The sequence below is a fragment of the Setaria italica genome, chromosome I (assembly GCF_000263155.2).
Source record: "Setaria italica strain Yugu1 chromosome I, Setaria_italica_v2.0, whole genome shotgun sequence".
Taxonomy (NCBI): Eukaryota; Viridiplantae; Streptophyta; class Magnoliopsida; order Poales; family Poaceae; genus Setaria; species Setaria italica.
In genome coordinates, this window is record NC_028450.1 from 23879180 (window position 1) to 24008736 (window position 129557).

A 129557-nucleotide genomic window follows, 5' to 3' on the forward strand; every position below is an offset into this window, starting at 1 on the left:
ACTCGTTGAGGTGGACAATGGTGCCCACGCGGAGGGTGCCGTCCCAGACGAATGGGTTGAAGGCGGTGGCGAGTATGGCCTGATGCGAGTGGGCGCCGTCGGAGAGCGTCATGCGGTAACGCTCCGAGGTGTTGGGGTTGGGGTTGGGGTTGGGGTTGGTTACCTGGCGCACCTGCAGCACCTGGAGCACCGGCTGGATCTGCGCCGGCAGCGCCCCGTCCACGATCGCCCGCACCCCGCCCGGCGTCAGCTGCGCCGCGGCCTCCATCGAACCGGAGGACCCGCCGCCGAGGCGAACCTTCCAGAAGCTTCCGCCGCAACTAGGATTTCGAAATTGGGCGAGGTTCTCAGTTCCGTTCGGAATGGTTACGGAACCCCGGACTAGTGTAGGTGAAGTAGATGAGGCGGGCGGCGGTTCCGCGGATCTCGAGGCGGTTTGGGAGGGAGAGATGTGGGTTCGGTGCATACATCAGGTGTACGTTATGCACTTGGACGGTGTTTCAGATTTTGGGAAGCACGCTCAGGAGAGGTCCGGACGCCTGGATACCGTGACATGCACACCTTCTATTTCGTCCCGTCCATTTCTTAACAGTGAGCTGGACTGACCTCACTAACGTTTCTAATGTTGTTTGTAGCCCATGGCGTTCCTATCAAAAATTTTGTTTTAACGCTCGTTTGATAGCAAGTTTGAAGAACTCGTTAGATTATTCCTTGGACCCCTGGCAAACAAAAATTTAGTGATAAAAACTTTAGCATGTCCCAAAAAAAACATATAGCTATTACCTAGCACCTCCTATGGATCATGCACAGCTGCTTGATAAACTCGTTCACGATGGTCTTTACCTTCTATGGCACGTTGCCGCCTCAAGTTTCTTTTTAATATTCCCAGACGTTGCCGCCTCAAGTTTCTTTTTAATATTCCCAGAGTTGCAGTGGAACCTGACCACCCAGATTCGAGTTCTCAACTCAGCGTATGTACTCGTATTTTTCTGAATTTATTCTAGAATTTAACTGGCGCTATTCTTTAAGTGGCAGATGACATGCCCATCGATAGTGAGGCTTTAGTGGTGACTTTGTCAATCTTAAGAATTTGCCAGCTCAGTCTTTTGAGATGTTCATAGGGATAGGGTTGCGTACGTATGTTTGTAGGGGCAAGTGTGCGTGCGTGTATGTGAGCGTCTGCATCCGTGTGATTCGCAATAATGTTTTTATCGCTGATTAACATTTCAATTATTTCTAACCTGTAAATGAAAATATGAAGGCTTATTTTTGTCCCTATCTTATATTCCTAATCTAATATATGACGTTGGGATAACTTACTTAGGGGCTGTTTGGATATGAGGTGCTAAACTTTAACAGTGTCACATCGGATGTTCGGATGCTAATTAGGAGGACTAAATATGAGCTAATTATAAAACTAATTGCAGAACCTTGTGCTAATTCGCGAGACGAATCTATTAAGCCTAATTAATCCATCATTAGCAAATGGTTACTGTAGCACCACATTGTCAAATCATGGACTAATTAGGCTTAATAGATTCGTCTCGCGAATTATACTCCATCTGTGCAATTAGTTTTGTAATTAGCTTATGTTTAGTACTCCTAATTAGCATCCAAACATCCGATGTGACAGGTGTTAAACTTTAACAGGGGTTTCCCAAACACCCCCTTAGTTCATTGAGACCGGAGGAAGTGTGATTCGTAAGCCCTCTATACTGATTGGTCATTTATTGTCATATTTCTAAAGCTGTTGTTGATAGCTCATGACCGTTACCCGCCACCAGCGAATGATTCAAAAACATAAAAACATAAGCTCGATCGGAACTCGTCCAGATACCAAATCCCTCTAGCTAATGTCAGAATGCGATCCGATTACTTGTAAACTGGGCAAGAATGGGAGTACCTCGAGACTTGACCAGGGATGCAATCACAGCAAAGCTTCAGGCTTACAGGTAAGCATAGCCCTTGTTCTCTTACCTCCAAACTCCCAACTTTGACACTATGCAAAAAGAAGATTCTCCATCACATCAAACTTACGGTACATACATGGAGTACTAAATGTAGACGAAATCAAAAACTATTTGCACAGTTTTGTTGTACTTTGCGAGACGAATCTTTTGAGCCTAATTAGTCAATATTTGGACAATAATTCACAAATACAAACGAAACGCTACAGTGTTGCTACAGTAATTTGGCGCCTCCCAAATTCGCGAAGTAAACAAGGGCATAGTTCGGCTCACCCATTGCCACTTGAGAAATCAGCGGGATTTAGTGAGACGTACAAGTTTAGATTTGTAGGTGGGGGGAAACCAGCTGCGTCATCAATCAAGTTGATTATCTTGTTATTGAGACCTAGGCCTTGATTTATAGTATATCAAGTAGTCGGGTCAGTTTCGACAAGCTCTTTGATAAGAGCAACTCCACAAGCTCCCTTTTATTAGTCCAATACCTCAATTAGGGAGAAAAGGAAAAAAAAAATAGGCTCCAACAACACTGCTAAACTTCCCGTAGATATTCATCGTCCCGAATCCTTCCCCCGTCGCCCAGCATATATATATCCGTCGCCCCAATCTTCCCCAATCCTCCTCCCCCTGTGCTCATTTGCCCACACGTGCAATCATCATCTAACGATGAATTCAGCACCAGTTGCATGGAATGTATTCGTCGGCTCATAACAAATCTGTTTTACCTATCTCCTATTGCAATTGCACAACGTAGTGATAGATTTGGCTGGTAGGAGCGGTGGCAAAAAAAAAAGAGGCACGGGGAAGGGCGAACCGGCGGTGGAGGGCGGCAGCGCCGTAGAACAGATCCTGAGGGGGAAGGGAGGTGGCGGCCCAATTGAGGGGCCCACACGTGCTGATGGGCTAGTTTTGAAGTGTTAGGGAGTTTATTATTAGGGATCTGCCGTGTGATGATATGATTTTGGGGAAATAAATTTTTAGTAGATCCCCTAATACATATTTTTGGGGAAGAATTTTACAGGATACTCTTGAAGTTGCTCTAACTTTGCTTGCCAGTTTTAGAAACGTGAAATCTTTAAAAGACAGCAGAACTCAGACCGATTTAATATAACTAGCCTAATGCGGTAATGCATTTTTATAGAAGCCGCTTCACTGGAGGAGCCACACCCGTACTCATTTTTACAGGAGTCGAAGCCCTGCTAAATAGGCTGCCCTAAATGATGCCGTTTTTAGTAAAATATAAGTAATTCATTATCTCTTTTTTTAGTATCATTTTGCTAATTTCATGCCGTGTGCTATTTATAATGTGTTTGGGATTTCATTGGCTTTTGAGTACCAATAGGTGAAATTGGGTGGGGTGGGGGGGCTGTGGTGCTGGTCACAGTAGTGTCGCTTGAGATGTCAGCAATGCAATTTTCCACCTCCCATATTTGGCCTTTCATTTTAGAACTGTACTGTAGTGAAAACTTCTTATTTTGTTTTGTGTGACTCCGCAGTGCCCATGAAGCATAGCATCTACTTGTAACATCTGTGACTTCTTTTATCATATTAACTGTGCTCGAGTGTTTCGAAGAGCAACACTCGATTTTCCGACCAATTGACGGACACCAGGCATGCTTTTCTCCTCCTCCGGCAAAGATGAGTGACTCCTCCGACGAGCTTTAGGGGTTTTGGGTTGGGGGTTGGGGTGGGGGATTACCTGTGCCCTATGGACCTAAAGGGCGATTTGGGGTGGCTCGTCGGCCGGCGGTAGAGGCGGAAGAGATGGTGGGAAGTGGAGGCGGCGAGGGCACCGCCGGAGCCGGGCGGTGGAAGATCCCCCGTGAGCAGTGGAGGTGGCGGGGGTGTAGAAGACCAACAGGTTAGCGTTGGTCGTGGTCGGCGGCGGTAGCAGAGGCGGTGTTTCGCCGCTAGAGCCGAGCGGGCAACTGGTGGCCGCTGGGAAGCTTGGCCGGACTTGGTGAAGAAGACACCGGGGGAGGTGCAATGTCAAAAAGGGTTAATTTTGGGAAGCAGGGTGGGAGGTGAGTGGCGATGACGGGTGCTGGAGAGGGGAGAGAGGTGGAGGCGGCGGGGGCCCAGCCTTTTCCTCACGTGCGTTGTGAATGGATAAGGGTCGTGCGGGGAGAGAATAAGGGAGGAGGGATCTCAGGATCTCATTTAAGACTGAGCTCCCTCTACACCCAAGTATTTGATAGACAATCCATGTAAAAAAGGTACTGTCGGCGCAGCTAAGTGGGCATAAATAAACGGGAGCATCAGCGCCTGGCATGATCAACCAGCTGCTTGCCGGAACCATGGCGTCCCTCCTGCTAGCAATAGTTCTGCCCTTCGGTCTCATCCTTATCTCCACGTACGCCTTCCAGCTGATGGCCAACGCTCGCCGCCGTCTCCCCCCTGGCCCCTTGCCGCTGCCGGTCATCGGCAACCTCCTCACCATCGGACGGGGCAGCCCTCACCGCTCCCTGGCTCGCCTCGCCGAGCGCTACGGCCCTCTGATGTCCCTCCGGCTCGGCGTCGTCCACGCCGTCGTGGTCTCCTCGTCGTCCGCCGCGCGCGAGGTCCTCCAGAGGCACAACGCCGTCCTGGCCGACCGCCCCGTCATCGACGCCTGGCTCGCCAACGGGCACCGCGCCAACTCAATCATCGCGCTCCCGCCGCACGCCAAGTGGCGCGCCCTGCGGCGGCTCTGCGCGACGGAGCTCTTCGCTCCCGGCCGGCTGGACGCGCTGGGGCCGCTGCGGCAGCGGAAGGTGAGCGAGATGCTGCTCCACGTCTCAGAGCAGGCGGCGCGCCCGCGGCCATGAACATCCTGTCGCGCATGATGTTCTCCGTCGACCTCGACTCGGGGCCGCCGCCGTCACCTGGTGGTCGGCGCGGGCTCAGCGACGCCGTGAAGGAGGCCACGATCCTGGCCGCGACGCCGAACGTCTCCGACTTCTTCCCGGCGATCGCGGCGGCCGACCTGCAGGGTCTGCGGTGCAGGATGGGGCCGCTCGTCGCAGATGCACACAAGATACTGGACGAGCTGTTTGCGCAGCGGCTGCTCGATCGGGAAGCTTGTGAGCCGCCCAAGAATGATATGCTAGACGCGGTGCTTGACAAGGAACATGAATGGCAGCAGGAGGGTGAAAGATTATGGGGTAACTATGGTTGCCTATCTTAGCTCACCATAGGTTGCATGTTTATATATATAGAACAAGAATTACAGATATAGATAGTTTAAGATAGTTTAAACTAGGACTCCTAACTTAAGTTCTATTCTATCGATAGCAAACTACAGGAGTCCATCTATCTATGAGACATGTTCGGTTACAACTCTAGTATAACACGTTTAATATCTCTAACACCCCCGCTCAATCTAAACTTTCCTAGCCACCTTGAAGTTTGAGATTGCGAACAAATGTATTCATCTTTGCAACCGGTAAGGCTTTTGTAAATCCATCTGCCAACTGATCTCCAGAAGAGATGAACCGAACTTGTAGCTGTTTTCTCATAACTCTTTCACGTACGAAGTGAAAATCAATTTCAATATGTTTTGCTCTAGCATGAAACACGGGATTAGCCGATAAGTATGTTGCACCAAGATTATCACACCAAAGAATTGAGGTGCGCTGCACTTTAACCCCAAGTTCGGTCATCAGTTGCTCAAGCCATATTATTTCTGCAGTAGCATTAGCCATCGCTTTATATTCTGCTTCTGTACTAGATCTTGAAACAGTTGGCTGTTTTCTAGCACTCCACGAGATAAGATTACTTCCATAGAATATGGCGAAGCCTCCAGTAGAACGCCTATCATCTGTATCACCTGCCCAATCCGCATCTGAGAAGGCACTGATGAATGACGACAATACCTTTTGAATATGCATCCTGAGTCCAATGGTGTGTTGTACATATCTAAGTATTCTTTTAACTGCAGTCCAATGAACAGAGGTCGGTGCATGAAGAAATTGACATACTCTGTTGACGGCAAAGGATAAATCTGGTCGTGTAATTGTCAAATATTGAAGAGCACCAACTATACTTCTGTAGCGAGTAGCATCTTCTGGACTGAGAGGAACACCATCATAGCTCGACAGCTTCTCAGATGCAGATAAAGGAGTCGTGCAAGGTTTGCAGCCGAGCATTCCAACACGCTTCAACAAGTCTTGTGCATACTTAGCTTGAGATAGAGTTATGCTATCTAAATCTTCTTTAACTTCTATACCCAAGAAGTAATGTAATTTGCCAAGATCCTTTAGTGCGAAGTCTTCTTTTAAATCAGCGAGAAGAGTTGTCACTGCTTCAGGTGATGAGCTCGTAACAATAATATCATCAACATAGATAAGCATATAAATAGTTGTACCACCCCTATGATATATAAAAAGAGACATGTCTGATTTTGACGGCACAAAACCTAGAGTGATTAATTTGGAACTTAACCTGGAGTACCACGCCCTAGGCGCCTGCTTCAGCCCATAAATAGCCTTGTCCAATTTACATATATATCCTGGTGTTTTAGTATCCTCAAAACCCGGAGGCTGCTTCATATAAACTTCCTCTTCCAGAACACCATGCAAGAACGCGTTCTGCACATCAAGTTGTCTGAGGCACCATCCCCTTGACACTGCAATAGAGAGTACCAATCTAACTGTAGCTATCTTGACAACTGGGCTGAAAGTGTCTTCATAGTCGATGCCATAGCGTTGCTTGAATCCCTTGGCAACTAATCGAGCTTTGTATCTATCAATACTCCCATCGGCTTTTCGTTTGATTTTGAAAACCCATTTGCAATCAATAACATTCTGTCCAGTTTTTCTTGGAACGAGATGCCAAGTTTTATTCTTAGCTAGAGCTTGAAATTCCACTTCCATTGCATCACGCCACTTTGAATCTGAAATAGCTTCATCAACGGAATTAGGTTCACCAGTAGCACTAAACATGCCATATCGAATCATACCATCATATAGCTTCTTTGGTTTGATAATACCGCTTTGCAACCGTGTTTGGTGACGCGGGGGATCAGGTGTGGCTGCTGGAGAACTAGAGGTTGTAGAAGATCCGGGCACAAATTCATGTGCACCTGATGCTGTAGCATGCAGCGGTGTCCCAGGTGGAGACTCCTCAGACGCATGCCCTCCTGTCGCCGCACTGTTGTCTTCTGGTGCAGCAACAGCGGTCGGCAGCTGGACTGCTGTTCCCCCATGCGGTGTAGCAGGCGAAACAGCACCGTTCGACGAGCTGGGAGGAGACAGCGTTTCCACCTGGGAGCTGCAGCCTGGGCTATGTGCACCACGTCGTGCCGGTACCGCTGGGAGCATAGGCATGGGACCTGCAATTTTCTCTGAAGATTCACTAGAAGGAGCAGGTACGTCAGTAGTATTAGTAATATCAGATGCAGCACAGTCATCATCCCCTGGATTTCGAAGGGAAGAAGGCAGTAGGACAATTTCTTTTCTAAGAGAGGGACCGGCGTTAGGATGGAGCTTTGAAAAGGGAAACACAGCTTCATCAAAAACGACATCACGGGAGATGTAAATGCGTCCAGTGGAGATATCAAGGCACTTAAAACCTTTGTGCATGGAACTATAGCCAAGGAAAGCACACTGAGTGGATCGAAAAGATAACTTCCTGGAATTATATGGCCGCAGATTAGGCCAACAAGCGCAGCCAAAAACACGGAGATTGCTATAATCGGGTGCATCATGAAAAAGGCGAGTACTAGGAATTTCAAAATCAATAACCTTGCTGGGAAGAATATTAATGAGATAGGTAGCTGTAAGGAAAGCTTGATCCCAAAATTTTAAAGGTATGGAAGCATGAGCAAGGAGAGCTAAACCAACTTCAACAATATGTCTATGTTTGCGTTCAGCAGCACCGTTTTGTTGATGAGCATGAGGACAAGACACACGGTGTGTGATCCCAATTTGCTTGAAGAAGGAATTTAATTTTTCATACTCGCCTCCCCAATCTGATTGAACACAAAGAATTTTCTTAGAGAACTGTCTTTCTACTAAGTTTTGAAAGTCTTGGAAAATTCGAAAAACATCAGATTTATGCTTCAACAAATATATCCAAGTGTATTTGCTATAGTCGTCAATGAAGCTAACATAATAGCTATAACGCCCAACAGAGATGGGTGCAGGCCCCCACACATCAGAATAAATCAGATCAAGAGGAGCACTAGAAATTTTATTGGAAACGGAATAAGGCAGTTGATGGCTCTTGGCCCTTTGACATGAATCACAAATTGACTCAACATTCTTGGAACTAGCACACGGCAATTTATTTGAGCTAAGGATCTTCTGAACTATGGGAGTAGCAGGGTGACCTAGACGACTATGCCATAACGATGTAGAAGGGACATGGACTCCAAAGGCTTCATGCTTTGACTCTATTTTTTCTTTTGATGGAATGAGAGGATACAGGCCACCTTTGCATCTACCGTGATGTAAAGTCCTCTTCGTTTCCAGATCCTTAACGAGAAAGAAATCAGGGTGAAATTCAAGAAAAGCATTGTTATCTTTGGCAAGTTTATGAACTGAAATAAGGCTTTTGGCAGAAGAGGGCACATGAAGAATATTGTTCAAATCAAGTTTACTGGAAGGGGTATGAAAGACTGTATGCCCAATATTACTAATACTCATACCTTTGCCACTGGCGTTATGAACTTGTTCATTGCCACTATATTTGTCACGGACGGTCAGCTTGTCAAGTTCACCGGTGATATGGTTAGTGGCCCCGCTGTCCACATACCAATTTGTATCAACACCATAAGCTCCTGCTGGCCGCCCACGGTACTGGTTGTCTTCCTCGTAACGAAAATAGCATTGATTTGCTTCATGATTTGTCTTCTTGCATATTTGACACGGCACCTTCTTTGTGCCTTGCGAGCTGTTGCCTTGAGTATTACTGGTGAAATTTTGATTGCTGTTTTGTCCATTACGCCCTGAATTGGATCGACCTCCACGTCGACCACCAGAGCGACTACGGCTTCCACGACCACGGGATGCCATATTAGCTGAAGACTGAAATTGATCGGTTCCTTGATACATCTCGAGCCGAAGATCGTACTCCATAAGTAGCGAATATAATTCAGAAAGTGAAAGATCTCCTGACCGGCCCATCATAGAGGAAACAAAGGGGTGATAATCATAATCTAAACCATTAAGTAGGTGAGCAACCACCTCATCATCGTTGATGACGACGCCGGCTGACGCGAGCTCATCCTTGATGTTTTGCATCTTGTTGAAGTAGGCTGCCGTGGTAAGACTGCCCTTCTTGGTGGTGGCCAATTGCATGCGCAGATTCGTAATCCGCGCTCTTGATTGTCCTGCAAACATAGCCCCTAACGCCTTCCATGCCTGCGCAGAGGTTGTTGCAGTCGTGATCCCGACGAGGACCTCCTTGGAGACCGAATTCACCAGGTAGCTGAGTAGCTGTTGATCTTTTTCCACCCATGAGTCATGCTCTGGGTTGGGAATTTCCTTCTTCTTGCCGTCGACTTCAGCTTCAAGTACTTGTCGCGGCTCGGCGATAGTTCCATCCAGGATCCCAAGCGCCTTGGCGCCTCGAACAGCAGGCAGGAACTGAGTTTTCCACAGGACAAAGTTATCCCGTGTAAGCTTGTCCACCACCGGATGTCCGAAAGAAGAGGATTGGTGCCTTCCATCATGAGAAGAAGACGATGACATCTTGTTTGTCGTGTAGGAGGAGCGTCACAATCTTGAGTTGCGCACTTCTGTTGCAACGTCGCGGGGAGGAGCGTCACGAGCAGCGTCGCGGCCCCCTTGTCGCGAGGATGTGCTGACAGGATTTTTTTTCTTTAGATCTATTCTAGGAAGAGGCGGCTCTGATTACCATGAAAGATTATGGGGTAACTATGGTTGCCTATCTTAGCTCACCATAGGTTGCATGTTTATATATATAGAACAAGAATTACAGATATAGATAGTTTAAGATAGTTTAAACTAGGACTCCTAACTTAAGTTCTATTCTATCGATAGCAAACTACAGGAGTCCATCTATCTATGAGACATGTTCGGTTACAACTCTAGTATAACACGTTTAATATCTCTAACAGAGGGCTCTATGATCAATCGCTCTACAGTCAAAGGATTGTTTACGGTACAGTACACACATACTCCGTCCATATCTGAACTAACTAGATTGTCCTAAACGCCGTGTATTTATGGACCCGATCTTAAGATATATGATCTGAATATATAGAGGACGTTTTAGAATTTCAGTGATCAAATCAAATTAATTAAAAACTTTCACAAGTTTGGCAGCTGCTAACATAGGAAAAGAGTATTTAGGTTGGTCACATCTCACATGATAATAATTCGTGTAATATTCAGTTGCTAACCTTTGGGTGGGCAACGTTCGTTGGTTAATTCACACACACCGATGTCCTTCAGTTTATCGATGCATCACAGGACATGTTTGTTGCGGGATCAGATACAAGCTCAACTACAGTTGAGTGGGCAATGGCCGCTTTACTAAAGAACCCTCAAGTGATGGAGAAGGTGAAGGGGGAGCTCATGAGAGTTCTTGGCAACAAAACACAAGTCGAGGAATCCGACATCGCCCAGCTTCCCTATCTTCAAGCTGTGGTAAAAGAAGTACTTCGACTCTACCCTTCGGTCGCGACGACATTTTATCGCGCAGAGGCCACGGTACAAGTGCAAGGATACACCATTCCTGAAGGAACCACCATCATACTCAACATATGGGCAGTTCATAGAGATGCTGACGTATGGACTGATCCGGAAAAATTTATGCCTGAAAGGTTCATGGATGGAGGCAGTGACTTTTCGAGTAAGGACTGCAAGCTAATTCCATTTGGTGGCGGGCGTCGCATCTGCATTGGATTGCCGCTAGCGTATAGAACGGTCCATTTGATTCTTGCGTCGCTGCTGCATCAATTCGATTGGATACTTCCTGAAGAGGCCATGGAAAATGGTGTTGATATGACCGAGAAGTTTGGACTTGTGATTTCTATGGCTACTCCATTAAAAGCGATCGCCAAGAAGCGTGACATGTGAATGTATGTTACAATAGTCAAAAAAAGTGTGGTACAACAGAAATTTTAGAAGTAATAAATTGAAATAGTGGATTGTAAAACTGTGAAACTTGTGACATGATGAAAATACTAATAAAAAGGAGACAGCAGCAATGATGCCTTGCTAGCATGACCACTTTATAAGAGAGTACCAATCTCGAAACATTCTCCTCTCCCAGAAGGGGGTACAGACCCATAAAAATCGAGAGTTGGAAAATATTTCTACCAAAGAACCCATCCGTGATGCTATCCCCCATAGTTTCAAAATGAAAGTATGAAATATTTTTAGATATTTGTCTGACTATTGAATTTAAAGCTTATTCTATTGCAAGTCTGACTGTACAATAGCAAATAACTAGACATACAACCACATACAAAATGATGCTAAAATAAGAAAAAATTGACATACAGCCCAATATCAAACACACTTCTCAAATACTTTAGATACTTTAGGGTGGTGAGGTAAGCCCCCACATATATGCAGATTCTTCAGATATTTCAAATTTCCCAATGCATATGCGGATTAATCAGATACTTCAAATTGGGATTTGGCAAAGGTCGTTGGGCCGGGGCACCTGACCATGATGCATGACTGGCTCTACCTTGGGATGTCGGGTGTATACTCCTCCTGTTGATAACTTCAAAGTGTCACCTCAGAATCTCCTTGAAGCTACTTTGGATCCAAATGGTAAAGGACACTCTGGATTCTTATGATAGTTTTTGAGAATATGGCATTTTCTTCAGCTTTAGACTTCCAAAGGCAGAACTAAAATCTAAAGATGAAATAAAGTTAGTCAAGATGCATACTACCTCCATTTTAAAATGTATGGGTGTTTAATTTTATCATAAATCAACTCTCTAATTTTGACAAGGTTTTTTAAATATATTAATATCCGTAATATGAAATAAATATACTATTAACAATATATTCATGATGGATTAGCAAACCTTATTTGGTATTGTGGATGTTGGTGCTTTTTCATAAATTTTATCAAAGTTGGAGAAATTTGATTTAAAAAATAAAACACATTACATTTTGAACGAAAGAAGTACAGTGCAAAAAGTGGCATCATCATCATCATATCAACAACAAAATTGAAACAACACAAGGATGCTTTACCAGGCCTAATTCAGCCCAACCCGACATCCATCCGTCCACGCAAAGGGAAAACCAAACCAAGGAAAAAAAGAAAGCAGCTTGTGGGAGGAAGGAGCGGGAGAAGGAGATCCTCCTGCCGCCCCCACGACCCCGCCTCTTTCCCATATCCCCACACCCATCGCCCTCCTCCCCTCCCACATTCCCTTCTCACCACCTTTCCTCTCCCCGGCCGCCGTCCTCTCTGTCCTCCGCTCCGTCCCCTCCTCTCCCACCACATGCTGCGGCGGCGCGGGTGCCTCCCCGCGGCGCTGTTGTGGCTCGTCGCCGTGGCGTTGGCGGCGCTCTTGGCGCGGCCGGCGGGCGCGGCGTGGTGCATCGCGCGGAGCGGGGCGTCGGACAAGGCGCTGCAGTTGGCGCTGGACTACGCGTGCGGGCCCGCCGGCGGCGCCGACTGCGCGCCCATCCAGGCCAGCGGCCTCTGCTACCTGCCCAACACCCTCGCCGCGCACGCCTCCTACGCCTTCAACTCCATCTTCCAGCGCTCCCGCGCCGCGCCGGGGGCCTGCGACTTCGCCGGCACCGCCACCGTCACGCTCACCGACCCCAGTCAGTACAACTTTCCGCCTTGTTCATGTTCTTCACTGTGCGGCGCTTCCCTTTTTCCTTGCGACCTTCCGTCCTGTTGCCGTATCTGTGCGGCATCAATCCGTCTCCGGCGTCCCCCTTTAGCTTTTGCTTTTGTGTTCGGTCTTGGAGTACGTCCTCTGTCTCTTTTGCTTTGCGCAACCATACTCTGCTAAACTGCCGGTTGCTTTTCTTGTTTTCTAGGACTTCTGAGTTAATTTCTTTATTTGTCACATAATTTCTTTTCATTCATCTGGCTAATACTAGTTTTTCCTCACTATTTTTCTTTTACATGAGAATAGTATCAATTTTATAAGAGAAAATCATGAGTAAAAACTAGCTGGGGAGTTAATGTGAGATGTGTCAAATGAGTGTTCTCTTAGATCCATTTTCAGAGGTATAAGGGTAGTGGACATCTTGGCTTGTGTGGAATGCCTGGAAGGCATGGTGAAAGTTGTATTGCTATACTAATAGGAAGTGAGTGATGAACAGCATTGACATGATCGATAACTTTAGACTGGCCTTTTTTATCTAGTCCATGGCGTGGGTAAGAGCATTGCTGTGAACCCAAATAAGTACAACACGATGCTAAACAAAAGAGTGTGTTTTGTTTCATATTACCACGAGACGTATTTGGGTTGAGATAATACACGCGAGAAAGTAGAACTGCTATACAGTATACTGAACAGGAGGCAACTGTAAGGTCATGCATGTTTATTGCCAGTTTCGCCTTCACAGTTATGTTCAAGTGTTCAAGAACTCTTGCAACTTTGCAAGAGGATGAAAGATGTACGCACGTAAATTGTACACAGTATTCATTAGGATCCAGTAGAGCTTGCCTATCTCTTATTGTGGTGTATTTGTTAGTTGGTCAGATTAACAGAGGTTCCTTATCAGAGAACTAAGTGCAGCGATTTCTAATCTATACTCTGATCATGTACATGTGCTTTATGAATAAATATTAGTCAATGTTGGCTACTGAATAATGTCTTTTCTTGAATTGAATTTTTCACTGAAAAAACATCCAACTAAATGTAATTCCATCTTGCGCTGAACTACAAATATACAAGACATGCGAAAGGGAATATGCATGGCCATGAGATGAGCTAATGTAGCATGATTCTACTTTTCCCTTTGAGAAGTGTAGCATGACTCTACATAAAAACCGAGTTTGCACATATATGTCTCATAGGTGGTTACATTTTAGTTTTAGTATTTTCATTTGATCTTTTGTGGTGTTCAATTAAAGTTTATTTTAGATATGTTGGATCTGTGATGTGTGCATTTACCATTATATGCGTGACTACAGCTAGTTGAACCATTCTTGACCCCTCCCCTTGTCCCTTTTTCTTATGACACATTCTGCAATATCTTCTCACAGATCTTAGAAGTATATGGGGGTATCAACTTATTCATTTTGTATTTTGCATTTCAGGTTATGGATCATGCACCTACCCTTCATCTCCAAGGTAAATGTATTACATAATACTAGCCTCCATTTTAAGAAGTGCGTAAATGATTCAGGCAATGTGGAAATTCTAATTACAGTTAACTTCATTGATTCATTCCATAACTTATTTTATCTTGTAGAAATTCAATATTTCTAATGTACATAGACATGTACAGATAAAATTACAAAAGACAAGTAGCACACACCCGCATAACTCATTTGTGAAGGTAGCTGCTTAGCCTTCAAAGTATTATACTTGGAAGTGTTTTCTTAATTTTAAGGAATATGTTCATTGGCCATTTGTCAGTTGGTATCTTACATATGGATACACTAGTAGAATTTGTTAGGATACTAAGCGCAAATTCACAGGATTTTTGTTCTGATTGCCTGTCTCTTGCTTCCTGTAACCTTGTCATGCTAAAAAATGATTTGTTGGATGGCAATAATAGATACTTTTTATGCAAAAGAGCACCCAAAAAATGAAGATACTAGAGAGCATGCATCATGATTTCATGGTTATTTTTTTTTTCAGTTGAGTCCCAGAGTCAGATATTGCTCCAATAGGCAATTCGGCAGCACGAGGAAGTGCTGCATTATTTGTGTAAAAACATAGTGCATTATCAGTGGTGTTACAAAATAAGCTATTAGAAAAAGATAAATAGTTTGGAGCCTTTCAATGAAGAGTTGATTCTGGGGTGAACCTTGAACCCTTTTATCTAAATCAAGAGTTTACAAAAAAAAAGGATGTGATTTATGTAGATCTGCATTTTAATTTTATTAGCCTGGTGACCACATAAAAATAATTTGTGTGGTTCTTTTAGTTTATTACGATTTATGCATCAGAAGTTATACATTCATTGCTGAAACAGAATCATATTGACCATGGTAATTCTTGTTTGCAGCACCGCCGGGCAGTCAGGTTCAACATCCTCCATCCCTGGCACCACGTTTAAGTCACCACCGGGCACTGGAGGACTGAGCACACCTGACATCGATTCAACCGACTCCAATGCTGAAGCTCCAGCTGCCGCATCCTTCTTGTCTCTTGCTCTGTCCTGTTTCATGTACATGTTCTTGCACTTGTGGTGATGCATGGACGATCTAGTTAGAGTTTTAGACTCTGTAGAGCATTGCCATGTTGCATTTGCATCATGATATAAGAGACACCACAACAGTTTTGTCTCAGGGGATTGGTTGGTTGGTGGTAGCGGTTGTAACCTGCCGTTCAAGTGAAAGGCAAGAGTGCCGTCAGTTGGATTCCCAGAGGTCAGAGGTGATTCTCTGCTGATTTCAGCAGCACCTCTGCCAAACGGTTTTTCAGAAAGAAGTGATTCTCTGCTGATTCTGTGAAGTGATTCTTTGAAATAAACTAAGAGGCTGGAAGCTAAAAAAGTAGTTTTTCCTGATTCTATGAAGTGATTCTCCATCCTAATTTTAAGAATTTATACTAGAGAATCAAACAGAATACTTTCAGTCACAGAATCACTTCTATCAGAGAATCACTTCTCATAGAGAATCAGAATCAGATGGAGTTTTACCGAACACACCCTAATTCTTTTTTTTCTTGGTGTTCCGATTTTGTTATGTTGTAGCTATTAATTTTCTATTGCTAATTTTTGTTTCAAAGCGGATTGGTTTTGTCTTCAGAAGTTTTAGGAAAATAGAATTACATGGTGATTTTGATAGAGATATATTCCCCGTCCCAATTTATAGGTCGTTTTGACTTTTCTAGGTGCATAGCTATGCGCCTAGATATATGCTTATGTCTTATACATAATAAATACTAGAAAAAAGTGTATTTTCCACCCCTCAAGTATTGCAAAAGTGTGACATTCATCCCTCATGTTTTATTTGGTGCAAATCAACCCCTTTCTAACTAAACCGCTGCATTATCATCCCACCTTAGTTTAACAATGGTTTAGTATCATCTAATGATAGTTTATGCCACATAATCATGTGACTAATCACTGCTTAGCAATGTAATATGATGAGTTGAGGATATAGAGCCCACAAAAAATTCAGTAAATCCTCTAAATTAACTATCCATAAAAGTTTTATTGAAAAATTTAATAGAACCGATTCACACCAAAATATTATAGCAAATGACTCAACATTGGACGTGGCTAATCAATGATTAGTAAGATGATTACATGATCTAAACTGATATTACATGGCACTAGATAATTGTTAAACAAGGTGAGGATGATAAATATATCATTTTAGTTAGTTAAGGGGTTGATTTGCACCAAATAAAATATTAGGGATGAATGTCACACTTTTGCAATATTTGAAGGATGAAAAGTACTCTTTTTCCAAAATATTATGAATCTAGAAAAACTAAAATGACCTATAATTTGAAACGGAGGGGATGTTTAGTGATAGTTAAGTGGTAGATGATATCTTTTTGCCCGTCGGGAAATGAGTTCAATCTGCTTAAGAAAAGCTTGCATCTGGGGCCAAATGGTAGAAGCAGTACGTACTACTTCTTTGGCTGACAATCTATCAATTTTATGGCTCAAAGTTGGTTTCATTTGAAATTATAGCTGAAGTTACCAAAAAATTATTTGAAATTGAATTTTAAAAATGAGTGTGGTTTTTTTCCGGTTGAAAGCGTCTAACTTGCGGCTGTTCGTAAAAAAGTCCAGTTTAAATTCAAGTTCATAATCTGAATTTTTTTACTTGTCGTTTAAAAAATATTTTTTTAGATAATTAATTTTATATATATCTATAATTGAAAGCCAATGTATTTTCAGCCGAAGTGCAGTCGGAAATGAAGAACAAAACGTTCTCTAAAAAAAAGAAAAAGGAAATAACAAATCATAATAACATAATAAGTCGGCCCAAAAATGTCCTCATTAGCCCAGATAGCCCAGTCAGCCCATCACGGTTCAGCCTAGGGTTTTGTCTCCACAGCGTTCCTCCCCATGCTCCCACCTCTGTTATATATAATCCTTCCCCGCCGCCGCCCGTCCTCTTCCCTTCGCGCACCGCTCCACCCCACCCCGCCGCCACCGCCGCTTCGCCGCCGGAACCGCCACCGTCGCCATGGGTAAGCCCCCGCCATTAGTCCACCCATCGTTGGAGTTATCCTCCTTATCTTGTTGCGGATCTGAAGCCGCTGCTGTTGTGTGGCGATGAATTACAGCCCGGATCAAGGTGCACGAGCTCCGGGGGAAGAACAAGGCGGAGCTGCAGGGGCAGCTCAAGGAGCTCAAGTCCGAGCTCTCCCTCCTCCGCGTCGCCAAGGTCACCGGCGGGGCACCCAACAAGCTCTCCAAGATGTGCGTACCTGCAATATCTCCTCATGTCTGCCTTTCTTTGCTTGTGAACCGGGTTGAATCGAATTGAACCCTGCTCGTTTGGATTTTGCAGCAAGGTGGTGCGCACCTCGATCGCGCGCGTGCTGACGGTGATCTCGCAGAAGCAGAAAGCGGCGCTGCGTGAGGCGTACAAGAAGAAGAAGCTGCTCCCCCTCGACCTCCGCCCCAAGAAGACCCGTGCCATCCGCCGCCGCCTCACCAAGCACCAGGTATATGCACCATACTACTAGTCTACTACGATACAATCATATCGCCACTGCCACCCCTAGGTGTTCGCACGCCTTTGCCCTCCAGTAGTGTTAGAAAGCGTTTTACTTCAAAATAGATATTCTTGCGCCCTAACGAGTGAAATGAGGTGGCACCTTATTAATCAAGTGACTGTTATTTTCATGAGGTTGTTTCTTTCTGATAGTCTTTAGTGCTTTGCCAATGTCTGATTTGATTAGGTTATATAAGTTGTTGCATCCTTGCTGGAGGCATCATTGACTGACCAACTGGCAACTGGTGATGCCTTTTGTTTAAGTTTTTCTTCATTATGCAATTTAAAGCAATGAATTAGGTTTGTTGCCTGGATATATGATCTGAATACTCTCTGTTCTCACACAATTAAGTCGTAGCTGACTGAGTGCTACTAAATTTGGGTGCCAGATAATTACATTTCCTTCAATCTGTTCAGATATGCAGTAGGTTTTTGCTTGCTAGAATGTTCTTTGCATAATTCTGAGTTGATCAGTTGATGTGTGATGTAGTTTGATGTATGAAATTATCTTGTGTGTAACTGAGTGTCTACGATTACTAGCTGCACTAGTCTGCAATTGCTATGACGCCTATCAAAATGGTGGTATCCAATCATTTCCCTAAGTTGGTTGTTTTAACAGTGTGACATGTGAGCAAGTGACAACTGAAACAATACCCTGTTTAGAATGTGACCCTGGAATGCCAATCTTATTAGTTACTGTTGCCCATCAATTGCCAAACCATGCAATTGGCAATTGAAACAATACCATGTTTAGAATGTGTCACTGAAATGCCAATCTGATTGGTGCTGTTATGACACAGCAATCACCAAAACATGCATTGCCCTTGGAACCGTAAATTGCTTGCCATATTTCTGTACTTTTGTATTGGATTATCAAATCATAGACGGCCTGACATTTTTGGTCTCTGTGTCTGTCCTCCAGCTTTCTCTGAAGACGGAGAGGGAAAAGAAGCGTGAGAAGTACTTCCCCATGAGGAAGTATGCTATCAAGGCCTAGGTCAGAACTGTGAGATGCTAAGCTTAGCAGATCAACGGCTGTTTCTTTGCCTAGGAAGTGTTTTAAGTTTTGATTTGTATGGACATTTGCTGTGGGAAAGTACGGTGTATTTCCTCTGTTATCTCAAATGCCTAGATTGGTTCAAGGGGCTGTTCGTATTGGCACTGAAATCTTGCTTATTTGGTGTGAAAACTGTCATGTCTACAGTTTATCCATAGAATGCCGAAAGCGCAAAGTCCCAAATGGGTTGTCCTGCTTTTCCTTGGATTACCTGTTCTTTTATTAGTTGCAAGGCCATAGTCGCCGTTTCCTATTTGCGAAACCTTCAAGTTTATGTTAGGCGAGTCGTACAGTAGGACGGACAACAGCCAACAGGAGGTAATGTGAGATGTAACTTCTCGACAGAGATGGTATTATCCATTTCGCAGATGACTGGGCAAAGATATGTCCGACAGGGTACATGCTTGACCATCAGGCAGGATGGGAATATGAGTCACGCGACCTAAGCTGGAAGAATTACAAGCATGCATACATGGGATACAAATTGGCAGAGTTGAAAAGCAAGCAATGTTTCCAGTAAAATGAGCACAAGTGGCTCTTCATGCACTGAGCGGAAAGCTTTGTGAACAGTGTAACGATCTCTTGATAAGTTCATACCAATGCAGTGCAACGCATATGATTTTTTTAATTTAGCTAATTATTCAAAGGTAATTCCTTCCAAATTAAGTTTGTAAGAAGTAACTTTTTTTTGTCACGCTGAATTTCGTGAACAATCCGTCCATAGTGTCACTCCGAATTGTGTCATGTGATGACAGTGACTGATATGCCACGGTGGTACGGGCCGAAAACGATTCCGTGCGGTAGTATCAACAGGAAAGTCACTGGAGTACAATTTGAGACGGTAACTAGATAGAGATTTGATCATTTGAGCATGGCATAACGCGTATGTGGGATATTTAAACCGTTCCTAACTCCCAAGCATGAATTTCTATTGCACAAGTTAAGTGAAACATGACCCACCTTGTTGCTTCCGAGTCAAGCTGGAGCGTTGTTGATTTGGAGAGTTGGAGATATAGCAATTCTAGTTCATCTTTAGTGCAGCAGGATCAGCTTGCATTCTATACGCTGCTTTTTCTGAACGTGTTTCGTACTGCTTCAACTTGATAGGTCTGTTTTAAACTAAGCTAATCCTGCGTCCTATTTGTAGGCTAAAACCAATACTCCAGCAAGAAACTGGACCGTGTTCTTGATCCTTGAAGCACCAGTAGATGTAGATGTGCGGTCGAGTAACAGCAAGATTTCACATCTATGATCCCAATGCAGATCATCCCATGCTACCGTCCCCCTCCAGCACCTTGTCCCCCGGGGCCTGCCGGAGCTGGAGAGCGCCAGCTGCCCAGGGCGTATGCTAGACTCCAGCGCTTCCTTGGGAGCGGTAGACAGGTAGACGCGCATCTCATACTTCCTGGTCCAAAGAAATTTGCCGAGCCCACGTTCTTTGTTCAGATCCAACCCCGTTCTTGCACGGATTCAAATTTCAATCTCATCAGGCTAACAGACTGAATAGAAAACTAAACACGGGTATATTTCAGGATGCAGAAACTGAATAGGTAAGGGCAGGGCAAAAGACGACCGAGCTGAGCTCTTCTAGGTATGAACGAGGAGCATGCTCATATCAGATGGACATGGACCAAAACATGTCTGGAAGTAATCGCTCACAAAGGAAGTGAAATATATGCCTGCAAATTCCTTACATTTCTACCTATTGTTCCCACTCTCCCTATAAACTAGACACTAGAAATCACTGCACAAAAAACAAATCGTCCCTTAAAAAAGGGACACCTAAAAACTGTGAATTACAGTCTTTTTAGGACAAATAATAGGACAAAAGGGGGAAATTTGAAGCCCGAGTGAGAGTTTGCCAAAGCCTTACATTACCATCCCTCCATCAATGGTAAGGACCTGCACATGACACAACAGGGCAAAGGAGTTCGGTAAGAAGAATTCAAAGTTCAAAGAACCAAGAAAATAAAACATGCACACTAACTGCAACCAGACCTGTCCAGTGATGTAGCTTGCAGCAGGGCTGAGGGCTAAGAATTCCACCAGACCTGCTACATCCTCTGGCCGCCCATATCGCCCTGAATTTTTTTTTGTGCAGTCATTAGTGGCTTAGTGCCAGGATAGTGATATAAAGAGGCAATATCTCAATCTATTTCCAACATTCACAAAAATGCTATCCAACTCATCCACATTTAAATTAGGCAATTAAGAATATTTGGTTGCAGCTGAGGATACCAGTGCCAAAGTAACTGCATACCTAAGGGAATATTTGACAGAATTTTCTTCTCAAGCTCTTCTCCAAGTTCGGCAGTCATATCTGATGCAATAAATCCAGGAGCAATAACATTCGCCTGAACAGAAATGTCCAGAAAACAGAAATATTTCAGCAACTGGAAAACTGAATTAAAGCTTTGAGTTGATGAATCAAAAGACATGCTCACATTAATATTTCTGCTAGCATATTCCCTAGCAACTGTTTTTGTGAACCCAATGACTCCAGCCTTTGCAGCAGCGTAATTAGCTTGTCCAGCATTACCAGTTAGACCAACAACTGATGCTATGTTAATAATTCTTCCCTGTATTGTGGTGTGAAAATGAGAGGCTGGTATAAGTAAAATATATGCATTAATAGCGGAAAACAGAAAGGGCATATCAATTTGATGAAGAACATATCATACCTTCTTTTTCTTCATCATTACTTTTGTTGCAGCCTGCAAAGAATATGTTGCAATGAGACTGGACAAAATAATTGTGGTAGCAAAATGGGGAGAGAAGGGGGCTAAGTACCTGCGTGCAAAGGAAAACGCCTGTAAGATTCAGATCAATTACATCTTGCCACTGTGATTTCTTCATTCTCATCAACAATGTGTCCCTTGTGATTCCTGGAATAAGTTTTGTATTCAAATTGTTGGAAGTGAAACAAATTGGAACAGTTACAAAAAGGTAAAAAGCATTCGTCAGTACCTGCATTATTTACCAGTACATCAATAGTTCCCCATGTGTCAACTGCCTGGAAGATTTACACATGCATCTCTGTCAGAATTGAAAAGGAGAACTGAAGTAAAAATTAGCAAATTGGTTACTCATAAGTTAACTCAACTTACTGTTTTTATCATAGTTTCAACGTCAGCTTCTTTGGAAACATCTCCTCCAAAGGTAATGGCCTGGCCTCCAGATGCTTCAATCTGTAAAATAGAGGAATATAAGTATCTGCTTGGATACAGTTCCAACAGAATAAGACAAGACATGAACAACAAAGGCAAAATATGGGATGATTTTTTTTCTTGGTGAAAAATATAATCGACACTCATATATCGGATGATTTTTTTTTCTTGGTGAAAAGCTTTTACTGATATGCTCAGAGAAAAATACAAAAGGTACTTCCGTATGAACAAGTAAACTTCAATCAGAATCCACCAACTTCGAGTGGTTCAGAAGAAACTTAGCAAGAAATATGATTTTTATCAATCACAATATATGGTTAATTTAGATGGTAGCCTGACAAAATTTAACTTAAGCACAGCATCACGTATTCACGTTATTGCTCTTTCAATCTGTTTTCCCATTTTATTATTGTCTTCTCAGGTAAAAAGTATTTATGTACGAGGCCACTTGCCATTGAGCTTACCTCTTTGGAGACTTCTTCAGCCTCCTTTGAAGATCGGGCATAGTTCACCAAGACCTGCGTTTTTGTATAACTCCGAAAATTAAACTTTTTATCCATAATGCAAAATGAATTCATATTGATAATCTTGCAGCCTGCCCTTGCAGTTGCAAACTGGCAATTGTGGAATCAGATGAGCTTAGTCTACTTATATAAAGTTTACTAAGAGAAGCACCATATGCATTTGATAGAATTTCTATAGATGTATGAGCAGATTACTTAAACTGCTAACCTTGCAACCTGCTTTTCCAAGAGCTAATGCAGTGGCTTTTCCGATTCCCCTTGAAGCACCAGTAACAATAACGACAGGAGCTTCCAACTTTGTAGCATCTTGTACAGCAGCTTGCTCAACAGCCGCAACATGAGTTCTTACACCTGCAAATACCATTTACTTAGTAAAACAAAAGAATGTAACAATTATTTTGTTGGCTCACAAAAGGAGTTAAAATGGTGTTGTGGTCAAACTACAGTTTTCTTTAAGAATCAGAGATAGACCTAGTGGTAAGCAACTTTGCAACTAACAACTAGTGACAAGCTCAAAAACCAAGCTCTTTAGCAATGAAAACAAAAAATGGCCACAACCACGCCCCAACCTTTCCAGACCGAGGATTAGAGATTAGTTTTTCCAGCAGTTGAAAAGTTGACAAGACAGTAAACATAAAACCACACAATTTCTGCGCATGCGCGCAGCCTATTTTCGGCAAATTGCAATTGCCTGGGAAGCACGGGTTCCCACCACAGGGTTCAGATAAGCATCAATCGCCCACCCAAATTTCCAATACAGCACCTTAAGTAAAACTGGATCGCTAGCATTTCGATATTAATTGGCCGCAACCTTTAGAACGAGAACCTAAAACCGCACCAAATCCAACTATCGAAGCATATGTTACTAGCACCACGCCACAGAGCACAGGTGTGGTCAGCAAGCCGTACCGGAGAGCGCGACTGCGCGGGTGCTGGGGCCGGACCGGAGCGCGGGGGCGGCGAAGCTGACGAGGCCCCGGCGCGCCGGCGACGGGGAGAGGGCCGCGGGGGAGGCGAGCGCCGCGGCCGCGGCGGAGGCCATGAGGGATCGGAGTCGGAGGGGGGAGGCGACGGTGCGGATGGAGAGGAGGCGGGGCGCCAGTGAGATAGCCGTTTTTAGAGGATGGCGTTGGGGTTTGGCAGGTTTGGTGTGCCTGCGTGTAGTTCGCTTTGGAAGCTCCGACGGCGACCGGGGCGATGGATGGCTTCGGGCGGAGGCGACGAGGATGGATGGAGGATACAGATTCTCAGGGCAAAAAAGAGAGCGATTGCCTACAAGATGCAGAAAATTCTCCTATTTGCATGGTGGAGTTCTGTCATAATATTGTCGTACGTGATAAGAAGTTTCTATTTATTGTTTACCAGTAAAGTGCACGTGGCACGCACGTGTTTTAACAAAAAAATCATTGAACATATATTTTATATTCATAAAACACACATAATAATAACAATTTGTTTATTCGACATCTTTCCGAGCGTCCCTTGCACATAAACAAAGTAAAAAAATGGGGGCAAAACAGATTACCACGGCTATTATAACCTGCAAATATCTACTGTATAGTGGTATGTAAGTACACATAATTTAATATTTTTAGTCAGAGAAATAAGTTGATTATATTAAAAGAAAACAGAACCGGATCCAATCAGTGCATGATAGTTTTTTTACGAGGAACTCAGAATGTGGACTAATATTCAAGTGTATTGCTTTGCACTTGTCGTATCTATTCTATCAGGCTCCCGCGTTGCTTTCAGGCGACACGGGTGGTGAGCCTACTGCGCCGCCACCCACCCACCTTGCACCCTCCTTCCCCTCACCGTCGTCGAAAGCCCGTGCAGCCGCGAGGACAGCGCGACGGGGCCCTTCGCTGTTAGGCCTCGTGAGGAAGAGCATTCCCCTCTCTCCCGTGCTTGCGACTATTAGTGGATGGAGTAGCTAGCGGTGTGGCGGGCCAGATCCACATTGGGGGAGGACGGATCCGGCGTGCCGGCGTTCGAATCTGGCCAACTTGGCCCTCCGCGATGGTAGCAGCTTGGTGCGCCTGGAGCAGCCCCCGCTTGGTGGAGTGTGGAGCAAGCAGGTGCCCAAGCGATGGGCATGAGAGGGTGTGAAGGAGATCATGCAGTGGCGCTAGGTGATGAGGTGGCCCATAGCCAGCGGCGCGGGCAAGAGGCGGCACGGAGGCGTGCAGATCTACGGCGGTAACGACATGGTGCCAGGAGGTAAGGTGATGGCTCGAGGTGAGGTGTTTGTGGAAGGGCTTCAACGAGTCGGGTGGCACGTGGAGGTGGCCACCTTCAACAAGGCAGCGGCTGCAACTCGTGGCGCTCGCCAGGAGGATGCCCGCGGCGTGCGTGGGGTTGTTGCATGCAGTGGGCGTGATAGGGATGTCTGTGGCGCATGCTGCGGTGTCAGTGACGGTGGGGACGCTTGCGGTACGTCCATGGCGGCCGACGATGGGAGAGGTCACGGAAGCGCGACGATAGGAGCATTTTTGGTGTTTTTTCATAATATTGTTAAGAAACTTTAAAATATTTTTTTAAAAAAATTGTCTTATTTCTTAGAAACACATTACTTACATGAGCACTCATATATTTGCACATGAATATCGAAGGAAGATTTCTGTTACGAATTCTAAGAATGGTGAAGTCGCCTCTAATATCAAAGACAAAACTTCCAACAAAAGTTATAATAATCTTTCCATAATGACCACTGTCGACAAATGACGAATGCGTCGCTTACCACATCTCAAATTTATTGGTAACTCAAACTCAATTATCCACTTATCAAATGAGCCTAAGTCCAATCATTAAAAAGGTACATGTCAAACAAACAAGTACCACTAAACAATATAGTTATATAACTCGAGATCGTAGGCAAGTAAACACTCATAATGTTTAAAAGTTAGATTGAAATTTCACAAACTTCGTGAAAATTTCTATCTTTTCGGCTATGATCGAAATTACTCGTTCCTATCATTCCGGTGATGATTTATATTGTTTGCCTGAAATCCGGTCTGTTCATTGAAAGATATATACACTTTTAACTTTTTTAATCCAAATATCTTGTGAAAATTCACGAATTTAGTGTTTTTGTTGAGACTAGGAAAAAAAATTGAAAACAAAATCCCAGTCATCGCCTCAAGCTAAATAGTTTGGTGTCTATCTGTAGATAGTCTTATAATATTTATGAAACTTAGTTATAAGATAATAAGTACATGTTTGACAAATTTACACATGCCACTTGCATGTTACAGCATTAATAATGTTAAGTCTTTGCTTATTCTTTTTTTTTGCAGTATCATATCCCATTTGGCCTACAGCTTGCAATTACACCACCCTATTCCTTTCGATTGATTCATCCACTCCAATGTAGAGCACCGGAGAATTTGCTTCAGGATGATGAGTTCTTGAGAACCCACTCCACCAAGGTGGCAACTCCGAACCCCGTAGCCGCCTGCTTCTTGTGACTCCACACTGTCCCGGCTATGTCGATGTGCATCCACTGGACTTTCTCATCAACAAACTGCAACAACCAGAAAATAGATGCGCATCACTAATTGGCTGCTCTGAAATTTTAATGTCAGAGTGAGCCTAGCTAGAACAAAGAATATCGTCACCCTGTAGAACTCAAGTAAACTGAATAACTAAAATTATATGAAGAACAACATATTTTCGTATAAATGTAGTGGTTGAGTAAGGGTATTTGTGGAATGTAAATTGACGGTCGACCTCCTTATAAAAGGGGTTCCACCCTCACTGTGCAAAGGGATCGTATTTTTGAGAAATAAAGCACCTTGAAGGCTCTGTCCGTTTCTTTAAGTGTCCGATCATCAGTATTGCTCTAAACCAACATTCAGCAGCGCTGAAATTCCATTCAAGGTAGTACGTGTTCGTGCAATTAAACCATAAGTAGCAATGTGTCGCTGTACCTGTTTGAGGAACAATGCGGCGGTGATAGCACCGCCCTTGGGCTGCATAGGGCCGGTGTTGAGCATATCAGCGATGCTGGACTTCATGTCCTCCCAGTAGCTCTCTTCCATCGGCAGCCTCCAGAACTTCTCCCCAGAGACCTCAGAGGCGGCCACAAATTCCTCGGCTAGCTCATCGTTTGGTGTGAAAATCCCTGTGTGTGTGTGTGTGGAAGCTGTTAATTTCCCTTGTCTAGCGTATGCAAGACAGCAAAAAGGTCAGTCTAATATCGCATTATTGTGGACATATATTGACTTATATTTGGCGGAGAAGAACACATGCATGGTCAAGATTAGTTTACCAGCAATGCTAGGCCCAAGTGCAACACGCATGGCACCAGTTAGTGTTGCCAGGTCAATAATCTGCAATAATGTGTTTGCAATGAGTCAGGATTACAATGACACAGAACACACACATATAGCAACAGGCATGATTCATAGAAGAAAACCCAAATGATAACTATACAAATTAAACACACCATGTCATGGGCACAAAAACAACTCATTACCTTGTCAACACCTTGATTACAAGCATAGACCAAAGCGTCAGCAAGTGTAAGCCTTCCCTCTGCATCAGTGTTGTCTACCTAAAGAACAATGTATATTTACATTTCAAGACAAATGCTACAAACCAGGAAAAAAAGATCAATGGACCATAGAAACTTGGTATCATCTTCCGAACAATCGCTATCACTGTCATATTATTCTCTTGGATCATGTGAATTCTGATATTTTAATTTGAAACACATTACAGGAAACATATATACCTCGATTGTCTTCCCGTTAGAAGCAGTCACGATGTCACCGGGTCTCATTCCTGTGCCACTAATCATATTTTCACAGGCCGCAGCTATAAAATGGACCTGTCAGAAGGGATTGAAATCTTTAGCAAACACGCCAAAAACATAGAGGTTAATCATATTAGTGCAATTGAATTTGAAGGACCTCTACTCCAAGAGGCTTGATCTGTCCCAAGGCTTTTGCTGCACCAAACACAGCAGCAGAGCCTCCCATGTCCCATTTCATAAGCTCAATTCTGGCGACTGGTACGGCCTTAATGTTGTAGCCACCACTGGAGCCACAGGTGGATCATGTATGAGAAGCACTAAATTTCGAAGGAATCTGTCATCATGCATTACAACAATCCACTGTTGAAAGTAGTGCTACAAACCTGTCAAAAGTTAGACCTTTCCCAACAATAGCCAGCTTTCTCTTGACGTTACCACCGGTGGGTTTGTAACATAGGTGGATGAAGCGAGGAGGGTTTGCAGCTGCTGCGGCAACCGCCAAGTAGGCGCCCATCCTCAACTCCCTGCATTTCTCCGCATCTAAAATTGTAGCCGTGAGTACATCGCTGTATGTCGAGGCGATCTTCAACGCCTCTTGGGCGAGAGCAGCTGAAATGGTTAAGGAATAAGGACAAATGAGGACTCTGAAAAGCAAGTAAATATCACCACAGAGGACGGACGACCGACCCTTGCTCAATGTTAAGCTGGAAATCATGGCCAGGTACTGTACTGACCAGGGGTAAGGACATTGGCAGGAGAGTTCACAAGGTCCCTTCCAAGTGTGACACCCGAGGAAACATGATTAGCATGCTTCAGTTTCTGATCCACCTCCGGACCAGTGCCGAGTCCAATGAGGTCTACTTGTTTCAGAAGCACCTTCTTGCATTCAGACTTGAATCTGCTGTCTTCGTGCAATCCCAGCACAGTTCCTGCATCCAGCTCAAACAGGCAGAGAAATTAATTCCACTTCCAGCAGCATCAAGCTAGTACATTCCATGTCCATCATTACATTCCTGGAGCACTGATCAAAGTACCTGAAGCGATCGCTGCAGCGGCATTCAGCTTGAGCTCTTCCTGGATCACACAGGGCGAGGCAAGAACGATGGCGGCGCTGGTAGCATGGGCGGCCTTGGCGACGGACGCGACGGACTCACCGAGGCCCTGCAGGCAACCGGCGTTGCGGGCGACAAAGCCGATCAGAGCCACCCTCTTGAACCCGTGCCCCTGGACGCGGAGCACCACCGACTGGCCGGGGTTGCCGGTGAAATCCTCCTCCGCCGCAGCGGCCGACAGGAGGCCGCCGAGCTCCCCGTCGAGCCTCTTCAGCACGGCGTTCTCGAACTTGGAGTCTGGGGCTCTGGACTGCAGATCCTTCTCGGTGACCGCAACGGCGAGCATGTCACCGTTCCAGTCGGAGAATTCGATGTCCTTAGCGGTGAAAGAAACCTACAATACAAGAACGCAAGAACAAGAGGAGGCCGCAGGTTGAGCTTACTGAATTCGCAGGAAGCAATTCGGTAGAAAAAAAAATGACCTCCTCGATCTAGCCGAGCAGTTCACTGATTAACGTTCCAACAGCAAGCAGGTAACCCCCGATCAATTCAACTTTTGTTACAACTACTATTACTGCTGGACAGCACACAGCAGCACGGTGGTGTGTGCTGAATTAAGCAGCCGACCGAATCTCGAATGGAATCCGCGGGGAATTCAAAGCGTTAGATCACAGGAATGAACAAGCGGGTCCTCTGTCATCACAGAAGAAGCAGGCGCACCTGAGGAGGGTCGACGGCGTTGGGCCTGGTGAGGCCGAGGGCGGGTGCGGCAGCGGTGGCGTCACCCATCGTCGGAGCGAGCGGGCAGGAGAGGGCGCGTGTGTCGGATCGTGTCAGGGGGCGTGCACTCCGGCTTAGTAGGGGCGGCGAAGACGACGAACCGTTCCTGCTGGTGCTCAGTGTGGACTTCCACTCGCTACAAGACGGGGGCGAGGCCTTCAATTTCTTCGGTTTAGGAAAAAAAAATTGGCGCGGGAGGCATGGCAAATCCGTTTCCGTCGGGCGGGCAAATCCGTTCAACGTCGGGGGCCCGCAACGATGGTAAAGTTTCCGTTGCAGACCTCAGAACCGAGCTACGAGTGCGTACGTTCTTTACAAGTTTTTCCAAGAAAAAAAACGGTGTGTTGTTTACAGTAGTTTCTTCAACGAACGGCAACTACCGATTGCGTCAGACTGAAGTAGTAGCATAGAAGTGAGAAGTCGTCGAGGGAAAATGAAATGAAATAAGGGCCATGGAACGGAATGGAATATGAACGATGTTGAGGTTTGACCGGCCTCGCTTTGGCCAGCTCAATTCGCCCGCGTCCCCATCTACCGCGCAGACCACGTGCACAGCGCACCACCCATCGATCCCTCTCGCATCTGCATGATGACTTGTGACTTGATGAGCCATGCGTGGCCTATTGCCGTACATAAAACCACTAGGAGTCAGCGTTCCTCGCTCCTCCTTGCACAAAATAAAATGCATTTGGAGGCAGCGACCGCCGGCAATCAGCTGGCATGCGGCGGCGCCATGGCCGCGCTTGCCCTCCTGCTCTGCTCCTTCATCTACACCGCCTGGCTCTCGCCGGCGGCCACCAGGCGCCGCCTCCGCCAGGCCGGCTTCGACGGGCCCAGGCCCTCCTTCCCTTTGGGAAACCTGCGCGAGATCACGGCCACGCTGGCAGCCACCGACGGCAAGAGCACCAGCAGCGTGCTGGTGCTGCGCTCCTCCAACATCCACGCCGCCGTGTTCCCCTACTTCGCGCGCTGGCGCCAGGCCTTCGGCAAGGTCTTCGTCTACTGGCTGGGCACAGAGCCCTTCCTGTACGTGGCTGACCCGGAGTTCCTCAAGACCGCCACCGCCGGCGCGCTCGGCAGGCGCTGGGGGAAGGCGGAAGTCTTCCGCCGCGACCGGATGCCCTTGTTCGGCTTGGGGCTCGTCATGGCCGACGGCGAAGAGTGGGCACGCCACCGGAACATCATCGCGCCGGCATTCTCTGCAACAAACCTCAGCGTACTATACATACGTCTTGACTTTCCTTTCTGCTTCTGATGAATTGGATATTATTCTGCAGGTTTCTTCTTGTTGGGTTAGTTGGGTGGGCACGCACTGAATCTTATTGGGTTTGCGTTGATTGCAGGATATGGTCGGGCTGATGCAGGAGACCACCGCCAAGATGCTCGCGCGGTGGAGCGACGCGGTGGCGGCCGGCCAGAGCGTCGTCGACGTGGAGAAGGACGTGGTCCGGAACGCGGCCGAGATCATAGCCAAGGCCAGCTTCGGCGTCTCCGACGACGACGAGGCCGGAGCGGCGGTGTTCCGCAAGCTGCAGGCCTTGCAGGCGACGCTGTTCCAGTCCAACCGCCTGGTGGGCGTGCCGCTGGCGCGGCTGCTGCACGCGCGCAAGACGTACGTGGCGCGCATTCTCGGGCGGGAGATCGACGCGCTGCTCATGGCGATCATCGACGCGCGCCGGCGGCAGCAGGGGGCTGGCAGAAGCAGGAAGGACCTGCTGTCGCTGCTGCTGACCGGGGCCGGCGCCGGCGACGTGAGCGAGTCGAGCGCCGGCGCGGAGGAGCGGCGGCTGACAACGCGGGAGCTGGTGGACGAGTGCAAGACCTTCTTCTTCGGCGGGCACGAGACGACGGGGCTGGCTCTGTCGTGGACGCTGCTGATGCTGGCGGCGCACCCGGAGTGGCAGGCGGCGCTGCGGGAGGAGGTGGCGCGGGAGGTGGACGACGAGCGGGCGCTGGACGCCGCTGCTCTCGGGCGGCTGACGAAGATGGGCTGGGTGATGAGCGAGGTGCTGCGGCTGTACCCGCCGGCGCCCAACATGCAGCGGCAGGCGCTGGAGGACGTCGTCGTGGCGGCGGCGGCGGAGGACAAGCCGCTGGGCGGCGGCGCCGTCGTTATCCCGCGGGGCACCAACATGTGGGTGGACGTGGTGGCGATGCACCGTGACGCGGCGCTGTGGGGCGACGACGCACACGAGTTCCGGCCCGAGCGGTTCGCGCGGGACCCCGTGCAAGGCGGGTGCCGGCACCGCATGGGGTTCCTGCCCTTCGGCTTCGGCGGGCGCATCTGCGTGGGCCGCAACTTCACGGCCATGGAGTACAGGGTGGTGCTGGCCATGCTGCTGCGCCGCTTCCAGGTGTCGCTGGCGCCCGAGTACCGGCACGCGCCCAGGTTCATGCTCTCGCTCAGGCCCTCTGCCGGCATCCAGCTCCGCCTCACGCCGCTCTAGCCTAAATGTGTGCTCCATCGCTCCATGAAATTAGATGCCTTTGATGGACCTTGAGCCTATATCCCGTTTTTCTTACTTATCGTTGTATTGCAAAGTTATTACCTTAAAATGTAAGGTGATAATACATTACCTTGATCTAAATTTTCGTCTGACCGGTTGCATCAAGGTGATAAACCTATCAAGACTGCATGCAAATAAATATGAGACTATATGATGGTGTGTATGAGCCAATTATTTTTGTCCTACTTTGATGTATTTTGTGGAATTATTAAGAAAGAAAAGTAGAAGGAAATAGTTTTTGTAAAATAACTAGAAATAGTTATATATATGCTATCCCTACGATTCAAAATACATGTCATTTAGGATATTGGCATGATCTACTTAGTGAAACATTGGCCAATAGTTTCTATATATAAAAATATGATGTTTTCAATCATCATAATTGAGTATATTGAAAGTTCTTTTCAAATTTAGTAACATTTATCTTATACTATAAATCTTTGTTAAAAAATTATACCCAAGGTCAAAGTATTAAAAGTTTGACTCGTATGAACAACTAGATTTCTTTATCTTCACTCAATATTAGGTATTTCTATCTACACTTCACTCAAATGATGGGGTTAACACAACCCCCTACCCCAACCCCCCATACAGGATTTGTTTATTTAAAGAAAAAATTGCTAAAACGACAATGCCCAAGAACAACCTATAATTTGTACCAAAGGGAGTATAACTTTGCTATAGCTATTGTAAACCCTAACCCAAAGCAAAAATGGAATTTCAAGGTATCACGATTTGCCATGTACACTTGAATTTTGATGTCTATAAGTATTGTAGATTATGTTCTATTCTTTTTAGTGTGCCTCTTTGGTAGGGATGAAAGTGGTATGGATATTATTCGTTCAAAGGGGTTCAAATATGTTGGGGGGAAATATTAACGACCTCCTAATGCCGCTTAAAGCAACAGTCATGAAGGCCCAGGCTCACCTGCAGTGATTACGATTACAGCCGACCCAGTAAAGGCCGAGAACATCCCACTCCGTCTCGCCCGACCCAGGGCCCCGGGGTTGGACAATCCCGACCCCTCGGTGGAGGGACTCCGCCTCGCCCGACCAAGGTCCCAGGGTCGGGAGCGCCCGACCCCTCGCCGCAAGGTTCCGCCTCGCCCGACCCAGGGAACCGGGGTCGGGAGCGCCCGACCCCTACCACAGAAACTCCGCCTCGCCCGACCCTGGGCGCGGGGGTCGGACTCACTCGGGTCCACAAAACGGATATTCGCCTCGGGCGCGGACTGGAGGATCAGGATAACGATCTCGTGGGTCCCCCTATCGACCTCGCCATAAATGCGCCGCGGCCTTGTCAAGCCAAAAGGGAGCGGCGTCCCCAACGTAACCGGTCACGAATACGGGTGCGCGGCCGTGCGGCGTGGGCTGCAGTGGCCGCAGCTCCTTCTGATTCGCCATAGGGTACTCATGAGCTGCGCCGAACGGCACAGGAGGACGCGTCACTTGCTCTCGCGCCCCGTGCTCCCAACGGCGGTTTCAAGGATGTGACGTCCGGGTCTTACGGTAATCGGCGGGGCAACTGAATCGGACCTCCTCCCCGGCGGGCGCGGATGCCGAGGCTGATGATCATCATCACGCTCGACGGCGACGGCGACTAGGGAGATCATCGACAAGATCGGGAAGGAATCGCCCTCCCTCGCCGGACGTGCTGACAGGGACCGAAGGCCGGCGCAAGAGTGGCGGCCTTGGGACCCTCCCTTTGTTTTATTTTCCTACTTAGCTTATCCCTTCTTCCTCTCGTCCTGACGCCTGTCTCAACTGTAACCCCGAGCTCCTTCTTGCGTTATAAAAGGAGGACCGGGGGTCCTGAGACAGGGGGACTCAGACTCTTTTCTCTCAAGCCAACAGCACACTCTCACACTCCCTTAGAGCACAAACACACACAAGAGACCTGGGATCAGTTCCCTCTCTCGCCCATCTGTAACCCCTACTACGGAACCCCGCGTGGGTAACACGAGCTGCCTCGATACTGGACGTAGGGCCTCCTTTGCCCGAACCAGTCTAACCCCGTGTCTCCCACGCCACCATCCGAAGCCTTACGCGCATAAAAGAAATTTACTAGTCTAAGTCTTGATCCGCAAATCTTGACAACGACAAAATACTAAATGGATAGTTCGTCCGAATCCAAATATTCAATATCCATATATTGTATCTGAATCTGGATACTAAAAGTCGGATATCTAATATATGAGAATATTGGTGTAGAAATTATGTATGCTATTATGTTTTTTATTCGTTTTTTATATGAGAATATTGGTGTAGAAATTATGTATGCTATTATGTTTTTTATTCGTTTTTTACTCCATGATCTAGTAAGTAATAAATTTTATATTGTAGTCTAATTTTTTTTGTTGCAATCAGTCGTAGTATCTTACTTAAATATGTTACAGTGGAAGGATAGTCACAATTACCACCAAATTGTACAATGTTGCTACAATTCAGAATCATTCTACATTGTTTATAGCCACTTTTTATGCCTATTTACACATAAATACGTACTTACATGTTTTTGGCTTGCGAGGGAGAAGGGTAGGGGATGTGCTGTGCACTTGAAAACCGAGTGATTGCCATCATGTTTCCAATTTTTTTTTATTGTTGTGTTATTTGTTTATGATCGCCCAAAAGCTCATATGATGGAGGTATTCAATATGAGCATACAAGAGTTCAACAATTTGTAGTGACACTCAAGTAGTACTAGAGTAGAGGTGTTGTGCATGATGATTTGTGTTGCAAGACGTTGTTGAGGTACATGAAAGCGTGATGGTTCCACTTCATCCTTATAAGAATGAGCGAGTATCATTACAAGATGAGAAGTGGGAGGAATCTCTATTCTATTGCTTTTAGTCATCAAGAACTATGATCCATGATATCATCTCTGCATTACACCATGATAGAAAATTTTGAACACGATGTAACTCTTGAGTGCCTAGAAAAAGAATTTTCCAGTGACAATAATATTAAATCCATTTGCAACGGTATATAGTGCAAAGTATCACGTAGAAACCCACGTATTTAGGGTAATAGTGAAAACAATTCAAAAGATATTTCAAATAGGAACTAGATGCACAATAGGTGATGTTACGCAAAACTATATAAAAAATTAACATGGTAGTCGAACGGCGTGTGTGTGGAGCAGGGCATGGTGGACTACCTCGGGGGAGTAATTGCTGGTGATACTGCACAATGAAATCCCTTCATCATCGCTGGATTCGGGAGAGGTTGGGGATCTTGCTAAAGGGCAGACAATGCGACTAAATGCGACTAGTTGCACGAGCGAAGTTCAACATCCAGTTGGATGGTTGCTCAACAACCATGGGGGCCGGACTGTGTGTGGAGCGGAGCAAAATTATAGGGTTGCAGTGTGAGCGGACCCGAATCTAAGTAACATCCTATCTCATGAGTACAATGATGTTCACCTGACTAACTATAGAAGCTAACAACTTTGGTGTCCATGTGTTCTTATATGTACACCCATGTGCTTCGATGTACTAATATGAGATCATTACTAATGATGGAGGTACATAATGCTGTTAAAAATACTTGGAAATATCAAAGGTTGCACCAGCACATGGTACAAGGAAGTAAGAAAAACTTCCTGCAAAGCTAGTAATGCGGTGCAACTTTCACATTACACGAAGTCTCTTTATGTATCGTTACAGTATATAAAAAGACTCTATGTCTCATCCCTTTTGTGTGTATTTTTGAGGATTGTGTACATGATGAAAATGATACGATCAAATACACACAAAAGGGATAAAAACGTACATAAACCGGTAATATAGAGTTTTTATGAAATTGTGCTAGTTCCTTTTCATCCTTATAGCAATAAGTGAGTATTGTTACAAGATGAGAAGTGGGAGGATGTCTTTATTCTATTGCTTTTGATCATCAAGAACTATCATCCGTGATATAATCTTTATGTTACGCTTCGCCATGATAGGAAATTTGCAACACAATATAACTTTTGAGGGTCTAGGTTTTTTCAAGATCAAGTGCAAATTATCATGTAGAAAATCCACGTATTTAAGGAAATAGTGAAAACAATTCCAATAATATTTAAAATAGGAACTGTAGATGCACAATAAATAGCTGACATCAGACGGTTACAAGAATGTAAAAAGATTCATCAGTAAATGCCGGGTGTATATGGCAAAACTGTATAAAAATTTTTTTGGCAATAAATTCCATCCTTCTCGTATTCCACCAACTTCCGTTTCCGCTCCCCGCGCCCGCTACAAAACCTCCTCGCCGGCGCCCGCCGCCACCGCCGTCGGCCATGGCGTACCTCCCGCCTCACAAGCGCCACCCCAGCTCCACCGCCTCCGCGCCCACCCCCAATCCGCCCCCTCCGTCCCTCTCCTCCTCCCTCCGCTCCCTCTCCCTCTCCTCCCCGCGCGGCCGCGGCCGCGTCGGCGGCGGGCGCCACCCGCTCCCTTCCAACAAGATCATCCACGCCGCCGGCTGCATATCCCGCTGGTCTCCCCTCCCGCCCTTCTTCCCTAGCCCCGAAGACAGCGACGGCGAGGAGCCCACCCTCCGCCTCGAGCCCTTCCCCTGCGACCCCATCGAGCGCAAGACCGGCGCCAAGCCCCTCGCTCTCGTCGCCTCCTCCCCAGGACAAGGCTCCTCGGGCTCCACGGCGACCGCGGTAACCGCCATCGCCGAGAGGTTCTTGCCCGACCTCCTGGCCGCCGCGAAGAGGGCCAAGGCGAGCTACGCGCCCAAGGAGGAAGAGTTGGTGAAGCTGAATCTCGTGGCCAGAGTGGGAAAGGTGCTCTTCCAGACCCAGCCGTGAGTCTTCTCTTCGTTTGCCCATCCCACTTACCAATTCTTGGCCCCGTGCTTCCCGACAATCTTGTGATGAATGCTGATTGCAACGACTTGCTGTGGATGTTGTCTTGCAGCGGTAGATCACCTGTCTCCTTAGAGACACTACGCCAGGCCGCGAAAGCAGGGGAAGGTGGTTCCAAGAGCCAGTTGCATAAATCGTTCTACACGAATGTGCCCAATGAGTGTCTGGATGATATGGAGCAATCCGTGGTGAAGAGGATGGCGCTGGAGTTTGATTCGTCCAAGGAGCACTACCATGTGAAGGTTTGGTCCTTGTCCTATAAAGCTCCAATGCAATCTGAACTATGACTTGTTTTGGGTTCAAATAAGTAAATGAGTTTTGGTGTCTGCAATTTTGTGACAGGTGTTTGACAAGCACCACAGCGATTCTACAATATCTTGCAAATGCACTGTGGAAGAAGATGGGAGCCTTGCTATCCATAAAGTGAGTTTACCGTTAATCATTGTATCATGACCTTTGTATTTCCACTATGTTTTGGCAGCTCGTTTCAATGATTTAAGTGACTTGTTTCCTTCATCGGCTTTGAGGTAGTGGCATATCTTGATTTTTATCTAACATAAAAAAAGTGTTGATTGATGTCTTGAATTTCTTAGTATAACTGCTGGCTCCACAAAATCATGAATCCTGAGGATATTATACATGTTTAATGTTTTTAGTGCTTGATGATTAGACACATCTAATCACATAAATAATTGGTGTATAAAATCATGAATTTTGGGGTTTTTCCATAACTCAATTGTAGCTATTCTAGATCTCCAATATCATGTTGTATATGAAAAGTTGATAGGTTACACATTCTGAAATGCAAAGAATTAACATGTTTGCCTTTGACACTGTTATGGATCGATTACTTCTATGGCCCTGTCTCCAAACCCCAGATCTGTCCAAGCTTGTAGATCCTTAAGAAGCATACTGGCATGCCTTACTTTGTGTCTACTTACAGTACTCATGTACTTATCTAGGTAGTTATATTGTCAAAAGGTCTGTAGTTGTACTCTGCATTATAGAAAAGGGTTTATGCTACTTTCTTGGAAGCAGCCAGTCAGCCACATTGCTTTTCATTGTTTAGGATTGCCATAGATCAAATTTATCTTCATTGGACTGTTTACTCTTAATTTTGATGTTCTTTTTTCTGTTAATTCAAAACCAGAGTTACAAATCGAACTCAAATTGACTCACCTTATTTATTGAAAGAACAAAGATTCTCTCCTGTTTCATGACTACATGCTAGCAAAGAATTGAAGGCAGCTGTGCTAACCACCTTGTAATTATTTTTTTTGTAATTGCGACGTTCTCCCCAGGCTATTGCATTGTTGTATTTATTGCAGTAGGTAGATGAATTTCTATATTACCTGGTACAGGGGTAATTAGTCAGATTATAGGATGGGTGTACTTCACATAAATGGGACCTTTTGTGTTCTCAAATGCAATTCATTTCAATCAGTCACTCAAACCATACCTAAGCTTGCAATTCCTCAGCGCTGACACCTTTTATGCAGGTTGAATGGAATAAGGTACGGCACTTGGTGGAAGACATATCCTGCCTTTTCAAAGATCTTGATCTAAGGCTGATGTTATGTACAAAAAGGATCCTGAAAACCCTTGATGTAAGTTCTTGTTAAGAACACCTTGATCCTTTCTTTTGAGATCCAATATATTTTCAGACTAACTTGATACCACTTGCAGCCTGAAGTGGAAAATGCTTTAAAGAGCTTGGTGTCTTCTGCTGTTATTGATCCTGATGTGAAAGGGGGACTTAGATGGCCACTTGGAAAAGAGTCCATTGGTGAGAGGTTCAGCATAGTTGGGGTGTGGCACACAAACTACAAGGCTTTCAGAAATGAAACCCTAAGGCTCAAGTTGAGGCATGGTGACCGATTCGATCACCAAACCTCAGCTGGGGAAGTTTCCAATGAAGTTACCTTCAAACTAATTGGCATGTCTCGAAGACTGGAGGTTAGTAAAATCGACTCCAGATATAGTTGCATTTTACTATTCTGTGGCAAGTTACTGATGGTTTACAAATCTATGTTTGCTATGCTCATTTCACTTTGGTGCCTACAACCTATTATCTATATAGTACATTCTAACCTGAGTTGCAATATAATTGAAAAGAGGGTAAACTGCGTGGTCTGAATCTGTTTTGTATGTCATGTTTTTACTAGGTTTCCCCTTATCTAACGTTGTGGTACTTAGTTGTTGTTGACTTGTATGCAAACTGATCATACCATTTTCTTTGATTTCACAGGATGTTGATCCAGAAGAAACCTCTCTGAAGGAGATGCTGGAGCCTGTGGTTCAAATGGTATGGGACAATGCTCTGAACTACAAGATCGTGCCTTGAGCGCAGCAGCTATACTGACGAGCAAATGGTTCGATGGAGAAGCTTGACGGTGCCTTCCTTGGAACTGCAACGGAGCTGATTTCTTTCAGCCTTTCTGTATATATCTTTGGTTCGTGATATGTGATGGTGGGATTACTGTATGGGAATTGGATGGTTGGTGCTGTACTTGCAAGTTGCAACTTCAGACCCCTGGTTCAAGCTTGGCCCTGCGATGGGGTTGATATTGAGAGCTGCATCGCGTGTCGATTGGTTGCTTGCACCCTGTCGTTTGATACTTTGATTGGTATTGGTATCGGCAAAAGTCATGGACCTCCACCGGGTTTTCCCGACCTCGGTTACAAGGAAGATGCTCGTGTGTTCACAGTTCACCTACATGCAATCCTGTCACATAACTAGATGTCCTTTCTGCCAGAAGTACGTTGCCCACTTCGGGTTTCTTTGGTTGGCGAGGCATTGTGAGTCGCGCGGAAAGAACAAATCCATTTTTGTCTATGTAACTTGGTAGTTCATTTCGCCCATCCAAGCACCAAACAAAACTTCACTTAGTTTACCACCACAAACTATCTGAAACCAAGATACCTTTTCACCTAAAGTGGAGCCAATAAGGCGGTATTGCCTCTCCTGGCACTACTCAGCAAATAGTAACTGTGTTTATAAATAACTGATACCTTTACTTTATTAATTAATTTTTTTTGTACAAGTAGTAATAAAAGACATAAAAATGCTTAAAGTACTTTTTATACTAGAAGTATGGTGACGCTACTTTTTTTTCGTTGGATGCATACTGGACGATGCAGCACGATATAGTGCTGGGAGCATCTGATGCTGCGGGAGCACCAGAACTCTTCTCAGCACATGGAAGATGAGAATAACAAATGGCTTTCCTTCTGGATGAACCTTATAAGATGGGATTGTAGAATCTGTTGGGTTGAAGTAGATCATTCTTCACGTCTTGCTTGTGTTTATGTGATGTGCCTGCACGAACCAAAGTTTGGGCTCTGGTAGCATTTCCGTCAGGAAAATTGCCTTATTTTATTGTGCCAAAACGTGAGCCTGTAGTTGGCAAAGCTGTCCTCGCATGTTCAAAGCTGAAGGAACACACTGGTCGGTGCGCTCGGAACCCTCGATGCCCACAGGCCAGCCCACCACGAGTTCGACGAAATGCCAAAGAGGGCTCCCTCGACGTGCCGGCAACCCCATCGCCCGCCGGGTGCTCGATGGAATGATCGGGATGAAGGGACAAACCGCCTTGGTTGGTTGGCGACCTCTCCGCATTTCTGCCTTCAACTACAGCATCCTCCTGGGCGATTGCCGGGGGAGGCAGGCCGGCCACGCGCGGCCTGGCAGTGGCACCCGTTGCCTTCCACCACACGCTCCATGCAGACATGCAGTCTCTTTCCAATTCAAGTATCTGGTACATTCCAACTCCAAACGCACCCCTGTGTCCTCACTGTGATATGCTGCTCCGTCTCATGCAACAACGCTTCTTGATTTTCCTCTGATTAGGTTAGACTATTTGGTTTGTCACAAAAGAGTGGTTATGAGGATGCGGTGTGCCAATTAACAATGGCAGTCTTAAACTCCTAATTGTGGGTTGACAATCGGTAACCTCCAGGAATCGGGCCTAGTGTTAAGACTTAGAGAATACTTCACTACTTTTATTGGTACAGTTCAAATCACGGGTCAACAAGGCGTGGAACAGAACTCAAGTAGAAGGGCTCAGTTTCACAAACTTGAATAGTACGGGTCAATGGGTGCGGTGCAATTTCATTACCTTTGTTCAGAAAAAGCTGAAGGCTGAAGCTACTGACACGTCATGTAGCATCACTAAGCAATTATTAGTGGATATAATTAATAAAGGAAACCGAGTCAACTGCTCCCCCATGCTAATTTTCTACAACCTAGTTGCGAATACAGTACAGATGCCCATCGTTTAGTTTTAAAATGTGTTGAATTTGTCCACCAGTCCCCAACCAGGATATGCATCTAGGAGGAAGCCTCGCCTCTTTCTAGTTTTCTCCACTGTGTTATACCTTTCTTCAGTCTTTCAAAAATCCAGCCATGGCTGCTGCAGCTGCGGCTTTTGCAGGGAAAGGTATTGCAACTTCAGTCATCTCCTATATCATCAACAAGGCCTTCGATTACCTGAAGGATAACAAGAAAGACGCAGGGTTGAAAAGTACCAAGAAAAGGCTGCTGGAACTGGTTCCTCAGATCCAAGTGATCTTTGATGCTGTCGACACAGATCAGATCAGAGATCAAAGTGAGGCACTAGATGCATGGTTGTGGCAGCTTAGAGATGCCGTTGAGGAAGCTGAGGATGCGCTTGATGAGCTAGAATATTACAAGCTTGAGGAAGAGGTGAAAATGCGAGATAACAAGGTGAGTGGCTCTTTTCATAAGTTCAAGGGAAGGTTTGTCCAGCAGTTTAATCATGCATTCAACACTGGGTCGCTGAAGAGGTTGAAAAGTGCTGTCGGGACTTTAGATGATGCTGTTTCTGGTGTGGAGCGTTTTCTCCATGTTCTCAATCAGTTTGATAACAAGAAGATGAAGAATCACAGACAAGCGGTGGATTCCAGGAACCAGCGCGAAACAAGCTCACTGCCTCCCAGCATGGTACTTGGTAGGGAGGAGGAGAGGAAGGTTTTAGTTGACTGGTTGACCAAGGCTGAAAACAGTGCACCTGAACAAATTGTCAACAATGTCCCTATATTTTCTATAGTTGGGATAGGTGGATTGGGGAAGACAACGCTTGCTCAAGTTATATGCAATGATAATGAGGTGATAAAGTGCTTTGATTTCATCATCTGGACTTCTGTTTCTTTTGATTTCGATGTTGAAAGATTAATAAGAAAGATTCTTCAAGACATAACTGGAGAAGAAATAAACATTGTGGGCCTAAACCTAAATGCTCTTCACAAGGCCCTCAAGGAAAAATTGAGTTCCAAAACATTCCTCCTTGTACTTGATGATGTGTGGAATGATCAGAGAGTTGATTATTGGGATAACTTAGTACGACCATTGAGATATGGAAAGAAAGGAAGTAAGATCTTGATGACGACTCGAATGCAATCAGTAGCTGATCTTGCTGCAAGAGCAATGCAGGTAGACGGCCAGTCTTTGAGATTGAGTGGACTAGAAGAAGCTGACCTTCTTGTTCTGTTGAACAGTCATGCATTTTTCGGTGTTAATCCTGATGATTACAGAAATCTGCAGCAGATCAGCAAGAAAATGGCTGGCAAACTCTGTGGGTCTCCACTGTCAGCGAAAGTTCTCGGTGGATTGTTGAACAGCAAAAGGGACAGTAGCACTTGGAACAAAATTTTGGCATCAAGTATTTATATTATACCACAGGGCAAGGAAGGGATCATGACAGTGCTAAGGTTAAGTTATCATCATCTACAAACTCATTTGCAAGCATGTTTCAGATACTGCAGCTTATTTCATAAAGACTATGAGTTCACAAAGAAAGAGTTGGTGTACTTATGGATGGGTTCAGGACTGATCCAACATGTGGGGGGTGGCATGATGCCCGAGGAAGTTGGGATGGAGTATTTGGATACATTAACCATGAAATCTTTTTTCGACATCAAATTGAGGCCTCGTTCTCATCGTGCTATAAAATGCAACTTGTTTGATGAATATTACGAAGAAAAATATGTTATCCATGATCTTCTTCATGAGTTGGCACATTCTGCTTCAGTAAATGAATGCATCAGAGTTGAAAGAAATTTTTCTGGAATAATACCAAAGACTGTTAGACACATGTGCATTGAACTCACAAGTCCTACTGTGGTTGAACAGATTTCTCAAGTAAAGAAACTGCGCACCCTTATCATGCACTTTCAGGACCAAGATGAGGAAGACCAAGAACTCATAGTCGGTAAAGTGTTGAGTGTGGCAACAAGCTTACGGGTGTTGTCCCTAATCACAAACTCTACCTGCAAGTTGCCTAAAACAGTTAATGCTATGGTGCACCTTCGCTACTTGTCTCTCATCTGGGGTCGAAAAAACATGACACATTTCTCCTGGTTCCCACCCTCTGTGTACAAGTTATACCACCTGGAAATGATGAAGTTTGATAGTCCCCAATTTGCAGTTCCTGTAAAGGGAGAAATGGAGGGAGTATGCAATCTGGTGAATTTACGCCATTTACAGTTATCATATGGCATAATGCCTATGATTCCTTATGTAGGAAAATTGACTTCTCTATGTGAGCTATATGATTTCCAGATCCAACAGCAAAGCGGCTACACTATCGGCGAACTCAAGAATCTCAAGAACATCTGCCACTTGCATGTTTCAGGTCTTGACAAGGTAAACAGCGCAGAGGAAGCTGCTGAAGTCATGTTGGACCAAAAAGAGAAGCTATCTGCAGTCACATTTAGTTGGTCTCCACGCCCTGAAGACCTACTAAAACTTGGCTCAAGTTCATCTGACTCGTGTGACCCAAGCAAAGCTGAGCAGATTCTTGACAAACTTCAACCACATCCCAACTCTTGTAAATTGAAGATTCAAGGATATCCTGGTTCTCGATCTCCATGTTGGCTGGAAAGTCTCGAACTCATTAATTTGACATTTCTCTGTCTGTGTGATTGTAAAGTACTGCAGCGTCTTCCACCTATTGGGCAGTTACCTTCTCTCCAGTATCTTTACATAAGTAACATGGAATCAGTCGACCGTGTGGATTCTTCGTTTTATGGGAGTGATAAGCCTCATGGACTGCGATCCCTTAAGGTACTAGAGATTGAAGACATGCCAAGATGCACTGAATGGGTTGGACTGGATGATGAGAACTTATTTCCTAGGCTTGACACACTAGTAGTGCGCAACTGTAAGGAGTTGAGACATGTACCAATTGTACCTATCAGTATTCAACATGTTGAAATTCATTGCGCTGGCCTGAGGGCTCTGCCGCCATTGTTTGTGACCTCCGATACAAGTTCATCATCATCACCGGCCCTGTCTCTTTCAAAGTTAGTGATTTCTCACTGCCCGGATCTGGCAACTTTGTGGCAGGGGTGCTCTTTTCCTGCTCTCGAGGAATTGTCCATCAAACAATGCGTGAGTCTGTCATGCCTGCCAGAAGATTCCTTGTGTTCACTTTCTAACCTGAAGACCTTCGAAATACTGAAGTGTCCAAATTTGATGACAGGAGAGATCAGGTTGCCGCCTACAGTAAGATCATTCACACTAGGATCATGCAGCAGTGCTGAATCGCTACTGTTTAAATCCTTGCTAGGTCTCATATCTCTGAAACGGCTGTATTTAGATGGTTGTGCAATGCTGTCACTGCCTTCAGACGTATTTGCATGCTTGACAGGGCTAACTGATATTATGTTTATTGGTTGCGCGATGACATCTTTCCCCTCTGCAGAAGCCTTTGCAGGATTGACAAGTCTTGAAAATCTAGCCATCTGGGATTGCAAAGATCTAGCATCACTTGATGGAATTCAGGGGCTCCCTTCACTCACGTTGTTGCAAATCAGTGGCTGCGACAGACTTGTTGAAGACATGTCTGTTCAGTCAGCAGAGAGTGCTGATTTATCTGGGTGTACCTTGGAGCTCTGTGAGCTTGATATTGACCACTCATCTCTCTTACTCAAAGAGCCATTACGAAGCATAACCACTGTAAAGAGGCTTCGAATTTCTGGTGGTCCTGAACTAAAACTTTTACCTGAGGAATGGCTTCTGCGCAACTGTCAAGCCCTTGAAGAGGTAGTAGTGGATAATGCTTCTGATTTGCAATGCTTACCACAAGAGATGGCAAGCCTGACCTCCCTGCAGTCATTGCAGATATCCCATGCAAATCTGATTCAAACGCTTCCAGATATGCCTGCATCTCTGAATAATCTACGCATCCACAATTGCCACTCTAATCTCAAGAAGCTGTGCAAAAAGAACGTAGGCCCTGATTGGGGCAAGGTTGAACATATTCACAATGTGGATATTTCCTAATATGTGGTACATTGTATCAGTATGTCACAAATGGGATATGTTACAACAAAGCTTGTCTAAGTCCTTTGCTACATTTGCACTATGGCACTCTCCGATGCAATGCATTTGCTGGTAAGTCTTGGAAACGCATGTGCTGGTACGTCTTGGAACTCTACAGTTCTCTATCACGCTTGTCCATTTACTTTCTGAATTGTAATTAATATTAGCAAGCCAGATGTGTATTTGTATTTTCATATCTATGGACCATGGCATCATATGCTCAATGATGACAAAGCTAACTAAAAATTATCAACAAGTTGTAAGAAATAAATAATAATTAATTATACCTTTTAGATTTAACTGTGATTAGTTGCAAGATAATCACTTAATCTCATTTATGTTTCCTGTTAAATGTTCCGATTAGTTCCTACTGCGTGCCACTGCCATTTCACGTTTGTCACTGGTTTATCAAAATAAGTATAAACTGAAGTTATGCACGGATTTTTCAGCTTCTAAAACTGTCATATTTTCGTGCCTTGCAGGCACTTTCAGTGAATGGCTGAATGCACATGCTTGAATCAGGTTCCAGGTATACTTGAAGGCAGTTAGATGTCTATCCATCTTTAGCATCCATCTTGTACCTCAATTTGTGAATTTAAGTGCAGAAGGACATAAAATTCAGTATCCAGTTGATACAATACAAGAACCAAACCAGAACAAGCTGGCCCAGTTCACGGTATGAAATGTGACCGTTGTCAATATTGAACAGACAAGTGTTCATGATCTTGAGATTGGGAAAAAAAAAGAAATGTGGTATTAGATCAGTAGCTGGTACAGTCAGAGTAACTGAGAGGTGGAAAACGGGTATAGCAAAGGCCTTTCTTCAGAACGATGCTGTAACACCCAGTGTTAATGACAGCTTAAGAATAATATTAAGAAGTTAATGGTGAAGTTGGATTAGAGGAAGGTAATTTGAGCCAAAGTCAAATTTGAGCAAATTTGCAATTTGGAGTTTCAAATTTGGATAGATTTGGCTAAGATATGAAATGGAGACTTGAGAGTATTTAGAACTCAAAAGGGTGAAGCTTGGGATCTAATTCAAGTCCTAGACCTCTCGGAAATATAATCGAAGAAGGAATCAACAAAGTTACTATTGTCCGTCCGAAAATATGCGAATCTGGAAATCATAACGAGTGCCCAACTTCGAAATGGGTTTCTGCATAAATTTCCATGTAAGGGGGTAAACGTTTATGAACATTAATGAAATATGGTCTTTAGACAAGCCGAGTAAGATGTTGTGGGCCAGATAAAGTGGAGAATTCACATTTATACTGAAGTCCAAAGATGGCAGGTTGAGCTGATTTCAGACGAGAAGACGCGAGAAATTTCTAAGTCTGAAAATGATGTTGAGTACATGACTTTGGAGCCAATTTCTGGAGAATTTTCCTTGTAAGTGAGCAGATGTTTTTGGACATTAGTGAAATATGGACTATGGAGAAGGTAAATGAAATGTTGTCCTCCAGAGAAAGTGGAAGGTTTGAATTCAAAATGGAGCCAAAAGTCAGCAAATGAGCAGATTTCGGGCTCCTTGCTGAAATAATTCTAAGTCTGAAAAACAGCATTGGTTAGCAATGTTTGGAGCCAATTTCAGAAAAATCTAGTGTAAACGTTATATGGTTTCTTGTGCAAAATAGAATCTTTATTAGTTGTAGAGCACAAATGGTGAGTGGTTGGACTATATGGCATAAGTTTGGGCCACTGAAATTGGGTCCAAAGGAGGGTAAATGACCACACTTGAGGATTGTCGAAACTGAATCGTGGAGGTTCAGTTAACAGGAAATTTTGACAGAAACTTGGAGCTTCAAAATCTCGATCTTAGGGTGCTTATTTGGGTTGGAGGCCAATCTATCAAATGGAGTACTTGGACTACTCTACAAGTTTACTTAAATGAGTTCTACGAGTTGAGATGGAACATTTTGAGCAATTGAGGCGTGAACATGTTGGTTTGGAAGGAAGAAAGAAGAACAGAAGGAACAAAGCGACAGTGCCGTCCTGCCGCCGGCTCTCGCGCATGCCGGCCAGCGCGACGGCCACGGCCGCGCCACGTCGCCTACCACGGGCCAAGCTGAACGTTATGCACGGTGAAAGATCATGATGTTGCTATTCCCGCGCCTATCCGTTTCACCCTGCCGCTTTACATAGCCCGGAGCCGAGCTCGAGCAAACCAGCGCCCGTCGCCGGCCAACTCAACCGCGCCGCCGTCTCCCCTCACGTTTTCACCCGTCAGCAGCTTCATAGCCCCGCCATGACGCCCTCCACCTCCACCGAGGTTCATCTCCCCATCGGCGAGCCAGTAATCACCGCCGTACCGGTCCGCCCGCCGCCACCACCATCCTCCGGTGAGTTTTCTGTGCCGTCCATTTCTCTTCAATGTTTGGATCCTAGTTGCGTTGCTGGGTTGCATGGGAGCCATAGGAGGAGGCCGAGGACCGTGTTGTGCCGTCGCCTTGCGAGGCCACGGCCGGCAGCCGGCCAAGCCACCTTCCACCGTGGAGAGGCCATCTCCGGCCGTCTCCCGGGGCGCCGCCACCGCCCACGGGTGCACCGCGGCCTGGGGATGCCTCCCCGGCCCGACCCCGTCGCCGGTGAGCCGCCAGCCGGCGAGCCCCCGTCGGTCTGATGCGCCTCTGTTCTTGGCCAGGGGAGGAAGAAGCCCCTGACCAAGGGGGCCCGCATGACAGCCACAAGGGGGGGGCAGCAAAGAGGAAAAGGCCAGCCGCCCGTCTTGGGCCGGGGGAAGCACCGGCCCAGCTGGCCCGCGCGGCGTAAAAAGAGAAGGGGAGCCGATGGGCTGATTGTCGGCTTGGGAAGGAAATGAGCCGTGCGGCCCAGGTGGAAGTAGAGAAGAAAGAAGAGGGGGCCCGGCGGGTGAAAAGAAGGCCGTGGGCCGGATTAGCAGGCCGAGCATCGGAGGGAGAAAAGAAAGAAAGGTGGGCCGGCCGGTGGTTAAGAAGGAGGAAAGAAGGGGGAACCGGCCCAAGAGGGCCTGCCGTAGGGAGGCCCACGCGTCGCAGGTTAAGAGCTTGCGGGCCACTTTTCGGCCCAAGGAGAGGTACCGGCCGTGGGCCCCACTCGTCAGTAAGTAGAAAGGGAGGAGAGTAGGAGGCCGGGTGGGCCCTAGGTGGAAGTGGTGGTGGGTAGAAGCAAGCTGGGTGAGAAAAGTTTGGGCCGGAGTTTTATGAATAAACCTTAGGTTTTTCTTTTATTAGATAAATAGATTAAATCCGGTTTTCACCATTTAATTCACAGGAAATTCTAGAAGTGCCCAAAATTAGTGAAACCAATTTTATTAGGATTGTTTTATTTTCCTTTATGCATTAAAATTCTTAAACCCTAGGAAAAATAATAAAAATTTAGGTATTTATTTAATGCCTTTTTATTTAAGGTATTTAAATAAATGCTTAAACATTATTAAATGTATAAAACTTGAAAAATGCTTTATTATCCACAAATCATTAAGTCATAGGAAATAAGTTTTGAGATAAGAAAATTATTATAATGCTTTTAAAAATAAAAGAAAAGGGTCTAAGGTAGGATTAGTAAAGGAAATAAAAATGGTGGGTTAATCTTTTCGGGTTTTTGTGTGTTGGCTTGCAACTTTATCATGGTAAATTGTGTAGTCACTGTTGGCTTGCAACTTTATCATGAAGGAAGGTTGTATAGTTTGGTATTCAAAAGTTTGCATCTCTAACTCCTGCATATACTGAATCGTAGACGTAAAGACTCCTGAAGTGGGATTCGTGGAATTCAGCCGGAGATGGACAACGTTCGCGAAATGTTGAAGTACCTCTTTTACTAAAGGGGTTTTTCGAAGAACTAACCTTTGTTGATCCCAGGCAAGCCCCGGTGCATCTATACCTATCTATTTTGGAGTTATTATTTTATGTGTCCAACTATTGGTTAATTTCTATTTATGAATGCATTAAGTCTAGGAATTGATTGAAACCCATTTTTGTGCATGATCCTACCTTGTTATAAGGACATCTTTGCCACTTGTTCAATGATTAGTACTTAACCCATGCTTAGCAATGCTTAGATGCTTAAAGTAACTTGGTTATTGAACCTTAAGATAATTGTTGGGTCATACATGATGGATATGGAAAGATAGCTTGGAAATTTTGAAAAGCGGACAGAAGCTAGAGATGTAGTTCTGTCTGCTAGATTAATTTGGTTAAGGCCCGATCGTTGTCTTAACCTTTGATCAAGTGAATGTCACCTGGTTGCTTACTGGGTATGGGACCAGTAAAGCCCAGTAGGTTAGTAAACCCTCTGATCGGGAATTTTTCGTACCCGTGCTTGACGTGCTGGAGATTGGCAGGGGCGTAGCCTGGAACTCACATGGGGATTGGGCCAGACGTGGGGTCCCATGTGGGGGTGCGTCCCTGGGTTCGGGTAATCTTATTCCCAATCCTTGGGTATACTAATCGAAAGGTCGTTATGTACGACCCGAAGAGTTGTACATAACTGGTGATCAAGGTGCTCTCCTGCAGGATGTAAATTGATCCGTATCGCCGCAATTCTCGGTTATGAATGCACTTGATCACTGTTGAGCATCGTAGTGTAATATCATGAAGGCAATGTCTTTCCAAATTAATTTGTTGTATGACTTAATTTCCTACTATTTGCAAAGGTATTTCTTTTTCATCATCTAGACTGGTTAGGTAATAACTCAATTGAAATAAAAGACAAAGTTAAGGATTCACTTTTAGTAAGCTCTTTTGGCAAAATGTGAGTCAGCCAGTGCACTAAACAGCTTTCATGCAGTTCCAGAAAAGCTATTATATTGGTTAGACGGGTCAGACTTGCTGAGTACTTCGTACTCAGGGGATCCTTTGTTGTTGTTTTCAGAAACCCAGCAAGGACCCACCGAAGAGGAAGCTCCGAAGATCTAGGGTATCTTATGAGTCTCATGATACTCTAGAATAAACTTAGATGTTTAATTACTTACCTTGGACTGGTTTATATTTAGCTCTTAGCAAGGGATTAACTTGCACTGTTAAGTTTCTTCAATCTATGGTTGTAATATATCGTACCTTCAGTATGTTTAAAAAAATGTAATGTTTGTTGATGCTTTCCCATCGTGGAAGCGATCCTGGTGTATGGCTATGAGACATGACGTGGATCTTTCGAGGAGTCCTAGGGACACTCGACGGACTACCGGACTTATACTATTTTAAGTGCGTTTAGGATAATTGTTGTTCCGACAGCGATTAGGCGCATTTAAACCAGTTTAAGTTGGGCGGTTCCGCCACAGCTGGTATCAGAGCCATAGGTTGGGATAATCAACAGATATTACTATTTAAAAATTGAGACTCTATTTTTTAAAATAAGAAAATGTGAGTCTTAGGTGGCAGTAGTGTTAATGGTTGATTGTTTTGCAGATGCTAACTGTTGCTGCGTGTTGTTAGTATTCGGTAGTATATTATTAGGGAGAGATTACGATGCCACCAATTTTTCTGCGAGTGTGCATATGAGTCTGAAAGTATGTAGGAATCGTTGCATCATGCTTGCATTGCATGTTTCAAAACTTTCGGGTTTGGAGAGTGCCGTTAGATCTAAACCCGTTCCGTGCGATAGAAGCTAGACGTAGTAAGGGTGGATGCAATAAAGAACTGCAGAAGAAAAGATCAAGACAGACGGATGGACACAAAATCTTATTTGAGTAAGCAATTAGGACAACTTAGACTGACTGGTGTGAGAAGAATAGAAAATAATTTGGATCCAGTTTGGCAAGAATTGTCGGATCAGAAATCAGGATCATAGCATCGGAAGCGTTGTATAAAGTTTTGAATGATTTTTCTCAAATAAAGCATGACGTTATCGCAATCACTTCATCAGATTAAAAGACTTCAATGTATACTCTTCATCAAGATGCCCGTTCCAGTAATATTATTAGAGAGAAAGGAATGAAGGTTCAAGGATGAGGTAAAATGATACTCCATATGATTTCGATATAAGTAAGAAGGCAACTCTTGCATGGGATCGTAATATGGGAAAAGTTATGAGAAAAGCAGTTAAAGAAATTGGATGAATATGAGGCCAACTGACGAAAGCCTAGGAATCCATTGATCTTAATGCCTCGGAGATATATCGGAAAACCATGAAAGCCAAGATAAATCGATTGGAAGTCAAGAAATCAAAGCAACAAGATGAAATCTTTTCTCTCTGATTCAAAATACAGGAGATGCAGGCTCGAATTGCCGGCACAAAAAAAATTATTAAGTAACTATCCTACCTTCAGGAAGGCAAATCCGCTCGCCCCAGTAGTAGTGAAAGGAAAGGAGGATATTGTGGGTAACAATATGGGTATAATTGAACTGGCATCTTAAGAGGTAGATCTGCATGTTTATGAGAATCTGGATAGCCTTGGTGTGGAAATGGAAGAAAATTTAGAAAGAGTCATATGGAGCCTAATCAACTGTTTAGCTAAGGACAATGTTGAGGGAGTTGTTTCTGAGAAACACATACCCAAGGTTTGCGAAATGCAGGGAATAATGATATTAAGGAACGAGAGGAAGTTTAATGAGTTTCGATCTGTTGGATTTTTGTGACCCCAGAATGTCGGACCCAAGAGGACACATTTAATCCGAGTCAGGAGCCCGTGATGCAGAGCCACCACAAATTCTTACCTTGGCTGATGCTATTGCTTGTCTTATGAATTCAAGAGCCGAGCAGGCTAGACTATTGAACAGGATCGTTTAGAATACAAGGAATCAACATGGTTGTCGGGAATCAAAGCGGTGTCAACGACACCAACTTTTTGGAGACACTATCCTCAACCTTTCGCATAACCACTTGATGGGTACTATCCCAGCTGTTCTATGCAACCTACCAGTTATCAATCAGTTAGATTTGTCTTACAATCATCTCATGGGAAAAGTGCCGAGTGTTCCAAAAAGGGTACAGCAGTTACACTCAATGGCAATCAGGGTCTCTGCGATGGAGTATTTGAGCTGCATATACCGCATGCACTGTTGTTTCTTTGCATATAGCAAGATTAAAATTTTGGATTAAACTATGTATCCCCATTGTTGGTTTCGTGGCGCTATTCATATTATCGTTATGCCTTATACTTTGATGGGAAAAAGTCCTGCATAATGCAATCACCGTTGGTTTCTTCTAGTAAGAACTTCTGTAAAGTTTTCTACAAGGATCGAGTTCAGGTCACTGAGAATTTCATAGAGTATTTGATTAGGAAGGGAAACTATGGTCTAGTTTACAGAGGAAAGTTAATCCAAGTAAACATGGTTGTTGGCTGTGAAGGTTTTTGACATGAACATGTAAGGCGCTGATGGAAGTTCATATCGGAGCATAAAGCTCTGAGGAGAGGTGTACAGTTTTGGGGTATTGTTGACAGAGACACCAACAGGGAAAAGGCTAACAGATCCTGTGTTTTGCAATGGAGTAAGCATTATTAACCTTCATCGAGAAGAATTTTCCAGACCAGATACTTCATATCCTTGATGTTCAACTCTAAGAAGAATGCTAGGAGTTTTCTGGAGCAGATTTGGAAGAAGATAACGCAGTCTACTCATGCTTGTTAAAGCTGCTAAGAGTGGCATCTTCCTGCACATGTCGGGCCCTAATCACTGTATAAACATGAGACAAATTGTTGCAGAATTACACGCAATTCTAAACATTATATATGTTATGAACACATGTGTGATTCTTCGATGTACGGAAACTCAAAAGATTGAGCTTGCAGAACTTTAACTCCAAGGTCCTGCAGGCACATGGTGGACCAGCTATCTGGCTAGGCAACCTGTCGGAAAGAAGATAGCTTGGGAAGATTTCGAGACAATTATTTGTACCCAGTTTCTGTTAAAAGGGATTATGAGAGTGCAGCTGGAACAACTTCTAAAGTTTAGTAGAGGCACAAGAGTGTTCGGGAGTATGTAAGTGCATTCAACCATCTGGCACAATATGCTCCCGAATATATGAACACTGAGTCTAAGAAAAGGAATTGCTCCCAAGTACTTTAACAGATTATAGCTTGCTATGAACATAATAATCCCCAGAGAAGATGAGAGCTTTGGACAATCCCCTTGGAAGGGAGCAGTCCTTGGAATGGAAGGGGACATTTCTTTCGAGGCATATGAAAGTATTCCTCAGGAGCTGAAGGTTGTCTACCGAGAACCTGCTAGATCGACTTATAGGCCCCAACGACAATTGTCATATCAGCCATGGGTTATCCAGAACCCAGATAACACTCCATGTTCAACAAACCCATAAGTACCTTTGCAAATCTACAGCCGTATTATAACATAACTATAGAAGGACTGGTTTCGCCAGAGATCTCCATTTTCCAAAGTGAGGGGGAAATATGAATGAGAAGGCTCAAATTTCGCGCCAAGGATCAGGCCAAGGAAGGGACGTGAGCATTACATGAATATTAACAAGTTTCTATATGCACGGTGAAAGATCATGATGTTGCTATTCCCACGCCTATCCGTTTCACCCTGCCGCTTTACATCGTCGGGAGCCGAGCTCGAGCAAACCAGCGCCCGCCGCCGGCCAACTCAACCGCGCCGCCGTCTCCCCTCACGTTTTCACCCGTCAGCAGCTTCATAGCCCCGCCATGACGCCCTCCACCTCCACCGAGGTTCATCTCCCCGTCGGCGAGCCAGTAATCACCGCCGTACCGGTCCGCCCGCCGCCACCACCATCCTCCGGTGAGTTTTCTGTGCCGTCCGTTTCTCTTCAATGTTTGGATCCTAGTCGCGTTGCTGGGTTGTATGGGAGCCATAGGAGGAGGCCGAGGACCGTGTTGTGCCGTCGCCTTGCGAGGCCACGGCCGGCAGCCGGCCAAGCCGCCCGCCACCGTGGAGAGGCCATCTCCGGCCGTCTCCCGGGGCGCCGCCACCGCCCACGGGTGCACCGCGGCCTGGGGATGCCTCCCCGGCCCGACCCCGTCGGCGGCGAGCCGCCAGCCAGCGAGCCGCCAGCCGGCGAGCCCCCGTCGGTCTGATGCGCCTCTGTTCTTGGCCAGGGGAGGAAGAAGCCCCTAACCAAGGGGGCCCGCATGACAGCCACAAGGGGGGGCAGCAAAGAGGAAAAGGCCAGCCGCCCGTCTTGGGCTGGGGGAAGCACCGGCCTAGCTGGCCCGCGCGGCGTAAAAAGAGAACGGGAGCCGATGGGCTGATTGTCGGCTTGGGAAGGAAATGAGCCGTGCGGCCCAGGTGGAAGTAGAGAAGAAAGAAGAGGGGGCCCGGCGAGTGAAAAGAAGGCCGTGGGCCGGATTAGCAGGCCGAGCATCGGAGGGAGAAAAGAAAGAAAGGTGGGCCGGCCGGTGGTTAAGAAGGAGGAAAGAAGGGGGAACCGGCCCAAGAGGGCCTGCCGTAGGGAGGCCCACGCGTCGCAGGTTAAGAGCTTGCGGGCCACTTTTCGGCCCAAGGAGAGGTACCGGCCGTGGGCCCCACTCGTCAGTAAGTAGAAAGGGAGGAGAGTAGGAGGCCGGGTGGGCCCTAGGTGGAAGTGGTGGTGGGTAGAAGCAAGCTGGGTGAGAAAAGTTTGGGCCGGAGTTTTATGAATAAACCTTAGGTTTTTCTTTTATTAGATAAATAGATTAAATCCGGTTTTCACCATTTAATTCACAGGAAATTCTAGAAGTGCCCAAAATTAGTGAAACCAATTTTATTAGGATTGTTTTATTTTCCTTTATGCATTAAAATTCTTAAACCCTAGGAAAAATAATAAAAATTTAGGTATTTATTTAATGCCTTTTTATTTAAGGTATTTAAATAAATGCTTAAACATTATTAAATGTATAAAACTTGAAAAATGCTTTATTATCCACAAATCATTAAGTCATAGGAAATAAGTTTTGAGATAAGAAAATTATTATAATGCTTTTAAAAATAAAAGAAAAGGGTCTAAGGTAGGATTAGTAAAGGAAATAAAAATGGTGGGTTAATCTTTTCGGGTTTTTGTGTGTTGGCTTGCAACTTTATCATGGTAAATTGTGTAGTCACTGTTGGCTTGCAACTTTATCATGAAGGAAGGTTGTATAGTTTGGTATTCAAAAGTTTGCATCTCTAACTCCTGCATATACTGAATCGTAGACGTAAAGACTCCTGAAGTGGGATTCGTGGAATTCAGCCGGAGATGGACAACGTTCGCGAAATGTTGAAGTACCTCTTTTACTAAAGGGGTTTTTCGAAGAACTAACCTTTGTTGATCCCAGGCAAGCCCCGGTGCATCTATACCTATCTATTTTGGAGTTATTATTTTATGTGTCCAACTATTGGTTAATTTCTATTTATGAATGCATTAAGTCTAGGAATTGATTGAAACCCATTTTTGTGCATGATCCTACCTTGTTATAAGGACATCTTTGCCACTTGTTCAATGATTAGTACTTAACCCATGCTTAGCAATGCTTAGATGCTTAAAGTAACTTGGTTATTGAACCTTAAGATAATTGTTGGGTCATACATGATGGATATGGAAAGATAGCTTGGAAATTTTGAAAAGCGGACAGAAGCTAGAGATGTAGTTCTGTCTGCTAGATTAATTTGGTTAAGGCCCGATCGTTGTCTTAACCTTTGATCAAGTGAATGTCACCTGGTTGCTTACTGGGTATGGGACCAGTAAAGCCCAGTAGGTTAGTAAACCCTCTGATCGGGAATTTTTCGTACCCGTGCTTGACGTGCTGGAGATTGGCAGGGGCGTAGCCTGGAACTCACATGGGGATTGGGCCAGACGTGGGGTCCCATGTGGGGGTGCGTCCCTGGGTTCGGGTAATCTTATTCCCAATCCTTGGGTATACTAATCGAAAGGTCGTTATGTACGACCCGAAGAGTTGTACATAACTGGTGATCAAGGTGCTCTCCTGCAGGATGTAAATTGATCCGTATCGCCGCAATTCTCGGTTATGAATGCACTTGATCACTGTTGAGCATCGTAGTGTAATATCATGAAGGCAATGTCTTTCCAAATTAATTTGTTGTATGACTTAATTTCCTACTATTTGCAAAGGTATTTCTTTTTCATCATCTAGACTGGTTAGGTAATAACTCAATTGAAATAAAAGACAAAGTTAAGGATTCACTTTTAGTAAGCTCTTTTGGCAAAATGTGAGTCAGCCAGTGCACTAAACAGCTTTCATGCAGTTCCAGAAAAGCTATTATATTGGTTAGACGGGTCAGACTTGCTGAGTACTTCGTACTCAGGGGATCCTTTGTTGTTGTTTTCAGAAACCCAGCAAGGACCCACCGAAGAGGAAGCTCCGAAGATCTAGGGTATCTTATGAGTCTCATGATACTCTAGAATAAACTTAGATGTTTAATTACTTACCTTGGACTGGTTTATATTTAGCTCTTAGCAAGGGATTAACTTGCACTGTTAAGTTTCTTCAATCTATGGTTGTAATATATCGTACCTTTAGTATGTTTAAAAAAAATGTAATGTTTGTTGATGCTTTCCCATCGTGGAAGCGATCCTGGTGTATGGCTATGAGACATGACATGGATCTTTCGAGGAGTCCTAGGGACACTCGACGGACTACCGGACTTATACTATTTTAAGTGCGTTTAGGATAATTGTTGTTCCGACAGCGATTAGGCGCATTTAAATCAGTTTAAGTTGGGCGGTTCCGCCACAGATGCGATGAGGGAAATGCAGAACCTGTTCGGTTGAAGTAGGTAGTATTCTTCTCCTAATCCTTGTGTTTGTATGAACTGACAGCTTATACTTTTGATATATTATTATATTAACTGTTAGATAAAAAGGTGTTGATGTAAACTCCCATGTTAACTGCATGGGTAGATACACTGACACTGTGACACACCAAATTGATTTCACACGCCACCACCTGATACCTAACCAAGATTGATGGAAGCATGTGAGGCGTGAGCAAAAACATGATGGGTACGGACAGTAATTAATTCCATTTGGATTCAAGCATGCAAGGTGCCTTTTTTTTTCAAATAAGGACATGTTTGGTTTGAGTTGCTTATTATAAGCAACTTAAAGTTGCTTAAAGTTGCTTATTTGGAGTTTCTTATTTTTAGTCTAGCTGTTTGGATACCCTTACTTATGAGATGGATATTGTCATATTTGCCCCTTGTGTTGCTACCCCTCCAATTTGCCTCCCCACCCTTCTTCTTCCTGCACACGCCCGATCCCAGGGGCCGGCGGCGGGTCTGCGCGGGGGCGGCGGCCGGGAGCGGCGGCGGGTGGCGCGGAGGAAGGGGAGCTGGTGAGTGGTGACAGGGGAGGGAGGAGAGAGAGGTAGAGTGCATTGAATGAGGGCAGGAGGTGTAAAGTGCACCTTTTAGTCCTCATAAGCAACCATAAGCAACCCAAGAGTTGCTTATGTGCTAAAAATAAGCAACCCCATAAGCAAGAGTTATTAGTTTCATGAGCAACTTATTTGCTTATTTTAAGTTGCTTATGCATAAGCATGTGAAACCAAACAGGCCCTAAATCTGCCATCATGATTCATATGAGCAGCGTGCCCAAAATGAATTGTCACCACAGGTGTGCGGATCACACAGAATTGCCTAAAACCAGGTTCTCCTGCAACTTTGATGAAGTAATAACAAAACGAGAGATTCTTTAAATTTGTTTAGGCTCCACTCAGGACACAGCATCGTGTCTTTGGATACCTATGAGCTTGGTATCGGTATAATGGCGGTGGGTGGAGTGTACTTCCTCCATCCTACGAAGAGTGTTTTTTTTATAATGTTCTAAGTTAATCCATCTTATATCTGACCGAATTTTTATAAAAATATATTAATACTTTTGATGTCTAAGTTAGATTTGTTATGAAATATATTTTCATAGTGTATTTATTTTGTGTTATAGATACTACTTTTTGCAGAGAGAGTGTTGGTCAGCAGGGACAAACGCCATGCAGGGAGGACGACAACCGGAGATTTACAGGACAAAAAATGCAAGAAGATAAACGTAGTGTGTTTTCTCGAGGAGGATGGATCAAATGACGTGTAAATTCGCTCTCCTTTGGTTGACAAAAGGCATCAAGTATATCGAGCCAAAACCACATGTTGCTCAAAACCTGCACAAACATGAAAAGCACAGTAACGAGCGCCATCTGAGAAACGAGCGTTGGGCCTGGCCTTCTATCGACAGCGACGGCAGGAATCCTCCTCGCCTCCGGCTCCTCCTTCACGTCACCGCCTCGATCTGCCCGCCCGCTCGCCTCACGCGCCGAATCCGGAGCGGCGTCCTGCACCCGCGCCGCCCCGCCCCGCCCCGCCTCACTGCGTGACCCGCCGTCCGTCCTCCCCCCTGCCAGATCCAGGCGGCGGGGTCGTCCCCGCAGGTGCTCTGCGGTCCATCAGGTTCGTTTCTTCCTCTCCTGCCGCCGCGTGTTACCGAGGAATTTGGGCCCTCACCTTCGCGAGGGTTCTTGGTCGGGGTTAGGGATCCGCGGTGGCGTTCGCCGGCCTGCGATTCGCATGTAGAGTTAGTGTGAAACTGCTCTGCGGCGGGTATGGAACCTCGCGATGAATCTGGTCGATCGCATTCAATATTTTGCCTGCTTGCAGGGCTACGAATTTCTAAACGCATCAAATCACACATGATGTCTCAATAGCACTGGCAAGGGAAAAAAGGATTGGTTGATTGGTAAATATGTATAGGTAAAGTAGGAGACTAGGAACACGTGGTAAATATGTACAGGTATATGAAACATAAACTTTGGAGGATGTTTGTTTCAATCTGTAAGCACTGCAAATGCATCCAGAGCAAAGGAAATCTTTCCCAGCGCCCACTTACTAAAATGAAACTCGATCGTTTCAAATTAGTCTATTTCCTTGTTCATTTTAATGGAACTTAATTCTTACTAATACTAATCTAGAAGGATGGACTATACCCAAAGATGTGTCCTTGAATAGGAGCGCATGGAAAGCAGCTATTCATGTCCCTAAACCTTGGTTAGTGGCTCCTATTGGGTTTCAAATCTAGCCTACCCCAAGTCCCCAACTTGCTTGGGACTGAAAGGCATTATTGCTTTTGTTGTTGTTCATGCTTAGTAATCTTTGTTGTAAGCTGGTCCTTTTCTTGTTCTGTAGTAGTGTAATGTGCTTAAACAAGATGATGGGAATGAAGTTACCTGGTGCAAATTTGTCTAATCCACATGGATGCTTGATCCATTGTGGTGTTAATGTGTTATGCATACATTAATTTCTCAAATCATATTCATAACCAGTTCATATTAGGTGATGATGCAGAGTGGCCGTCTCTTCTGACCCACCAGAGCATTAATGTTTGTCTCATTACTGCAAGCTATGGTTCCATTATACAAACATAAACAGGATTATTGGTTGCTGAGAGTTGAAAACATTAGATGTCATACATTTAGGGGTAAATCATTAGGATTTTATTGCAAACATCAGTGGTTTGTTAGCTATGGTTTTCTGAACTGCATAAGTTACAAAGCCATTGATTGAATAGAAAGACATGAAAATTGCATTTCAAATATTTTTTTGCATTAATAATTTTATATCTTTTGGCATCATCCGCTGCCAGGAAGGGCAAAAAGGTTTTGTACCTTCCCCTCAGAGTTGATAGATAAAAAATAAGCAACTGAATTTCACTATTCACATCGTGTCAAGTTTTTTTCTTCATTTTGGCCCTACAATATATCAATTTATGTTTTTTTTGTTTACCAACCAGTGAGTAATTTCAAGACTTTGTATCCAGTTCTGACACAGTGATATGCTGTTAATTGCAGTTTTCAGCAAACATCTTTGGGATACCAAATTTGTTGTTATTCTAGAAGAGGAAATATGCAGGTCTGTTGCAATTTGTCTTTTACCAACTCTTTTTTTTCCTGTATCATTCTTATAGCAATATCGTATATCATGAGTGGAAGATTTACTTATCAGCTCGAAAGCATGTATTGATAGATAACAGTTTTTCTTGTGTTGGACTGTAGAAATATAATACCTAACTGTAACACAAATAAATGCATGACCGGTACTCTTGTTTGCTCTCCATCTAGTATTATGTTCTGGTTCAAATTGATCTGCAGCTTTGAAAGCTCAAACTTATATTTAGAAGAATGAATAATTTGTCATATATAGTTCAGAGATGAACATGTTTGTGTATGTTTCATGTCAGAATCCATCTATTTCTTGCACACTTATTATCACTTCGTGCTGTTTATTTTGAAACTGAGCGCTCAAATTTAATGATCTGGAAGGTAACATAGTAGCATGTGCACATTTAATTGCACTGTTTCACCATATCTTGTTCTGCATTTTTTTTTATTTTTATCAAACGCTAAACGGGCACAATCTTTAGCATCTATTTCCTAAATACTAATTATTACTTTGCACCGTTACATTCTTATTTTGAAACTGAGCACTCCCATTTACTGATCTGAAAGGCACTTGTTATTAGTTGGGGTGAATAAGGTCTGCATTTATTTATTTTTATTGAATAGAGTTCTTAACTTCTTATGTTTAGAAATACTGAACGGGCACACATCTCTAACATGCAGCTTTGACTATGACTAATCTTTTAATAGGCATCAAGAGCTAGGCTTTTCAAGGAGTACAAGGAGGTGCAGCGAGAGAAATCAGCTGATCCTGATATTCAGTTGATATGTGATGATTCAAACATATTCAAGTGGACTGCTCTCATCAAGGTGTGTTTTTGGTGACATTGAAACAACCCAATGAAAGAACATTTTGAATTATTTTCTAACAACTCTAGTTCTTATGTTATCAGGGACCCTCGGAGACTCCTTATGAAGGTGGTGTCTTCCAGCTTGCCTTTGCTATCCCAGAGCAATACCCTCTGCTACCTCCTCAAGTTCGGTTCTTGACTAGAATTTTCCATCCAAATGTTCACTTCAAGGTTATTTCTTTTACTGGCAAAAAATATATTTATTTGTGAAGAGCATTTCTTTTCACCATTCCTAATTTTCTCTGTGCTGTTCTTATTTTGTGATCAGTAAAATATTGTTTGGATGCAAATGATGATCATTTTAATAATATTTTTTGGGTTTTTTTATTGGTAATGATTTGTTTGCCTAGACTGGTGAAATTTGCTTGGATATCTTGAAGAATGCATGGAGCCCTGCATGGACCCTTCAATCAGTTTGTAGAGCCATAATTGCACTGATGGCTCATCCGGAGCCAGACAGCCCACTTAACTGTGACTCAGGTAACCTTGGTTTTATCTCTGACTATTCAAGTCTTGAATTCACATATAAAATAATTTCACGTGGCTGGAGTTGATACCTTTACTCAACATTGTTACTAGAGTTAGTTTCCTTTCTTCAATGTTGTTAAATGTATGATGCCTTTTTGACATAGTAGTTAAACATATGATTTGCCTATTCAACTGCTACACTATTATGAACTTTTTCTAAAGTTGACAGTTTGCTGAGGTCATGGAACCCCTTTCACTCTAAAGTTTAAATTTGAGGTTAGCTAGGAATTACAGATGCACAAGCACAAAAGCATGTGCATTTGAGATCTGTTAAAAGGACAAAAATCCAAAATTCATGGCAATGAAAACAAATGATCCTGGCTTAGCTGAAACTGATAGCTGTATTCTTGAATTAGATATAGTCGTTACCATCTTGTAGTGGTACCTAAACGAAAGTTTTTAGCAGATGTATTATGGTAACTAAATGAATGCTTATGGAATATAGATAGCCTTGATGTTGCAGGCCAGGCCCATTTTGACTAGCCATGTATTGTAAGGACAACAGGCTAAATATCACATTTCAAATTGACTGATTACTTGAATACCTCAACGGACCATTCGCAGTCACAGCATCTTCTAAACCTGTGGTGCTGGCTTCTTACGCTTAAATGTTTCCATGTAACCATAGGTAATCTCCTACGATCTGGCGACATCAGAGGTTTTCAATCAATGGCAAAAATGTATACAAAGCTTGCTGCAATGCCAAAGAAAAACTAATAACGCTGACATGATGTAAATGTAACATGTGAGGCCATGGGGTATGCCTTCATCAAAGCTCTGATGTTGTCGTCAACTGTGTCTGGAGTTGTGTTGTATCTGTTTATTGACCACTTGGTTGAATTTGATGCTAGGGAATTGCCCCGGTGGTGTTTGTCTTGGTATAAGAAACCATCTGCAACTGGCCTACTGTATTTCTTCCTTTTGTCTACTCAAACCTCGCATCTTTTAAACTGATCGGCTGTGTCCTATTCTCCATTTTGCAAACTTGTTGGCGAAAAACTTCATTTTCGACAGCTAGAGCAAAACGGCCCTCTATCCGTCTATCATAAGGTACAAGAGAACCAGAAGTTGGTGGTGGCCTACAAGGGGGGCTGTTGTTCTACAGAGTATCTAAAACAGAAGCACTCAAATCATCCAAATTCCAAGAGGCGTTAATTAATGAAGCAAACATTAGGCTGTGGTTGGGCCATCTGGCGTTCATTCATTTGTACTCCCTCCAACGGCGCTTTGGTTTGTCAAACTAGGCCTTGTTTAATTTCCCAACTTTGAGGTGCCAAAATTCGTGTAGCGATATTGTAGCGTTTCGTTTGTATTTGTGAATTATTGTTCAAATATTGACTAATTAGACTCAAAAGATTCGTCTCGCAAAATACAACAAAACTGTGCAATTAGTTTTTAATTTCGTCTACATTTAGTACTCCATGCATGTATCGCAAGTTTGATGTGATGGGAAATCTTCTTTTTGCATAGTGTCAAAGTTGGGATTTGGGGGTGAACGAGGCCCTGCTCTTGCGCAAAATGGCCGCCGGCAAACCCCAAATCAAGAGCAACTAATTTTCCGGACAGGAAGTCTTGTTTGTCTCATCGTCATCAAAATGATTTGGTCATCTCGATGGAGGGCTCGACACCGGCGGCGGAGGTCGACGGGTGCAAGAAGAGGCCGCTGGAGCTGGGCAGGCCGGCGTTCATGGCGAGGGAGGGCGGGGCCTACCACGTCTTGGAGATGCCCAAGAAGCACAGGTGCGGGTACCACATGGCGAACCCGAGCCGCGCGCGCTCGCACCTCCTGACTTGCGGCAACGCCGGCGGCGGCGACGGCACCAGCAGCACAGAGGAGAAGAAGGAGAGGGGGAGCTGGAGCTCGACGAGCCGGAGTTCGTGACGGAAGAAGAGAGCGGCGCCTACACCATCCTGGAGATGCCCAAGAAATACAAATGCGACCCGGCCCGCTCCAACTCGGCCTTTACGAACGCTCTCGACGCTGAGGACGCACGCTTGCTCGCCATGTGCTTCCGCGAGACGAGCGTCACCAACAAGTACAGGCAGGAGCTCCAAGCCATGGCCGCTGCCCGTCGCACGCAGCTGATTTAGACGGGAGTAGTATCGATCGAGAATTTTTTATTATCTGATCCTGTATGTTACCATCTCTTTAGATTAGAGGAGGTCTGTACATGTTCCCTATTAGAGGAGGATTATTGAACTCAAAAAAAAATTCAAGTAGAACAAATACTATATGGCCACATATAATATTTGTTCAATGTCTTTAGAAGGTACTCTGTCCATTTTAATAGGTCGTTTTAAGCTTATGATAAGTCAAATTACTCAAACATTGACCGAGATTATAGAAAAATAAGTTTGGCTAATTTTTTTTTGTTACGTATATTGCTTATCAACTGATCAAGAAGAAAAGACCTCCATGAAGATTAGTTATGGTTTAGTTATATTTGGCATTCTAGGACTAAGTTTCACCCTAGCTATTTAGCATTTAAGGAATAATCTTGGTTCATTGTGGAATGATGTAGATGGCAGTACCTTATTTATCATTTGGCAATGCAAAGCTACGTTTTTGGTTTTATCACTTTATATGTTCCCAGTCATCAAATTAAAAATAAAACCATAAATTATGTATTTTTATTGTAATGGAAATGAGAAAAATAATCTTGTCTAGTTATGTTGCTGAATCTTAATATTATGCTGCGATGATTATATATCTGGCTGAGAATAGGTCTTGCAGATAAAAAAATGTGTTGTTGACGAGTGTTAGTGAAATTAATAGATGTTATTACATGTATTGTTATACAGAGAGAAATTAATAGATGTTCTGACACAATGGTATGCTGTTAATTGTAGTTTTCTGTAAGCATCTTTGAGATACCAGATTTTTGTTACTCTAGAAGAGGAAATGTGCAGGTCTGTTGCAATTTGTGAGGAGATAAACTTAGGACGCATAATTCGAGGATGCCGGATCAAATGAGGAATTACGCATAATTTGCTCATAGGAATTACTCACAACGTCAGGGTTGCCTCAACATGACTAAAAAAATTGTCGGGCCAACATTTGTAAAATCATGAGCTGCTAAGTCTTTTAATCATGTGATTGTAATAGCACTCACCCAGCATGACAGCAGATCCAATCCCAGAATCACTGGAACTGGGCTCAGCTAGGAGAAAATATATAATACTGGGTTGTTCACAAATTGCACAGGACATAGCAAGGAGCTAGGAAGAAGGTACCAAAACCATAGCGAGGTAAACCAGGTCCAGTTAAATGTTCGAAATGACTAATTACTGACCCCTAAGTTGTTCCTGCAGCTACAATTAAAACTGAGAAGAATAACAGAGAAAAAAGATATCATCCTTGGTTGGCAGCAACGATCTTTCCCAAGATGGAGCTTTGCATTGTATATTTGCCTAATATACTAGACAAAACCCCATGCTGCTCAAAACCTGCACAAATTTGAAAACCACAATACGTTGCTAAGGAGTGCCATCTGAGAAATGAGAAAAACTTCGCAAGGGAACTTGAGATATAGGAATAGGCTTCAGCCATTTGAATTTCAATTGATCAAACAGCAGAGTATCTACTTATTTATTCTAGAGCTGGTGGACGTCCTACCAAAGTGGAGCTACAGAAGAAATCCTGTTTATAATCACTCCCCAATTAGGAGATATGATGTTTAGGACATCTGCTGTCTTTCATTGTCACCTTCTAACTGAATATGTAAGCACAAAATTGTAAGACTTGTATTTTGCAAATAGATTTCATAGCATGCACTAAGATATCATTTGCACAAGTACATGACTGTTCAAAATTATTAAGTTTGATTGCACGCTTTTAAAAATGTCATATATCTCCAAATGTTTTGCAGTAATATAACATGAGTTTACCAGCAGTGGCATATGACAAATTTCCACTACAAAGACCCGTGACAAGAACATCAACCTAACTGTCTTGTTATGATAATCATATAGCCCTGTTACAGAATTTTAGCCAGTGATATGTGAGTGGAAGGCCAGGTAGACAAAATAAGTTAAATAATGTTCAGTAAGTGGAAAGAAGACTAAATCAAACGACTGAACACACTGCACCACAACTTTCTAAGTTGGTTACACTAAATTGTTATAAAGTGATAGCAATGGAAACTTGGAATAACAAGAGCAACAACTAAGAAGAATTCATGGAGACAGCGTTCACTAGTTCCCACGGGAGAAATAGAAGATTCGAGAAGAAACAGAGCAATGGTAGTACACTGCTGCATATGTAACTATGTATATACAAGGGTATTTGATTGCCCATATAAAATCAACTTATGAAAGTAACATTTACCATTAGTCCTATTCTTCCAAAAAAAAAAAACTAACCTATTGCGTTACCACTTCAAATTATTAACGGACCCATTTATGCTATGTTTCGGAACTAATCAGCAACCTAGCTGGCTCTTTGTAGGATCTAGGAACCCTACCGAGTAGAGGGGGTGAACAGGCGGTTTCAACTAAAATCACAAAACTAAATAGATTTAATTAGTAACACAAGAGAAATCATATTTCTACTCTTTCTAAAACTGAGGGTTTGCAACCTAGGGTCACAAGAATAAAAAACTAGTGGCGGACCGTACGCCTCTTAGGGCTGGACTGTCCGTCCTTCAACTTTTCAGCACAGCAGAACATACTAAAAAACGGCTAAGTCAAAGAACGGTCCACCTCAACGAGGAAGACCGTCCGCCATACACTGCGCGTTAGCCATTTTCCAAAACCCATTTTACCGTCATTTTATCCACTTTCCAAACGGATAAACTCATATGCATGCAATGCAATTGTTTGAGCAAAGTGGCACTATAGAACCGTCAAGCAAATGAAATTGACCCCTCTTGATAGTACGGATATCTACCTACTAACCCAGTCAATTATCATCCACTAAGCACCTCTTGACCAGTAAAATAAAAAAGCCCTACCATATACCTGAGCCTTGAGCTCTCCAATGTAAATTCATCAAAGCTATCACTATAGCATCCATTGAAGCTCAATCCATCTCCGGGACTAACCAATACTCGTATCTCCAATGAAATTGTTAGTCCACAAACGTTGTCATTAATTACGAAAACCCAAATTTGGGGCCTAGATGCTTTCACTCTTGGCCCGTGGCACACAACTCTGGTGGCGTTTGGATAGTGGGAAAAGAGGAGTGGGAATGGGAAATAAAGGGATCAGGATGTCTTATCCCTTGCTTGAATTTAGGGAATGGGAAATGAGGTGGGTTTGGGATAGGGATAAGATATGCTCTTTTCCCACCAATCCAATCCCAATGGGAGGGGTGGGTTTCGGCAGGGAAATACCCTGTTCATCTTCAAGCTCTGGCTCTACCTCTCGATGAGCAAGAGTTGCTGAGAGCTCGCCATAGAGCGAGGAGGCCATGAGGTTGGAGTTAGTGCTGCAGCGTGCTGTGGATCTCGCAGTTGGTGGCCTCCATATCGAATTGATGCAGTTTGGGGTGGGCTCAAAGCAGAAGGGGCGTGATCTTCTCCTGAGATTGCCTTGGTGCTGCTGCAGTACTGGTACCTCATCACCTCTGAACAGCAGGAGCCTCCGCTCGTCTCACCGCGCAGGCTGCTGGAGCTGCCATCGACTTGCAAGCACAGCTGTTGGTCGTCTCGCATGTGCCGGCCACCAGCCAGAGCTGCCGCTCGATTCAGATGCGGCCACGTCGCGGGGCTTTGATCTGAGCTTGATTGGGTGGAGATCGGCGTCAGAGAGATAAAAGAGAGATCAATCTAGCAACATGGAGCGCCAGCGGTCAGATTTGCAGTTGGATTCGAAGGACAGTAGCCATCGGAGCTGACCTCATCGAGCACGGGCGAGGCCGCCGGAGCTGCTACACTTGCCGCTCGCTGCTCCAAGGTGCATGTGTTGGATAAGATGCTGTTTGTTTATCTATAAATATACGTGGGGTCCACACAATAACCTGAATCCAAACCCACACATATCCGAACAAGGGAATGGGATAAAACTTTATTTCCCTAATCCAAACACAACCAATTATTTCCTAACTCATTTCCCTATCCCTAACCCAAGTACTATCCAAACGCCACCTCTGTATGACTGTTAGAACTACCTTAATCTGACATATGAACACTCTTCAGAACTACTTGGCAAGTCAAGACTTGTGTGTTACAAATCATTTTAAACACTTCAACAGATTTTTGTTTTCTTATTTCGTCCACCAAAAGGTAGTAAAGAGTCACATTTCTCTCCAAGTGGTCCAACATTTAATGTTTTCCAAATGAACTTAGAAGTTTCTTCACTACTTGCTTCCTTTCCCATATGTGAAAGCAAACAGCAGAAACATAGAAGGCATGAGCAGTGACTTACGAATGCCAAGTTTACGAAGGAACTTCAAAACATTAAGAACTTTCTCATCAAACACTTCACATTTGACTTTCACTATCTGAAGGCATTCTGATATAGCAGCTGATACCTCAGCTGGATCAGGGCTTCCTTTCATTTCCTCTACATTTGTAGGTACCTACAGTAAAAGGAACCAATATAATAATATCAACAACAGTGTACAATGATTCTAAAATTCAGCAGTTGCGTATTTTATAAAATGTATACCTCAAGAAATAGTTGAAGAGTGAGCTTCTCCAGAACTGGTGAATGTTCAAAAATACATGCAAGTGCACGTAAATCATCAGGCTCAGACCAGTATTTGTTGAGTAACAAACTCTTCAACTTGCTAAACATAGGGCAGCATCTCAAGTCCCTTTTGAAAATATACTGGACAAAGGGCAAGCAGAAACTATAAAATAATCCTCACTGTGAGGTGTGAGCATGACAATTGAAAGTGTTTAGAATACTAGATGTTGACAACGCAAGCAAAAAAGATAGGCACTATGTAACATCCCTCAATAACCTACAACAATATAGATAATGCAGATCATATAATGAGATGACTATAACAAAGGTAGAAGACAAGAGTGCAGGTAATACCATTACAGGGCAAGAAAACAACGCCAACTTCTTAGCTTCTGATAAACCTTTTAGCAGCACACAACAGTCATGGCCATCAACACTGTTATCATGATGGTCGCAAGACTTGCAATCACAATCCCAATAGTTCGCATGCCATTGTCCGCACTGGTCCAAACAGTTCTCAGGTATTCTGACAAATGCCTCCACTAATGATGGCATGCTCTCAAGAACCGGAGTACACCCATAAACTTTATCTAAACGCAGTGAAACCAGATTGGGAGCACAAATGTGTGTGCGGAAAGAATCATAAAACCCACAAATGGACTCAGTGATGCTCAGATATTTAAGGGAATCAGACGAAATCTTCTTGACCAAGGAGAATTCACATTTGTTGAACTCCAGATGTTGCAAAGCCGGGCAGCTTGAGAAATCAGGGAAACTTCTGTAAACCGCAACACCATGAAGCTCTAGCCTCGTCAGATGCTTGGAGGCCATAGGCAAGCCACCTAGCTCAGGCAAGGCGTGGAACCCCTCAAAGTCATTGTGCAAACGGAGCCTGAGCACCCGAGCTTTGCGCGTCACAACATACCAAAACCAGATCTTCAAGCTGGGCAAATCTTCATCACTGAACCCCAAGAAATTGAAGTCACCGAAGTTGCCGAACCTGAGCTCGAACGTGTCTAGAGGCGCGCCTCCACGGGAGAGAAGCAGATACTCTACAAACTCCCGGAGCTCCTTCACGGACTCGAGGAACTTGCCGTCTCCGCCGACGACGTGGAGGGCCTTGGCGGACTTCCAGAGGTGGCGCCAGCGCCGGGCCAGCACGCAGGTACGGACAGCATCCTGGGCCGGCAAGAAGCCGATGATGTCTTCGAGGACGCCGTCCGGAAGGGCGCCGATGAGATCGCCGCCCCTCTCCGGAGCGGCGACCGGTACTTCCATGTGCTCTTTCTTCCCCGGAGTTCGTCGAGCTCCGCCCGCGGGACGAGAAACGAGGCTTTCTTGAGACCCAAATCTTGAAATCTCTCGAAGATTGCTGAGGGAAGGGGTCGCGGATTAGGCGCGCCGGTGCGGCGGCGCCGATGAAGTGGAGACGCCGGCCGTTGGAGTCGACGACTTTGCTCAAGGGAGCGTTGTTGGGTTGGGAGATGGAGCGCACCGCTTGGGCTGGCAGTGCACGGTGCCCCAGTGGGTTATTAGGCTTGGGCTTAGTGGGCTCATGGGCTCTCTGTATGGGATGATTTGGCTTCAACCAAATTTTAAACGTCTTCATGGATTCCCTGAAAAATAATAATAAATGGACTCTGTAAAAAGTTGTAAAAAAACCATCAGAATAACTATACGTATAATTAGGGTCATTGATCTGAATAATATAGTTGACTTTACACGTTCAAATTTTTATTCTACATTTCTGATTCGAATTATCTTTCGAGTTCGTTAAGACCAATAAATTAAATACTTTGTATATGAATAAGTCTGATTAAATATAGGAAAGATAAGAGGATGAGCCAAGGTAGTGGATGGACCAAGGGAAAAAGATAGGAGATGGCTAGGGCTGGATAACGAGCCAGCTCGGCTCGGCTTGGCTCGCTCCAGCTCGTTATGATAACGAGCTGGCTCGGCTCGGTTTGTTATCTTAACGAGCTAAAACCTGAACTCGGCTCAGTTCGTTAAAAGCCTAAGCTGGGTCGGTTCGACTCGTGAGCTGACGATTGCATAAACATACCCATGAGGAATCCACGAGCCGACGACTGCAGCTACGAGCCGAGCGAGCTAACGAGCTACGAGCTGAGCGATCTAACGAGCTATGAGCATTTTCGACCATTAGGAATCCATGGAGAGGAGAACCATCGTGACTATAGTATGAGCAAGATCTTTTTAATAGTACAATTCCGGTGGCCCATAACGAATTTTAATTTATAATAATTAAAACGAGATTTTGCTCCCTGGCGTAAAATCACCTCCGAAGGTCCCCCGAGGACATTTCAATCGTCCGGAGAGGAGATAGAGGAGAGATTGGTGGAGAGAGAAGAATTAGGAAAGACATTATCTATTGAGTGAATTTCATCGTACGTCCTTTTAACTATTCCTGAGATCTCATCTAGTTTCATGAAATTATAAAGCGGACAACTAGATCCACGGTCTAATAAAGAGTGACCGCGGAGGGGTACCTTCCGCGATGAGCAGGGCAACAAGTTGTAAAAAAGATCCCTCCACCTTACATTTATCCCTCTCTCGTCCTCGTCCTTGCACGAGGATCTCCATCGCTGGCGCACCCTCGGTGTCGTCCGCCACCATCACGCGTATGTCTTCCCAGATCAGGAACACCATTGCGTCCTTGCCCGCGGTCGTCCGCAACGCCAGCACTGGCATCTTCGCAGCCTTGACCGATGGTGTCTTGGCGGCCATTGGCTTGGAACTGCCCTTGGGCGGCGGGAGGCCGTCAGCTTCGTCACCAGCGCCGCAGACGGAGCTGAAGCCGACGCGGATGCCGATGGCGAGGTAGCGCTGGTGGTTTCCTGAGAGCGTCCCTGGGACGTGGATGGGCTCATCGCAATCGCGGCAGAAGAGCACCCTATCCTCACAGAAGATGAAGAACGGCTTCTCCTAGCAGATGTCGCAGCGCGGGAGGTCCCCCGCAGCGCTGCCGCCGCCGCCGCCGCCGAGTAGAAACCATTGGTGCTTGCATGCCAGCCTGTTGGCAGCGTGGATCTCGATGTCGCAGCGCTCAGCTCGCACAACACCGCCTCATCCGCGCAGCACACCACCGTGGCTGCCGTGCCGCCGCACACGTTGCACTGGGATCCTCATCCCACCCCCACCTTTCGCTCAGCTCAGCCTTAGGCTCAGGCCTCACCCTCACGTACTCTGGCTTCCGCTTGAGACAACAACCAACTCAAAATCTGCATGGAAGCAAGAGGAGCAAAGTAGCGAGCAACAGGTTGCGGATGGCGCATATAAATCGTGCAGCACACGTCACGCCACGCCCCCACTCCCAGGACGGGGAGCGAGCTGGTGCCGGCATCGGCGTCGACATCATCGACAACCGCGGGCGTGAACACGGCGGTGTTCCTGACATGGGAGGACATGCACATGACGATGGCAAGCGGTGTGAAGCGTCCCCACATAAGTAGAGACTAAATGTGATACAAATATCAGTCCCAGGAGGCTGATAACATATTTATTCGACAGATAATTCAGTTACCGTACAACTCCCGAGGGAGTGGGCGTGAAAGCCACGCAGCGATAAGCAGTAAGTAAACAACAGCGGCTAACCAAGCGACTGCCAAAAGACAGCACTCGGGACTACACGGCAGCAGCAGCATCTTGGATAGGGCAACACCACAGACAGTGTTGGGTGCGGACACAACCTCTACTCAAGGTCCTCGGCGATGAAGTCCGGGTCTTCGTCTGTAGTAACGAAGCAAGGGTGAGTACGAACGTACTCAACAAGTCCAACCCCATCCACGGAGGGGGATACAAGCAAGTATATGCACAGGTAACAACAAGGATAGGCTAGAGTTTATTTGTGGTAAAGCTAGATTTTTAACATATGCAAGGGTTTATTTCGAAAGGGTTTTTGTAAAGCTTTCCTCTAGGGCCCGAAACATTGAGTGGGGTTGATCCTACACAAAGGATCCAAGTTTTTATCGCTGTCGGACTCCCCGTCCGCCATAGCGCACGGCACAACTGCCGGACTCTTCCAAAATCCAACACACACACACGCACACGTGACATCCTTGCCCAAGTACTAGTTATGTGACCAAGCCGTAACTCGTCCAATGCCGTGGACACGGCTACCCGGATAGGTTTTAACTCTGCAGAGGTTGTACACTTTTCCCACAAGTAGGGTACCGCAGCACGATCACCTTAGTGCCGGTGCGGATCCTAACAAAGCCATTACCCACCTTAGCTAAGACTGACTAGCCCTCACGGAAGCACCCAAGGGGTTCACGGCTCATTCATGAGACCGTAACCGGGACCTAAGTCACCAAGATCTTACTCCTTTTCCATGGGCTCCCGTTGCTCACCAGCACCCTTGAGGACTAACAATTCAGCTAGTTGGATTTATACTAAGCCGTTGCCCATACAACGGTCGAGTGGTTGCACGATGGTGGAATTAGGCAAGATGACACATCAACTCGGTCCTTAATTACGACAAGATGGATATCTCCCGACATTGCTCAACCACCAAGGTACGAGCACAACGTTCTGGCATCCCACACAAGGAATACCCATCCATCCTGTCTACACATCCTTTTCCTTTGAACCCAAAAAGCCATTTTTCTCCCTTGAACACACACACGTTTATTTTCCGAATACACCATTGTAATAATGATTGCAGTTAAGTAGTAATTTCCTAAGCATTCTAGCGGTGGTTATCGACTAAATAGAGCGTGTCATATTTCGAGACAACCACAGGATAACAAGGAATGTTCATATCAATCAAGGGGTGGCTATCCAACCATGTCTTGCGATGAAATAATATGCATTTTGTAAAACAGGCCAATAGGTTGTGTTTGAAAAACTGGGTATTAAATATGCATCAAAGGGTGAGATTGGACTTGCCGTCTTCAAAGCCTTCCGGGAGTTCCGGCTCGCGGTACTGGTCCTCGGGCTCGGGCTCGCGGTCAAACTCCTCCTCGGGCTCCTCCTCGGGCAAACCGCGATCTACGGCACACACAAACAGGCACACAAATAAATAAAAGAAAGATCGGTTTTTAACCGTGAGCTCCGAACAGAAAACGTGAACGAAAAATAGGTAGAAGGGTTATTTTTGGGAAATTTGGATATGGGTCGGCGAAAGTATTCCAGAGGATGATGTGGTGAAATTTGGGATTAATTGGAGGAAGTTTGGCGCATGAAATGACGGGTTAAACATGAATTAGGGCTTAAATAGAAGATTTAGGACTGATTTGTAATAAACCAGGGACCTATTCGTAAATACTTTCGGAGGTGGAGGGGTCGATCTGTGAAATGGCCTTTGAGAGAGGTGGAGGGACCTATGTGTAAATTGGAGAAACTTGGGGGTCGGATCGGAATTGGAGAGTTTTTATCTCTTCTTCTTCCAGGGGAAGGGAGAGAGAGAGTGAGGAGTTGGGGGGGTCCGGCGGCGGCCGGCCGGCGAGGCTTCGCCGGCGGTGAGCCATGGGTCGGGGGCGGCAGTGGAAGGGAGCTCCATTTGGCCCCTTACCTCGAAGTTTCGGGACGGGGAGTGGGGCGGCCGGCGGTGGTCTTGGTGGAGGCGGCGTTCGGGCGGAGGAGCTCGGATGGTGGCGGCGCTATGTGGCGGTGGGAGACGGCGGCGCACAAGCGGTGGCAGGAGGTGGCAGTGCTTCGGGCGGCTCGTGGATGGGTGAGGAGAGTTGGCCGGGTGCCGGGCCTTTTTATAGGCCGGCGAGGGAGGCGGCCGGTGTCGTGGTGGGGCCGGCGATGGCGTGCGGCGGGCGGCGGGCGGCGGGCGGTGCCGGAGAGCGGTAGGGGCCGGCGGTGGCGTGAGGGTGGCGTCGTGGAGCGGGGCCGGGATGCGGCGTGGCGCCAGGGAGTGCGGGTGCCGGCGGAAGTTAATGGCACCGGGGAGGGGCCGATCGGGTGGTGGAGGTGACGCCGGCCGGGAGGAGTGGCGCCAGTAACCAGGAAGAAGAAAGAGAAAGGAAAGAGAAGAAGGAAGGAGAAGGAAGGAAGAAGAAAGAGAAAGGAAGAAGGAAGGAAAAAGAAAAGGAAAAAGGGGGAGGGAAAAGAGAAAGAAAAAGAGAGAGACCGGCGGCGATTGCGGCACGCGGTCGGAGCACGCGTGCGGCGGTCTGCCGACGGCACGCGGCGAGATTTACGGGCACAGACAAAAGATAGGTGGGGGTCGGCATGGGGGCCGGAACGGCGAAATCGCCGGGGAAATTCCGATTTCCGGGAGCTCAGCAGTAAAAGATTTTAAAGGCAATTTCAACGGGTGAATTTAGTTGGTGATTTCTGCGGGTGTTACATGGTGCCCGCGGTGGAGATCCTGGACGGGTGCAAGTGCAAGGATGGGGACGAGATAGTGAGAAATGAAAGATGGAGGGGTCTTTTTTTACAACCCTTTGCCATGCTGGCATCACCATGTAGGCAAAAGGTGCCTCCGTGGACCTCTGTGGACCTCCACAGTCACTCTTTATTAGATCATGGACCATTACTGGAGAACTGACCTTCCATCCACCCCTTTTATCCCGGTTAATATTTGGCCCGTGACTAAAGTGGCTTTAGTCCCGGGTTAAAAATGAATCACCGAAAGGACATCGACGGGATGAGCTTTAGTCCCGATTTAAAAGATTTGATAGCGACGTCCCCCCTTTTGTCCCGGTTGGTAATTCTAACAAGGATAAAAGATTTATTCTCGGTTGGAATTAATAATCAGGACAAATGAGGACCTTTAGTCCCGGTTGGTAACTCCAACCGGGACAAAACGTCCTCCCACGCGTGCCCCCCTGTCTCTACATTAACTTCCCTTTCTCTCCTTTAATTTTCCTTCTCTCTCTCCTTCTCCTTATCCTTCCACCGGCGCATTCCCCTCGCGCACAGTCGCCCCCTTCTCCTCTCCCTCTCCTCCCTCTCCTCCTTGCCCTCCCCTATTCTTTGCAGCGGAGTTAAATGTGTCGGAACTTCCGGTACAGGGGGCAGAACTTTCGACAGAGATAAAATTACAAAAATTCAAAATAAAACAGGTTCAACATAATCTATTTGAATCAAAAAGTTCAGCAATGATGTATAGAGACTAGGTCAAGAAAGTAGATCGACACAAATCAAGCTCTAGGTCAAGAAGAACTTGAAGAACACAATAAGCACATGTGATAAAGGATTTGTTTACCGAAGTTCACTCCCACAGAGAAAGCTACGTCTCCGTTGAGGAGCTCACAAAGAGCCAGGTCCTCACTAACCCTTTACCTCTCTCAATCAACCATAAAGGAGGATTGAGTCACTTACTATGAATCCTTCAAGAGGATGGGCAATACAAACTTTCCGGGCATACCACAACGAGAGGCGCTCAAACAGGCGACGCCGAACCATCTAGAAGCAAGCTTCAAGAGTAACAAACGCGAATCCAAGACCAAAAATGCTTCAAATACTCTTGAGATGAACTTGGTTGACCTCACACTCAAACTTAGAGTCACACACCTCAAATCCTTCTCTCACCCAAGCCCTTGCTCAAAACTCTCAAAGATTTAGCTCTAGGAGGAAGTGGGGAGGAGTATTGAATGCTCTTGGAGGTGGTTGTCTCGAGTTTGGTTAGCAACAAATGAGGGAGGGCTGAGGGGGTATAAATATCCGAGCCCCAAAAACTAGCCGTTCTGTTCTGTTAAGTAATTGTCGGAACTTCCGATACAAGGTCGAAACTTCTGACATAGTTCAAATAAAACAGCTAAGCATCCCCTACCGGAAGTTACTGGGAACTTCCAGCACATATTATTGGAACTTCTAAGATAATACCGGAACTTTCGATACTATTCAATTAAATCCGTTGAGCACCCCCTGTCGGAAGTTTCTGAAAACTTTTGATAGGTGTCGAAACTTCCGACCCTCACAGAAACTGTGAGAAACTAAATGTGCAAGTGTGTGAGTGGTGTCTCTCATAGGTGGTTAGCATCACAAATAAGCACTTTTACATCTTCAAGTTGTCCATCCGCATCCCCCTTTATACTACGGTATTCCTATATTCAAATTCAAAAATAAAAAATATAAAAAGATCTTTCTTTATGCTTCAACACCGTCCTTCAAATAAATTAGGGTTCTTTCTTGCACTTTTTTATTTTTTAGAATTTAAACCTATCAATTTCTCGATAAATTCATTAGTTCCTTAATTATGTATGTCATCAACATCAAAACCCATTTAGGGAGCCAAATTCACTTTCACTTGTCCTTAGCTGATGATTAATTCTGGGAAAATCACACCAAGGTTTGTTGCCTTGTTTATCACTTCCATTTGTCATACTTGCCTGTATGGCACTGCACAACTTTATTGGAGAGAGAGTGCAATGGCACATGTGGATTTTGAAATGTGCGACGTGATGAACACTTTATTCCATTCTATGGTGCGTCTTCATCTCATCAAAGTGGTTCAAACACCCCTCTAGGAGATGAAGATCAAGATATGAATGCATTTCGTGATGCTATCGCTAACGATTTGTTTGCTAGGCGAGAGTAATCGCTATTTGTGCGAGTTTGTATGGACATTACTATTGTAATTTTTATTTGTGCACTTGACTGTACTAATCTGCACTATTGTAATTTATGTTGAACGTTGGCATTCTGAAATTGTATAGCAGCTTGGCAGGTAGAGTCGTAGCAAGCAGTACAGAGCAGTGTAGCAAGCAAAGAGAGCATGCGGGTGGCTAGGGAGGGGACAGGGCGCACGGGAGGGGACCCGTGAGGCAAAAGCAAGGGTAGAAATAACTTTTCTCCATGTACTACCTTTCTATTAGCACTGGATCCAAATAGAGGTGCTAAACTTTAGCACCTCTACTCATTTAGCTAAACTCTAGCACTTACTAAACTTTAGCATTAGCACATCCAAACAGAACCTTAGTCTCCGGATCGCACACTTGCCATCACCACTAACATGAACACGCGTCAGCCGTAGCAAATGCCCACTCTGGCACACACCTGCGGTGTTTGCCGCCTCCCTGGCTAGCAACGTGACTTGTTTTTTCAGGTCGCACGACTTCTTCAGCACCTTCTACAACGGCTTCCAACGAAGCTACCTAGAATTGAAAACGGCTTCATCCATTGAAGCCCCCTCTGCAAATGAACTGGACGAGAGCGTCGAGTGGAGTCGAAAAAACTGGCTTCTTCCTGCTTCTCTCCATTCCCGCGGATACCCATGTGCAGTTGCCCATCAAATTCGCAAAAATTACACCCCAAAATGCCATCATCACCAGCGCTCACCGGTCCTCGACTGGCGCCGACGCGCCGTCTGCCATCCCCGCCTTGCCCGGCGCCGGCACGGACGCCATAGCAACGTGACATGTTGAAAGTGTACCGACCGGAGTACGATTTTTGGGAGCGAGCCCGAGTCGCAGTGGTGCCACAAACCGACTGTGGAAAGTGTACCAGAAGTCCAGAACCAAACTAAGGGCCTGTTTGGATACCACATCATAAACTTTAGGAGTTCACTTTTAGGTCACTTTTAGGACTTGTGCATCCAAACTGGTGTCATAAAAGTGTATTCATAAACTTTAGGGGTGCTGTTTTCATTAGGAGGATGAAACCATCATAAACTTCCATTTTTCTCATAAAAGTGGTCCCCAACCCAACCTTTACCCCTCCTACCCCTCCCCTTCTCTCTCCACCTTTACCCCTATCCTTTAATTAGGGGTACAATGGTCATTTTGCCTCTAACATCCTAAAAATTATGAGTCCATCCAAACACCCCACTCCTAAATATTAGGACTAGCAATTATAGGCTCCTAAACTTTATGAATCTTCTAAAGTTTATGAGGTGGTAGCCAAACAGGCCCTAACCCGGCGCACCACGTTTGGAATCTGCGGAAACAAATCTGAGCCCCCTGGGCTGGCCTGCCTCCGTGCCTCGTCATCGTCTCGTCTCCCCGACTTCTCGCCCGACTCGTCATTAACTCCTAAAAAAGCCTCGCAAGAAGCGACGAGAGCACACTTCCTTCGCTGTTTCGCCCCAAATCTGCTGCCGGGGGCACGAGCCGAATTTGAGCCGATCGAGGCGGCGGCGGGCGGCAATGGCGGGGCTGTCGCTGCGGTGCGGCGACTGCGGCGCGCAGCTGCGGAGCGTGGAGGAGGCGCAGGCGCACGCCGAGGCCACCAACCACGCCAACTTCGTCGAGTCCACCGAGGCAGTCCTCAACCTCGTCTGCTCCGACTGCGGCAAGCCATGCCGCTCCCAGACCGTAAGATCCACCCCGCCCCTCCCGCAATTGTTACCTCCGGTTCCCCCCGTCGGATTTGGTGGCCCGTCGATCCAGTCCGGCGCACCTCGGCGGGGTTCTCGATCCGATTCCGATCGCGTATGGGTTCGGTGGTTGATGATTCCGCGCGGTGTTTGTGTGTGTGCAGGAGGTGGACCTTCACACCAAGCGCACGGGCCACAAGAATTTCGCGGACAAGACCGCCGAGGCGGCCAAGCCCATTGATCTCGAGGCGCCGCTGAAGCCGGCCTCCTCCTCGGATGCTACGGACGTCGACGCCCCGGCCTCGGCCTCGGCAAGCGAGGAGCCTCAAGGTTGGGTTGTTTAACAGTCTACTATTTGTGAGATGGGCGAAAGGGTTTAATCTATTTTGGTCTCACCTTCTGAGTGCTGAATTGTGGTGGTGTTTGATTGTGGCAGAGATGGTGGTGCCGGAGGTGAACAAGGAGATGCTCGCCGACCTGGAGGCCATGGGGTTTGCCACGGCGCGTGCCACTAGGGCACTTCATTTCTCCGGTATATTTAGCGATATTGTTGGCTTCTTTCATTGGAATGTTATTATGACTGTTGAGTGTTGACTGCTTTCACTGAATTCAGAAATTCTTAGTGCCGGGGATTCAATGGATTGCACAGAAAAAATCCATCATATATAAGAGCCTTAGATGCGAGTACTTTGCATTAAGACTTAATTTGCGCTGGAACTTAGGCTGTCAAGCAAACTTCCATGTAATAACCAATATATTACTCTTTTAGAGAAGATTGAGATGAAGCAGCAACTGTCTAAGGATCTGGTTAGGTTGCTTCATGAAGGTGGGCATGTCAATCTACCTCTGACAGTGAGGATATGTTTCTGCTCACACTAGATCAAAATAAACATGTCCATTGAGAATATCCAAAAGATTCTTTGTCCAACTTAGATTTGTATAAGGTTCTGCTAGACTACAAAGAGAGTACAGAAACATGATTTGTTGAATCTATTATTTCTCATGGCACTAAGATATTTTAGACATCCGACTAGTAAGTCAAGACTTTACATGTCTGACATAAAGTTTCGTTATGAGATGAATAAATTGGCAATTGAATTATATGGGACACTGATTTCCATCTGTTTCCACCTTTGACTGCTTTGCCAAGCCCAAATTGACCCACTATGCGTGTAATTGGATGTACTTTCAAATCAATGCTTGTGGAGTGAAATGTGAAAGACAAAAAATTATATATGCATGAGATGCTGATAGGTTTATTACGCTTTTAAGAACTCATGTTAAAATTGAGTTGTATTCTTAACTTGCTAAATAGATGATAGTGGTATATAATTACTACAGTGTCTAAATATACCAACATATGCTTACTGTTTGGTGCTTTTATTGATACCATCTCATCTAATTGTAAAACAATACAATGATGTCCATCCTTTGCTGAGCCATGTACTTTTACTATAGGTAATAGCACCATCGAAGGTGCTATCAACTGGCTTTCTGAGCACCAGGAAGATGCAGATATTGACGAAATGCCTCTGGTATGATGATATCTTTTAACTTATTTCACAGTTAATTAGCAGTTTGTTCCTTTCGATACTCTGATGGTGCTAATTTGATCCCCTATTTGAAAAGTAGAATGTTCTTGATATATCACTAATTGCCTTGCTATTCTATTTCCATTAGGATGTGCTTCATAGTTGGTTTTTGTAACCTTTTTCACTATAGTTCCCATGCTATATTTTTGAAATCTCGCAAGCAGCTATTTCGATCCAAGAAATGGCTAACATATAATCTTGTTGCATTTCTGGATTTTGGAAACATATACCTATTCAATTTGAAGGAAACCTAATTTGAAGTACATACTGTTGATTTGAACAAGTTGATGCTCAATCGCATTGCCAAAATTTGGCCATTCATGCTTCTACATGCACAATTAGGAAGTGCATTGGCCTTCAAATGTTCCATCACTTGCACACTAGGTTTCATTTGTTCCATCGAGCTTTCGTTAGTTATTATTAGGGGTCATTGCAATATTCTATTCCTATGTTATACTAACACTTCAGCAAGAAAATTTCTTTTTCAAGCACATAACTTCTACAGGTTACTCATCTTCATTTTATCTCTCATTAGGTACCAGCTAATTCAAAAACGGAGGATAACAAACCCAGCCTGACTCCTGAGGAAATGAAGATTAAAGCACAGGAGCTAAGGTGCTTTGATGAACTGTTCTTTTGTGTCATGGGCTGGGTTAAATGGTTGCTTCAAATTTGGTAGATGTATTTTTTGTTTTTACTGCTGTTTTCTTGCTAGTTCTGTATCAGTTCACTTGCATTTGGATATTTTCTGTGCTAGGCATGGTTCAGCTAATACTCCATCTCTCTCTCGATATATATAGCTGTTGAACAGTAAGGAATAATTCCATTTTAGTTTCTTTTGAGAACATAACCAATATATTTGTGTTGATGAGCAAACTAATTGTAACTACTGTATGATCATCTTCTGCTGCAAATTAGTGGTGATTTTGTTTTGTGACCCTGTTGCCAAGGGTCTTGTGCCTTTTTGCAATGCTTAAAGGATCCTGATGTTAGTTACACATGGAATGTGAAAGTATTAGCCACAGACACTGTACTGGGAAAAACATCATATTTCCTTGAAAGCATAGCATTTGTTTATAACACTGCTATTAGAAGATTATCTTTTTTTTAATGTTTGCTCCTAATTGTAGATTTGGAAATTTAGAATGGTTGGGCACAAACTGTAAAGTATGACCATGGTTTTTACTTTCTAAAACTGTTTATTCTTGAATCTTAAGACTTACTCCCTCTGTTTTTGAACATATGATGTTTCGGACAAGCTGATTAGTTCAAAACATCATATATTTAGAGTATTTGGCATCTATGAAATATTGTTGTTCTTTGGAAGACATCTTTACTGAAAATTTCCCCTCCTAGGGAACGCGCTCGTAAGAAGAAAGAGGAAGAAGAGAGAAGAATGGAAAGAGAAAGGGAGAAGGTATGGTCTCAATTCCCCTTTTTTACTTTACTAGCTGGGTGCTGCTTGGTTCTTAAGTTGATTGTCATTCCTGAGCATATCTTTAAATATGGGAAATAAATCAGTCAGGAAGCTGTGATCTTCGTGAACACCGTGGACATATTTGTATACACAAATCAGTGCACAAAATATCTGAAAAAACAAAGCAGTAGAGATTGACATGTAATGTGGCTATACATTATTTAGAATGGCATTAAAGTACCATAAAAAAAATTAACAGGCAGTTTTATATATCCCTTTAATGTGCTTATTTTACCCCTTAAATGTGCTGAAAGTACCATGAAACTGCCACCTAGTGATATGATGTGCATTTCTTGGGTATCAGGACAAATAGAGCACATCATCATTTTAATCTATACCATGTAACATGTTTCTCCATCAGGCTTCTTTTTGACAGTTCTTTTTTTATTGAATTGTTTAAACATGCTATATCATGGAGAACACAAACTAAACAGAAAGACAATTTGCTTTTGCTCACATTTTTTACATTTTTCAGGAAAGAATACGAATTGGTAAAGAACTTCTTGAAGCCAAAAGAATTGAGGAACAGAATGAAAGGAAACGGTTGGTTTTTCCTTCTCTCTGTGTGTGATTGCACGTGGTTCTGTTTGATTTTCATGCGCTCACTCCTGACTAATTTCTTTTCCACCATTGCCAGCATGATAGAGTTGCGAAGACTTGAGAAAGAAGAGGAGAAAAGAGCTAGAGAAAAAATCCGCCAGAAATTGGAAGAAGACAAGGTTTCTAGTTTCTCCACCTCATGTTTAAGAATCTTTCTCGCTTTGTCTTTCAAGTTTCTAACTGATGTAGAAAATACTAGTAATTGGGGCATAAAAATGTTTTTCCTTTCGCAGGCTGAAAGGAGAAGGAAACTAGGATTGCCACCAGAAGACCCAGCAGCTTCCAAACCAAGTGCACCCCCTCCTGTCGAAGAGAAGAAGGTATTTTTTTTTTCAAGTTTGAATTTCCTTTACCATGATGACTATAGTTTAAGCAGCATTTTGTGCCATTTTGAGCTCATAGTGCTTGACCATTAATTTTGCGGCTGAGATGCACTTGTTAAGAGTAGTAAACTTCTTACAGAACATAACTTTGCTACTTAATTGACTTCTCGTTTTAATTTATTCGCTTCTCACTGTGACATATGAATATGCAGAGTGCATTGCCTGTCAGGCCAGCCACAAAGGCAGAGCAGATGAGGGATTGTCTACGAAATCTTAAGCAACAGAACAAGGTAAAATGTGTAGTTTTTTTTTCCTTGAGCCCCTTTTTATTTCGTTTTTTACACCTGCCTGGGAAATCCATCCGTCTGCTGTCATCTTTTGATTAATTAGTCGAGCGGCTTGGCACCCTTGTTCATTAGGTATTGGGTAAATATGATTGTATATGAAAAAACGAGGCATACTAATTTTCTAAGATTGAAGTAATTAATCAGTGAAAAGCTGCAAATTTTGGAGGTTATGTGCTGTCTAACCTTGTATAAGTGGGCATGATGGTCAAACCTATGCTAGATGGCCAAATTAGTCTTCCAAACAGACATGGCACATAGGAGAAATGTTACAGAACTACAGATGTCTGCACATTACCTAGTAAGTTGCTAATTTAGACAGGGAGGATGGACACGGTTTTTTAAACACAAGAATCCTCACGGTGAACTGGGGTAGCCTAACCCTAATCCTCAGCCAGCTAGTCTCCATTGCTGGAAAAGAAGCTAGCCCCAGAAGTTTTTTCACAACATTCAGTCGTTGACGTTCAAATTTGTGTAACCGTGCGAGCATATTGTGACAGGATGACGATGCCAAAGTGAAGAGGGCATTTCAAACACTCCTTACTTATATTGGAAATGTTGCTAAAAATCCTGATGAGGAGAAATTCAGAAAGATCAGGCTCACCAATGCTACATTTCAGGTAGAACTACTAAACGTTGGAATTTAGCTAAGTGCTTGTTAACCTGTTGAAGAACATGAGATGTTTATTCTGTTTCTTATTTCAACTCGCCTTGCAGGAGAGGGTTGGAAATCTGCATGGGGGCATAGAGTTCCTTGAGCTCTGCGGATTCGAGAAACTTGAAGGCAATGAATTCTTGTTTCTGGCAAGGGACAAGGTCGATAAGGCCATCCTGAACACGGCTGGAGCCGAGCTGAATTCTGCAATCACCAATCCTTTCTTTGGAGTCCTTTGAATTACCGAGAACCAAATTGTATACTCAAACCTTTTGGTTTCGCTTCTGCTTGACAGGCAATTGTGTTTAACATGGCGTGGACCTATTTGTAATGAATTCACGAATTATTACAGATTACATGCATGTTTCTTCCATACATTACTGAGGCGATCTTTCAAGCAACGTGCTGTGCATATACTTTTTTGAAGTGACTGGGCTCGTATGGTTTTTATAGCCTTTTCTATTTTGAAAATTATCTTCTATGGCATGATCAAGATGAACTAATGCTCAAGCTCATGCAATTATGAGGTGACTGTTTCATAAAAAAAAGATTATGAAGTGACTGGGCGTCCTTGTGTTGAACATGGCGTGGATCTATTTGTAAGTAACAGATTTCACGGATTATTACAGTTTACATCCATGTATTGCTCAAGTGCATTGCTGCGGCGATCTTTCAAGTACATTGCTTAAGAAATTCTCTTCTATGGCATGATGAACTATATACTCAAGCTCATACAATTTTGAACATCCGAGATCCACGTCGTATGAACTCGTAAAAACGCTTCGCCGTGTGCCTTTGACTAGAGCTGGGCAGGGAATGCATGAACAGAAATCAGGGAGGATGAACAAACGTGCATGCATTCTATCATGCTATAGCGTCCAATAGACCAAAACAAGAAAAAGTTCTCTTACAGCAATTTCTTAAGGGTCACCAGCTAGCTCAGTATCTGATGAAGCTGATGATGAACTTGTCAAATCGATCAATCTGAGACTGAGAGTGAGTCAGTCAGAGCTGAACTTGTCGGTCGTAGATCCAGCTGAATGGCGCGAACTGCGCTTCCTTTGCCCTGTGGTGCGCCCTCTCCTCCAGCCTCCTGAACCTTGGCCCCAGCGAGCACACGAACTCCTGCGCGCGGCGCCCTTCCCCGGAGAGCCCCGTGAGGTCGGCGACGCCCCACCGCCGGACGAGGAACTCGATGATGTCGGCGTAGTCCCTCGCCGTGTACACCCCGAGCCGCTGCGCGACGGCGCTGAACCGCGCGAAGAGGTCCTCGTCCCGGCCGTCGGTCATGAGGTGCGCCGGCATGGCCACCTTCTTGCGCATCATGTCGGCGAAGGCCCGCGCCGTGTAGTCCGGGTCCACCTCGAAGAGCTTCCCCACGACCCGCTCGTACGCCGTCTCGTGCCGCCTCTCGTCGGCGGCGATGGCGCCGCAGGCCCGCGCCAGCGCCGCGTCGCCGTGCCGCCGCGCGTGCCGCGCCGTGTTGCCGTGCGAGATGAAGGTCGCCCGCTCCTGGAACGACGTGTAGATGAACCCCTGGTACGGGTTCGTCTCCGTCTTCGGATCCTAATAGTTATAAATATATAAATAAGAAACTGAATCATGGCAGGACGATTTGGATGGCAAAATGTGTTAAGAACTTATATAAGAATGGATCGATCGAAATGTTTTCTACCATTCCTGAGGCGATGAGGTACTGGATGGTCTTCTCGACCTGGCGCATGTCGACCCTGCCGGTGAGGAAGAGGTACTTGTTCATGAGGTCGCCGTGGCGGTTCTCCTCGGCGGTCCAGGCCCGGGTCCAGACGGCCCAGCTGGTGGGGCTCGCGCCGGTCTCGTCGCGGACGCCGCCGTCGAGGGTGTTGAGCATGGTCTGGTACGTGGGGAGCGCCTCCTCGGTGACCATGTCGCCGACTAGGCACACCAGGAGGTCGTCGGGGATCTCCGCGGCGCGGGCCCGGAGCTCGCGGACCTCGTCGACGAACGCCTCGGAGGACGCGTCGGGCAGGTAGTCCTGCGGCTGCCAGGAGCTCTCCACGGGCTTGAGCAGCGGCAGGATGTTGTCCGCCGCCCATGGGTCCAGCGACTCGAAGATCTCACGCTTCTGCGGCGGCAGAGAGTGCGTCACCGGCCGCCGCACCTCGCGGGGAGGGGCGAAGGGCTTCTTGTTGGGAGCCCTCACCCTTGGTCACGAAATTGTAGCAGACACACAAAGCAAAAAATTAGTTGAGACACTACCTATATAGGAGTAACAACATTTCTTAAGATGATCCTAAAGAAATGAAGCATCTAGAGTATGATCAAAATATCACACAGATTCAGAGCAAGCCTAGTGCCAGCAAAATCAAGAACGCGCGAAAGGAAACGGGAGCCCAACACAACCAAAATCCTTGGCGGTAATATTCAGAGGAGGAGGAAGCATGGAGTGCTGCTCACTGGGCCGCCGAAGCCATGGCCACCACCGGGGACAAGGCCCTCCTCCTCCTCCTGCTCCACGTGCAAGGAGGCGTGGTCGCCGCCGCCGCCGCCGCCGTCGGGGCACCGAACGCGCCGCAGGAAGGGAGGACCGCCGCCGCCGCCATCACCAGAGACATGACTGCAACTTTCAATCTCGGCGATGTTCTGCTTCTGCAGCTCTGGCTAAGATGAGAGGCGCCAAGCAAGCAATGAGCGCTGCCGGCAGTTCCGATGACGTACTAGCTCGCTAGCTAGGTAGCCATGACGTACTCTCCGGATCCTCTGGGTGCGTGTATGGATGCCGGTGGGTATACTACCCTAGTGTACTAGGTGCTCACACACACACACACGTTCACTAGAATAGCGTGGCGCGTGTTTACAGGTGCTTGCGAAGCTCAAACAAGTTAGCATGAAGAATGCATGACGCTGTTGTCGCGGCCGGCGAGTGCTCACGGTTTCCTCTCGCAGATACGTATACACATCTGGGTATTAAATTGAAGGAACTGTCACGCAGATACCGCATCAGTTTAAGTGAAATTTTCTTTTCAATTTAATCCGCCACTGGTTATCTCTCTGCTGTAAAGATTTGAGCAAGGATTTTTTTTTTATCAAAGGGGGAAAAGGGCTGGAGAACTCACGGCCTAAATAACTTAATTTTTTTTTCCATGTTCAGAAGCTGTAAGTTGTTTTTTCTTGCATGTTTCGTGGTGAACTTGTTGGGTTGCTTACATTTCTTGAGAGGAGTCCTCCATGTTCAGATGCTGCAAGTCATAATTCACAAATTCACTCCTGCTGGTATATCTACCCAACCAATGCACCCCTCCCCGGCACAGCACACAATTTTCTTGAGTGCAGAAACATCACCATTTGATTTCCGCTGTCAAATCATAACTAGAGACGACGGAAAGCATGATGGCCCAAAATCGACCGGAATGTAACAACCTAGCATGATATATGTGATGAGATGCGAGGACACTGCTGACAAAAAGCTCCATATGTATGGCGCAGCAGGACTGGCCACCGTATGCGTATCCCCACGGAGCCAGGCAAAGGAGCTTCTTTCGTTACCTCATCTGACAACCAGCGTTGGATATGCTTCTCATTCACGTACGATATACGGCCTGTTCGGCTGGACTTATAAGCCGGCTGAAAAGCTAAAACGGCTGATTTGTTGTGAGAGAAAAATACTATTTGATGACGGATAAGAACAGATTAATGTTACTTGTCCAGTCCCCACTGCAAAAGGCGGCTGGAAAACACCGGCATTAATCTGCTCTTCCCAAATAGAAGCATCATTTATTCATTTACAAGAAAACTGGTGTACAAGTAAACGAGGACACGCAGTAAATCTGCATCGCACAAGACCCTGGGCACGCAATACAATCGAGAGGGCTTATTAGTAGGAGTATTTCTTGTTTAATTCTCACTTTTGTCAACCAGGAATAATGTAATCTAGCAGTTCATCTACGCGCAGAAAAGCAGCCTCTAGGAATAAGCACTGGCACGGTTTTCCTTGCCTGCTGCAGAACCTTAATCCTGCATTTCATGAATGAAATTTTAGCTTCTCTTGATCCCCCACTGAAAGAAAATGCCACATTGCCACGCCATCTTTATCCTGGGCTTTAATTTCAGCTGCTCAGATATTTTCATTTATGCTAGGCCTGCTTAGGTATTTCTCGGGCACATTTGCAGTGCTAATAAGACAGAAGCAACATCTGAATCATGCCCGTGAAATTAGCACAAGAAATAGCGTAGACTTGATATAAGCAAACCAGTTTGCTAGCCACAATGCAACCATGAACCATTACAACCGACTAACTGAGCAGCAGCTATGAACACAGCTATCTACTGTCAGAATGTGGGTGAACAGCAAAAGAGACCTTATCAATTGATGGCCCTATGGCCAGAATCAGAGTTCAATACAGGTGAAATGAGAATACATCATGGCGCTACAGCAATTCAATGAACTGACGCATAAATGTCAAATTATTGTTTAAGAGTGCAACGAGTGAATGAAAGTTATAAGCAAACAAGAGTGAACATGAGGCCAACCAAAGACGGGCCTCATCTGAACACTAAGCGAGGAAAGAAGCAGGATCCCATCCTATAAGGATAGTAAACTGCCACCACATGTGCGCTCCAGGGCATCATTAGGCTTTGATGGTCACGCTGCACAGACAAGACCCCGAGGGCTTCAGCTTTGACGTGCACCACTCAGAACCCGTTGGCGCAGCGGGATCATACATCAGCGTCTGATACCCGGGCTCTTCCTCCAATGGGAAGAGCAGCAGCTTGTCGTCATGTATACCCAATGAAAAACGAGTTCTTGAGCTACCTGTAAGCGGCACCGGGATTTTCTGCCACGAGTTATCAGCTGGGTTAAAGATCGCCAGGGACCTCTGGTTCTTCCATTCAATGCAGAAGAGCTTCTCACCAAGAACGGCATGAGCCGTGACCATCACGCAGCCATTCTTAACCTCTCCCCAGGCGTGGTTGATAGGATTGTACACGTCAACGAAACGAGAGTTGCCAATTGTGAAGCTTGAACGGCCACCCATGACAAAAAGCTTCCCTTCAAAACTGCACCCAAAGCAGCCCCACCTTGGCCTGCGCAGGCTCTCAATCAGTGTCCATCTATTCTGTTCTGGGTCATAAACTTCGACACTAGACAAATTGTCACCATTTGGACCAAATCCACCAGCAACATATATCACACCATTGACCTCTGCACAGGCGAAGTCACATCGAGCCACATTCATCTTAGCAAGCAAAGTCCACCTGAGGAATGAAAAGCTCTAAATGAATAAGCCTAATTATTTGAAATGATGTTACCTTAATTAATAATATGCATTTGAATAATATCAGTGCAGATAAATTTCTCTTGGGTGTATAGGTTCTTCCAATTGCTGGTTTAGCTTGAACTTTGTGATATTAGTAAGATCATTTGATTCAAAAGAATCTACGATAGTATAATTAACTTTATTGATACATAGGAGGATCCAAGCATACCTGTTGAGGCAAGAATCATACTGGTAAACCTCATCCGAAACATATTCCTTCCCATGGTCAGCAGCATATCCAGCAATAACAAAGAGCTTCCCACCAATAACAACCACACCAAATCCTGCCTTGGTTAGTCCAGGCATTCGCGGAAGAGGGCTTTGCGTCTGCCCTGAACACTCCAAAATCTCCCAGTGCGACCCCTTTGTGCCAGCTTCTGGAGTTAATACATACACCCACTCCTCAAGTTTCCCAACCTCCTTCCTTACAGCTATTAGTTCCTTGCTCTCAAGAAATGACATCCACCGCTTGGAAACTGCGCCCATAACAGGAAAATGACTACGAGGAACAAGGGCAAGACATATCTTTGCCAAGTCTTCAGGCAAGCCTGGTATTAGATCACAGTATGAATCACGTTCCTCTTGGGGCATAAGCCCTGAATAAAGTTTGGGTCTTGTAGGAGGCTTGAGCAGCATCCTCGCACGTAGGCACGTCTGTGATTGAGAAAACTGTTCTTGTGACCCAACAAATGCAAGCATTATGAGATTTAGTAGGAAGCACCTCAATGTTCGCCTCCTCTTGCAAACCAATAGGAATAAAAACCCTTGGCTTACTTAAAGACCTTGTCTACTATAAATGGCAATGGCTGAAAGGGAAGGATTCGTGGAATCCGTCGCCTATGGGAACGGTCAGGGACAAGGGCTTGAATGATGCCGAAATGATGTTCTTCAACTTTGATGTCTCTGTTTTCGTTACCCTTGCTGTATCAGATGCCATCCGATAGTGAGAGTCTGTGGAATGGACTTTCCTGGTAGAATCAACAGTACTCTCCTTATTGACAAGGTAGAAACAGTTTCCTCCCTCACACATGGCCCCAATACCTAAAGAAACAATGAACATAAGCTGTTAGCAGGAGGAAAAAATTTAGCTGCCAGGAATCTTCAGAGAGTGGGAGACACATACCTATGTCCATATAAGTTTGTATCACAATTAGCCAGCAGTAGCATCCATTTCTTATACAAGTCTAATCACCTGCAGTAATTAAATAAACTTAGGAGGAGGAAAAAGCAGATTGACTTAGGCTGATAAAGTTAATTTCATAGGAGCACAAGCATTCCAAGTAACTGCACGTTACTGTCTAGAAAAAGTCTCTAGAAAAAGGCTTCCAAATAACAGGGTAAACCATTCATGGCAACTGTTCTACTATTGATGTTACTACAAAAGCTTGGCAGGGAAAAGCGGGTATCTGACTACTCCATATCTTCAGTGGTATTACAAAGAGAACAGAATAGATATCTAATCATAGGAGATACCAATAATTCCTGATTCCACCAAGCAGAGAAAGATGGAGTTGCTAAGGATCAACTCATTCGAACTTTTTTTTAGGAAAAAGGATCGGGCACTAAGAGGGGAAAATTATGCTGCTAGGTAAAAACGCATTGGTTATTAAAGTTGTGGAAATAGAACAGGAAAACCCATACCAGAAACAGTTATAATCAGAACTAATAACAGCCATCAGACAAGCTAAACATTCAGAAACAGGGGAACAGGGGCATGGTGGTTCAGCTGAATCCCAAGATTCTTGGAAATCAAACTAGCATCAGTACTCAGCCACGCAGCAGGCAAATCCGCAACGCACAGGAATGGTGATTTGGATTTGATTGCTCTGCAGCGAAGAAAAGACTCGCGAGGACAAAAACGACGATGAATCATCCGCGCAGACGAGAAGGAGCTTTTCCTTACCGGCGAGAGGAGGAACCAACCCAAGCCGGCCCGGACGGACCAGCGGCGCCCCGGGGATGAGGACGGCCACGGGAGGAGAGGGGAGAGGCGCGGCGGCGGCGAAATGGAGGGATCTGGATCGAGGGGAGGGCGGTGGAGGAGAAACTTGGGGCACGGTTGGTGAGCGAACGGTGGATGAACACGGGCCGGGTTGGCACGGGTTGAGCTGGATAATAAATTTATAGGAGAGCTGCCGCCAGGAGTGAAAACGGCACCGTATTCCGTCCACGATGGGGTGGCCAGCTGAGAAGATGGCAACGGGCGTACCCGCGAGCAAGAAAAAACCCGGTGGCCGCGGATGAGGGCAAGAAACTCGTCAATCGGAAGTTGAGGTCTTGAGCAACATGCCTGCCCCACTCGGCTATTGACCTAGTATCCCGCAACTTGTGCTCTCCATCTTATCTACATCTCATTTAGACGTGCCACTGCCACCTTCAACTTGTGCAGCAGCCATGCTAGATGGAATGGTGGTGATCGGAGGAGCTCTCGATGTTGGCGACGAGAAATTTGGTGCTAGGGAATTGGGACGTCACATGCGCGTCTCACTAAGGCTTGGTTTAGTTATCCTAGAATCTCAACTTTGACACTTTGCAAAAAGAAGATTCCCCATCATATCAAACTTACGGTACATGCATGGAGTACTGAATGTAGACGAAATCAAAAACCAATTGTGCAGTTTGGTTCTACTTTGCGAGACAAATCTTTTGAGCCTAATTAGTCAATATTTGGACAATAATTCACAAATACAAACGAAACGCTACAGTATGCTACAGTGCTGGCACAGTTATTTTGGTTGTCCAAAATCGGGCAAGGACCTAAAATTGACATTGAATTCACATGTCTTTCGAAATTTGGTACTACGCATGCAAATTCTTTTAGCTTCTCTCCTATTTTCTTCGTTTCTCTCTTTTTTTTTTCTCTCCATCATTGACTAGAAGTTTTTGCCCTCACTTATGCATAAACCACGGACAGCACATGGATTTCAACTTTGGTGGTTTGAGCAGTACAACCAAAACTCCATCCATGAAAAGAAAGGGGTTGGGTGAGTGAAACGCATGCCTTGTGAAGTATTCGACGGCGGTGAGAAATCGCCCGTAGCTCGCTGGCATTGGACGATCCTGACTATTTTCGTCTTTGACAAAGCACAGCTTGTGTGCGTGGAGGGATAAGTGCTTGCTATTATCCGAGTCACCAGCTTCATCTCGCTGGTAGCAACGGTGGTAATAGCTCTCTTAAAATTTAAAAGTACTCGATCCTGCAGTGTATTATAGGTGATAAGTGGTGCTTGGATTCTGGATAAGTTTTATTTTGGCGAGCACATTCGACGAATATGGCTCATGGCATTGCCACTCGGCGCTGCTGTTATTTTTATCCGGTTGCTCGATTGGAATGTTTTACACGGTTCAGATTTCGACCTAGTGACAGCCGAACATGCTATCCATTTTCTGTAAGCATACTACTATCATAATGAAAAATACTCAACCATCTATTTTCTGTTAAAAAGAAGAAGAATGTGCATAGTGCACATTCTAAAAGCACCCTTAACGTGCAATTATTTGCAAGTAACGTGTGCTACATCATCCTCAACCACCGCTTAACATGCACGGTTTGATTGTCCTTCAAATATGCTTAGAAATAAAGCACCCTGCAGTTTCGTCAGAATTAAATTAAATCCCTAGCATTAGCATAACTAGTCCATCGTGCTCCCGCACGGACTAATATTTTTAAAACTATTGTATTTAAAAATTATTTAGAAATTCAACTCCTATAGCTAATAATCAAAATTATTTACCTACTACTCTCTCATTTTTTCAATACTTCAACATAATACTCATATAGATATCTACTTATATTTGTCCAATTGCGATTGATTTTCAATTAGTAATTACTCTATAAACTTTTTTCATTTTGTATCGCACCTCCTACATTGTGTTTAGCATAAAAATCAATATTTTTTTATTACTTCCTCACATACATGTATAAATGGTATACATGGTAAGACTTATCTTGCGTATATACCTTAACTTAGTTTTTTATATTAATACTAACATAAATAGGTAATTTATAATCATATATTAGTTTACTTTTGGACATTTCTTATGATGCACATGAAGATAATTAGAGTAAGATTTGGTTGTTTACTATAGATTATTTTTAATAGCAACGTACGGGTAACTTAGATACAAATTTAGAATCACATTATAAGTTATGCTTTATAATGATATGCATGAGAAAATTGGATGAAGATTATAGAGTTACTTTAAATTATTTTTTATAATGGCAGAACTCTATAATTTAAATATAGGTTTATGGTTTATTTTAGAATATTTTCATAATGATAGTGGTGGGTAACTTTTTTAAAAAATATAATAGATCAATGACTATGGTTATTAGAGTTTACAGGATTGATGTTTGATGTTTCTGATTTTTGTGAGAATTTCTAGGATTTATATTTTTTTTCTCTAGCGTGTCTCGTGAGAACAAATGTGGAGTCTCCAATGGAAAAAATAAGGTCACATTACTACAAAATTATTACCTCGAGCTACCTCTCATTTGTTAAATATTCGAACACAACACTTATATAGATATATTTATTATCTTTATTCGACTATGATAGATTTTAGTTAGTAACCACTCTATAATGTTTTCATCCATACTTATAATCTTTAACTGCATGCACTTGAATTTGTTTAATGATCCTAAGTTTGAGCTATAATTTTAACATAGATCGTCTCATCATTTCCTCTATATCTTTATAAATGGTGACACACATCATGTGTATATACCTTAATTATTATATCATAAACCCATAGTGTAAGAAATAGATTACTTATAATCATATGTTGGTGTATATTTTTAATTAAACCTCATTTTATTTATAATAATGGTATATGTAGGTAATATAGATGTGGTAGATGTGGGTAATTTAGATATAGATGTAGGGGTTACTTTAAACTATTTTTATAATGGCATAAGTGTGTAATTTTTTAGAAAACATAATAGATCCAATGGCTATGATTATTTGAGTCTACGGCCAGGTGTTTTGTCTTTTTAGAGAATTTCTAGGATTTCTCCTTTTTTCTACAATGTCCACTTAGGATCCTAGGTGGCTTCACCTGGAGGTTTGGAAAGGAGCCTCCAATTAGTAATACTAAGATTTAGCCACAGAAATATCACACGTGTTTTATGCACAAGTTTGTACTAGCACGCACAGTGTGATCCTAGTCCTTCCTACGCTAATAACCTGGTGTTGTAATTTTTGTTTTGTGCAAGTAGCTGCCGGCTGCGTTGCGTGTGACGACGACCGCCGGTGTGAGCGTCAGCATCCGGTGAAGATATATGCCTATCAAATGATCAAGTTGGCCTGGATGGGTTGGGTTGTTGCAAGGAGCCAGCAGGCGAGCAGCATCCTGCCGTCCTGCCGCCATATCTGAGGGAGGCAACAACCGGGGAGCTGGCCTGCAGGAGATAGACATCCTCTTCGCCGTTGCAAATATATGATATACTATATTCTCTTGAGATTGCAACGGATGCAGTCAGATCAAGATTCCGCTTGTGATGCACTCGACTACCATAGTACTCGTCTACTCATCTCGTGGAAGATTCGGTTCAGCCTCTACCACATGCGCTTGTGGCTCCGATCATCGTCATGATAACGTCGCATTTTGCTTGTGCGGGTCAACTTCTGTTTTCTGGATTCAAGGTCATCGTTTCGACCAAACATTCACGATTTTGTTTGTGGTTAGAGTGAAGCAGGAGTGGGATTCCTGCGAGCCATTTCTTTCGATTGATGTATACATGCATGGAACGCCTGTCACTTTAATTCTTACTAGGTTGCACACAGCCATATCTAGCACCAAGTACCAAGTAAACATTGAATCATTTCATAGCACTGGGATTTATTGGTGTAGTACATTGCGAAAGAAGTTGGCTGATTAAATTCTCGCTAAAGTGCTAAACTTTAGCAACTCAATTTTAGCAAATTTTAGCAAGGGTGTTTGACAGTTTAACAGCTAAAAGTTGCTAAACTTTAGCAACTAAAGTTCAGCAGTAATTAAATATTTAAATCACATGAAAGTTGGAAGCACGTTTCCAAAAAAGTTGCTTACCTTTAATTTTGATCTGTTATGGGCAGCGTGTGTGGTTGGTGCGTGGAGGAAACCAAGTCAGCGGTAGCTGCGAGGGAGGAGGAACCAGGGGAGGCTTTGTGTGGTGTAGTTGTGTGTTGGATGTTGAATTTTTTGGAGCGAGACACACATGGAGCACGGCCGAAACGTCATGAGATTTGTTGACAGGATATGGTCACCACTTTGGGGGAGTGATATATATGACCACATATATGCATGGGACATAACTACGTATAAGGACTGCATCAAAAGAGATAAGCTAAATAACAAAAGAGTCACGGTATGTGATCTACGTTGCGTGCAAGGAGTTTCCTCGGAACAGAAAGGAAAATCCACATGAACTCCGGAGGTGTGCGGAAATTATTCTTGGGTCAAATAAATTGCATCTATATGCGGATAGGGAGGCAACTCGGTGGAAAGCAGGGGCAAAAGAGTAGATCTGACAAAAATGGATGCATTGGACTGAATAGTCACTACTGGAAACTGACCATTCATCCAACGCATTAGTACTGGACGCCTTTTCGTGCGGTACTAACGCCGCGTCGTCACGCATAGTACCACTGGAGCCTCTATAGTACCGGTTTGGAGCCTCAGCCGGTACTAAATGGCAGTATGGGGACCGGGTGGCCAACGGCTAGATTTCGCTGGAAGCCATTTAGTACCGGCTGGTAGCTTCAACCGGTACTAAATGGTATTCACGCACGTGCGTACCGACTATTAGCTTCAGCCGGTATTAAATGTCACAATTTAGTACTGCTAGAGCAACCAACTGGTACTAACGTACAAACTATAAAATAAGCTCCTTCTTCCTCCCCGAGCCCGAGCTCAACCATTTGATCGAGAGCACAGGCTTCTTCACTCCCATGGCGACCTAGGGAGATGCTGCCCATTTTTCCCACCATTTGGGGGATTTCACTCTTCCGACTGTTCTAAAGGTTAGGAACTTCATCCTCCCTCCTCTCATAATTAGTATTCTATGTTTTATGCTTTGTAGCTAGAGAAATTTGTGTTTTTTTAGAGTGAGGATGAATGGAGAGTTTTTCAATTTATACATGCATGTAGAATGTAGATTTTTTGCTTATGAAAGTCTGTTCGATATTGAGAAATTTGTATTGAATGTTGACAAATATGTGTTGTGTTAATTACTTTTGTTGCTTTACATAAATAACATAAGTACAATGTTGAAACAAAAATAATCTACTAATTTTGTTGCTTTACATAAATAACATAGTTGAGCTCAAGCTAACGTCGATTCGGGATAAAGGGAGCTGCTGTCGAAATTTCCCAGAAAATTTGTAGGGATTTAATTTGTTCATCGAAAGTGGTCCATATATAAAAGGTTAGCAATATTGTTCAAAAAGTTTTTTTTACATTTGTTGCTTTACAAACGGAGAAGTAAATTAATTTTTTTGCAAATGGACCGACAATGGATGTACGGTGACCGGTGCTCCATGCCATTCATTAATGGCCTAAAGACTTTTCTTGAAGCGGCAAAGGCCAACAAGTCGCTGACGGATTTCATGTGCTGTCCATGCAGAATGTGCAAAAATAACAAGGATTACTCTAATAGAAAAACTCTATACGGTCACATATTTCATTGGGGTTTCATGGATAACTATATTCTTTGGACCAAGCATGGCGAAAGAGGAGTTGTAATGGAAGACGGTGAAGAAGATGATGATGATAACAACATTTCAGCTGACTGGCCTGAAGGTGGTTCCTTTGCAGATTTTGAAATGGGCGAGGCTGAAGAAGATTTTGCAGAAGATGAACCAGTTGACGAACTAGGTCGGTGTTGCTAGATGCAAAGAAAAACTTCGAAAATGCGAAGGAGACAAAAATTTGAGAAGATGTTGAAGGATCATAAAAAATTATTGTACCCCGATTGCGAAAAGGGCCGCAAAACGTTGGGTAGCATACTGGAATTGATGCAGTGGAAGGCAGCAAATGGTGTGACCGATAAGGGATTTGGGGAGCTATTGAGAATCGTAAAGAATGTGCTTCCCGAGGGTAATGAACTGCCATCAACCACATATGAAGCAGAAAAGGTTGTTTGCCCTGCAGGATTGGATGTACAGAAGATACACGCATGTCCTAATGATTGTATCCTTTATTACGGCGATAAATATGAGAAATTGGATGCTTGTCCTATTTGCTAGGCATTACTATATAAGATTAGGTGAGATGACCTTGGTGATGTTGAGGGGAGCCTGTCAAGAAGAGAGTTCCAGCAAAGATGATGTGGTATTTCCCTGTAATACAACGTTTGAAGCGCTTGTTCAGAAACAAGGCGCACACTAAATTGATGTGATAGCACAAAGAAGAACGTAAGCAAGATGAAAAGCTGAGACACCCTGCAGATGGTTCTCAGTGGAGAAACATTGACAGAATTTTTAGACTTTGAGAAGGACGCAAGGAACATAAGGTTTGGTGTATATGGGCCATCGTCAATTTCTTCATGCGAATCACCCTTTAAGAAAGAAAGGAAAGCATTTTAAGGGGGAGCCCGACACTCGTGCTAAGCCTTTGCACCATAACAGAAAGCGTGTATTTTCAATGATAAAGGATGTGAAGGTAGTCTTTGGTAAGGGTTCTGGTAGCCAACATGTTTCGAACAACGATAACGAACGTGCAACCATGTGGAAGAAGAAGTCTATATTCTGGGAGCTACCTTGTTGGGAAGTTCTAGAGGTCCACGATGCAATTGACGTGATGAACCTGACAAAGAATCTTTGTGTGAATCTGCTAGGCTTCCTCGGTGTTTATGGGGCGCTAAAGGATACATTGGAAGCAAGGTAGGAGTTGAAATGTACGGAACAACGAGAGGACCTACATCCGGAAAAGAGAGAGAACGAACAATACTACTTATGTCCTGCCAGCTATGCTCTTAGCAAAGAGGAGAAAGAAATCATGTTTATTTGCTTGAATAGTATGAAGGTCCCGTCCACGTACTCCTCTAATATACATGGAATAATAAATGTGAAAGAGAAGAAATTCACAAATCTAAAGTCACATGACTGTCACGTCCTGATGACATAGCTGCTTCCAGTTGCACTGAGGGGTATTCTACTAGAGAATGTGAGATTGGCAATCGTAAAGCTATGTGCGTTCCTCAATGAAATTTTGTAGAAGGAAATCAATCCAAATAATCTAATAAAGCTACAAAATGACGTGATCCAATGTCTTGTCAGCTTTGAGATGGTCTTTCCACATTTCCTTCTTTAATATTATGACTCATCTCTTGGTTCATCTTGTTAAAGAGATAACCATTATGGGTCCAGTATACCTGCACAATATGTGACCTTTCGAGAGGTTCATGTGGCGGAACCGCCCAAATTAACCTGACTAAAATGCATTGGAGTCGCCTGACACGCGATTATGCACTTTAAGCAAGTCAACTTGGTCGACCGTTGGATTTCATCCGATTAACCACATAAACAGGATCGAGAAGCATCGCTCACGCGAATGTGAGTAGCATAGAGGTTACAACATTCCATCACGACAACAAGTTCCACATTTTATTACATCAGAGTTTTTGAAATTCAAACCAAAATTTGCAAGGTTCAAAATCAAAAGAAACCAGCGGAAACTAAACATCGATACATGACATCATGACGGAGCCGATCATGACATCAAAAATTTCTTCCTTCGCCGTCCGAGGAAGGATCCCACTCGACGGTCCAGCCTGGAGGAAGCTGGGTCAGCCAAGTGGTACCAGCACCCAAACTACTGACATTACCTGAAAAAGATTAGCCACAACAAGGCTGAGCAACTAGTACTCAGCAAGACTGACCCGCCGAATGAAAAGCTCTACCAAGACCTAGACATGCAAGGCTTTCTGGCTCTGGGGTTTTCTTGCCAAAAGCGTCTAAGTCAGTCCTTACTTTCAACATTTTAGCTCATGTTCTACATTCTTTATCTAGTCTAGATTAGCAACTTATACTAAACAAGCATGATTTCCAAGCAAGTACTTAACAAGCATTAACTTAATCTCATAATCATGTTCCATCTTTACTCAGTGCGGAATAGCGATCAAGTAGTCCCAAACTGTGAGAGGCAGACGAATCGATTCGAATTTATTAACCATGCATGGCAAACCTAATCTCACGACATCCGCGCACCACGAAGGATCGCTTCATTTGTCAGCCGTCCCCATCGATCCCTTAGGCACGTGTCAGAGCCAACTTCCTTTGGCATGCAATGCTCCACAGTCCCCACCTATTGCTGCACTGTGACCGCACTTGCACCCACATGATGCACCATGGGAACGACGTTCCAAGGACAGCCGGAGGGTATGCCACGCCCCAGTTCAATCAGGTACTAGGCTTCCCCATCCCATACTAGGTATGAGATTAGTACTTTCAAACACTTGATCACGAATGCCGACACATTTCGACCTTAGTCCATTTTCATTTAGACAGACGGGGCAATCCACCAAGTATCGAACATAAGCCTGACCCCGTCCGTCGTCTTTATAGTGCAACATAAGTAAAACAGGCAACTCCTATAACTCGCGAGTGACAGGAAATCACTCGACTTTTACCGAAGTCTATTAAGCATTGCAACTACTCGACTCTAGCAACTAGTATTCAAACAAGGTACTAAGTTTATGCATCTAAGGTTCCATTACAACTCCTCGAAACGTAAATGCGCAATCAAGTAATCAATAATATTGCATGAACTCAAGATAGGGATTTATGCTCCGGGGCTTGCCTTCAGGAAAAGCTTGTGGGTCCTCAGGGTCTTGCTCTGGTTCGGGCTCTCCTTCGAAGCGATGCAGTTCCACGGCGGGGTCTTCTTTCGGTGCCGGGTGAAGCTCGTACGTTCCGTTGGCGAGATTCAACTCTACACGGAAATGCAATGTAGGGGTTAAACATTTTAGATGGTTATTTCAACACACTCATGTTTTAACACGGACACTTGTAGCAAAGCTACAGGAAAGGTGGGGGAGTTCAACTTCTGTTGGTGGAGAACAGGATGAGAGGGTCGGGTTGGGAGAACTTAGGGTCTGACCCTCAGGTTTAAGGAAAAACCGTACTGAGGTCCTCAGACTCAACACAGAGGAATCCCCGAAATTATTTCGCCGATACCCTCGGGTCAAAGAAAAAAAGTTACAGCCGAACCCTCGGGCGAGACGGAGAAAGGTTGGCGAACTGACAGGGTCGGCGAGGCGAAAGGAAAAAGGTCAGGCGAGACGAAAAGAAAAGGGGTCGGGCGAACCGAAACAAAGGGGTCAGGCGAACCAAAACAAAGGGGTCGGGCGAAACGAAAAGGAAAGGGGCCGGGCAAGCCGGATAGGGAGGTTAAGTAGCTTACCTCCAGGTCTACCGGTGAAGCCTTGGGGTCAAAGGAGTAGACTTGGGCGGAAGGTTGTACGCACTAAGGCTTGGCGACGGCGAGGCTTCGACGGTGCTCCTGCGGTGGCGGAGCTTCTGGTGGATAACTGGCAAACTCTCTAGTACCGCGCGGAGGAACAGGCAGTTGGTGGGTTGGGAGAAGCGGCTTGAGGGTGGCGGCGAAGTCGCCGGAGTGTGGGGTGGCGCAAGGGGGGTGAGCTCCACGGAAGCTCAGCGGCGGCGCGGGGAGAAAGCGGCGGCTCAGAGGAGAAAGCGGTGGCGCAGGTGCGGCGGTGGCAAAGGGGTGGCGTTGCCGGTGAGGGGGTGCCCTTTTATAGGGCCGTGGTGGGGCGGAGGGTCGAGGCGGGGCTCCGATGGGGAAAGGATAAGGCCGGGAGCGGTGAGTGCTCGGGCGAGGCGGCCATTGGCCAGCGGCGCCATAGGGCAGAGGAGGCGGAGCTCCGGGTGGTCTTCGGCGGTGATTGGCCTTGGGCGGCGTGCGTCTAGGGCTTCCGGTCTGTCGGGCAGGTGAGGCGGAGGGCTACCGTGGGGGTTGGGCAAGCGGGCGGAGGCGCGGGACGTCGGGGGCGTGTCAGCTTTCTCGGCGGACGGGCGGAACAGGGTTGGCGGAGCAGAGCCGTGGCAGGCGGAAGGCGGCACGCGCGCGGCTGGCGGTTGGCTGGCCAGGCGTTCGCTCCATCCTGTCGCGGGCGCGGGTTGGGCGCCGTGGCTCTCGTCCTGTCGCTGTCACGCTGGTGATAGGGCGCCGGCGAGCTGCCGGCGGCCACGCGGCGCGCGAGCGAACATGCTCGGGCGCGCGGGCGTCGAGGCTCCCTTCGGGCAGCAAGCCCGACCAGCTTTGGAGTGATCCTTCTCCAAATCTTTCAACACAACTCCCGAAACTCCCTTAAACAAACTTGCTCAACTCTGATCGTTCTTCAAACTTTGTTTAAGGTGTCGGTTTTGATTGTGAGAGGATTCGAAGATATTTTACGCCAAAGTTAGCCAAAAATCTGGAATTCCAGACTTAGGATTTAAGGCATCAGGGGTGAGTTGACTGTTTTACCTCACCTTGACCGGGGTTTTGAACAGGTTCGGGTCTGATTTGGGTCTGGGTCAGAGTAACAAAGTTGGAACACACTTGAGGTACTAAACTTCTATCAAGGTTCTGACTCAAGTTTAGATAGGAAAACAGGAGATGAAAGCTTGCAAGATGAAGGAAAACTCGAATTTCCAGGACTTAAGAGATTTTCAGAGTCCTTTAGAAAAACCGGCTTTGGTTGCTATTTTTGACTTCTTTCCACTCCTAATGTCAAAGTGCCTTTAACAAAAGTTGTTGGAATTAAAAAGTTTTACAACTCTTATTTGGGCAGAAACTTAAGTTTGCATATAAAATTTCAAGCTTTAATTCAAACTCCAAAAAGAGCTTCTTAGGTTTATAAAGGTCATTTCACTGCTTAAATCAGGGATTTATCACTGGTTTATAGTTAAAAGTACTTAATGTAGGTAGAGTTGTTACAGTTCATGTCGATGCTAAACAAGGACATTCGCAATCGTGCCCGTCCAGAAGGAAGCATCGCCGAGGGATATGGAACAAAGGAGGTCATTGAGTTTTGTGTTTACTTTACCGATAGGAGTCCCCGTGTCACGACATGAGGGCCACGTGAAGGGAAAGGGCACACTCGGGAAGAAAGCTAATATAAACATACATGAGACTAAAATCCGCAAAGCAAACTTCACAGTGCTGCAGAATTCATCCTTGGTGGCTCCATATATGGAGGAACATAAGGATATTGTACGGTCCAGAAATCCGAGGAAGTCTGAGGCATGGATTACATGGCATCACATGGATACTTTCGTAACATGGATCCGACGACACCTCATGGATAACAAGATGATTGATGAACAACTTTAATGGTTAGCTAGGAGACCATCTGTCTCGATATTGCAATACCAAAGGTACGAGATAAATGGTATACATTTTATACGAGAGCTTAAGATCAAAAGAGTACCAACCAAAATAGTGGTGTTCGTATAGTTGCAATAGATAATAATGGAAATAAGGACAATTACTATGGTGTTATAGAGGAGATTTGGGAACTTGATTATGGACCTTTGAAGGTCCCTCTATTTCGCTGCCAATGGGTTGCTGGAGGAGGCATAACAAAAGACCGGGATGACAACAGTGGATCTCAACAAGATTGGATATAGAGACGAACCATTTGTTCTAGCCAAGGATATGAGTCAGGTTTTCTATGTGAAGGACATGTCAAGCAAACCCAAGATGAAGGCCGATAAAAAGTCAAAAGATGAGCCAAAACATCACATAGTTCTGCTAGGGAAAAGAAAAATCGTTGGAGTTGAGGACATTTCGGACAAGTCAGAAGATTTTGATCAGTTTGATGACTTTCCTCCATTCTTAGTTCAGGTTGACCCCGACATCTTATTATCCAAAGAAGACGCTCCGTACTTACATCGCAATTATGACCAAGGGACGTTCGTCAAGAAGAAGATTATCAATGTTCCATTGAATAATGATGAGTAGCTTTAGAACTTTAATATTATGTGGTCATGTGATGAACTATGTAATGTATTTTGTACAATTCGAACAATTATGTGGTATTTCTCTCGATTAACGATACTATTTTGGCTCATCAAAAAGTCTGGAAACATTAAATTAGAGGCAATTATACAAGTACATTGTATACTGATGGCATAATTGTCAAATTTATTATAGCTAATAATTCTTAATATTTTTGCATTTTCAAAATAGTAGTTTTGTCCTTTTTTATGGATTACCAGCAGTATGGAAACATTTCATATCCTATTAGTAATTAAAAACTTTTAATTTTACTATATGAATAAATTGTTGTGAGTATCGGCCATTTTGGCCGGTACTAAATTCCTAGTACCGACCAAGTGGTACCGGTCAGGCGTCCGGTACTAAGAGGGTTACTGACCAGTATCCATCTTAGCCCTTCATGCCCAATCGAACGGTCCAAGTTGTGCATCACGGCAGTGTCCATGCTACCTCAGAGGATATGCTCGCTGAGCCATACTTCGTAATGTGGTGACTTTATTTTCATAAACACGGTGCTAAGACTATCGGACAAGACTCCTCTACGGTAGTAGCTTGCAACTTTGGGTCATCCAACTGCAGAGGACAACATAATAGAGAGGCTACTTGCAGCATTCTGACCCATGGTGGGGGAAGTGATTCGTCTGCAGTTGGTTTGTGACTAGGGGTGGTAATGGATCATGGTCCGCATGCTTTCTTCACAATTCAACTTAACCCTATCTATTTTTAGGTTAAAATCATATAATTTTATAGTTCAATTTTTATTGAACCTGATCTTTAAATTTGCTGGGAGTCCTTTTGTGACTCAAGAACAGCCCCAACCGTAACTTTTTTTTTTCCCTCTACTAGTTGCTTCCACGGTTGTTGGTATACGGAGTATCTTGGATGGAAGAATGGTGCCGTCACGTCCAGCGATTCCCACGCCCCGATGGGATGGCCGGATTATTGTTGCGGAGGATGCCACGGCCGGCGTGGGGGACCGACGCGGAAACCCGTCGCCATCCTCCAATCCCAGCAATAATTGCGATTCCTTTGGTGGGTTGGCCACGCCACTCGCCCGGCGCCATATCGGGGAGGCTTTTTCCCGTCGTCTCCCACTTTCTTTGGGATCCCTGGGGACCGTGCAACGTGCTCCCCCGAGACCAAATACGACGTCGGCCTATTTAAAACTCGCGAAAATCCACGGCCGGCGCTTTTTCGTTTTGTGACAGGACCCCCGGCGACCCGTGTACAAACGAGTCTCTCTCCAAAGCTCTCTCTAATCCACGGATGTGGATTTCATTTCTTGGGCCAATTTTCAGCCCTTTTACGCTACCTTCTTCAGGCCGGTCTAGTAGGCCCGTGTAAGCAGCTACCGCAATCTACCTACCATAAACGACCAAAATTTGTTTAGTCAATGAAGGCCCAACAAACCTAAACAAGCAAAGGTCTAATAAACAGATCCGTTCTTCTTCAGGATAAAATTGCTGATATCACCCTATTTGCAAATAAAATCTTAAATTAACCTCCAACGAATATCCAAATTGAACTTTGATTACATTATTATGTTTCTCATAGCAAGGTCTTCGGAACAAAACCACATGCGACTAACTTTGATTATATTTTTTTAAACAAAGTATTTTTTTATCAAGCTGGAGCAATCTTTTATGAAACTAGAATAAATGTTCAATATTAATGACAAAATTGTTCAAGCTTCGCAAAGGGAAAATGTTTCACTGAAATATAAAATGGACATGTCTTAAAAAATAAAAAATGTTACTATTCATTCTCAGGAACTAAAAGGTGGAAATTGTTCGTGTCTTGCAAACTAAGAAATTATATAAAATAGAATAGGACATCTCCTGGAGGACTTCAACCATATAGATAATTGTAGATGTCACGTAGAACAAAATATTGGAACATGTGGAACAAAAAACTTATAACACATGTACAAAAATATTCTATGGTTATATCAATTGATGGAGCAGCTCTACATATCATGTGGAACAAAAGATTATATCACACGAAACAAAACTAAACGCTTAGAACTATTGCAGGTACCACGGGGAACAAAAGGTTATATTAGGCAGAACAAAAGCATTCAATTAATTGAACAATTCTAAACATCATGAACAAAATAAAATGAACATGCAAAATAAAGGAATGCCAAGAGCACACTAAACCATGTCCTTTGACAGATTAATGGTTTTGTAGGTGAACTTGAGCGTACTAATGTCAAAATGAGGTGGCTCTACCCATTCAATAAAATAAATAGGAACATTAAGTTTTAAGACAAAAAAGGAAAAAGTAAAATTAAATTAAATTTAAAAATGAGAAGAAAGAAGAAAGGAATTAAATTAAAATAAAGAACAAGAAAGAAAAGAAATAATAAAAGATACAATAAAAACAATAATAAAAAAGAAGTAGAATAAACATGGAAGGAAAAAAAAGAGACAAAACATAAGGAAAAAAAGACAAACATCTGGCACCTGAATGAATCGATGCAATGTGGGCCGGCTAACGTGGACAAAAATAAACAGAAAACAGAGTTCTCAGTACCTCACGGTGACAAATTGCATTGTAGTTGCATACACAACATACACGTATATTTAACGATCATGAATAAATCCGCAAGTGCACGGATACACCGTTGTAGCATTTTATCTAAGAGTATTCCCAAGGATATCGTATTTCCCGAAGGAAGACGGGTAGGTCAAAAGAGTTTACTATGCATATGAGTATACCATAGATGGATAGAGACAATACTCAAGGCAACGGTAAGATAATAATAGATATGTAGTGTGACACACACAGAAATCATCTCAAGATAACTAAGCTAGGGAGAAGGACTAAGAGTTAGCTCTAGGTTCATATGTACTTCCTATATACTGCACAGATCATACAAAGCATAACATACATACACATTGTATAGAACTCAGACCTATGCACCCAGGCACACATAGGAACAGTACCTGTACTGGTTCCGCCCAACAAAGTTACTGCTAATTTACGAACTCCTACAGCGTTCTGAACATGAAGGATTACAAAGGACCAACAGAGCTATCACCACCTGCGGCCTACCTCTGCGGCTCATGGGGCAAACTTATATCCAATGAAGCTAAGCAATCCAAGCACCATGCTTGCATTGTTAACAACACTCCAGCCATGCCGAGCTATTCCGAGCTATTGTGATTATGGCTGAAGCCACCATAAACATGGCCATTGAACTGATGCCGTAGCATTGATCAACTAAGCTATACAAGGTATATATGCACACAGAGTTTGTACTGAAGCATGGTCTCAGGCATACATGAGAGTATATAACCGTATACTGCGATAGCAAGGGTATACGACTAGCATACGAGCATATAAGCCTAGCACATCAACATAGCAAGGGTATATATCTAAGTCATGCATATAAGAACCCATCACAACAATGGATACTTTACGAAGCTACCGACCACATATTGGAGTTTATACACAACATATTTTAATTCAAGCAGCTCAACAATGACATTTTTTTACCCAAAGAGGGTGGAGATTTATTACAAGAAATTAGCTCAAATTAACTAATTAGAATGAAGAACACCCCCTTTAAGGTGTCTGAAATCATCCGTTGTGAGAGGCTATTTGTATAAATAAATACTATGATCTATGTGAAGTATGTACCGTTTAATTCTTTTCACTCATTTTCATATTCTTTAAATTAAATAAAATTGAAAACCATATTGTGTGTAGTAGCAACACATGACAACAGCAAAAGGTGCACTAGCAGCATCACAAGGTAAAACCTAAGCGAAATGGATTTGTTGCGTGAACATTGAGGTATAGTTATCCTTTTACCATTCTTTATGGAGTGAATGGCGAGCCAAATGCCTTGCCAGTGACTCAACTGGGCCGCTAGTCACTAACAAGGGATTAAGTACCATCATAAGAGTGGAAAAAATTAAATATTCCGAACATTGAAGGTTTACAGTTGACACTAATGTATATTAATGCTGCGTATGGAGAAATGGAGCAAGTAGAAAGCAGAAACGTAGTGTCAAAGAGTAGCATAAATCATTACAAAGCAACGACACCCCCTTATACATGCTAATAGGAGACACTACTTGATATTAAGAGTCATTCTCTATGACCAAGAAATATCTAACTATAAATGATTATAAATGTGCTAGAACTAGATGATTCTAATATTGATATGACAAAGTTGTTAGCTTCTACATAAATAGCAAACCTTTTTCTAGTGTCTCCTATCAGCAAATGGCTCTTTTTTTTTAGGAAAACTTCCAGCAAAGGTTGTACCAAATGGCTCATATTTTTGCTCCCACAAAATGCGGCATGTCATTCTTTTACAAGAGAAAGTTTGGCAATCGGGAACAATCCTTGTATTCCTGAATTTGTCTAACTAATAAGGTTGTATTGAGAGCATTCATTACCTATTATTACCTCTTATGGCTGTTTTAAGTTGTTGATTTGTGTATACTACAATAATGGTGGCTTGACACATTTTCTTAGCCCCATAGTCTACAAGCCATATATTGTTTCATTCTTTGCAATTATTCTGTCATCCTTCCTGCATCCCAAATTATTAGCGGTTTTTACTTATCTAAATACATAGTTTTTCTTATGCACGTAGTATATAAATCCTAAAAACTTTACTAGTTTTTTATAAACTTTTGTTAGTTATCACAATTACAAAAATAAGCTGAAACAGAGAAAAGGGGCGGCCTCTAATATATGAATATACCTACTTCCTTTTGCTTTTATTACAAGTCACCATGATGTACTCAAAAAATCGATACCATCACATTTCATTTGAACTTTTTAAATTTGTAATAATAACTATTATAATGTGAGAATATAACGAACCAAATACCGTTAAAATAATTTGCTGTGAAAACTTGATTTTTGCACGGCCAAAAGTATCATCGTACAAGAACCGGCGGTGTATTTTGCTAAGTAGCTCGGTCAAAAAAAAAATCTGAAAAAGAAAAGAGCGTTGCCATGGCCCATGGCTGGCATGGTGGGAAAGGGAAATTGTGGCATTGGCCGGTCGGTGGTGGTGGCAGGCCGGCGCAGGGTGCATGTTCTCCCAGTTTTTTAAGCTGAAGATGGCAGTGCCGAGGAGGATCCAGTCACGCAAATCCAACTGACACACACCCTGCTCCGGCGTTGCTGGCCTGCTAGCTGCTTGGGCTCGGCTTGACCTCCCCGTGACGCCGCGCCGACCGCGCCCACACTCCCCGCCAGACTCCGCAGCGACCCAACACAGCGGTCAAACAAAGCCAGCGGCGGCGTAACACCCAAGCCACCTCCGCTCCGCTTCGCTCCGCTCAGCTCAGCACAAAAAAATCCCCCACTCGCTCCACGCCCGAGGCGGCCGGCGGCGATGTCGTCAGCGGCGCCCCCGCCGCCCCAGCCGGAGTCTCCCTCCGCCGGCGCCGGCGCCGGCGGTGGCGGCGACAAGGTCCTTGCCGCCGCGCAGCACATCGTCAAGTCCCTCGCCACCTCCAAGAACGCCGCCGACGACATGATCCGCATCCTCTCCGGCTTCGACAACCGCCTCTCCTCCATCACCAACGACCACCTCTTCCCCTCCCCGGACCCCTCCTCCGGCCCCGCCTCCGGCTCCGCCTCCGCCTCGGGCTCCTCCGCCTCCGAGATCTCCGCCGCCGCCGCCTTCGACGCCGCCGACCAGCTCATCCAGCTCTGGGACGCCACCCCGGAGGCGCTCGTCTTCGAGGCCCCCGAGGACGACGTCGCGCAGTACCTCGCCGCGGTCGACGTCGCCGTCGACCACCTCGCCCGCGGCGGGCCCGGCGGCGCGCGCGCGGGCGTCGCCGTGCAGCTCGCCATGGCGCGGCTCGAGGAGGAGCTCCGCCACCTCATGGTCCGCCACGCCGTCCCGATCGACCCCACGGGGCTCTTCTTCTCGCTCCGCCGCCTCTCGCTCGAGTCCATGGACGACCTCGACGCCTCCTCCGAGTTCGACGCCGCCACGCCGCACAGCCTCGACGGCACCCCCGCCGGGCCGGAGACCGCGCGCGGCGCCGTGCTGGGATCCAACCCCTTCGAGGACCAGGTCTTCGACCCCGTGCGCCCCGAGGCCGTCGACGAGCTGCGCGCCATCGCCGACCGGATGGCGCGCGCGGGCTACTCCCGCGAGCTCGCCGACGCCTACTGCGGCGTCCGGCGCGACGTGCTCGACGAGTACCTCTCCGTGCTCGGCGTCGAGCGCCTCAGCATCGACGAGGTACAGCGCATCGAGTGGAAGCTGCTCAACGACAAGATGAAGAAGTGGGTGCACGGGGTCAAGACGGTCGTGCGTGTCCTGCTTGCTGGTGAGCGCCGCCTCTGTGACCAGGTGCTCACCGCGTCCGATGACCTTATGGAGGAGTGCTTCCTTGAGTCCACCAAGGGATGCATTATGCAGATTCTCAGCTTTGGGGATGCCGTGGCGGTCTGCCCCCGCTCACCGGAGAAGGTCCCCCGGATCCTTGACATGTATGAGGCGCTTTCAGAGGTGATCCCTGAAATGAGGGACTTGTGCATAGGGAGTTCTGGGGATGGTGTGATCAGTGACGTGCAGGCCATTCTTGATAGGCTTGGGGATGCTGTGAGGGGTAATCTGTTTGAGTTTGGGAAGATGTTGCAGCAGGAGACATCACGGAGGGCGATGACGGCTGGTGAGATCCACCCGATGACACGCTATGTCATGAACTATTTGAGGTTGCTGGTTGTTTACAGTGAGACGCTTGATGTCCTATTGGCTGATGACAATTGTGATCAAGATGCTTTCAGAAATTCTGATGATCAGGATCAGGAACACTTGCAGAGCATGACCCCTCTTGGAAGGCGTCTCCTGAAGCTAATATCTTATTTGGAAGCCAATTTGGAGGAAAAATCTAGGCTCTATGAAGATGCTGCCCTGGAGTGCATATTTGCCATGAACAATTTGCTCTATATTGTTCAGAAGGTAAAGGATTCCGAGCTAGGAAAGATTTTAGGTGATCACTGGATAAAAAGGCGGAGTGGTAAGATTCGGCAGTACTCAAAGAGCTATCTAAGGATATCTTGGACCAAGGCTTTGTCTTATTTCAAGGAAGATGGACATGGGAGTGGGAGTGGGAGCGGAAGCGGGAGTGGGAGTGGGAGTGGGAGTGGCAGTGGCAGTGGGCATTCAAGTTCTAGGATGTCCATCAAGGAACGGTTCAAGAACTTCAACATGGCCTTTGAGGAAATTTACAGGAACCAGACACTCTGGAAAGTTCCAGATCCTCAGCTCCGGGAAGAACTGAAAATATCAATATCTGAAAATGTAATTCCAGCATATCGTGCTTTTCTGGGCAGATATGGTAATCAAGTGGATGGGGGAAGAAATCCAGGAAAATATATAAAATACACACCGGAAGATTTGGAGAGCCAGCTATCTGCTTTATTTGAGGGGTCATCAGTGTCTGCCAACCACTCTAGGAGAAGAACATAGTTCATGGTGTCAGGATCATGTTTCAGGTATGATCTTGTTAGAAAGGTCATATGTTCATGCATTTTTGTGCACATCATATCTGTTGATTGGATGCTTGTTCCCATAGTAGAGTCATTACAATACTGTAATACAACATATGTGGACCTTTTGGTGTGCTTACTGCTGCATAGTGTGTACTAAGGAATGCTGTACATTTATTGTCCTATTGTTAATTGTGATATGTGCTGACTATCTCACATTGGCTGTGAAGGACCATTTGCCACTAGGTAGATTATTGACTGTCCAAGAGACTTTCTCGGTTGATTAATTGGGGTTGCCAACTTGCCATATTTGCCAGGAGTTGTGCAGTCATATTCTATTGATGATGATGGAGAAACTTGTGGTGCTAAATAGAAAAAGTTTAGATTTTGCACCTTCATGTTTTGGATTATCCATTTTGTACTTGCAAAGTTAGAAAAAGAAAGCCTACCAGTTTGCTCTTCTCAACACTCTAGAGGTAGCTCTGCCTTCGTTATTTCGGACTTTGTGACTTGTGAACACCTTTTGAGTAAGGAAGCCTTCCATTTAGTCATTGATGGTAAATATTGCTCTTTTATCACTTCTTACTTTTTCAATGTTTTAATTTCAATACACTGCTGTCTTATTCAGCCTCATTTTTTATATATAATAGGTTGCCATTCTAAAATTTTTATTTATGTGGTGCATTCTGCAAGCAGTGTGCTGAAGTATGTGTGCATCTCTCTTCCTGAAATATTAAGATTTTAGGAAATTAGTTATGCATGGGAGTCAAGTTGGCATAAAAAAACCCTGAGGTTCGTGCGTTTGAAACCTGGTTGGCTCAAATTCATGGAAACCATAATTGTAATGTTTTTGGGTGCCTTGACTGTTTAAAGTGAGACAAGTGATCCCATGGGTCGACATGATCCCACCATTGTCGAGTTCAGACTGTAGTTATAGTACGCTGCACGCTCGAAGGAGTGTTTTAAGCATGATTGTTTTCCTCAGAGTGTTTTAAGTATGATTAGGTTGCCTGTTTTCCTGCAGCTGGAACTTTGGACTGAACTGATTAATGCTTTAAACTCAATTCTAAGTCAATGTTTCATTGCTTAGTACCTGAATGACTGAATCTGCATGTGCTTGCCGCAGGGGGCTAAATTCTAGGATGAAATTATGGCTTTTAATTCAAAAGTTCTTTTACTTGATAGAACTCCCCAAATTTTGCTGCCTCTACCCAAACATGGCTGTTGTAGTGGCCAGCCTTACAATTTACAATATGGTCCTCGCATATGAATTGGAAATTCTGATGTGGTAGTATGGTGTTTGAAACTTGAAAGAAGTAGGATTTTGTATTGTCTCCAATTTGACCAAATTTTGTTCCCACCTGTGGTAATTGTTAACTTTGGCCGTGCTTGAATTTGGATGCAGGGGCATCAAGCAGCATCATTAGTGGAAAGAGTGCCCTACAAATATCTTGATAATAGTTATGCACTTCATCTCTTAGTAAGATTGATGAGGTTTAATATACATCGTTAGACAATAGACACTTATGCATAGCATATTTGCTGGTATAAGCACATTCTCCACACCTGTTTGACAAAAGTCTCTCTGTCTTTGCCATCACTGTCCAAGTTTGATAATTAAACCATGTGTAAATACTTTCAACATAAAAAATATGGAACAATCTCATTAGATGTTGATACCTGAAGAGAGGGAAATCATTTCTTTTAATTAGAGAGATATCCTCTATATTTCAGATCTGATACTTGACTTAAATTGGAAAAGCATGGATGTCCAGAATTCCCTGTAGTTCCTAACTTTCTCAAATCTATAAAATGGTTAGCAAAGTAAACCTGAACTGAAACTTTGGGATCATAAATATAGAAAGAAAAATATATAAACAGGAATTGGGAAGTTTTTTTTTTTCTTTTCTTTTTGGAGTTTATGAATTGGGAGGATTTGCAGGACAGTATAAAAGAAAATAAATGAACTGTGGACTTTTCTGTCCAAAGAAGCTTACTAGGACCTGGTACTGGAACTGGAATAACAAATACTGGATGGGGCAGATTGCACACTTACATAAGTTATCTATCATCCAAACATTCAGGTACACAAAGGCACAATTTAAAACTAGAGCTAGAGCATATTACTGTCAGTCTGCCATACAATCGAAGAATGCTCATGGCTATTGGGGTTCTAATGTGTACAGGTTAACTTATCAGCATGTTGATTTCCCAAATATCAGATAGATCAGCTGTTCAGCTTGAGTGTATGTATCACCATGCCATTGTACTAATGTAAACTTGATGTGCTCTCATATACATCCCAAGGAGGAGGATACTTGGCATCAGCCTTTTGATATCATACTAGGCCAACGAAAAAACACAATCTCATGTTGGCCTCCTATAGGTTTTCTTTCCCATTTGCCATTGACTGGTTACCAAATTTTTCCAGGCCTTCCACATGTAAGTAAGTTATAAGCATGCCTTAGTTATACTGCCAAACTTGTACATTCTAAAACCAAGTCCGTCATCCTCATTCGAAAGGGGCTGAACACTTCATATATATGTTATTGATGGATAGTTCTACCTTTTCTAGTACAGGTAGGATGGTATTCATTTTGTGATGCGTCAAAGCTCGGCCTGGAATATAGTGATTTATCTTTGTATTGTTAATAGTGCTGGGTGTTCTTTTTTAGCTTTATTTAGCAAATGGTTCTTTCAGTGATGCATTGATTAATTCTGTCAAAAGAAAAATGCACTGTTAATTTCTGCCTTTTTCTTATAGAAGTAATTGATTTCCCCTGTTTCCATATTGGTCAATTTCTACTGTTATTATATTTCTAATTTTTTTAGAACTCTGTTTTCATTTGTCAACACATTTGTGGCAAAATGCTGTTGATTGTTTAATGCAGATTATAATTAAGTATTTTGTGATGCTGCTGAACGATGGTGGCATTATATTGTAGATTATAAAGAAATCTCCAAATTTACAACACGACTTGTTTAATAAACAGAAACAGAACTTTGCCAGTCTGCTGAATGGATTCTAGTCTCTATTCTCAATTTCTACTTTCAGTTCAACTTATTATTGATTTTGTTAATCGTACTGCTATATTTTTATGCACTGTACTGTTGTCTGTTTATTTCTCAAGTCCCTTCTTGTCTGAAATTATGGTTCGTTGTTTAATGTCAACATGTAGAGAATCGGGGGAACATCGGATTTTGTTGTGCAGCTTATTGCAGTGAGTGAACTTGCGCTGGTATTGTCTATAGGTGCCTTGCAGTGATTTCAGACTAGGAAATTTCTAATTTGTTTTTGCTGCTATTTCTGTATCAGTTGAGGCGCTTTTTTTACTTTCCTTCGAGATCATTACTTTTTAGTGATGCTATAAAAAGGTTAACTCAAGTTGATGGGCTAATGCAAAATATAAGATTCTGATAACTTTTGACAAAATAGTAGCATTGTTGGACTGGGCCAGAGGGCCCCCACTGTGGAATAAAAACCCTAAGTGGACAATGCACGTCATACTTTTTAAATGTGGGCCTCTTGATTTGCGTGCTTGCAAAAGACCTGTTATCAAGGCAAACAGATGTGAAATGCTGCACTGTTCAGATAGCATGGCAACGTCTTTGAGAGATTGAGTGGCCTGATATTTTAACACTTTTTGCGAGCCTCCTCAAATAGCGTGCACCCTCTCCGTCTCAAACGTCTCAAATTACAGGTTATTTTAGATTTTTTGATTCATAAATTTTGTTATATACTTAGATAGATCCATGTTTAGCTAGAAAAACTAAAATAACTTAGGATGGATGGAGTCCATTTTTCAGATGTGTACGACTGCTCTGCCACTTTGTTTCTTTCACAAAAGAAAAAACTTGCTGGCACATCAAGTATATACATGGCCGTACTTCATGCTTCATTACAAACATGATCCGCCTTCTGAAAATCCATCTCGTCATAATTCGGGCTTCGGTCTCTGCAAATGGGAGATGGCTCAACAAGCCACACATTTATACTACTTTCAACAACAAATTCGGTCGGAGCGCTGGATTTTCATTTGAATTCTGCTCTAATTCCAAAGGAGAAAGCTCAAATCTCCATTAAAAAACACAAGAACATGAGTACATTTCTCTCCAGCCCAAACACCCTCCAATTTCACTCCAAGAAACGATCGATTTCTTGTCACTTATTCTACGTAGTAATAGGTACACCCCCAAACTCTTAGTTAATTAGGTTGGATCAACCGTTACCATTTCCCCAGTTGATTAGTAGCTGATCAGTAGGAGTATTCAGTAGCAGGGGCCATGCATGGATATCAAGGGATGTTCAGGCGCCCCTCTCGAGCATCTCGCAGAACCTCTTGAAGGACTCGAGCTTCTGCAGCTTCATCTGGTCGTGGAACCGCCGGATGAACACGTCCGCCACGCGGTCGATCTCGTCCTCCAGCCGGAACTCCCCCTCAGCCGACCCCGGGGCGGCGGCGATCGCCAGCTGCTTCTCGCCGTTGGCCTCGCTGTATTCCACCTCCTCCCCGCCGCCGGCCAGCGGCGAGCGGGCGAGGCCGGCGCCGCCGCCGTCCCGCTCCAGCGCGAAGCTGGGCAGGCTGCTGAGCACGACGGCCCTGCTCTCCTGCTCCACCACGAAGCTCGGCAGGCTCTCCAGCACCGCGGCCTTCCTGCCGCCGCCGGCTAGGAAGAGGTGCTCGCCGGCGGCGCCTCCACGTCGTGCGCCCTCCGTGCCCTCGCCGCCGCCGTGACCGGCCACCGCATTGCCGTACCCTCCGCCCTGGCCACTGCCACTAGAGCCGCCGCCCATGATGGCGTGGATCTTGCTCTGGATGGCGCTCAGCAGGAGCTTCTTGTTGCGCATGATGCCGAGCACGATGAGGCGCGTCCGCAGGGAGCTCGCCCTGGTGCCGACCGCCGTCGACTTCACCGCCGCCACGATGGCGGTGAAGAGCTGCTTCAAGTACCTCGTCGCCTTCTTCATCTTCGCTCCTCCAAACGACCAAGAAATTGCAGCTACCTTAGTTCACCGACACAATGCTAGCTTTGCAAAAATATGTCAAGAACTACTGGTGCCGCTGTTGATTTCTTCCTAGTAGTGTGCAATGAACTGTGGATGCGTGCAAGGACCTGTGTGTTTTGGCATGGAGTTCGGTCAGGAGGGTTTCATGGGTATATATAGGGGTGGCGGTCGACGGCACGAGATCTTCGCCATCTTCTTCTTCCGAGAAGCTTCAGGGTCACATGGATCCACACTTGCATGGTCGCCAGGAATTATGACCAATCGATCTAGGGCTACTGCTTAAAGCAAAAGCGGTAACAAATAAAAGATGGTAAAGTAACAAAGACACCAGTGTTGTACGCATCATCATCCATAAAAAAGGGCCGAGGGATGATGTTTAGTTTGTGTCATTTGGTCCCAATTATGGGACTCCAATGGACCCTAGCTAGCTAACGATTTGCTGGTTCCTTTTCGAGGGTTTGGTGAAATATCTCGTGCTCGTGGAGCTGCAAGCCTGCAACTTGCAGTTCTGCTAGATTGAGTTTTGCCACTTCAAAGACCGATCTCTCATTTTCTCCAACCAAGTGACACATCTAAGACTCAAGTGGATGCAGGGGCAGACTGGCCAATTTGCTTTTATATTAGGAACTGAATATGGTTTCAAGGTTTAAATTCTGAAACTAAATGCTTTCCATAACTAATCCCATGAGGTACTGTTTTCACATTACTAATTTCTAGTACATGTATTTATATTTTTGCTTACACCAATGGCCCAAGTTAAGTAAGTTTTGGGGTGCATTATGCCATCTATGAACGGAACCAAATCCTACCCCACTCTGCTATGTATACTAGATCTTCCAAAGACTAACTGGCTAAATATGCATACGTTTGAATTAACAAATGTACTTCATTTTGTACATATACAATTGCTAAAATAGACAAGTAATCCCTCACAATTGTTGTGTTAATCCATCATAGCTAGGGCCTAACCGGAATCTCAGCTGCTAATCGTTGACGCTTTTTGGAACGAAGCCTTCGCCGGTAAGGCTCAGTTGGGCGGATCCACTGCAGTATGCGGCGAGCCAGTGATCAGCAGCAGCGCCCTGCTTCCTTTTGTCCCCTGCCCCAATGGTGAGTGGCATCTGCATCTTGTGACCATGCCCTACCTAGGGTGCCATGCAGCAGCACAAACACAGTGCCAGTACACTGCAACTGTTCTTCAGGGACCAAAGTTTAGCCTTTAGCTGAAATGTAATGTAGGCCGAATCCTGCACCTTTCTTTTCATTCCTCTCCAATACATCTTTTTGGACCCTGTAAATATCATATATAGCCAGAGAATGGGCTTATTTACTGTGAATATGATTTGAGATCCTACGAACAAAAGCCATCAAAGGTAGTACTAGGTAGGTCAGCTAGATTATATTGGCGATCGCCATGCCTGCCGTGGATGATTATTAGCTGTTGTTTTTTAATTAGGTGGCCGGCCGCCGTACGAGCCGCTGAGCTTTGCCGACTTCCGACGGCCGGCCAACCGTGCCGGCCTGGGTGCGCCTCAGCTGGCAACAATCGTCTTCTTCTGAGACATGATGTGGTGACGAGGAGCAAGGCTGATCTGTGATATCATAATTGAGTTTTTGTCTGAACTGCATAGGTTATTTCAGAAACTGTGGTTACCCTATGTATTTTGGTATTGAGTGTGTGCTTGCTATTTTATATTTCGGATTTTCAAATTTTCATGACTGAGACAGAACCAACAAGATGTTGTCAGAGATAGTAAATCGGCTAAATGGAATTTTACAGGACAGCCAACAGGGTTGAGAATAGCAGAGCCTGGCTTCTCGTATATTTTGAAAAAAGAAAAAGAAAAAGAAAAAAGAGATGAGCACATGGGGATGGAGCTTTTAATCTGAGCAAATTCCATGGCCCATTGTATATCCATCCATGGAGGCCGGGAAGGTACCACGAATCTGTGCGTGCGTGTACACTGTACACCGAGGTTCATGCACGATACTGTCTGCCTCTGACGATCCCGTCAGAAATTAAAGCATCTCTTAATTTAATCATTCACCCAATTATTATTAACCTAATCCCTAGCTCTGAAATGAACCCGATCAAGCCCAGACTTAGCAAGCTCCTTTTTTGCGTCCCCTTTTGTGCCTTTTAGCGTCTTGTCACTCGCACATGGACGCGCACACGGCACACCACCAGAAAACCCAAATCAATCACGCGCACGTCCATCGATTGCTGTTGGATTCGCGGTCGATTTCGTTGCCTTGCCTGCTAATGTTGACAGCAGCATTCAGTCTAGCATGGCGTAATGTTTGATCGCATAGAGCAAGAGAAAAGCCGTACTCCCAACTTATTATGTATTTTGTTCGTCCCAAATTACTACTTATTTTGATTTCTCTAAGTACGTAATTTTACTATGTATCTAGATAGTATATATCTAAGGTTAGCAATTTTACAATTTGATGCCCCTAGTTACAATTTTACATAACTGCATGTTAGCAATAGAAATAATAGTAGTGGCTTTAGCAGTGGTTAAAGTAGTTCGTGATGTCACAATTTCCGGAGAGCTGAACCCATAAGTTTGGGAAACAGAGCAAGGTCACTAGAATAAGACTACACCCGTCGGCATATCATTAGCACATCATGTTTATGCATTTTCTCATGACTGAATGTGCTATCTGCCATGGGTCATGTCTCCTTCAGGGTTCAGTATTCTAGCATGATGCATATGCACACATATATGCAGTAACATTTTAAGTTTTACCTGCTAGTGTGACAAGGATAAATTTGTTAGCTCTTTGGTTTTCTACCAAATTTACCAGTGGCTAGGAGCTGTTGTAGACATAGATACAATATGCAGTAAAACAAGTAACCCAATTCATAGTCTTGCATTCATGCATCAAGTTCTGAACTTAACCAAATGTAATTTATCAATTAGACCTTGAGCTATGATGTTTCAGAGATTAGAATATTGCAGTAATGTACACCATGTGCTAGTATACTTTACCCTGTCACAAGAACTAAGTTCTGTATATGTCTGAATCTAACTGAAACAAGAATCATAGTTTTCTTTTTATATAAATAGCACACCGTGCTAGCCCCTAGTAGTAGCAGATGGTCATAACTTAAGTGAGACAATCACTGAGACCTGACTGTGAAATCTGGTGCTGGCCCATGTCCTAGGCTTGCATATCATCACTGCATGTTTTTCTTAACTGTATCAAGCCTGCATCAGTAATGTCGTACATTTGGCAAATAGCAAAGATATACATACTTGCCAGTTCTACTTGGAGTGCATATCATTCTTACTTTAAAATAGACAGTTGCTACATGCTGCAAATAATCAATCAGACAAATAAAACGTGAGAAAGTGGTGCTGTCTGCCAAAGCCAAAATCGGAGCCTCTGATTTTATCCTAACAACACTGACCAAAGCAAACATCACCCAAATGAAATCACACTACCATGCAATAGTCTTACCAAGCATAAATGAGTTCAACACAAAAAGTAGCACACATTGCATAAAATTCTTAAGTCCACAAGAGCTAATTTCAAATTTATTACAAGGGACTGCTGTATGTAACCCAAATCGGAGCCACCGGTTTTGGAAAACTGGTACCTCCCGTTTTGTCAGAGGCAGAGCACTAAGAAGCTTGAATCAATGTCTTCTCTCCCCCTTTATCATCCATCACCAAGAAGGGTCCTAGGGGCTTCTCTAGTATCTTCTAGTTCTCAGTATGTTCAATATGAGGCATCCATCACCAATATCATCTCTCATGCCACCAATGGGAGGATTAGGATAGGGAGGCGCTCCAAAGGCCATAGATGAGAGCTGTTCAGCCGCTGTCCCTAGGATGTTAGGATCATCAGTGGAGGGAGAGGTGTGCTTGTGCCAAGAAAAGGATCACCAGCAAAAGACCCACGACCACTTTGTATGCCTCCATAGGTGGGATCATAATAAGTGCTAGCTTCAAATGCTTGATCCCAATAATTTGCTGTTTGAGCGCTATCCCATTGTTGTTGAAATGTCTCGGGCTCACTCTCTTGCCCTTCAGAGCCAATGGAAGAAGGTGGATCATTTGGGGTGAGCTTTGCTTGTAATTTCTTGAGCCTCAAAGTATTTTTTCTTTCTCCTTTGCCTCTCCTTGTGTACTGTCACATTAATAGTGTTGCACATGCCCACAAAGAAATTGAACATTTTCCGGATTGGAGATCGAGGCTTATACCTAGTTGTAGTGTGTGCTTCCATAGGAGGTGCAACAGCACTAAAGGGACCCTTGGGAGCACTAGATTGACGCGGAACACCTTGGGGATGGTTAAAACCTTGTACTAGAGTTGGGTCTTGAATGTCATTCTTCAAATGATAGGGCTTGTTAACAAAATCATAGTCAAATCAAAGCTCGGTCACTAGCTCAATCACATGCATGAGGTAAGGAGCATATCCACAACACTTTTGTGGAGAGTTAGCAATTTCCTTCATCTCCTCCCAAATATAGTCAATCACACAAAAGAAAGTCACCCTCGTAGCATCACCCTCCCTTGGTGCAAGCGTCTTTCTAAAGAGCCAGTTCAAGTAACCATAAAATGGAAGCATATCATGTGTGTGACCATAGTGAACCGGCTCAAGTCTTTGATACATGGCCGCCATCTCACCCTTTGAAATTGAACCTTTTAGGTGAATTCTTATCAAGTTAAGATCATCACTACTAAAGCTAAGGAATCTAGCAAAGCCATCAATGGTGATTCCATACCAATTGCCCTCGGTCATCCAATGAACATTCCTCACGTTTTCCTTCACATCAAAGTAGCAAGTGGCATAAAATTGAGCAATGATTTCTTGGTTCCAACTATGCTCAAATCCCATGATGCGATAAATATTTTTGGCTTTGCAAGCTTCTATGACTTCCTTTACAGCTAGATCATTTAATCCCTCCATATAATTCCAATCAATGAATTGAGATCTAGCAATAGGAATATCTTTGGCAAATATGGCATTCTCATAGAAATTTTGATGAAATTCCGTGTAGAATATATAATCCACTTGGCCTCTACCGACCATTTTTGGATTCCTTGTCCTCTCTTTTCTCACACGGTCGGTCATGCCACCGGCCTTGTAGTTGACCTTCTTCTGAGAAGAGGAGCCATGGGAGGTCTCATTCTTACATTTGGAACATGAATAGTTTGTCCCCTTGGAGCACCATAAGAAGTATAAATGAATTGCTTCTCATTTTCTCCATCTCCATGTCCACCACCACCACTGCCTGTGCCTTGGCTATCCTTATGGCTATCCTCTTTAAGCTAGCACGAGGTGGTTCCACAATGTCTTGTCCTCCACCTCATCCTCATCACCCTCGGGTTTAGTAAAGTGTATAGTGCTTCTGGGGAGTTCCCTTGTGATAGTGGATCTCTGAGATCTCCTTAGTTGCTGTTGTGGCTCACCCTCTGGATTCAACCTTCTTCTACCTATTCTCTGAAAAACAAAGCCCTCCTTGTTGCCTGAAGGATTTATGACACACACATATATAACAGGTATAAGGAAGACTCCAGAGATGATATGTGGATATATTCAACTAGAAATTCGGCAGGTGGACTTTTGCAACCTCTCTGAGTAGATGTTAATGAGCAGATGAGTAATTCAGTGACAAAACACTCTTTTGCAATACAATGACAAAACTCGCCCAACTACACTATATCTTGATGAACATGTTAATGAGCAGATGAGTAATGCTGTTTTTTTGACTCATATACATGATCTAGAGAGAAACACATGAACAAAGTTGTCTCTGCACAAAACCTCCAGGTTTGCAAAACTAGAGCCTCTGGTTTCTACAATGAAACCCTAGTTCATGTGTTCATCGATTTTGACCATGGAAATTTTAATCCAGTGCAAGGAATAGCATCTAGGGTATAAATGTAGATGTTTGCGGAATCCTGGAGATAGCCCCTAGATAAAGAGATCGGGGATGAACTTGATTTGAAGTACATTGGGACATATTTTTTAAATCTCTGAGGGTGAAATTGGAGTGGGAATCAGATCCTCCGCTATTAAATCTCAAGAATCAACCACCAATCTTGGAATCCCACGGTTGAATCCTCAAATCGTCATGGAATCACCTCTCTCAAACAGTAGCACACCGGGCTGGGTGGATAGAAGTGAATGGGAGAGAGAAGGGGTATGTGGGCCCAATAGGGTTAAACCCTCCAGAAACTAGAACCTCCGGTTTGCAAAACCAGAGCCTCTGGTTTTGACTTAACCTAGAGAAAAATTGGAGGGTTCACATTCTAAAATGTTTCAGTTGAAACCAAATGATGTGTTGCATCACAAAGCTTATTTTTGCAGAGGATTTCACATTGCAATTATGGCACAAGTAAGAGGTTCTTGGTTTAAAGTTGGGTCAAGAACATGGATAGTATTTAACCTCGAAGTGAGGTTGTATGCAGAATAGCATAGAATAATCTTGTGGTAAATGAATGACCAAATTCAATTAGCAGTGATCAATGAATGACCAAACAATTTGCATGTTACATTGCACATTCATTCTATTCAATTAGCAGTTGTCAGCTAAGATTTTCTACTAGGAAGTTCATTGTGTATAATCCTGGGTGATCAATGAATGACCAAACAAATTGCCTGGTATATTGCACGTCCGGTCTCTTCAATTATTAGCTGTCAGCTGAGAGCTTTTACTAGGAAGCTCACTGTATTATACTAATGTTGCTAATTTTATTGTTGGTTGATGCATGATTGTTAGACTACATAGTGGATGGGACGTAAACGAATGGGGGACGCACTCCATTCAGAGACCTATCATTTGATTCTTCCCACCGCTCAACCTTCCTCCTCACCATCGATCAGCGAGCATACTTTGGCCTGTCCACCACCATGCCCAACAAAAAGGTAAGCGTCTCATTCTAACGTGAGTTGTGATTCGTTTGCTGGTCTGTTGCAAATTTTGGTTTTCAACGTGAATGTGTTTGTTCTTTGGTGAGCAATCCAAAGCGGTTCAGTTTCAGGGTTTAACTGCATCAAATCGGCACCTCTCGCTGCTGGCAGATTGGGAAAGATACATACCGGCTTTGGTTGCTTAAACAAACTGTAATGCAACGATGGTCTTATCTCTGAACTTGAATTAATGTCTCAACAATCTCAAGCCTGATGCAATTGACATTGTGGTGGAAAGAGGAACCTTTTTTGTCACTGTGCTAATCATGGCCACAAGCAGTGACTTTGCCAATCAGGAGGGAACCAATTTTGTATTAACTGTAAATTACCAAGACTGTGAATGGCCTAAAATCAAGAGGATGTTGCTGTTACAGTCTCTTGAGAACATGGTGCGTCATCATGCTGCCTTATAAAAAAATTACCAACCAAGTTGTTCTCTTCTCAAGTTGCAGCTCCACATGCCATCCTGGTAGTAGGGCACATACTAAAACAAAATCAAAATAAGAGTTCAAAGGATGGAGATGGTGTAGGTGTATTGCACTATATTTTTTTGGAAGTATATTTCTTTCTTTTGCAAATCCGAATATCTGATATGATTAACATAAATACTATATTTTTTACATTTGTTGTCATGAAGGTTTGCCAAGGAATTGATTCCCAAAAGAAGGATGCAAGAGACACAATTAGGCTTATGGATGCGTGAATGAGCAATGCATTAAGAACTATGTGGTGTTGCCACCTGCACATGAGATAGTTTTATTTCTATTAGATGAGTACCCGTGCGTTGCGACAGGAGCTGATTTCACGTTTACAGTATAGTTGATTGGGTTAAAGTAAACTTTAAACCCTAGCATGAGCGTACCACGCCGTTTTACAATTCAAGCAAGACAGCAAGGATCAATATCAATTTAGCAATAAAGGAGTACATCAGTGTAATTCAGAACTCAGTACTGATACCGTGAACAGAAATTCTCCTCTAGAAAAATAGTGTTAAGTAATAATACTGTTACTGCATCAACTAAGTCAACACAAGAGCTCCATGGGTACATTTGTTAATATAGTCAAAAGAAGATATAGTACATGAATATGATGTCTACACTTAGGTAAGTGTTTCTGCTCCCATCAGGGGCTACCAACTTATCCTAGGCAGAGCAATCTTCTTATTTGCATAAGTTATATGTATATGCACATAAAGCATTTACAAATATAGGATCTTAATCCTTGACCATGGCCGTGAAGTCGTGAACTCATAGGATGTCGTACGATAGGCTACTCGATGCAACCACCTAATGCTTCATCAAAAGAGGTCACAAACTGTCACACCCTGAAATTTTCGAATTTCAAGATGTGAATAAAAGGAATAAATAAACAATAATTTTCTCATAATTTAAAATTTTCCTCACCTTTATTTTTCTTTACAAGAAATTTAGTATAGGAAAATAATTGTTTATTTTTCTAAATTAAATAATGATATTCTATGTCTGTGCATTCATGCTGATGCATCTTGGTGTTTCTTGAGTGCAAAAAGTTTTAAAAATGTGTTTATACGTTGTCTAGATCCTTTTGAGAATTTTTCAGCTTTTTCTGGAATTTATTCTCCTTTTCCTAGAGATAAATCCAATTTTTGGAAGGTTCTAAAATCCTTTTCACGAGCTCCAAGTATTTTATTTGGATTCCTTACATCCCAATCCATCTATGAGATTTATCTTGAAATTTTTGGAATTTTCTAGATATTTTTCTTGCTTTAGAAAACGAGTCCGTCTATTTCTGGATTTGTTTTCACGCAGATAAATAAAATCAGAAATTCAGAAAATAGAAAAGTCAACTTGAAAATAACTTTTTCCGAACCCAGCCTACGTATATATCACTGCGTTCGTCTCGACGCGAAGATTCCAGATCTGAAAATCTTTTTGCGAGTTGGCTCTCCTAGCTTCGTAGATATGAAGTCAAAGTTCAGTCTTCGCCAAACTTCGGCGAGCTTTTCTGGAGAAATCATGGACTTCCGACGAAAACCGACACCACCACAGAGTTCCTCTCTTCGAGCTCTATGCCATGGTGTGGTGTATTGCGCCAATACGATGCCAGCTCCATCATCTTGCCCAATTCCGATGAGCTCCTCCCCAACTCCGGCGAGCTTTTCCGTCGGCATTGTTCATCCTCGATCGAAGGTGAGCACACCATCTCGTTCGTCTCGTCGTTCTCGTTTCGTTTCGCCGTTCATGCGCGAGATTGGACTTCGTTTCCAGCTATCCCCTCTTTCTCTCTCTTTTCATATTTCTGCGACGTACGACTGTAACGGTCTGCTTCCCGTAGCTTTGCACCTGCGCGCACCTGTGCGTGCAAGCTGCCGCGCACCGCCACCAGTGCTGCACTGCGCCACACCGTCACCAGCCGCGCCCTTGGCCCCTGGCCCGGCCACCGCCGCCTAGCAACGCATCTGGCCGGCCCCTGCCGTTTTTCATCTAAGTTTTTCATCCGTGATGGAGTGTGGAGGAAGAAGACAAGCCAGTTTTGCAAATAGATCCTGGAAGAAATAGGTAATTAGTTCTCCTTTTCTTGTGTCTTGGTAACTGTACATGAAACCCCTCAATCTTTTCGGTTCTTTTCAATCTAAGTTGAGCCTCGCACTTTTATGGATCTAACCTTTCTATTTCTGTTATTTGCGAGCACTATTTCTAGTGACTTGTAAATCTTCACTTCTAACCCTCCCAATCTATAGTTAATCACAACTAGGTCCTTGCAACCTTGTTTATCTCATAACTTCTTCGTTTTAACTCTGTTTTGAGTGATTCTTTCGCTCACGCGTTCATCTCAATGTGTAGAGTAGTTTTGTACCACTTTTCAGTGCTTTTATGATGATTGGTGTACTGTTTTTAATTTAGTTCTTTGGTTTGCTTGTATGTGCGTGCTCTAGAAATCTTAGATGTTTGATGCGAGTAGAACGGATGTGTTTCGAGGACATTCAAGAGCAAGAAGATGAAGACCTTCTGAGCAGCAACACTACTTATAGAAAGGCAAGTGTGTCCTTAAGCTTTTATCCCAATAACTTTATTTAATCACCATTGCATATGCTTGCATTTAATTTGATGGGTCCTATTAAGGTTTGCCTAGTTTTTATGATCATTCCTTGCCAACCTGGGTTTACCTTTCTATTGGGTAGCTATGCTTAGCTGCTATACTTGTGTTATGGTGGTTCTAATGAACAACATGGTGAACTTATTGTATTTATGGTATACCTTTTGTTAATACAAGATTATAATGTTTAATTGGAACATGGAGCGACCACCCAGGAAAACCGTGCAACCACAAGACTAAATGGCTCTGGTCTTGGCTAATTAATTAGAAACTCTAGTCTGGGGTAATCTTACTCGTGAAGAGGCAAGAGGGGGGACTGAGTCATTGTGTTATCAGCCTGTGATAGGTTGTGCACGCTAGACACCGAAACCTTAGCAGGTTACCACTTACTAGCGAATCTTTGTAAAGGCCTCGTAGCGTCCATATGCAGTCACACCTCAGAAGTGTGATGAGTGCCTGATCAGCATAGCATGGTTGGGTCTAAAGTTCTTTTGAACTTTTACGCGACTTGTGGGTAAAGATGCGCGACCTCTGCAGAATGTAAAACTGATCGATCAGCCATGCTCACGGTTAAGAGCGGCATGGACCCTCACATGATTAATATACTTGAAGATGGATTTAAATCGTGGTTTATGCTATGGTTATGGTTGTGCCATATGCTTATGGCTTATGTTTATATTAATTGTGGGTTGGTATATACTTATACTTTAGTAATCAGGTGCTAATAAATTTTGACCAACTAAAAATGCTTAATGGAGTCAACCAGTCAGCCTTTCCTTGTTTAAGCCTTGCATTCATATTCTCCTCACACTTATTGAGTACGACATGTGCTCACCCTTGCTATATCCAACGTTGCTCAGAAGAAGAAACTGCTATGAAGTTTGCTGAAGATGATGCTGAGTTCTAAGCGTACACAACCCCTAGTCGATTGCATGTGAAGTTTGGAGCCTCCGTTTCTAGGATTAAGTTGTATATCTCTGATGGTTTCATAAGTCTTTTTATATCTTTTTACGTGATACTATTGTTGTTATTCACTAATGATGTCATTGTATGTCTGAAACTAGATCCTGGCATACATATAGGTAACACTTGGTTTTGTTTTAAAACTAGGTGTGACACAAACTTTGCTAAAAGCCCTGATATTTCCTCAGAGGCATACTCCTGAGCAAAGCAAAGAGATTAACAAAATTATCATCTCAGCTTAGCACTATAGCTATACGAGAGAGCAAATACCAAATTAGCAATACCTGCTTGAAAATGTAGTAATGCCTAAGGGTTAAGGACTGTAGTTTTAAAATAGTATTATGATGATGAAAATCTGACAAAAAGGAGCACTTCTGATGGAAAAATGAAAAAAAAGAATGACAGTGAATTCAGTGGGGAAGGGAGTGACTTAGCTAAGTTGACCCCAAATTAGCAATGAGTTTCACCTATTCTTAGTATGGCTGGCATCTTTCGTTAATTGACACTTGAAGACAAATGCTTGTTGTATGTTGTAATAGTTGTACATACTGCTTGGAATTAACAATGAGATTCACCTATTCCTGTGAACGTACTAGATTGTTGCAGAAATTATTACAACAGATTGCTGCAGAAACTATTACAACATACTGCTTGTGTACGTTCACAAGCATCAATCATTCAAAAACCTCATATTCATAATAAGATTGCAATCTTGATGCATAGCCACATGGTGGTCAGGGGTTAAGATTCAAGAACACCTGAGGCCTTTTCGTTCATAGGTGCAGCTATTAACCTTTAGGAGCAGCAATAATTTCCAAGGTAAAAATTATAATATTAAAGCAACAATAATCTACCGAGTTTCCAATAAAGGGAACCCAAGGACTTATATTCTCGATCATTAGATTTTCTTAAGTTTTAATTCAGCAGACTAATACTACAGAGATCAGTATTCCCATACCTAGGCATAGCACAAGATTCTTCAACTAAAAAGTGATGTATCTGAGGGTATCAATATTGGTAGCAATTTGCTTGAAAATGGACACCATGCAGCATAAAAGAGAATGGGGTATGAAGGACCCCAACGCCACCTCAACACGTGTCCATAAAATGTCCATAACGTGTTTATACTTTCTAAATTTGCAGTATAAACTATCCATAAATGTTGCACTACCAGGGTTTTCAATTAATAGAACTCTTCATCAAGTAAAAACGTGTCAACAGTGGATGGGATTAAAGCTGGTTAACTGCAGAAAATTAGGATGGTCAACATAAATTGCACGGTGTCATCATAACAGTAATAGTTTTAGGTTGATACTATTTCCCATTTTAGTGTCAACATTACTCTAAAGATAAGCAAATATAAGAGACACATATGGAAGTAGATCAGTTTTTTGCGCTTTTGCGGAGAAGCAATAGCAACACATTTGGCCTCTCTTCCTCACCAAGCAAACATGGCACTCTCATAGAGGATACTGCATCCACTTTGTTTTTGCGGTTGATATATAGCTCCCATCCACCTTGCTAACTATGGCTTCTCAGATGAGGTCAAGCTTTTAGTTTCGTCAAGGTTCATCTTCAGTTTCTGTTTCTTTTCCTTTCACTGAAGTACTGCATTCTCTAATCCCAATCATTAGTTTTCAGTTTCAGGCTGCCTGTAGTTCACTTTGCAATTTCAGCTGAAACAACTAAAGAACAACCTTGCCGGTTACCAAATTGAAATACGGCTTACACCTTGCAGCTACTGTATCTGGGTGTTACGAATTCCATCAAGAGTCAATCATAGCTAAGTAGGACAATCAATCAATCATTGATCCATTCATGGGGTCAATTTGTGGCACAAACATTTCAAAATGACTATTGCTTCCAAATTCATAATCAGAATTACAAGATCGATACATGTTGTTTCTCCATTTAGCCATCATTATCCATCATCGCCTCCACCCTCCGTCAGGGGCAGCCACCGCAACCCCCGGTGCCGAGACGAGCTCATCCGTCGGGGGCTGCTGCCGCCGCAACCCGCGCACGTACCAGGATGAGCTCCTCCCGATCTGTTAAAGCATCTTCTCGGGTTGATATTACACAAGGTCTCACGTGGGTAGAGAGTAAGGCCCTATTTGGTTATTTAGTCCATGGACTAAAGTGGGATTAAAACTTTTTAGTCCATGGACTAAAGGGTGTTTGGTTCCATAGACTAAAATGGACTAAAGTCCATAAATGTTGTTGAACAAAGACACTTTTGCCCTTCTTCCCCCTACCCTTGGTACCTCTGTGATAAAAAAACACCATCCCTGTGCTCTTCCTTGCCAGCGCCGCTTCTTCGCCCCGCGTCGCTTCTCCTCTTTGGTGGCGGCCTTGGTCTCTGGCGGGTCAGGCGGCGCACTCGAGCCTTCCTCCTCCAACCTCCAATCCCAGGCTGAACCTTACCTTGCGGCGCTCCACCGCGCATCCGCGCTCCCCGAGGAGGCGGCGCCGCCCGCGAACCCATCGGCCGCATGGACTGACTCCGCAACACCATCGAGGAGGTTGTGGCGCGCGGGAATGAGGCCGTCCGGAGGGTGGAGGATGCAGTCAGGTTTCTCAGCCATACCAAGGCCACCGCGGCTTAGGAACGAGAGGGAGGGGGCGGATCCGGTGAGGGAGCTGCGGGGGCGGCGGATCCGGCATCGGGGATGGGGGAGCTTCGGGGACGGTTGGACCAAGGCCACTGGTTTTGAGGGATGCCTTGGGGTTGGGCGGGAGGCCGTCGAGAGGGACGCGGGGGCCAAGCGGGAGGGAAGCTGGCGGGGAGAGAGGGATCGAGCGGCGGCCAAGTTAGGGGAGCGCAAGGACCGGCGGGGGAGCGTGCGGGGTCTGTCGGCGGGGGTGGGAGTACTTGGGGGCGGCGGATCCAACGGGGAAGGGCACGGCCGGTAGTGCTTGAGCGCGGGCGCCAGCGTGGAGGAGGCTTCGAGAGGCGGCCAGGTTGGGGGAGCGCAGGGACCGACGGGGGAGCGTGCGGGGTCTGCCGGTGGGGGTGGGAGGACTTGGGGGCGGCGGACCGGCGGGGGAGGGCGCGACCGGCGGTGGTTGGGCGCCGCTGCCGGCGTGGAGGATGGATCTAGCGGCAGCAGGGTTGGGTGAGTACGGGTCCGGCGGCGGGGGTGGGAACGGTCAGGAGGAGGGTACGGGGAGGGGGCGTCCAGAACGCTCGAGAGTTGATTTTAGTTTCTTTTAAAAGAGGATAGGAGACTAAAAGATTACCTTTTAGTCGGTCTGTTTGGCTAATCACCTTTTAGGGGGTGTTTGGGAGGAGGGGCTAAATTTTAACCCCGTCACATCGAATGTTTGGACACTAATTAGGAATATTAAACCTAGACTAATTACAAAACTAATTACACAACCCCTAGGCTAAATCGCGAGACGAATCTATTAAGCCTAATTAGTCCATGATTTGACAATGTGGTGCTACAGTAACCCTTCACTAATGATGGATTAATTAGGCTTAATAGATTCATCTCGCGATTTAACCTAGGGGTTCTGCAATTAGTTTTGTAATTAGCTTATGTTTAGTCCTTCTAATTAGTATCCGAACATTCGTGACAGGTCCATGATTTGACAATGTGGTGCTACAGTAACCATTCACTAATGATGGATTAATTAGGCTTAATAGATTCATCTCGCGATTTAACCTAGGGGTTCTGCAATTAGTTTTGTAATTAGCTTATGTTTAGTCCTTCTAATTAGTATCCGAACATTCGTGACAGGGCTAAAGTTTAACCCCCTCCTCCCAAACAGCCTCTTAGGGGGTGTTTGGATACAAAGGACTAAACTTTAAGAGTGTCCATCAGATGCCTAGACGCTCATTAGGAGGACTAAACATTAGCTAATTAAAAAACTAATTGCAGAACCCCTAGGAAAAATCGCGAGATGAATCTATTAAGCATAATTCATATATCATTAGTGAATGGGTGCTGTAGCACCACATTGTCAAATCAATGA

The 129557-nt window shown here is 44.4% G+C and overlaps 15 protein-coding genes and 1 pseudogene across 21 annotated transcripts; 9 read left to right on the top strand and 7 right to left on the bottom strand.

Moving 5' to 3' along the window:
* LOC101773158 overlaps window positions 1-325 on the bottom strand; it is a 4377-nt pseudogene extending 4052 nt beyond the window's left edge.
* Window positions 326-4178: 3853 nt separating this feature from the next.
* LOC101773569 (geraniol 8-hydroxylase) lies at window positions 4179-11081 on the top strand. Its single transcript, XM_022823670.1, is given in 4 exon segments — window positions 4179-4757; window positions 4760-5092; window positions 10030-10070; window positions 10382-11081. Coding segments are annotated over 4 exon segments (1506 nt in total). The 5' UTR covers window positions 4179-4234; the 3' UTR covers window positions 10991-11081.
* Window positions 11082-12280: 1199 nt separating this feature from the next.
* Window positions 12281-15507, top strand: LOC101773980 (PLASMODESMATA CALLOSE-BINDING PROTEIN 2). Its single transcript, XM_004954885.2, has 3 exons — window positions 12281-12712; window positions 14166-14199; window positions 15083-15507. Exons 1-3 carry the CDS (start codon window positions 12382-12384, stop codon window positions 15267-15269), a joined length of 552 nt encoding a protein of 183 aa, XP_004954942.1. The 5' UTR covers window positions 12281-12381; the 3' UTR covers window positions 15270-15507.
* Window positions 15508-17086: 1579 nt separating this feature from the next.
* LOC101767630 (60S ribosomal protein L35-2) lies at window positions 17087-19013 on the top strand. The gene is made up of 4 exons (XM_004952476.3): window positions 17087-17229; window positions 17326-17461; window positions 17553-17709; window positions 18682-19013. Exons 1-4 carry the CDS (start codon window positions 17226-17228, stop codon window positions 18754-18756), a joined length of 372 nt encoding a protein of 123 aa, XP_004952533.1. The 5' UTR covers window positions 17087-17225; the 3' UTR covers window positions 18757-19013.
* A 1397-nt stretch (window positions 19014-20410) lies between these two features.
* LOC101768031 (3-oxoacyl-[acyl-carrier-protein] reductase 4) lies at window positions 20411-23760 on the bottom strand. The gene is made up of 11 exons (XM_004952478.3): window positions 23417-23760; window positions 22716-22858; window positions 22448-22501; window positions 21924-22004; window positions 21784-21829; window positions 21607-21701; window positions 21498-21530; window positions 21261-21395; window positions 21077-21170; window positions 20815-20897; window positions 20411-20718 (listed from the first exon to the last, which is right to left on the bottom strand). The coding sequence occupies exons 1-11, from the start codon at window positions 23547-23549 to the stop codon at window positions 20686-20688; spliced, it is 930 nt and encodes a 309-aa protein (XP_004952535.1). The 5' UTR covers window positions 23550-23760; the 3' UTR covers window positions 20411-20685.
* Window positions 23761-25667: 1907 nt separating this feature from the next.
* Window positions 25668-29216, bottom strand: LOC101768704 (leucine aminopeptidase 2, chloroplastic). The gene is made up of 10 exons (XM_012847331.2): window positions 29036-29216; window positions 28298-28709; window positions 27998-28192; window positions 27647-27872; window positions 27421-27547; window positions 27243-27338; window positions 26985-27062; window positions 26778-26838; window positions 26437-26630; window positions 25668-26030 (listed from the first exon to the last, which is right to left on the bottom strand). The coding sequence occupies exons 1-10, from the start codon at window positions 29102-29104 to the stop codon at window positions 25899-25901; spliced, it is 1590 nt and encodes a 529-aa protein (XP_012702785.1). The 5' UTR covers window positions 29105-29216; the 3' UTR covers window positions 25668-25898.
* Window positions 29217-29748: 532 nt separating this feature from the next.
* Window positions 29749-31762, top strand: LOC101774377 (cytokinin hydroxylase). The gene is made up of 2 exons (XM_004954886.2): window positions 29749-30311; window positions 30439-31762. Exons 1-2 carry the CDS (start codon window positions 29778-29780, stop codon window positions 31540-31542), a joined length of 1638 nt encoding a protein of 545 aa, XP_004954943.2. The 5' UTR covers window positions 29749-29777; the 3' UTR covers window positions 31543-31762.
* A 4061-nt stretch (window positions 31763-35823) lies between these two features.
* Window positions 35824-39141, top strand: LOC101769106. Its single transcript, XM_004952479.4, has 6 exons — window positions 35824-36398; window positions 36512-36701; window positions 36802-36882; window positions 37959-38066; window positions 38146-38415; window positions 38708-39141. The coding sequence occupies exons 1-6, from the start codon at window positions 35884-35886 to the stop codon at window positions 38801-38803; spliced, it is 1260 nt and encodes a 419-aa protein (XP_004952536.1). The 5' UTR covers window positions 35824-35883; the 3' UTR covers window positions 38804-39141.
* Window positions 39142-40864: 1723 nt separating this feature from the next.
* Window positions 40865-44764, top strand: LOC101774780 (disease resistance protein RGA2). Its single transcript, XM_004954887.1, has one exon. The coding sequence runs from the start codon at window positions 40865-40867 to the stop codon at window positions 44762-44764; it is 3900 nt and encodes a 1299-aa protein (XP_004954944.1).
* Window positions 44765-57829: 13065 nt separating this feature from the next.
* LOC101769510 (protein PEROXIN-4) lies at window positions 57830-61956 on the top strand. 2 transcript variants are annotated; one of them, XM_022823764.1, is made up of 7 exons: window positions 57830-58107; window positions 59502-59562; window positions 60300-60419; window positions 60503-60631; window positions 60811-60940; window positions 61617-61746; window positions 61840-61956. In XM_022823764.1, exons 2-6 carry the CDS (start codon window positions 59557-59559, stop codon window positions 61703-61705), a joined length of 474 nt encoding a protein of 157 aa, XP_022679499.1. In that variant the 5' UTR covers window positions 57830-58107; window positions 59502-59556; the 3' UTR covers window positions 61706-61746; window positions 61840-61956. The 2 variants fall into 2 exon arrangements, with proteins under 2 accessions (XP_022679499.1, XP_004952537.1); XM_004952480.3 differs by having other exon boundaries at window positions 61617-61942.
* Window positions 61957-64031: 2075 nt separating this feature from the next.
* Window positions 64032-69103, bottom strand: LOC101769916 (putative F-box protein At1g49610). Its single transcript, XM_004952481.4, has 4 exons — window positions 67973-69103; window positions 67598-67759; window positions 67355-67508; window positions 64032-64435 (listed from the first exon to the last, which is right to left on the bottom strand). Exons 1-4 carry the CDS (start codon window positions 68894-68896, stop codon window positions 64341-64343), a joined length of 1335 nt encoding a protein of 444 aa, XP_004952538.1. The 5' UTR covers window positions 68897-69103; the 3' UTR covers window positions 64032-64340.
* An 8414-nt stretch (window positions 69104-77517) lies between these two features.
* On the top strand, window positions 77518-83217 carry LOC101770325 (caldesmon). The gene is made up of 12 exons (XM_004952482.3): window positions 77518-77844; window positions 78011-78176; window positions 78283-78378; window positions 79305-79381; window positions 79974-80053; window positions 80795-80855; window positions 81391-81458; window positions 81553-81634; window positions 81749-81835; window positions 82051-82128; window positions 82683-82802; window positions 82900-83217. The coding sequence occupies exons 1-12, from the start codon at window positions 77677-77679 to the stop codon at window positions 83074-83076; spliced, it is 1260 nt and encodes a 419-aa protein (XP_004952539.1). The 5' UTR covers window positions 77518-77676; the 3' UTR covers window positions 83077-83217.
* Window positions 83218-83322: 105 nt separating this feature from the next.
* Window positions 83323-85614, bottom strand: LOC101770731 (stearoyl-[acyl-carrier-protein] 9-desaturase 5, chloroplastic). Of its 2 annotated transcripts, XR_214495.2 has the most exons (4): window positions 85274-85614; window positions 84513-85020; window positions 83749-84403; window positions 83323-83642 (listed from the first exon to the last, which is right to left on the bottom strand). XR_214495.2 is itself a non-coding variant. In XM_004952483.2 (3 exons), exons 1-3 carry the CDS (start codon window positions 85429-85431, stop codon window positions 83843-83845), a joined length of 1227 nt encoding a protein of 408 aa, XP_004952540.2. In that variant the 5' UTR covers window positions 85432-85614; the 3' UTR covers window positions 83323-83842. The 2 variants fall into 2 exon arrangements, 1 of the variants encoding a protein (XP_004952540.2); XM_004952483.2 differs by having other exon boundaries at window positions 83323-84403.
* A 1539-nt stretch (window positions 85615-87153) lies between these two features.
* Window positions 87154-90308, bottom strand: LOC101771656 (F-box/kelch-repeat protein At1g67480). Its single transcript, XM_004952485.4, has 4 exons — window positions 90038-90308; window positions 89258-89326; window positions 88304-89175; window positions 87154-88072 (listed from the first exon to the last, which is right to left on the bottom strand). The coding sequence occupies exons 3-4, from the start codon at window positions 88831-88833 to the stop codon at window positions 87445-87447; spliced, it is 1158 nt and encodes a 385-aa protein (XP_004952542.1). The 5' UTR covers window positions 88834-89175; window positions 89258-89326; window positions 90038-90308; the 3' UTR covers window positions 87154-87444.
* Window positions 90309-107267: 16959 nt separating this feature from the next.
* Window positions 107268-112990, top strand: LOC101772056 (exocyst complex component EXO70B1). 5 transcript variants are annotated; one of them, XR_002678070.1, is made up of 3 exons: window positions 107268-109608; window positions 111008-111686; window positions 111789-112197. XR_002678070.1 is itself a non-coding variant. In XM_004952488.3 (2 exons), the coding sequence occupies exon 1, from the start codon at window positions 107486-107488 to the stop codon at window positions 109580-109582; it is 2097 nt and encodes a 698-aa protein (XP_004952545.1). In that variant the 5' UTR covers window positions 107268-107485; the 3' UTR covers window positions 109583-109608; window positions 112782-112990. The 5 variants fall into 5 exon arrangements, 4 of the variants coding, with proteins under 4 accessions (XP_004952545.1, XP_004952544.1, XP_004952543.1 ...); XM_004952488.3 differs by lacking the exons at window positions 111008-111686; window positions 111789-112197 and adding an exon at window positions 112782-112990; XM_004952487.3 differs by having other exon boundaries at window positions 111008-112197.
* Window positions 112991-113652: 662 nt separating this feature from the next.
* LOC101772997 lies at window positions 113653-114839 on the bottom strand. The gene has a single exon (XM_004952489.3). The coding sequence runs from the start codon at window positions 114569-114571 to the stop codon at window positions 113909-113911; it is 663 nt and encodes a 220-aa protein (XP_004952546.1). The 5' UTR covers window positions 114572-114839; the 3' UTR covers window positions 113653-113908.
* Window positions 114840-129557: the final 14718 nt, after the last annotated feature.

What these genes read in the sequence shown, in the direction of transcription:
- LOC101773980 (XM_004954885.2), top strand. Translation starts at nt 12,382, where the DNA reads ATGCTGCGGCGGCGCGGGTGCCTCCCCGCGGCGCTGTTGTGGCTCGTC. An exon ending in CGTCACGCTCACCGACCCCA is followed by an intron (nt 12,713 to 14,165) that starts GTCAGTACAACT and finishes TTTGCATTTCAG; the next exon opens with GTTATGGATCATGCACCTAC. An exon ending in ACCTACCCTTCATCTCCAAG is followed by an intron (nt 14,200 to 15,082) that starts GTAAATGTATTA and finishes TCTTGTTTGCAG; the next exon opens with CACCGCCGGGCAGTCAGGTT.
- LOC101767630 (XM_004952476.3), top strand. An exon ending in CCCAACAAGCTCTCCAAGAT is followed by an intron (nt 17,462 to 17,552) that starts GTGCGTACCTGC and finishes TGGATTTTGCAG; the next exon opens with CAAGGTGGTGCGCACCTCGA. An exon ending in GCCGCCTCACCAAGCACCAG is followed by an intron (nt 17,710 to 18,681) that starts GTATATGCACCA and finishes TCTGTCCTCCAG; the next exon opens with CTTTCTCTGAAGACGGAGAG.
- LOC101768031 (XM_004952478.3), bottom strand. Translation starts at nt 23,549, where the DNA reads ATGGCCTCCGCCGCGGCCGCGGCGCTCGCCTCCCCCGCGGCCCTCTCC. An exon ending in CTGAAGAAGTCTCCAAAGAG is followed by an intron (nt 22,005 to 22,447) that starts GTAAGCTCAATG and finishes TCTATTTTACAG; the next exon opens with ATTGAAGCATCTGGAGGCCA. An exon ending in TTGAAACTATGATAAAAACA is followed by an intron (nt 21,830 to 21,923) that starts GTAAGTTGAGTT and finishes TAAATCTTCCAG; the next exon opens with GCAGTTGACACATGGGGAAC.
- LOC101768704 (XM_012847331.2), bottom strand. Translation starts at nt 29,104, where the DNA reads ATGGGTGACGCCACCGCTGCCGCACCCGCCCTCGGCCTCACCAGGCCC. An exon ending in ACGCCGTCGACCCTCCTCAG is followed by an intron (nt 28,710 to 29,035) that starts GTGCGCCTGCTT and finishes CTTGTATTGTAG; the next exon opens with GTTTCTTTCACCGCTAAGGA. An exon ending in AAAGGTCTAACTTTTGACAG is followed by an intron (nt 27,548 to 27,646) that starts GTTTGTAGCACT and finishes CTGTGGCTCCAG; the next exon opens with TGGTGGCTACAACATTAAGG.
- LOC101774377 (XM_004954886.2), top strand. Translation starts at nt 29,778, where the DNA reads ATGCATTTGGAGGCAGCGACCGCCGGCAATCAGCTGGCATGCGGCGGC. An exon ending in TCTCTGCAACAAACCTCAGC is followed by an intron (nt 30,312 to 30,438) that starts GTACTATACATA and finishes CGTTGATTGCAG; the next exon opens with GATATGGTCGGGCTGATGCA.
- LOC101769106 (XM_004952479.4), top strand. Translation starts at nt 35,884, where the DNA reads ATGGCGTACCTCCCGCCTCACAAGCGCCACCCCAGCTCCACCGCCTCC. An exon ending in GGAGCCTTGCTATCCATAAA is followed by an intron (nt 36,883 to 37,958) that starts GTGAGTTTACCG and finishes CCTTTTATGCAG; the next exon opens with GTTGAATGGAATAAGGTACG. An exon ending in GCATGTCTCGAAGACTGGAG is followed by an intron (nt 38,416 to 38,707) that starts GTTAGTAAAATC and finishes TTGATTTCACAG; the next exon opens with GATGTTGATCCAGAAGAAAC.
- LOC101774780 (XM_004954887.1), top strand. Translation starts at nt 40,865, where the DNA reads ATGGCTGCTGCAGCTGCGGCTTTTGCAGGGAAAGGTATTGCAACTTCA.
- LOC101769510 (XM_022823764.1), top strand. An exon ending in ATCCAAATGTTCACTTCAAG is followed by an intron (nt 60,632 to 60,810) that starts GTTATTTCTTTT and finishes TTGTTTGCCTAG; the next exon opens with ACTGGTGAAATTTGCTTGGA. An exon ending in CCCACTTAACTGTGACTCAG is followed by an intron (nt 60,941 to 61,616) that starts GTAACCTTGGTT and finishes ATGTAACCATAG; the next exon opens with GTAATCTCCTACGATCTGGC.
- LOC101769916 (XM_004952481.4), bottom strand. Translation starts at nt 68,896, where the DNA reads ATGGAAGTACCGGTCGCCGCTCCGGAGAGGGGCGGCGATCTCATCGGC. An exon ending in TGTTTTCTTGCCCTGTAATG is followed by an intron (nt 67,760 to 67,972) that starts GTATTACCTGCA and finishes CCCTTTGTCCAG; the next exon opens with TATATTTTCAAAAGGGACTT. An exon ending in CCTTCGTAAACTTGGCATTC is followed by an intron (nt 64,436 to 67,354) that starts GTAAGTCACTGC and finishes AAATTTGTGCAG; the next exon opens with GTTTTGAGCAGCATGGGGTT.
- LOC101770325 (XM_004952482.3), top strand. Translation starts at nt 77,677, where the DNA reads ATGGCGGGGCTGTCGCTGCGGTGCGGCGACTGCGGCGCGCAGCTGCGG. An exon ending in ATTAAAGCACAGGAGCTAAG is followed by an intron (nt 80,054 to 80,794) that starts GTGCTTTGATGA and finishes TTCCCCTCCTAG; the next exon opens with GGAACGCGCTCGTAAGAAGA. An exon ending in ATCTTAAGCAACAGAACAAG is followed by an intron (nt 82,129 to 82,682) that starts GTAAAATGTGTA and finishes ATATTGTGACAG; the next exon opens with GATGACGATGCCAAAGTGAA.
- LOC101770731 (XM_004952483.2), bottom strand. Translation starts at nt 85,431, where the DNA reads ATGTCTCTGGTGATGGCGGCGGCGGCGGTCCTCCCTTCCTGCGGCGCG. An exon ending in GCCATGGCTTCGGCGGCCCA is followed by an intron (nt 85,021 to 85,273) that starts GTGAGCAGCACT and finishes TTCGTGACCAAG; the next exon opens with GGTGAGGGCTCCCAACAAGA. An exon ending in ACCTCATCGCCTCAGGAATG is followed by an intron (nt 84,404 to 84,512) that starts GTAGAAAACATT and finishes TATAACTATTAG; the next exon opens with GATCCGAAGACGGAGACGAA.
- LOC101771656 (XM_004952485.4), bottom strand. Translation starts at nt 88,833, where the DNA reads ATGCTTGCATTTGTTGGGTCACAAGAACAGTTTTCTCAATCACAGACG. An exon ending in TATGATTCTTGCCTCAACAG is followed by an intron (nt 88,073 to 88,303) that starts GTATGCTTGGAT and finishes TTCATTCCTCAG; the next exon opens with GTGGACTTTGCTTGCTAAGA.
- LOC101772056 (XM_004952488.3), top strand. Translation starts at nt 107,486, where the DNA reads ATGTCGTCAGCGGCGCCCCCGCCGCCCCAGCCGGAGTCTCCCTCCGCC.
- LOC101772997 (XM_004952489.3), bottom strand. Translation starts at nt 114,571, where the DNA reads ATGAAGAAGGCGACGAGGTACTTGAAGCAGCTCTTCACCGCCATCGTG.